The sequence below is a fragment of the Takifugu rubripes genome, chromosome 15 (assembly GCF_901000725.2).
Source record: "Takifugu rubripes chromosome 15, fTakRub1.2, whole genome shotgun sequence".
NCBI classification, from domain to species: domain Eukaryota; kingdom Metazoa; phylum Chordata; class Actinopteri; order Tetraodontiformes; family Tetraodontidae; genus Takifugu; species Takifugu rubripes.
The window spans coordinates 11,321,146-11,450,947 of NC_042299.1; the positions used below are offsets into that span (position 1 = coordinate 11,321,146).

At 44.0% G+C, this 129,802-nt stretch overlaps 6 protein-coding genes, 1 long non-coding RNA gene and 2 other non-coding genes across 19 annotated transcripts; 1 reads left to right on the forward strand and 8 right to left on the reverse strand.

Annotated features, from left to right (window-relative positions):
• Positions 1–2,085: 2,085 nt before the first annotated feature.
• On the reverse strand, positions 2,086–7,263 carry kcnk4b (potassium channel, subfamily K, member 4b). 2 transcript variants are annotated; one of them, XM_029849035.1, is made up of 8 exons: positions 6,985–7,263; positions 6,123–6,237; positions 5,685–5,952; positions 4,356–4,470; positions 4,126–4,286; positions 3,855–4,041; positions 3,129–3,268; positions 2,086–3,050 (listed from the first exon to the last, which is right to left on the reverse strand). In XM_029849035.1, exons 3-8 carry the CDS (start codon positions 5,871–5,873, stop codon positions 2,526–2,528), a joined length of 1,317 nt encoding a protein of 438 aa, XP_029704895.1. In that variant the 5' UTR covers positions 5,874–5,952; positions 6,123–6,237; positions 6,985–7,263; the 3' UTR covers positions 2,086–2,525. The 2 variants fall into 2 exon arrangements, with proteins under 2 accessions (XP_029704895.1, XP_029704896.1); XM_029849036.1 differs by having other exon boundaries at positions 7,154–7,236.
• Positions 7,264–9,633: 2,370 nt separating this feature from the next.
• On the reverse strand, positions 9,634–14,608 carry adssl (adenylosuccinate synthase, like). Its single transcript, XM_003971065.3, has 13 exons — positions 14,313–14,608; positions 13,720–13,822; positions 13,405–13,473; positions 13,225–13,275; positions 13,079–13,145; positions 12,882–12,989; positions 12,229–12,310; positions 12,002–12,128; positions 11,778–11,932; positions 11,514–11,638; positions 11,263–11,360; positions 10,554–10,703; positions 9,634–10,463 (listed from the first exon to the last, which is right to left on the reverse strand). Exons 1-13 carry the CDS (start codon positions 14,544–14,546, stop codon positions 10,411–10,413), a joined length of 1,422 nt encoding a protein of 473 aa, XP_003971114.2. The 5' UTR covers positions 14,547–14,608; the 3' UTR covers positions 9,634–10,410.
• A 2,081-nt stretch (positions 14,609–16,689) lies between these two features.
• On the reverse strand, positions 16,690–16,771 carry mir192 (microRNA mir-192). Its single transcript, NR_105301.1, has one exon. It is a non-coding gene; the product is annotated as a microRNA mir-192 (primary transcript).
• A 78-nt stretch (positions 16,772–16,849) lies between these two features.
• On the reverse strand, positions 16,850–16,921 carry mir194 (microRNA mir-194). Its single transcript, NR_105302.1, has one exon. It is a non-coding gene; the product is annotated as a microRNA mir-194 (primary transcript).
• A 4,428-nt stretch (positions 16,922–21,349) lies between these two features.
• Positions 21,350–30,563, reverse strand: kif4 (kinesin family member 4). Of its 2 annotated transcripts, none has more exons than XM_011611442.2 (30): positions 30,284–30,563; positions 29,005–29,136; positions 28,745–28,859; positions 28,430–28,620; positions 28,239–28,325; positions 27,752–27,918; positions 27,463–27,557; positions 27,215–27,334; positions 26,822–26,997; positions 26,618–26,679; positions 26,413–26,545; positions 26,278–26,336; positions 26,036–26,141; positions 25,852–25,959; positions 25,587–25,769; positions 25,347–25,450; positions 25,128–25,272; positions 24,837–24,947; positions 24,613–24,696; positions 24,405–24,518; positions 24,096–24,251; positions 23,872–23,969; positions 23,639–23,768; positions 23,378–23,548; positions 23,094–23,282; positions 22,900–23,001; positions 22,652–22,819; positions 22,284–22,409; positions 22,045–22,161; positions 21,350–21,971 (listed from the first exon to the last, which is right to left on the reverse strand). In XM_011611442.2, exons 2-30 carry the CDS (start codon positions 29,125–29,127, stop codon positions 21,771–21,773), a joined length of 3,741 nt encoding a protein of 1,246 aa, XP_011609744.1. In that variant the 5' UTR covers positions 29,128–29,136; positions 30,284–30,563; the 3' UTR covers positions 21,350–21,770. The 2 variants fall into 2 exon arrangements, with proteins under 2 accessions (XP_011609744.1, XP_011609745.1); XM_011611443.2 differs by having other exon boundaries at positions 30,390–30,527.
• A 2,843-nt stretch (positions 30,564–33,406) lies between these two features.
• Positions 33,407–42,609, forward strand: ammecr1 (AMMECR nuclear protein 1). Of its 2 annotated transcripts, XM_029848510.1 has the most exons (6): positions 33,413–34,952; positions 37,429–37,539; positions 37,874–37,988; positions 38,126–38,216; positions 38,308–38,404; positions 38,490–42,609. In XM_029848510.1, the coding sequence occupies exons 1-6, from the start codon at positions 34,477–34,479 to the stop codon at positions 38,602–38,604; spliced, it is 1,005 nt and encodes a 334-aa protein (XP_029704370.1). In that variant the 5' UTR covers positions 33,413–34,476; the 3' UTR covers positions 38,605–42,609. The 2 variants fall into 2 exon arrangements, with proteins under 2 accessions (XP_029704371.1, XP_029704370.1); XM_029848511.1 differs by lacking the exon at positions 37,429–37,539 and having other exon boundaries at positions 33,407–34,952.
• A 2,128-nt stretch (positions 42,610–44,737) lies between these two features.
• tmem164 (transmembrane protein 164) lies at positions 44,738–53,752 on the reverse strand. Of its 2 annotated transcripts, XM_011611454.2 has the most exons (7): positions 53,368–53,752; positions 52,945–53,299; positions 50,053–50,102; positions 48,618–48,684; positions 47,742–47,820; positions 46,730–46,830; positions 44,738–45,993 (listed from the first exon to the last, which is right to left on the reverse strand). In XM_011611454.2, the coding sequence occupies exons 1-7, from the start codon at positions 53,436–53,438 to the stop codon at positions 45,787–45,789; spliced, it is 930 nt and encodes a 309-aa protein (XP_011609756.1). In that variant the 5' UTR covers positions 53,439–53,752; the 3' UTR covers positions 44,738–45,786. The 2 variants fall into 2 exon arrangements, with proteins under 2 accessions (XP_011609756.1, XP_003971225.2); XM_003971176.3 differs by having other exon boundaries at positions 52,945–53,751.
• Positions 53,753–62,396: 8,644 nt separating this feature from the next.
• Positions 62,397–119,884, reverse strand: gabra3 (gamma-aminobutyric acid type A receptor subunit alpha3). 7 transcript variants are annotated; one of them, XM_029848702.1, is made up of 13 exons: positions 102,997–103,250; positions 102,185–102,930; positions 101,368–101,422; positions 100,637–100,743; positions 89,632–89,753; positions 87,403–87,470; positions 78,297–78,517; positions 75,565–75,647; positions 74,738–74,881; positions 73,674–73,826; positions 70,931–71,136; positions 66,754–66,792; positions 62,397–66,610 (listed from the first exon to the last, which is right to left on the reverse strand). In XM_029848702.1, the coding sequence occupies exons 2-13, from the start codon at positions 102,358–102,360 to the stop codon at positions 66,287–66,289; spliced, it is 1,698 nt and encodes a 565-aa protein (XP_029704562.1). In that variant the 5' UTR covers positions 102,361–102,930; positions 102,997–103,250; the 3' UTR covers positions 62,397–66,286. The 7 variants fall into 7 exon arrangements, with proteins under 7 accessions (XP_029704562.1, XP_029704561.1, XP_029704563.1 ...); XM_029848701.1 differs by having other exon boundaries at positions 101,368–101,425; XM_029848703.1 differs by lacking the exon at positions 66,754–66,792 and having other exon boundaries at positions 101,368–101,425; positions 102,997–103,245.
• Positions 119,885–128,090: 8,206 nt separating this feature from the next.
• LOC115252675 (uncharacterized) lies at positions 128,091–129,194 on the reverse strand. The gene is made up of 3 exons (XR_003891003.1): positions 128,810–129,194; positions 128,551–128,678; positions 128,091–128,419 (listed from the first exon to the last, which is right to left on the reverse strand). It is a non-coding gene; the product is annotated as an uncharacterized lncRNA (long non-coding RNA).
• Between the last annotated feature and the right edge of the window lie 608 nt (positions 129,195–129,802).

A 129,802-nucleotide genomic window follows, 5' to 3' on the forward strand; every position in this document is an offset into this window, starting at 1 on the left:
AAAAAAACACGGCTGAGTTATAAACACGGTTAAATAGTCTGCCTATGTTGAGCCTGTTACAATTTCTCCTATTATCTACCATATTTGAATTGGTTTTACTACTTTGCTAAGATTACATTAGATCGAAATAACTTTCCTGGAGTTTTAATTTAAGATCCAACAGATCCAGTTATGAGTCTAGCTGCACTGGACCCCCTCCAGGGACAAAATGAGACGGTACCTGCCCCAGTATGCGTTTCTGACGAGTCTCAATCAGATTAAATGAGAGCATTAGCCACATGAATGCATTTACCCTTGGATTTAAATTAAAGGGCATCGTCCCTCTGTAGAATGCTTGGTTTTATGATTCCATCTGACATCACTTCATCCATCAGCCGGCTTGTGATGTTCGTTGGAGGGTTTTTTTTTTTTCTGGAGACGAGATTTTTTTTTTTTTTTTTGATCACATCAGCTAAAATTGTTGCCACGCTAATACTGCAGAATCAGCATTGCAGGAATGGCATATCTGGGTATGAAATGAGACTGGATTTTTTTCCCCCCTCCAGGTCAGAAGTCTAGTGTGTAGACCATAATAGCGAAACCGAACACGTCCGCTTTGTCCCCGTATCTCCCCCTAGCGGGAGCGTCTGGAACTGCACCATTTGGGCTGATGACGTACGGTCCGTTTGTCCTCCAGTAAAAGGTCACCCACTGCCACAGCACATCATCTCTGCCTGCTGACTTCCTGATTTTAATCCCACAATGGTGCCTTTTAATTCTACAGGAAACCGGCGCATGATTAAAAGGGATACCAACAATTCCCTCCCCTCTGCTTATTGTTAAGCCAAATACAGCAGCTAGGAAAGACGGATGAAAATGTAAAAGTGAATCAATAAATTATTATTAAAATGCAAGGTCAGCACAACGCAAGACCTTGGATGTAGCGAAATGGTCGTTTAGGTCGAGTCTTGGGCTGTCACGGTGAAGGAAATATGTCAGTGTGCCATCTGTTGGTCATTTATCAAAATGGCGGCTGTTGTATCATTTTTGTTGGTGTTATGACAGCATTTGGTTAAATGAAATATAATAACACAAAACAAGTGCCACCGTTCGCTGCTGCACGTTTGTCCTCAGAGCCATTTTCAAATAGGTGCGGTGAGATCGGGTTTCCAGCACCGTATCTATTACACGGATCAACTGAGCAGTGAAACGCACACACTCAAAGTGCCACCTTGACCATTTCAAGGGCACTTCATTCTCCTTTTCTTTAATGAGTTACTGAAGTCCTGCAGAAACTCTCCATCTTGTCTCTACCAAGCCTGTCCGCAAAAGGCATTGCAGCATCAGCCGCACACACTCAAGTAGAATAAATAATCTTCATAAGGAAAACCAAAGATGAGTAAATGTGTTCATATTTAGAGATAGAGTTGTATTTTGCGCAACTCGTGGGATTACAGTGACCTTTGCCAACCAAAATCATCGCCTCTGGAAACGACTCTGGCCTCATCTGCATAAATGACAAGATGTGACACCCCATTGACCTTTGACCTCTCAGTCTAATTATGATATAGATATGCTTTGGTGACAGATTTGCCGAAAATACCTCAAGGCGTGAGTCGGCCTTGCTATTTGGACCAAATTGAATCCCCTCATAGCTTTGATTTTAGATTGTGAACGGACAACAAAGGGACAGACGTGAGGCTGCGGCTGTGCTGACCTTTTTCATAAGGAAATCAGTTTAGTTCTGGAGAGTGTTGGAGACACATTAACCACGACCACCAGCCAGACTGCTGTCATGGACTCACCCCTCACTAGTGTAAGCACAAAAATGTCTTCTTGCTCTTCCCTTAAAAACTGCATTGATCCATCTTTGTTCTGGGCCTTTGACCACCAACAGCCCTGTAATGGCGCCGATCCAATGGCTGACTTGGTCTGCACGAGTTTAATAAATTCCAGTTATTCTTTTTTTTTTCCACAACCAGTGACAGTACAGGTCACCCAAATGTTGACGGCCTGCTGGCCATAATGCAATAAATTCAATATTTATATTTTGCAATAAAGATCACAGCCATCATGTTGTGATAATACTCAAAAGCCATGCTGCCATTTTCCTTTTTAGAAATCTTTATTTCATGTTTGCAGTACAGTAGCTGGAGTTATGTTTGCATAAATGGTATAACAAAAAAGTAGAACTGCAGAACAGACACATCTCCCGTCAACTGAATGTATAAAAATAATGCAGCATTCTTGGTCTGTCTTACACTTTGTGGAGCGGTGGAAGGCCCGATGGTGGCGTTGGTGTATTTCTGCGTTTCATCATTTTGCCAGTAGGCGGCAGCATCTCCCTCAGAATTATTGTGCGCGCACAAACACACATACACGTGCACTAACATTTGATCGTGCTTGACTGAGGCAAACTCACTGGCATGCTAACAGCATAAATGCAAAACCACAGGTGGCCAAGGCTCCTGCAACATGTGTCTTCCAGCTGCACACGTGCGCACAAAAATGGCTCCCAGGTCAGGTTCCTGAAGCAGAGCAGTTTCTTAAGGAAGTGGTGGATGCGGAGCTGGTGTTGGGGTTCCGTTCATCTCCTTCTTATCGTGGTTGGAGCGACCGTTTTTGTGGTTTCGTCTGTGGCGTCTCCTCCTTGGCTGATGAGGCCGTGCGTTTGGTTGGGTCGTATTCTGCGGAGGATCTAAACGTAATTTACCGCTCTGAGCATCTGAAGACTCATCGATAAAAGCCAGGTTCTCCCCAAAGTAATCCAGCGGCTGAGACAGCCGGGGGTCTGGGGCCTCGGTGCTTTTCTCCTCAGGCACTTGGTCTGTCTGAGTGGTCTGGGAGTCTGTCTCTGATCCGGACTCTGATTCGCTAGAGATGGAGGAGTATGAGGAGTAGGACTCAGATTCAGTCTGACCCTGTTCTTCTTTCCCCTCCTTGTCACCATTTGGACCGTGGCTGCGAGGGCGGCGGTGGTGGCGCCTCCGGCGACGTCGTTTGAAAGGGTCCACAGACATATTCTGGATGTTCTGAGTCCAGTCAGTGGCGTGGGCTCGAAGGCCTTCCATCTGAAGGAGGGAAGAGAACCAGAGATGAGGGGAAAGGGGAGGGTAAATGTGTCAAATGATCCAAAAGAGAAGAAGCACCTCGGCTCTGGTTTTCTTCGACAGAACTCGAAGCCAGTTGCCAATCATGGTCAGAATCGATGCAAAGTAGGCAAGACCCAGCAAGATCCAGAACCAGACCAAAGGCTTATACCAGTGGTCGTTTCCATCCCTCCCAGAACCTTTTGGGAAGACACAAAGAGCGGCTTACTATTTTCTCCTGTGAAGTAAATAAACAAGGGGATCAATCATTCATGATATAAAAACTGTCTTAAAGTCTTAAATAATTCATGAGGTAAATGAAAGATACCCGTGCTAAAGCAACCTACTTCACTGCAGTCAGTCCTCAGATGGGAGAGAAGACTGTTGTGGGGTCGGAACCACCCAAATATGCCTAAAATGTCCCGATAGCAAAAGTCACATGCACCTTTTCTGTACGTATCGTTGTGTGGTCACGAGTGCAGCAGCGACCAGCTCAGCTTTGATGACTCAGCATTTCTGTGACATTAAAGTGAAGGTCTCCAGTTATTGGAGAAACGTCACCATGTAAACCTGTGATGTTCGCACTGATGGTGAAAGGAGATGGAGCTGGTGATTACCCACAACTACAGTATCGTTTATCCCATTGCTGACAAATCTGTTTCAGAGTGTGAGCGTGTGAGGGGCTGCTGCGTGTCCGGTCCAAGGTGTGTCTCCCTCTGGGACGGACTCCAGCGACTTGCTGGCGAGCAAAAAAGCAGCGGTGAACAGATGATGGATGATCGATACCTGCGACGTAGTCTCCAAACCCCACTGTGGTCAGGGTGATAACTACAAAATAGGCAGACTCCAGGAGCGTCCACTTCTCCACCTCTTGGAAAACCAGGATCGGCACTGCGACGAAAAGTAGGCAGCCCAGCAGGATGGACAGGAGGGCCGAGATCACCCGCACGATGGTTGGGCTCACTCGCCATTTCTGTCAGGAAAGCGAGGCACAAATAAATGTACATATGAGCTCTTTGAGAAGCTCTGAAAGCAAATGTTCTCCATGGACTCTGACCAGGAAGAGCGTTTCTATTTTGGCCACCAGTTTCCTCAGCCCGGTGCCCAGGTGGTCTCCCACTCCAGCCAGCAAGATTCCAAACATGGGGATTCCCACCAGCGCATAGAAGATGCAGAACAGCTGCCCCCCTTCTGTCTTAGGGGATGTGTTTCCAAAACCTGGACACACAGAATCACAATAATAATAATTATATAATAATAATAAAACCCGCGCGGGTTTGGACTCACCGATAGTTGTGATGATGGTTCCTGAGAAAAAAAAGGCGCTGGCCAGATCCCACTGGCTGACAAAGGTGTAGTTGCTGCTGGGATCCACGCCTGCTCCGATGGCCTCCACCACTTCCTGAGAAGAGCCCGTCGAGACCAGTTCAGTCGTAACCAACAATTCATGAGTGGTAACAATAAAAACGGGATCGAGAGTTGATCAGTTATTTTTAAAGGGACAGCCATCAGTGCCCCCTCCTGAGCTGGTTCTGGGTGGAGCGGGTAGACCGGTCGCGTTGGAGACGTTGCGGCGTCCCAGACGTGCGTCCTGGCGTGCGTCCTGGCGTGCGTCCTGTCCCTGTGTCAGCGGTGGGTGGAACACAACATCAGCGCAATTGCTGACGTCCAGCAGCTGGAGTGTATCGGGCCGCTGCCAGCGCAGCTAATCGAATTCCCTGATCCAGTTATCTGATTTGTGTCCCTCTCGACGTTTAGACATTTGTTAACGTTGTATGTTTGTATTGATCGCGATGGGGGGACGATGTATGCAGAAGTCACCTCAAATCAAAGCGTTCGCCGGAAGTTCCTTCTTCCCGTGAAACGTGACTAATTACATTCTTCTCAATAGCCATTGCAAATGAACAAGAATTTGTCTTCAACTTTCAAAAAATCATGAAACAATTCTTAATTTAACACAAACAGGAACGTGGTTAACTTTATGTGTCATATTTATGTTGTAACGCATTTTAAAATAACAAAAACATATGTGAAATAGAACAATAGAATAAATGCTCATTTTAATGCATTAATGTAAAATGTGCTTGTCTTTGACCAGTTCAATTACCAAAACTACAAAAACTCACTCATGCCCCCTCAAAGCCATTTTACAGTCCCCAAAAACGTCATGGGAATGTAATCCAAGTTGTGAGACTGAAGACTTTTATTCACCTGCTCGATGTTTGCTGCCTGGAAACCTTGCTATCAGTTACTGGTCTTTCAGGGAACCCTCCTACATTGGTTTATTAATGTTGATCATGAGATCTAATCGTATTTTTATAGCAGCAAATCCATAAATAAACCCATCCTGATCAGCTGAACCTGCTGGTTATCAGCCTGATAACTGGTAAAACAACATTGCTGTATTTGTGGAGCTTGCAGATGGAACAACAGCCAGTTTAACCTGGAGGAGTTGGTTTTAACCTATACTGGAGTCCACCACTGTGACTGAGCTCTTTTGTCTTAAAGAAAGTCTGACTCCTTGCATTTACATACATTAGACAGCTTAAACCACCAGTTTCCACATTGTTTTCATGTTTTTTTAGGCTGTCTTCAGAACAAAATAATTGTTTTTACCTCTATGAAGCCCTGAAGGTTGTCTGGGTCCACGCAGGTGAAATTCAGCAGGAATCCCTGGCGCATGTTCTGCAGATGCACGTGCTTGTTCTGTTCCTGGGGGGCCTCCAGGGTTCGGAACACCACGGCCCCCAGCACCAAGTACAGGAGCACCCCGGTGAGGATGCTGAGCAGGGTGGAGCAGCGCATTGCTGCACCTCCGCTCAGTCCAAATGCAGGCTCCTCTCTCCCCCTGACGGCCTCGCCGTTGGGTGAATCCCAGCTGCAACTGAAACATCAGCGACCACAAAAACACCACCACAGCTTGTGACTTCATCTGGGCGCGTGCACGGAGTAGATCTCTGCTGGCCACACGAGGCGTTCAGTGTACTCCTCTCTGCCAAGACTGCCGACAGTGAACGCAACACCCCATGTGAAAAGTGACTGTTAAAGCTGTACCTGTGGTGCTGCCGCTGCTTCCTCCAGGCCCTCTTGGCCTCAGGCCGCAGGATGGATTCCCTGGAGCTGTAACCTCCAGGGAGGCCGTCCCCTTCACAGTCTGAGGGTGGGGGCACTAGAGCAAAGACACAAGGATGGAACCAGTCACCAGTGAGGTGTAACTGCAACTGAGCTGCTGATGCTGTGGAAAAAAAATGGGTGGACTGGGAACACGTCGACACCCATGATAGCAGCCAAAATCCTGCCAGCAATAAGCTTAAACCAGTTTTAATTTTTCAGAGCTTGTTCTTATGTCGTGCTCTTACCTCCAAATATCACAAACAGTGATCTTTTAGCTCCCGATATGGAGCCAAGGCTCTGCTTCTGATGCCGTTTATTTCTTACGTTGCTAAAACAGTGGGTATGAATGTAAGAGGAAAACTCTTTAAATAATTGGACCAATTGTCCTCCTGACTCGGCATCACTTGACCGTGAGCCAGAACTTGAAGAAATTGCTTTTTTTTCCTCGCCAGATTTCAGCAGCTGCAGTTCAGACAACCAGCAGATGAAATTAAGAATAATATAATTCTTTTTAATCAAAAGTCAACACATCCCCTGATGAATTAACTAAGCAACAGAAGGAAAAGAGTGTTACATTTCTTCAGGCGACAGGGAGGGATGAATTTCCAGCATATAGAAATAGTTTGAACATCAGAAACCTGCACGTCTCTTGCAGCTGGAATGCATTTATACAACAATATCACATTTAATCTTCTATAATTTCACACTTTAAAGACCACAACAAGCTGCTCGTCCGTCATCTGATGGGGAAAAGCAAACAAAAGACACGAGAGTAACACGCCCAGCACGCTTGTTCACCTACCTCAGGCTGCCGGCCAGATTCCCATCATTACACACAAGCTTGTAAGTGCTGTTCAATAAGTGTCACCACTGCTGCCGCTGCACACATTTCATAATGTGCAGATCCAGCTTTATAACCACTCAGAGGCTGTTTGACGACGAATCCCACAGTTCAGCCCATTTGTCTTTACCTCAGGCTGCTGGTTTCGTAGAGATCCAGAGGATGAGTGTTTTTCATGAGTTCAGGCAGCTGCCGGCGGGAGGTGTGGCCGAGCACCGGCGTGTGTGAGGAGGGCGGATGGTGCCGAGCTCACAGAAGACAGAAAAACAACCAAAAGGGATTTATACAGGGAGTGGGTTGATGAGCACGTGTGAAGGAGGAGGTCTGGGTCCAGCAGGGAGTGGCTGCAGTCCTGCGCTTGTGTGCTGTCAATACGGCTGAAGGATCAATGTGAGATTTATAGTGGACTATATGACCTGATCCATAACATGTGTGTGTTTGGTGAATCCTCAGTGGCAGATGTTTAAAGCCGCACAGCTACTGGAACTATTGTCATGATGCTGATGCGGTGCAGGGGTTAGCACTGTTGCAGCACAGCAGCGAGGTTCTGGGTGCGAATGTGTGGAGTTTGTCTGTTCTGCCGGGGCACACAGCTTCCCCCACAGTCCAGAGGCAGTCATTCAGGGGAGAGTTGAGTTGGCGGCATTGGGAATGGATGCAAAGCCATAAATTAGTTACTCTCGTAATTAGAAACTCTCGTCCCCCCCCATCCATGTTTGTGGAATATATTTCTATATAGGATAGAAAAAGATTCCATATTTCCAATCCAAATGCACCAATTTCTCATAAAATATGTATTGAAATGCAGTTCAACATCAGATGTTACCACAAGCAGATCTCAGGATAATAAAGAGACACCAGCAGTCAGGAAAAAGAGCTCTGCACCGCCTGTTTTTACATTTTCTAACTGTGAAGAGTACGATGGCGTCTTTGTGGGGGGTTGGGTTGGTAGGGGAAATGCAGTGTGGGAAAAAGTTCCCGAAGCCCCATTAGCTAACTGATGTGGTTGGGCGATGCTGCTGAGTCCGACTGAAGGTTCCGATCTGCCGGCTGTATAAGCGACCGAAGCTTCCTCATCGCTGGTATTGAACAATGACGGATCAAACATTTGAAGGTAGTTTCTATCGACCCCTCTAGCCATGGGTAATGTTAGAAGATGATACTTGTGTCTGACTGTAAGAGCCCAACTATAGATCTAAACCTACTTTTTAATATCTGCAGTTACACAAAGCCACACAAGGTTTTACATAAGTAGTGAATCATATGTGTAGCTGATGTGCCTGCATTCCAGTAAAGACAATATAGAGAGTATATATCAACACGTAGAGGAAAATACGGAAGGTGAGATATGTTGTTCCCATAAATACCACTCACTCCATCTCTACTTCCAGTTCGACTGAATGTGATTTACGGTGTGTAATGCACCCACCGAATCAACTGTTAAACACATTTAGCGTCTTCGATTCCATCTGAGAGAGCCGCCGTCTCCCACTTCTCAGCTGAAACTGGGCTCACCTGCAGCAGCCCGGCTCCATCCCAGCAGAGAGGGAGTCAGGGAGTGCCTCATCCTCTCAAGGAGGACATAGGCTGCAGAACCTCTACCTCAGATTGACTCAAAATATCAACTTCTCTGTCAACCTTGACTACTGACTCTTCTGTTCGCACAGGCAAAGATGTCAGAAAGTGTGCTTACTTTTTTTAGGCCGCCGGCGTCCTTTCCTGCTATTTTGTGTGTAGTTGGATATAAAGAGCAGTTCATCAAAGTCCCAGTGGTGGAAAAAACAAAGATAGATGCTGGAACACAACCTGAGAGGTGGACAAGCAGTAATTGATTGACCTTCTGATAAATGTGCTCACAATTAAGTAAAGGGAGGTGGAGGAGAACAAAGGAGAGGGAGGTATCGGGGAGCAGACTGAAGGGTGAGGAGGCCGGACCACGCCGCTGTTATGAGCACTTTATTTTCAATTAAGCCCTTGCATCTACTTTCTGCCATTTTTGATGATACAGACTTCTTAGACTGGAAATTGATTGGTTTACTCACATCAGCAACTCTTTTTTTTTTAAAATAGAAGATGCACTTTTGATGTGAAAGCAGAGACAATAAGAGAAAAGCATCAGAGCAACATTATAAGAGAAATTGTTTGTTTTAATGAAGTAAGAAAATCTGCCAAGTGGAGGAGTTGTAATTTACAGCATTTAATCAGGGGATATATTCTTCACCAGGTGGGCTGGTACTAAATCTGAAAACGTCAAAGTCATAGATCAAGTTTTAGGAGCAGAGCAGCATCATTGGCCATAAAAAGAGTCTAATTCTGTAGAAGAGCAGAAAGCAGCGCTGCATGTGCACATTACAAAGTCTGGAATATCTGAGCAGCTGCAGCGGCGACATCGATCCGCAGGAATCTGCTTTACACTTTAATTTAATGGCTCCCATTCCTGAAGAGCTTTTACATCATGAGGAAAGACAAATAACTCAACCCAGAGTAAAAGGTGAGACACACTAAAAGCTGCATGAGAGAACATTTTGCTTTCTTCTAATTTCAGTATCACAAAGGTGATGCTGAAATACAGATTTGTCTTTTTCTATATAAAAAACAAAACAGGAACTCTAGGAATTGTAAAAGTCAACAGTTCCTTTTATTGGCATCAGCGAGATGATCAAGAAGCTTTGATACTATTGACACAACAGGACTTTTTTGTAAGTAATTACAATTATTAAGTGAGCTCACCAAACCGATGCTGCCTAATGTTGACTCAACCGTTTTATAGCTGTAGTAAAGCCGTTCACCACAGGTTTTCATACCTACGGTATTAACTGTTCAACAGATGTTACTGACATCGTCTGGTTTTAATCGTCTCTAGTGAAGCTCCATTTGTGGCGACACACACGCCTCCGGGCATACAGACGGCTTTAAAAAAACTGATGCGTGACAAAGGTCCTTTCAAAGGAATCGCTACAAAGACAAACTGCTGACTGAGGAACGACTTAAAGCGTGTCAGAGTCAATTACATTAGGTTTTAGAAACAAGGAACGAAATGGAATGGATAAATCGCTGACCAACCTCACCAGGCACGGCCTGATGACATCAGAGATAGACTCTTATCGTCCCTACAGCTTCTCTTTATACCTGAACTTTTTGAGTATTTCCTTAAAAAGTGCATGCCTGACAGCAGTAGGTTCCAACCTTTAATAATTTCTTCCTGTCCATCTGGTGTGTGTCAACAGTCGCCCACTACTGAAACATCTCTTCTGCGGCCGTGTCTGGTGGAGTCGAGCTCTCTGAGGAATGAAGGTAAATCTGAAGCAGAAACATCCTGTCCAAACAGCTTTGCTGGTGAAGTACATTCAATTCAATCAAACAAAGATCTGGAACGCCACAGGCGGATCAGAACAGCTTGATCATGCTCTCTCTGGACTTGCCGACTCCAACCCACTTCACTGAAATCAGAAAGGACAGGAGACGCGTGGCAGCTTTAGCAAGAGCACGGACGGCTGGGCTGGACTGCAGTCTGCTCGTTCAAAACCCACCTGGAACTTGCAGGAAGTCCTCGATGAAGCGGATGTAGCTCTGGGCCTGAGGCGGCAGCTCCTCGAAGCTCCGTACGGCCTCGGTGCTGCAGCACCAGCCGGGCAGCGTCTCGTACTCCACCGTAACTCGTGTCAGAACGTCCATGTTCGCTGTGACAAAAGCACGTTAGCGTGACCTCGCCTGCCATGAAATACTGTCTGCTGCAGAAGAGCCAGATATGAATCATCTGGATCAAGGACAAATACATTTAACCACAGGCGGGAAATCAATGTTGCCCTGCAGGTGGCAGTTGCATCATCCTCTGCTGCTCTTTTCTCATTGCCAGCAGTTGCAGGTCTGACCTCTGACCTGAGAGGTATGTGGCTGTTTGAATTCCTCCACAAACTGGCCGCAGATAGAACAATGTCCGAGCACTAATGCAGCAAAGGCGCCGAATCTCTTCTTCTCTGTGGATGCTGAGCAGCTCGCAGACTTTGTGATCATGAAAGGTGTTCTGTACGGCTACACAAACGGTGTATAAGCGCAGTTCGCAACAGACCATGCAGGCGAGGTCATCAGCGGGGTCATGAGACCCAGGAGAAAATGCCGTTATGACTTTTCAGATTGCTGAAAAGACTTTGATGGTGTGTCCAAAATCCCAAAACAAGCCCTGGTATTAAGTGTTTGCTTTTGGCCAGGGCCGTTATTTTAACAGAGGGACAACCATACCTGGGAAACTCGGCAGAGGCTTTCCATTGACCTTATAGGCCACGCCCACTTTGATCTCCGGCAGCGTGTCCAAAATGTCCAGCTTTGTCAGGGCGATCCTGGAAAGAAGGAGTTACTCTGTTCAACAGATCATCAACCATAGGGGGAGCTAATGTATTTTTTAAATTCTATATTCATATTGTTTCTTATGGAAAATATAGTTTCAGTTTAGAAATGTAGGATTAAAATAGGTTTTAGGAATAGTTGCTTACGCCGAGAAGCCGTTGACCATGTGAGCATATCTGACCAAAATCAGATCCAGCCATCCACAACGTCTCCTCCTGCCCGTTGTTACTCCAAACTCCCTCCCTCTGGACTGAAGCAGATCCCCAGTTTCCTAAAACACAACCACACAGCATTAAAACAGCTTTCTCACCAATTCTGTGGACTTTCTGGAGTCAAAAACAATTGCATGACAGTAAAGTATGAGAATTGCCCCTAATTAGCAATATCTTTAAAGAAACATCTGTACTCACGTTATTCAGCTCTGTAGGGAAAGCGCCAACACCCACCCGGGTGGTATACGCTTTAACAACGCCGTATACTCGGCCAACATGCGACGGAGGCACGCCGAGGCCCGTGCACACTCCGCCCACAGTGCAGTTGGAGGAGGTCACAAAAGGATAAGTGCCTGAAATGAGAAGGAAGCGGTTAAAGAAAGGTTAACATATCCCTGTTAATGACGCACAGCTGTGCTCACCAAAGTCAATATCCAGCAAGGCAGCATTGGCACCCTCCACCAGAATTTTCTTACTGGGACCATTAAGAGCTTTATGCATGAAGTACACCCCATCGGTCACCAGAGGGCGCAGTCTCTCAGCAAACCCCTGAAAATTAGTGTCGGTTATATTTTGAGATAATCTCTTTACAATCTTCATGAACAGAAGCCTTATAACGGATATGGACTTTAACTGCAGTTTCTCTTACTTTAAGTTGCTCCAGTTCATTTTCAATATTAATGTTGAGATTCTGATACATCCTCTGAAAATGTTCTGCCAACAAACGGAACCTGGAGGAAGAGCAGAGATTGTTCATTAGAGCGCACACATGCAGGTAAATACATACATTATATTAACATAAACACAAATCATGCTGAATAAAGACACTCCTCATATATCAAGGAGTACTGAAGTGCTGCCACCTGGTGGTAAGAGACTAAAACGTCTGCTGCTTCCAAAATACACATTTCATACTTGGAAAATATGTAAAGTTAAGAAATTAAACTAAGATGTGTATATGGGAATTTTAATATTTGATAAGCTTTGATTACTGAAGCTTCAAAGGAATCACCTGACAATATTTTTTGACTTTATCCACCAATTAAAATTTCAGAAAAATGTCATGATTTAAAGTTTTGAATGTTAAACTTATCTGAATAACCCCAACTCATAGAGCATAGAGCTTTTTTGGGGCATTATTTTTTTTAAAATATAATCAATACTTTACATTGCATAGTACTGAATGTTGAAGCATTAGTTTACATAAAATACTATTTTATTCCACTCAATTTTAAATGGTCATTAGAATAATGTACAAATTAAAAATATATACAACTAAATAAAATAAAGTAATTAACTTACTTGTCCTCAAAAACGGTGATATCGCCAACAAGATCACAAACACGCAAACCGTTCCTGGCAGCTTTTGAGGAGTAGGCAGGCCCAATACCCTTTTTAGTGGTTCCCAGACTATAAATAAATAAAAACAATAATAATACACATTAACATCCTCCACTATAAAGTGAAGAGTTAAAGGAGAGAGATGAAAGTGGATTTACTTTTTCCCTTCTTGTTGTTGTCGCTGTTGCTCCTGGATGCCATCCACAGCCTGATGGAAGTTAAAGACTACAGACGGACACAAGAGCCCGTCAGCAGGACCATTTATGCTGTAAACCTCAGATTAAATGGTTGAAAATGTACTTGCCGATGTGGGCACGATCAGAAATCTTCAATCTTTCCTCCCATCCCTGTAATCCTACAATCAATGTGCCAGATTATCCAACATTTATGTCTACATATATTCATGTGTAGAACTTTAGGACATGTGCGTACATATATACACATGCATATACAGGTATGCATGTCTTTATAGCAGAAACATTACCTTTGCCTTTCTGAAGGTTCTTTTCAGCTTCCTCAAACAGACCAGGCAGGTGGATCACCACTCCATTCCCTGGAAAGTACAATTATTTCCATCTGTATTTAGAACTCACATGCCACCTTACTAATGTAACAGGCATCAATAGTTCCTCTATTTGCCTTATATTATTAGTGTGTGGACGTTGTGAACCACGTGAGCCACTGTTTCATTGTTTAGTTCCCCTTTGCTTCCAGGACTTGGCAGGAAGACAATGCTGCTCTTGGCGGGAACAAAGCCTGGAATAAACTCTGAAATATTAAATCAGGTGGTGTCTTGTACCAATGAAGGAGGTGGCCTTCTTGTTGAGCACTCCACTGGGCAGCAGGTGGAAGTCGTACTCCACCGAGTCCACGACCACCGTGTGACCTGCGTTGTTGCCCCCCTGCACACAACACAAACCTTCAGCTCATTCCAAGGCAGTTTTTCGTGCAACACTGGTCAAATAACAAAGGCAGACCCTTAAATAAAACCTCAGCAAGCAGTTCAAGAGAGGGGCCTCACCGTCCCTCTCCTGTGGGACAGTTAAATGCTTAGAAACCTCATTTTAGGTACATGTCACTGAATGGCTGTGGTGGAGCCGGCAGCTGTGTAGCAACAGGAGGCTAAAGCCTTACATAATGTTGCCGCCTGTTGGTAACTAAAGGTCGTTGTCCCCGTCAGAGAACATTTATCTAGCAGCAAACAAACCCCAAGGGACAGATTGATTCTAGCGTCTGTTAGAGGCTCCACATCCGGGAAATCCTTCCAGGTTGTTGACGTCAAAGTCACGTCACGCATTCTACTTACGGAGGAGCTGTACGAGTTGCACGCACACGGAGGCCAAATTAAACATAAACGCAAATCTGTAAACTTTAAAAACGTAGATGCAGTACCTGACACCTGCACACGATATCTGCATCCATGGCGAGCAAGTCCACAACTTTTCCTTTTCCCTCGTCACCCCACTGCGCTCCGAGAACAACGGTCACTTTGTTCTGCGGCTCTTTCGGGACACGGAGAGAAGACACCTGCGAGCCACTCTCCCGTGGCCGCTTCACCACCGGCTCCCCGTTGAGGGAACCGGTCTCTCCTCCGTTAACGTTAGCCACAGTGCTGTCGGATGCCATGCTGCTGCTGCTGCTGCCCACAAACCGGAATTGTTTTAGCGCGTTCTCTGCGACACAGGAAGTGCTGTTCCGATATTTCACCACAAGATGTCCCCATAAGGAATCTCAAATGTACTGCAGTTCTTTATCTATTTTCGAGTTATATTCATTCGGCTAGTTATAAACAACCAATCGTGCGTTTATCTAACTCGCTTTTATCCTCTTTAGCGATAATACTTCTTTAAACGCCTTCTTTGGTGAAGAGAGGTCGCGTTTCGTACGGGATGATTCCCGTCTCTGCATTTCCGTCTTCGTTTAACTCAGCGTGACGAAAGGTTACCAATAAACTATCGATTATTTTGGTCCCCAAAAGGCTTAAGCTGCTCTAAATGGGATCTCTCATCCAACGCAAATACCTTCTGGTGTTATTCAAAATTCTGCGGCGGGGAAGCAAAAGATTTAGGTTTAACGATACTGTAGGTACAGTTAGTAATCTTTAGGTTGAGGTTAAATGATACAAGCGGTACAGTACAGAAGTAATGCAAGGTTATATAGTATAATAGGCTGCTTTGTGATCAAAACCCCTGGGACCAGTCAAGAAGTTCGACCGTCCTATCTCTTTGATCATATTGCTAGCGGTGCCGATTGGTTCAGGTGGTGTTCCAACTGCAGTTCTCTTTGCGCCAATAGGTGGTGCTGTTGGGCCTTAACCCGGAGGCCTTTCTCCCGTTACACTTCACGAACTTCAGGTTTAAGGTGCACCGTGGTCTCTGCAGTGTTTCACCTGATCACATACTTTTCTATTCAGTAGAATTCAAAATGTTTGCACACACACACACACACACACACACACACACACACACAATTAGTGATAGTAACCCATTCTTTGCACACCAGTAGTGAACAAACACACAACCCAGGCTCAGGAACAGTGGGCAGCACTTTGCTGCCTCCACAGAGTGATGGGAATGATGTGCTTTGCCTGGGGGCACACCAGCCCTTGACCCGTTCTGGGATTCATGACTGCCTGAACTCTTGAACCCATAAACATCCCAACCCAACACTGGGTTCTTTCCTGGGTTCTGTACTGCAGCGGTCTTGAGATACTGCCAGTTCTTTGGGCATTTGAGAATGTCACAGACTCTTTGAGATTCATTTTCCAGCAAACTTCCTGTTATTGGTTAACCCTATGTATTCCTGCTGGTGAAATCTTCTGCTAATTAGAAACTTTGACCTCCTGGAACAGATTGTCCAAGACCACACCTGTGACCACAACCTGGCCTTTGGGCACTGCTCAGCTCACCTGTGCCTTCTTCCTTTCTACTAATGTAGCAGATAACATATTTGGCCACGCCTAATGTCTTTACTATCTCTCTGATGGGTTTGTTTTCATCCTTTAGCCTAACGACTGCTTGCTTCACTGATAGTGACAATGACTTTGGACTTCATATTAAGAGGCGACTCACCAGATTACGAACACAAATATTGTGAATTCAAAATGAACTCTAGACCTTTTATCTGCCTGTCGTTGCTGACATTATGAAGGAATAACACATACCTGGTCATGAAAGAGTGTACCCACCTTCCTTAAAAAGATGATTTCTACACCATGTGGCTGTTTTGGATTTAAATAATATGAAACTAAAAATGAAATTGTGCACCTAAAGGTCTTGAGTTTGTTTTTTTCAAATCCACTGTGGTGGTGTGCAGAGCTAAAACACTGAGAGCTTAAATTAAGGAGAAAAGACACAAGCAGACCAACTCCGAGAGCTTCCAGTTTATTGCCGTAGTCCTGAGGTGCATCAGCCTCAACACACACCGATCCGTTTATCCTCAATAAACTAAAAAATAAAAAGTCCAAAAAAACTTTGAACAAATTGTTGAATCCTCAATAGTATGAAGTGCAAACATGGCAACAGACAAACGTTGGTTTACGGCAACGCACTTTATTACACCATCAAAAAAAAATCCATTAAGTTGACAATTACAAAGCATAGTTCAGTAAAATAATTAGGTGTCAAGCTGCATTTTTATTGGGTCTCAAGCAGATGGTCGATAGATATTTCTCCTGAGGCGTCTCATTGTTGCAGCGAGCACAAAGCAAGTCTTTATTTGCTGGGGGAGACGCCAGCAGATCCACAAGCTTCTGCAGGTCAAGGGGACAAACGTAGCAGTGGCCTACAGAACTGACAGGCAGAGGCTCCAGTTACTGGCTGTCAATTCATAGGTCATCACCTCACGTCCCAAGTGGAGCTGTTTCTGTGTGTGTGTGTGTGTGTGTGTGTGTGTGTGTGTGGAGGGATGGTCACGATGTGTCCGGTGGGTCTCTGCAGGTAACAGCACTTCCACTGGAACTCACATACAGCTTCCACATGGAGTTGCTGTTACATCCAGCGCACACCAGAAGACTCAGGACCAACACTACCTTCAGTTCTGATGAGGCGGCCTTCACGGAGGTTTCGGAGATTTGTGCAAGTCGGTATGAAAGAGGAATAACGCCAAAGCAGCTACGTCTGGCAGCTACGTCGCACCAAGACGGAGTCTTGTGACCCGACAATTTCCTCCTCCCTGTTTTATTGCCCGGAGTAAACGGCATCATTGCTCACACTCCAACAGCTTGGCCAAAGGGCCAAGGCCTGTGTAGATAACACAGATTTTATGGCAGCTGTCAACATGAGGCCACCTTTCAGTAGGGGAATATCTGGGTGTGCCTGACCTCTGTACCTGCAGGTCCAGCATTTCCTGCTCGCCAGCGCCTGTCACCATCCTCGCTAAACGTCTGGAATATCACGTATATGCCTGTTTTCAGTCTGTTTGTGCCTGATTTTACAGCGCAGTCTGTTGCTCGTGGTCAGCCGTCTTCCTACACCATATATGTTTTACTGGACTGCTTTTATTTCACTAAACACAACATCAGACAATCATTAATTCATCACAAGAGGTAGATTATTGCCCCAACCAAAGTTCCTAAAAAAATGGCAAAACTACATATTAAACTGTGGAAAACAGCATTTGTTTTTATCTATAACAGGCGTCTGAAACAAGCTTTTTTTTAAAAATAAAAATAAAATAAAAATTAAGAGATGAATAATCTGGTTGCAGCTTTTCAGTCACTCACCTCTCCGTGCTCGGACGCTTTCAACAGACGAGGCCACAAAGTTGGCGGAGCAGCACGGGGTCGCGGAGCAGCATGGGCGAGGTGGGGGGTGTCACGCAGAGGCGGAGAGCGAGGCCGGGACGTCCGGGGCGAGGAAGAGCCGGGTGACGCCGCAGAGACGAGGAGACTGACAGCTCGGGAAAACGGACGCGTTTTTGATGTGACGGACGGGCAATGGCAGCGAGGCAGGGCAGCCAGTTTAAGAGATCAGGAAGGTTGGAGGGTTAATTATTACACTTGCAGTCAATATTTAACAGGCCTGACGCCCTGCCCCTCAGCACTACATCCTGATTCCACAGAGGGTAGGGCCAAGAACATGGCTATTGTGTCCCCTGCACTAAATATGTATTCAAGGGATCGCCTCCTGCGGCCGCAGGAAATGTGATCAATAACGCTTTAGAAGGCCTTTTCCCACTTTATTTTAGCCTAAAATGACAAAAGACATAATTAAAAGTGTCCAAGATAAGGTCAAAAAGAGAGCCGCTCCCTGTAATTCTGCCTTTCAGTCATAAATGGATCATTACAAGAGCTGTGGCTCCATGTAGTGAGACGTGAATGCACGCTTATTATTAGGCGGAAACACACCTTTGAGCACCTTCACTGGGCTGTGGAGACTCAGGACTGCAGGCAGAAGAGCCTGAACTGTTCTCAGGGATTGAAGGAGCAGCCAGAACTCCTAACTGAAGGTTCCAGAGGAAAAAACTTAAAAGAAAATACAGCATAAGGCGGGAAAATAAGCGTACGATGCTGGACGGTAAATCTTAGTCATTCTTTAACCTTTGGGCAACTATAAAATGACTCATGTGCCCCAAAGTGCAGGTGATAATGTGCTGGATAATGACATCTAACGCTCTCTCTCTTTTAATCTACTTTTATACACCTGGATTTGTCTTATCTGATGTTTCCTCTCGCTCGTGAGGGAGAGAAAAAAAGGTGTTGCAGGTTTTTATTCAACCAAACATGAGATTTTTCTACTCTCATTTTTAGAATCACTGGTTTATTATTTGTTGCTGTAACCATATAGGAGAGATAACACACACATACGCACACACACACACACACACACACACACACACACACGCACACGCACGCACACACACACACTTGAAGATGGTTAATAAACGCATCAGAGGTGATAAGTATTTTGTCTTACTCTGTCTTCCTCCTCTCTTATTCATAAACTCTGACTATCTTATCTGAAGTCTGCCCGAGTGCAGAGTCCAGTGTCTTCATGCGGCAGGTATACGTGTGCAACATTAATCTAACAGGCAGATAAATGCAGTGTCCTTTGAGTCAGCGGCAGCTCGGGTCATAATTCCTTCTGCAGATAACCACATCTACCTGCTGAGCCTGACACGATCACATGCTGGGCACCAGTCTCAGCTGAGGGCATAAGAAGGAATAAATGAGCCTCATTTATAGAATTAGAGTTATTTTCATGTAGATTTTCTTCTAATTACAAAACTGTTTGTTGCATCACGCTTTCAGTAATGTTGCCGTCATAAATTGTTTTGCAGTGTAAAAACAAAGCAATAACATGTCGATGGTGTTTAACAGGTTAGTTTGTAACAGCTTGTAATACATTAGAATGACTGAGGGTTTGAATGTAAGCCGCAGGAATCTGCGGCATAAAACAAGATTATCAAGAGAAGAAAAAGTAAAAAATCAGCAGTGTTGTTGTGACCTTTGCTCCATCAGGAGCATTAAAAAAAAAACAGAGGCAGAGGAGTGAAAATTTGCTGCTGAGCTCTCACATTTATTTAACTCAGCTTCATGTAACTCTTTATTAAAAATGTATTTTATTAGAAAGAATCATCTGAAGAGGAAAGCACGCTTTTTCGATTTTGAGTATCCGAATGCTGTATGAGCCATGTTTGCTGGACATTTAGACTGTCAGCAACACACATTTTAAATTTTTCTTTATAGTTAGCCATTTTCTACCCATTTTTTAAATGATATATCCATAAAAATCAACACAGATCTTTCAGCTGTTAGACATTTGGCCAGTTTGGGTGGAAACACTCTGCATGTTGTTGCCCAGATGCCATTTTTGAGGCTGGTGAGTCCAGGGGGGCAATGCTGAGACGCTCGGAGCACATGTGACTGCCACGATACGGGCCTCTCCTCATTCCTCAGTGCTGCGGCTGTTTACTCCTCCTCTGGCTTTCCTATTTGTTCTCTTTAGGTGTGGCACCATCACCTTTTCACCCTCTACCCATCAAACTCCAGCAGGAGTCGAGCTTCACCAGCCACAGCTCAGGCCTGTCTCCCCTGAACACATGATGGATGAATTTGGAGCCATTTTAAAAAAAAAATCCTTCTTAAAAGCACTCGAGTCATAGTTTCAGCTCAAATAACCTTTTTTATGAAAACAGTTGAGGTTGAACATATATTTTCATGCTCAGCTTGGTGTCACACATCTATTTTTCCTGATTTGACTTTGTGATGGCACCTAGTGTCAGGTGTAGCTGCTGCTGAGTGTTTATTGTGCTGCACTAGTAGTTTAGCAACATCTAAAGCGGTCAGGCGCCACATTCAGACTTGTAATTGAAAAGTTGAAAGGTGAAAATGTGCCCAACATAGACAGTTTAGTACAATTTGCATTCACATTTTTCTTCTTTCTTTACATCAGATGTCCTCAGTATCTTGAGTATCACACGGTGTCTGTCAGCTGTAACCTGTGATCCCTCTGAAGGTGATCTGAAAATAAAACAGACATAACCTCCGTTACTCATCCATTTAATGACTCTTGTCTGACTGTGCTCAGAAGCATAATTGCCTGGACCCTGAGGTGACCTTTCCCGTCTCATTAGTGGCCTGACTTCAGGGGACGAATAATGGGGCTCCTTCCTGCTCTGATGAGCCCTGACTGCCCTCTACTGGCTAAAAGACGCACTGCACTACAGCAGGAGACCGCAAGTCGAGTTCAAGCTACAAATTCCTTGAAAATTCTGACCTACTTTGTTGAACTTCTTCAGTCATCTGCAGTAGATGTAGACTTCTTAGATGATTTTATTCTGCAGTGAAGTGATTCTTCATATCCCATTTCCTACAGGCCAGAGAGGGACCGATAACATCTTCCAACCTGGGTGTGTCTGCCTGACCTGCTCTCATATTTGATTTGTAATAAGTCACTTATGCATTGTTTAATCTCTTTGCTTTTCTTTTGGAACTTTATGACACAACTGAAGTTGTCAGAAAGACCCATAATATTAGCTTAATTAAAAATGGAAGTACATTTTATGTAACATACTTCCATTTTTAATGTGATCAGTTTTATTTAAATCTGCAGCTTTTTGGCTCCTAATTGTGCAGTTTTATATAAATAACCAGAAATTTGATGCCATGCAAAAGATTACAACCCGAGCAATAAAGGATGATGGCTAAAGACAATATCCTAGATGTTAACAGTCTACAGCTGAAGGCAGCCACAGAACTGGGACAGTTTTAATGAATGACTAGAACACATTAGTTATTACCGTCACCGGTATGAAAACAGTAGTAAAGTCCCCAACTAACAACTCTACTCCACAAACTCGACTTACAAACATCACCCTGAAGGTTTACGTGACAAATCACACCTGAAACCCTTCCGTCGCCTTAAAAATTAGCAATTCAAATCCTTTTGGCCATTTAACTGCAATAACAAGGAAAAAAGGCTGCATCGTTTAGTCAATTAGTTTATTTATCAGTGTTATAATAGTCAAATGCAGAATTTTCTGCCTTTGAAACAAGGAAACCTCTAGACCAAAAACTAAATAAATTATATTACAGGGGTGAGGCCACAGACATCGTTAAAAACAACATTCGAGAGACTTTTATTCAGATGAGAAACATGAAGGTTCCACCTAAAAACTGTTTTGATGCTGTGAACAAGACAAATGTCAGTGACAACTCGCAGATTAAGCTGATTTTTGGAAAAATCTGAACTACATTTCAGGAACCTTTTAGCCTTTCAGCCTTTTCGTGAAGGACCGTATCCATTTGAGTTGTTGCTTCTACAAAAGACTAAAGGTTTTAGAATCAACAGCTACTTTCAGGTTACAGAAGGGCTCAGTTACATTAAAAAGACTAAAACAGGTACTACATTAAGATTCCTCTCTGATGGGAGTGCAGCCAGAGAAAAAACTGTTCTGAAAACTTGTCAAGATCCTTTTCTTCTTCTTCAGGAAGCTCACTGTAGTTCTCTCCTCCTCCTCATCATCCTCCTCCTCCTCTGTAAAGCTGGGCTTCCTGACCAGCTTCAGGTCTACAGCATTGTGCCCCATGTCTTCAATTTCTTTTAACACCTACAGTCAGAAGGATTCGCGTCAGTAGTTGTACGAGAGTCCAGTGGTGAACGCAGTAGTGAGACTAATGTACCTTTTTAGTGGGTGTGCATGAGGGTGGCTTGAAGAAGGTGGTGTTGTCAGGGCTGACGGACGGTTGATCCTGAAGAGAAGTGGAGTCTCTGGAAAGGCTTTCCGCCTGACTTACATCCTGAAAAGAAGCAGCTGACTGGTCAGCAACGCAATGACCCAAAATTTAAAGTGCAGGTTTTAAGATCGTGGGTCAGAAAAAGTCGTTCCGGTTCCCACGTTCCGAAGACTTTGATTCGTTACCCCAGCGGGCGCTTGGTGGTCCATATTTCGACACTTCTCGTGGTCACACTGGCAGTTCTCGCCGCACGACATCTTTCCTTTGCGGCATCTGCACTGCTTGTTGCTGCAGCGACCTTTGCACACGCACTAGAGAGAGGAGAGGTTACCGTGGTGACAGATGATGCAGCTGGTGACAGAGGCGGATCCATCTAAGCTGACCCGAGGAAGCAGCACTGCGGCGGTCACATGGGCCACAACAGTGCAACCCGCTGGGCCTTAACATTTAACAACAGGTCTCAGGACGCGTGATAGTAGATCTACTTAAAGTGGATCAGAGCTGTCCTCATCTGTTGTCCCCGTGTATGACCGCACAGAGCGGATCTGCTCACCCCAGTTGATTTTGCCTTCTTTGACACTCGGCGACCTTTCTCGGGTTTTTCGGGACGCCACTCGTCCTCTTCCTCTTCGCTCTCCTCCTCGCTCGGGGACATGAGCTCCTCCATGTTGATGGTGGTATTCTGTGGCGCCTTGGCTGTGGTGAAGCGCTTTCCTTTAGGCTTCCATCAGTAGAAGACAACAAACATTGAGCACATAATTGCATAAAGAAAGTTCTGAGTTACGTTGCCAGTAAACTCACCTTTGGGGGAAGGTACTCAAATGAGTCATCCATGGCGTTTTCTGTGCTTAACGTGGGCGTGAGGACTTTCTTGGTACTTGCCATCTGAAGCCATGAAAACTTCTGTGTGAAAGACAACAAAATCGATTCCAAATGAATTCTAGGAACATCACGAGAGCTGGATCCATTAGTGCCGCACCACCTTATCCAGGTACCTGTTTGTACTGTTCATTCTGCTCCACCAGTTTCTGGCTCTGTTCTCTCAGTTGTTGAAGTTCTTCTTCCTGAAGTTTGAGACGCTGCAGAAGCTCATTTGCTCTCTCTGCGTCTTCATCTTTCTGGGTTTGTTTCTCTGAAGACTCACAAATGGATTTATTCTGCAGCTGGTTGAGGAGGTAAAGCACCTATACAGGACGCATAAATATTACAATCATGATTTTACAAGTAGGTGTCAATTGCAGTAAAAATTCCAAGAGAATACGGTAAATGTAATTGGCACCTTCTCTTGGTGCCCCTGCTCCAGCTCCACTAACTGCTGCTGGTGCTCCATGTCCATGGTTGACATCACATTTCTCTCATCCGCCAGCATCTTCCTCAGGTCTTGTGTGTTCCCTTTCTCCTGCTTGACTTCACTCTCCAGTTTGGCATTAGCCGTTTTAGCCGACACCAGCTGAACAGGTGAAAATGTGAGGTTTTTTAAAAACAGGTGATCTAATGTAACCACTATAAAATGGATATTTTTCCGAGCATATTTCCCTACCTCAGCCATCAGGAGCTTCAGAGCACACTTTGCCTCCACGATGCTTGTGATTCCATCAATGCGCTGTTTGAGACGGCCCTCGCTGTCAGCGGCGAGGACTTTCTGTTGAAGGTCAGCGATCTGTGCGTTCCTGTAAGAGACTGTTCCATCACCACCTCCGACTCACTGGGCTGTTGAAACGTTTGTCTCCTCTCCACTCTAACTTAAAGAGGCAAAGCTGCTCTGTCTCTCACCTGAGGCCGATCTCTGTCTCCAGGTTCTCCACCTGTTTGTTCAGAGGGGTTTCCAGCGCCCCCTGGTTCTCCAGTTCAGAGATGATCAGAGTCCGACGCTGTGCAGAGACACCAGCAACTAGATAATCAACCCTTTTAAAACATTTCATTTCTAACTGTGTCACTCAGTCTGTGGGGAGAGTTCTCTCACACAGGGCTGTGCTGAAGGGAATTTTCATTCTCACCCTGATTTTGGAAGCAGGACGATGGCCTGCCTCCATCTGCTGTTTGAGGTGGTTAATCTCCTGGGCCAACACCTTTCTGTCCTCCAGCAGGTCATTGAGGTGGCGCCGGGCCTCTTCTGTGCTCACCATCACCTCCACTTCATTCAGAACCCATGTCTGCATTTTATAGACAAAGACTTTAAACAACAACACACTTTCTCTGCTCTAATAAATTAGTAAGCATGTTACTTTTAAGCAGAGTTTTTTTTTTTTTATACTAGATGAGGTCTATAACTGCACATCCACACCAACAAACCAAACCTGTCACACCTTAATTCTTGCAGCGGCTCCTTCCATCCCTCTGTTCTGAAGATCTTTGCGTTTCTCCGCCACTTCACTTCTCTTCTGTAAAGCATCTTTCAGCCGTTTGTTTGCAGCTGCAGCCTGTAGGGAGAAATACACCATTAACTCCTACATCCAATAATATGCTTATTTCCTAGATCATATAACAAACATAGAGATGGCCCTGAGGACTTACCTCCTCTGTTTTACGGCGCAGAACGTTGGCCTGTTTCTCAAAGTCTCTCTCGAGTTTCAACAGCTCGTACTGTCGCTTGCGATCCTGTTGAATAAATAAGTGTTTATGGGTGTCACAGGCCAAAGGGGCTTAATTAGATGTCGAGGAAATACATTTGGAATGCACTACAAAGTGCATTTATGGTTATTCATCTTAAAAAACGAAGACCCAGAGTGTTCACGTACCTTCTCCTTCAGCTGCAGCACCTCTTTGTCCTTCTTGCTCTTCCAGTTTCTGAATTTCTCAGAGTCCTCCCTCATCTGCCTCATCAGCTGCGTACGTTGAGTCTTCATCGCCTGTGACAGGATGTTATTACCGTCACATTACTGCGCCACAAAAATTAAATACTGTCCATCGGCGTGAGGACGTGCAGAAGAAAACCCTCCAACGGATGTTAAAGGTTCACCAGCTCAAATACTGTGGTTCATCTTAACATGCTCATATTCATCAAGCCAAGTCAAAGAATCTGTCGTCACCTGTATTTCCTGCACGAGTTTGCTAACTTTCTGAACAGAGGACTCTTTGACTTTCAGCAGTTTGGACTGCTCGAGAAGTTTCTTCTTCATGTCACCAAGCTGGCCCTCAAGTTCCTGCAGTCTCTTCCTCCGCTGTTCGCTCAGCCTAAAAGCAGGTCAAACACAGCGAGAAGTTCAACACCAGGACTAAAGTCTATCAAAGCTACACTACAGGCATACTTGGCCTGGTTGGTGTCTTTCTTTGCAGACTGAAGGGCCAAAACCAGCTCGTCTTTCTCCTTCTGGAGTGAATCCACTGCTGTCTGTAGAGTCTGAACATTTTTCTGTGGAACCAAAAGATCTTTTATTAAAATGTGCATCATCTGTATAGTCACCCTCCTGGTAACCCTGGATTAGTAAATATGGCTCCAGACAACAAAACCAAAATAAAAACAGATCACATAAATGAAATTATGCTACCTGGTGCTCTGACTGCATTGGCTCCAGCTGGCTGTCATTCTGACACATTTTCTTCATAAATGCTTCTTTTAGCCCCAAAACTTTATTCAGCTCAATCAGCTCTTTGGAGAGCTGGGCCTGCCTCAGCGCATGGAGGGTGGTGAACGCTTCGGGGGAATCCTTACTGGCAGTCGTGGCAACACCCTGAATTAGAGGTAGGACAAACATTTGCTCCCATTAATCGAGTAGTTGTTTAACATCAGTAATAAAAATAACAACAACGTACCGATGAAGCCTCATTTGCTGCATTTCTACTGCCGTTCCCAGACGCCTCAGGTCCATCCTCTCCGGCAGATAAAGCGTCGATGGAGGCTGCAATGCCGGTACTTTCGCTCTTAAACCACACAAATGAGGAAACTCTGAGATAATTACACAACATTTAACATTTATCATCACAGGCATGTGCTGACCTTGAGCTCCAAGATGACTTCTTGCAGGTTCCTCATCACCTCAACATTCTCTTTCAGCTCCTGGTCCTCCAGCGTTGTCAACACTCGCTCAAGATCCACTGTACATCTGAAAAATGGAGTCGAGTGTCACTCTTATCACTGTGGCAGTGTTAGCATTTTAACTTTATTAGCATAGAATGTTTTAAAATCTGGTGCTGGAAATGTCAGCATTATTGTGAAACATGGCTTCTTTGTGCACGTACGCTGCATGTTGCTGCAGTTGCTCTAGTTTGCTCTGTAGTTTCTCATTTGCTTGTTCCGTCTATAAAACACAGCAAAAAATGAGATTAACCAGAGCTTCACCATAGCAGCATTGATGGAGTGAAGGTTTGGCTCACCATAATGATCTTTTCAAACATGACAGCAGTCTGACCAGCCGCCTCACTCAGCTCCCTGCTTAGCTTGTTGTTCTCATCCTGCAGAGCATGGTTCTTTTCCAACAGGTTTTTGACATTCCCTGAAGACTCTGGCCTGCAACAAATGGGATGGTTAACAGTTGTGGCCTTTGGGTAATGATGTTTATTGTAAGCTTTTATATCTTACCCTGAAAGCACTGGAGTGACTCCTCCCCGAGCATGAAGCAGCATCACCTGCAGTTCCTGAACCTAAACATTCAATAAACACCAGACGTGTATGGTATAAATGCAAGAACAAATAAACATGAATTTCCACATGCACATGTAACCGACTGCTTCATGGAAATGATTTTGGAGCTCCTGGTTTATAAGCCAAAGGTGATGTTCGTACCTGCTTTTTCAGGCGGTTCATTTCGGCTGCTCTTGGATCAATATTGACTACAGGTTTGTTTTTAATCTTGCGAGCTCTGTCTGCGTAGCGCAGCGTGTTGATGGTCTCCTCCATGTTTGAGTCTGCAGGACTGATGCAGGCGATCATCAAAGTGTGGCTGTTGCCCCCCAAAGAATCTGATAAATCAAGCAGGAAGCAGTCAACAAACCTCTATATGTAGACTTATTTTGCTGTCATCCATTATCTCTTGTGTTCTGATGTACTTAGAATGTTCTCTTCTGATAAAGGCTCCAAGTAAAAACTACATTTTGCTTGCTTTTGCAGCTCTTCAAATTGTCGATGCTTCTCTTAATGACCCCTAAAGAGCTTGAGAAGGTATGGATCATAGCTTACCTTGCAGCAAGCGGGTGAGTTTAGAGTCTCTGTAAGGAACAAAAACATTTTTCTTGCTTTCATCCCCCAAAGCACTAATCACATTGCCTAAAGACAAAAGGCCTCGATTGATACTGATGCCTGGAGAGAAAAACAAATAGCATTGTAATGCACCATTATAATACAGAAACAGTAACATAGCATTACAAAAGATTCATGAAATAAAGAACTTCAACGGAGGAAATGACGAGGTAAAGGGTTTGGTTTACCTTCCTTTAAGCGATCTCCTTCTGCTTTGGTCTTCTTTTGCCTCTCTGAACCAGCCAGATCAACAAGATGCAGTTTGGAAACAATGGAGTCTGACCTGCATTGAACAGAGGAAATATTGACCCGACAGAAATCATGAACATAATTCTGGGGACACATTGATTGATCTCAATGAACAAGTTTCACTAAAAGCAAGAATCTCCTGTGTAGAGCTGTATAGTAGTCTCTGCCCAAAACCTACTAGATTACACAGGAAATACAAAATAATGTATCTCCAAGTTAAAAACTGACTTGTCTGTTCCTCTGCGCTGCTCCAGAGTGACGGTGAAGATAGCATGTGAGCGTGAAGATGCAGCATTCATCGCTGTGGAGCCCACAGTGCGTGCAGAATTCCCAAGCTCGAGGCAACCCACCATTTCGCTGGCAGAGACCACCTGCCGCTCAGTTAATCCCACAATCTGGAAAACAGCAGTTTTTCGTGACCGTTTGTCTGCTTGTACCAGTGCAGACATGCAAAAAAACACCAAGCTTCCTTAAACTGGGAAGGCTTGTTGTTGATTTGAACAATAATAGTTAAAATAGACTCATCACAGTGTGCAGAAGGCTCTACAAAGGTTTACTGACTTGTGGAGTCTGATGTGGTTAGAAATTTGGATAAATTGTCAATTTGTCGCTGAATAAATGAAGATGGTGCAATTTATTTAAAATAGTAAAAACTGAAAATTTCATGTGGAAAATAAAGAAGACAAGGATATTGGCAAATATATAAATCACCAACCTTAATGCCCTCTTTAGGGTCTTCTCGGATGCTGATGGGTTTATCTTTAGATGCACAAAGTAAGTCCAGTATATCTTCATTATAGATCTACATTTAAAAGAAATATACTTTACAGTTTATATGAAATTTAACCCATACATTCCCCATTGAAAAAAAAGATACCTAGAATGTAAATCATTACACTCACTAACCTCCAAGTAGGACACAGAGAGACAAAATTCACAGTCTGTCCTCTTCTTTTGCTCCTCAAAGATCCTTCTGATAACACGTGGAATAACACCAACTGAATGATCGCTTTCCTGAGCTGATGTGTATGCTCCTCCCATGGAAAAGGTCTTCCCTGATCCCGTTTGGCCGTATGCAAGGACTGTAGCATTGTAGCCTGAAAATAAGACAATTTAAGAAGACAGTGAAGAGTTTAAGAAAACACTATTTAAAAACATGTATCAAAAAATAACATTTTGTTAGGTCATTTAATGTATTTTCATGTCGAATTTTACAGTTACCTTTAAAAAACCCATTCAATAACAAGGCCACGGCGGTACTGAAGACTTCTTCTTGTTCAGCAGTTGGATCAAACACATAGTCATAGGTGAAAGCTTTCTCTGTCCCAACAATCACCTGGAGACAAACATTTCATAGACATATATGACATATTCGTGGATAAGCTGGAGAAAAACATTATAGATACATGTATAGAGGGGACATGTTTAAAAAACACAACTCTTGGCAAGGAAAGGGCATTTTTTATATATTGTTTAAATACCTGCGGTTGTCCAGGTACAAAAGTGAGACAACACTGGCACCCTTCATTAATCTCTTTAGGCACCAATGGCCGACATCGCAGGGCAACACGCACCGGGATCACTTTAACATCTTCATTTGACATGTTTCAAGTCTGAGAGAAAACACGATCAGTTGTCATAGAAGTCAAGAAAGAACAAGAGGAATACAGCAAAACAGGAAGTTATCCAATATTTTGAATGTTAATTAGATCAAAAGGCACATCGGTACATTGCCCTAAGCAATGCAAATATGAAAAAAAAAAAAAAAGAAAAAAAAAGCTTATAATGCTGTATGGTGAATTTCCTAAAGAAACACTTGTACATACTTCAAACTTGTAATAGACAAAACTTCACATCTCAATATATATGAACAAATGCTGTGGTATTCAGTTTTAATGCCTTAGATTTAGTTTCACACAGGAACACAATGTCTCTCAGGATATCATGAATATTTTGCTGCTGTCACAAGACATTAAAATATTTCCCTTAGATAATTGTAGCTTTCTGTGATCAGGGAATATTGGGCTGCAAGGTCACTATGGGCTCACTTCTGTGGTCTGGAGAATTTTCCCCAAGTCTTTGAGATCTATTGCACGATAACTTTGTGCACGTCTGCCTAATTTATCAGGGGATTATTTTGCAACAAGCTCTGCGGGCCAGTAGGTCTTTGCACGTTGTGAAATGAAACGTTTAATGTGTGTTTACTTCCGCCAAGGAGGTTATTTGCAATGTAACTATAATATAACTAGGGAAAATAAACCCCTGAAATACAGGGGGAAGTTCAAATGGGAAATACTCGGACCGATTTAGGAGTGTGCCAGCAGGTTCTGCAGAACTTTAAAACAATTGTGTACTCAGAGGCATGAGGACATTAATTGGAAAAGTAATTATTATGGTTGGCAACAATGTAAATAATGGAACAATAGTTTATGGACCCACATAATGAATACAAACGTCACTATTTGGGCGAGTTTTCCCATTTATAAAGAGAGTCTTTGTGTGGGAAAAATAAGCATTAATGTCAGCACCATGTTGCAGAAATTCACTTTACGGCAGTTTTGAATAGCCCGGCCATAGAGTAGCTAACGTTAACATTAGGATGAGTTTTAACATTCATTTCGACAATATCGTAGAGCAAAACATGGTCCAATTTCCAGACCAACAACTATGAATACAATTATGAAAAAGCTGAGGTCGATTTATTCCAAACTAACCGCTACAGATGTGAGACGGGCGGTGTCATGACTGTATTGTCATTACCTCTTAGGTTCCCTCCAGTAACGCTAGCGACGTTTATGATTCATTCAGCAAAAGCTTGACAGTACCCGGCACGGTTACAGGACAACGAAAGAAAGTAGTAGAGTACCTGTTTGGATAATTTTATAAAACTATATTGTTTAGTCGCAGCATGCGTAAATACATTGGCATAAGACGACTCCTAGTCCTGCCCGCCACTTTTAAACACTAAGCTCCTCCCTCTGTTTCTTCTTCTTCTTCCTTTTGTCTGCATCCTTTTCTTCTTCTTTTACGGAAGCATTAACGCTATCTGGGTATTACTGGCCTCTACTGGAAGAAAATAAAAACACATAATATCACGTGTCATTCTAATCCGTATCGGTCTGTTGTCAATTTGTCATTTGGTTTTTCCTTATAAAAAATGGATACGTTGTTTCTATGAACTATATATATATATCATATATGTTATATTGAGGTTTAGAAACATCAACTATTTACCTCCACCAAGCTGCGGTTGATCTATCTTTCCATCTGTCTGCCTGCCTACAAGCAAAATAGCTCAAAATGTCATGAATGGATTTTAAGGAAATTTTAAAGACTCGTTGACAAGGAACAGGGGATTGAATTTTGGTGATGTTCCAGATTCCGGAGGGAATTTTACCTTTGATATTTCAAAGACAATAAAAGCCAAAGGGTTTTGATCATAGAGCAACCTATCGTGTTATATAACCTTGTATCACTACTGCCTATATATACTATACTAAGGGAACAAGTCACAATATGTGGGGGAATGACCTGCTTGGCATAGGTCTGCACACATAGGTCTGCTTTTTTTTCTAGGTTTATTACATGTGAACCACACCATCAAGCCAGTTAATTATTCATATTGGTCTCCAACTGAGCTGAGATGAGCACATCACCCGTAATACATTCTTTGATAGTGGTAGTGGTAAAAAAAAACCTTTTGTGCTTTGATCCAAAACAGATTTGTCATTACCAGAGGAGAGGCAGCAACTGATTTTAAATAATAAAATGTGCAATTGCAAACAGCAGTAGCAGGAAGATATAATACACTGGGAATGCTAAAGATCACCAGGAAACATTATTGGAAATATGAAAAACAGCAGAGAATCTCTGCAGCAGCCAACATAAAAACACTTAAGGAGCCCAAAGGTTTCATTCGAGTGTCATTCGAGCAAAATTTAAAATGTCTGAAAAATGTCAGGACTCTCATATGAGACTTGCTGATGAAATCCATCATTTGCGGCTCCAGCTTTCAAAGATGGCAGCCAGAGAAGCTGATGCCCTTCGAAGACTTAAGGAAGCTGAAGAAAGTCTTGTGATGCAAAGACAAAAACAGGAACCAGATGAATTTAATGTGGTGACGTTAGAAGAAGAGAACGCCAAGCTTATTGGTAAACTGGCACAGGCAGCAAGTGAGATGAACATGCAAGACCGACTGTGGCAGATGAAGTTCAACATCTTGGAGACCACGAACAAACTTATGCTGGAGGAGAGGGAACGAGCATGGGAGATGGAAAAGGCTGCGTTGAAGGCAGAGATTGGGAGACTACAGAAAGACCTCGATAAGAAAATATCTAAGAAAAGGAAGATTTTTTTTAAAAGAGCATTCATGTGAGCAGTCGGTTTATGGAGAAGACATCTTTATTGGCTCTGATTTTAGTTTTGCTGTTAATTCCCCCCCAAGTTTCCTGTCAGATTTAGTTGCTCCTTTGTTTGCACAGTTACCCAATTACCAAACTTTACAAGATTTAGGAACAATAAAACAATTAGGACTTGATATTTCCTCATTATTTGATTTACAGCTAATGTTGACTGTGAAGCCTAGCTCAGTCCTACGGGGGAGGGCAGAGAGAGAGAATATGCTGCGTTTACTTCTACTGGATTGAAAATGATGACATCACTCTTGCTCAGAACCCAGTGGCTGCAGGAGTGGAATTTTGAAGAGGATAACTGAAGCCTGCTACCCTCTATTAAGATACTATTTTTAGAGCTTTCCACAAACGGTACCAGTTATGATTGACTGTGGCCATTACCAATATTCGCCTGTAATTAGATCTCTGTACAACATTTACTGGAATGACTGGAGAACGGGGGGATGTGGCGCCATATCACTGTCGGGTTGTCAATTAGTCCATTTGTTTCTGTGAAAATTCAATACAAAACCCCCCAGATACCTGGTAATGCTGGGGCAATAACAGTCAGGAGACAATAATAATTAGCTGTGCATTTAAAACCAGTCGGCCACAGAGCACTTTATGTCTGCAGCTCGCTGCTCTCATGATGGATGCATATACGGGTGGATATGATGGCCGCATGATGAAGCCCAGGGAAATGGGGTGAAAGAAGTTAGAGGGGGGGAAAAAACACTTTGACACCTGCTGGGACTGGAATAATGCGGATATTTTCATCAATTTCATGCAGGCATAGCACAGTTAAAAAGCACAGGAAATAGCAGCATAAAGGCAGAACAAACAGCAGTTTCTTTTTTCTTGTGAATTTTATGGTTGCCTCGCACCCGTAAGCCAAAGAAAGACAGCTAAAAAATAAAAAAGGTATGTGTTCAAATGACTCTCATCAGTTATTTTCTAGATGTTTGGATTAGCATGCAGATATCAAGATTCGCTGCCTGCTGCCCACCCATCCACACCCTATTTAATCTTGGCAGCCAATTTTCATTTTCCAGTCCTCTTAGTCATGGTTATTCATGGTCAGTCCTGGTACATAATTCACTGACATTTTGGGCAATATTCTTGTCCTCTGATTTATTTCTGCCCATGAATATGGAGTTGTGGAATAATTCAGAATGAAATAAGAACTGTAATGCTTAAACTGTATAGTTTTTAATAACATATATATAATTCTAATGGCTAGGAAGACATATTTTGTCGTTGACGTGTAATTTTCTGTCATTTTTAAGAGGCAGCCAAATCGGTTTCTTAAAATTAATGACAAACTGATCGCATTTAGTGTACCTATATATAGATGGACACATCTAAATATGTCCAGGTTGGAGAGACGATCTCCAGCGCACACTGGAGTCCTGGGCGTGCACGCTTGCACAATCCCGTAGGTTTTATTCGGAATCGCATATCGGATACCCCAGAATTTACGCACAATGTGGAGCTTCTGTGCGCAACACATTTTCAGAATCCACTTCCGGAGTGCCGACGACACCGATGCCCACAGACTGATCACAAGGCTTTCAGCCGAACAGTACTGAATGAGACGAGAGACGAGTGCGGAGCCAGGGTTGCCAAATCCAGAGGATTTCTCACGGTTCAGGGACTAGAATGCTCTACCATTTGTATCCTTGCAAACGGATGACAGCTCTGAACAAACCTATACTGAAAACTTTGAGCTCTACATTTGACGCGGAGGTGTCTAAATAGTTTTTTTTTTTTTTTTTCAGGGGGGGGGGAAGAAAACCCAAGCAGCCCAATAACGGACATGATGCAGGTGCGGCTTATGGGCTAACGGTTTTGAAATGACATGCTCGGAGCTGACGCGATTCATTGTGCCATGCCAACCCCGCATTGTCAGATGCCATTTTACTCTGCGTTATCCCAGCGCCTGGAATTCCAACAAACTGGGCCTGTTGTATAATTAGAAGTTCGTGAGGCTGTAGCAGACAGGCTGGTGCAATGAGGACCTACGCCGCCCAAAACATTGTGCGCAATTTCTGCTAAAGCTTATGGGTCCTGCGTACTCCAGCTCCCGGCTTCTAGTTGGAGAGGTGTGCTGCGGGGCTACGGCGCACGGGCTGTGGGCTTCACATCTGGACCGCTTGACTGCTGTCATCTGCGGCCTGGTCGGACCGAGCTATCCCTGAACTTGTGTGTTTGACGGGAGCCCGACGGAGATCGCATTGGGTGTTGTGCTAGGGTAAAGGGGCGATCGTTTGTCTGGGACCTGACGTTGTCAGTGATTCACAGGAACACAAAAAGCTGGACTGACCGACAACTTGTGGATAAACGCTAACACGGCGATGGATTTTGCGTAGCGGAGTCACGCGATTTTAAAGGCAACGCTGGGGTGACATAGCAGTCTTTTCGCCGTATCGGTTATTTCGTCGACCGACAGATAATAAATAAATAAGAGTGAAAGTGGAGTGTTACTGTCCGTTGTACGTATCAACGCAGTGGGACTTCTACGTCTGGTCGGCGTTCCCCCCCACCCTTCCCGCGGTGACGGTAATGGGTCGGAAGCGGTGTGTCGGTGCAGATTGTTCCAAGATGGCGGCCGGGTGCTGCGGGGTGAAGAAGCAGAAACTGTCGGGATCTCCCGGGTCGGGGGGTCCCGGCGGTGTGGGGGCGGGAAGCGGGGTGGCAGGAACCGGACATTGTGGCTCGGAGTTGGGGATTGGCTCCTCTGCGTCGATTGCAGCGGGAGCGAACGTGAACAGAGCCAACGGCCTGGGGGGACCCGGGGGTAACGTTAGCGGCAGCGGTAGTAGTAGTGGAAGCAGCGGCACCAACGCTCTGTCCCCAGCCCCGGCCGGTTACAACTCATCCGGTCTTTCCCCGAATCTCAACTCGGGACCCGGTTCGGGAAGTGGAGGCAGAAAAATGGTCGTCTCAGCAGAGATGTGCTGTTTCTGTTTTGACGTACTTTATTGCCATCTGTACGGATATCAGCCTCCGAGAACACCCAGGTTTACAAATGATCCCTAGTGAGTATTTTTTTTTGTCTTTTGTTGTTCTGTTTCTTGCCACAGCTCATTGATTAACTCCGACAACAGGCTGTCTTGTGTCAGAATTGATTTGCATACCTTTGGTCGCTGCTGCACTGTCGAGGGTTCAAACTGTCACAAAGGAAACAAGACTTGGTAAAAGGTTAAATTAAATGTGAAATGCAAGTTAAAATTTGGGCCTTGTTGGTTAGAACGGAACCATTGGCCTGTGGCTACAATAATCTCACATTAACAACAAAGAAGGGTTCGTTGTGCTATGAGCCCTTTTGAAAATTTAGCGAATGTTATGCTCGGACGTTTTTTAAAATGTATTTTTCTTATTTTATTTTTTTTAAGAAAAGGTCAACCGGCTTCGCAAATAGAACAACATAGGCTATCCGGCACAGTTACTACTGTCAGTTAGCTGCTAAGCTAACGGGCGTTTGGAGCAAGATAACATCTCTTATTTTTCGCTCTTTTGACAATAGGTTTGGGAACGAGAACAGTCGAACTAAAGCATTATCAGACAACGTGTAACTAAAGCGTTTTTTTAATATCTTTGAAGTTGTCTTGGGCGAAGTCCTTAATTATGATCACTTATCGGACTTAGCATATTTAGCTATGAGCTAAATTAGCCTAGCATTTAAACACTAATGAGCTTGCGGTAATTCATTTAAAAGTGTTAAGTCTCCACCGCTCCTGTCAGGCAACAGCTCACACAGGTCGGTCGTGTAACTGTTGATATTGTTCCTGTACACTGTCAAAAGACATAACGATGACAGGCGTTTTAGCTCATAGTCAACAAAGAAAATGAGGGGTCTTGCTAAGGCTCAAGCGTTTTGAAATGCTTAAATAATTTATATTAAGGCCTGACTGATCCGACTTCACGTTTAAAGTGCGGCTAAATTTGTATTCTTCACTAAAATTTGACGCGATTGGACAATGTTGAAACATGTAAAGGTAAGAAACTCGGTATTTCAACATTTCACGCAGTCATTCATCACCAGCTGGGAACATTTAGCATCTGTGAGGGGCAAAGCCAGAGTCTGACATTTCAGATTGACTAATCAGTGCCCGTGAATGCATCACATAACAGGAAGTGCAAATTACTGCTATTATATTCCTTTTTTATAAACAGCTCATATTGTATGTTGTGCATTTTATATATCTGAATAAGACGCTACTATGTATTTTCCCTCCACCACACTTGTTTTGACCTCATTAAAGGTGGTGTCAAAATGAAAGGCTGCAGGAAATTGGCTTCCTCTTCACTGTGTTGCACCACCTGTAAAAATGAGGCAGGTTTAATTAGACTTTTCAAATTCAGAACAGTTAAATTTCTCCACAGCATCCAGTAACGCCACCTAAGCTCTCTTTCAACAGCATTACATCTTTAATTCAATATGTAGCCAAGTGCACACATGTAGGTATTGATGACCAGAAGCCTATTTGCTGCTTCCGCCAATGGGAAAAGTCCACACTTAAAGTGTCCTTGACATGTCCTTCACTTGGGGGCTTGTCAGACTGAGTTATTGAAATGTTCAAAACAAATGTGACATTTGACTTTGACAAAGTCCTCTGTTTATGCAATAAACAATGAAGGGACACAATTTCTCTATCAATTTGGTTATTAGATACAGGCCTTTCTGAGCTCTTATTTAATGCCAAAGGTAAATAATGATCTCAGTAGGGCATCTACATTTGTGAATTTCTTTAATGAGAAATTCTACAGCAGACGAGCTCCGTGTAACGGAAGTCGACACTTAAACCACCACCTCTTGATCTTCCCGAAGAAAGCGTTTGAAAGGTTCTGTTCTATCTGATCTGACCGATGCAAGATGAGACACTGCAGCAGACAGTTTGGCTTCATTTTGTGCAGTTGGTGGAACCAGTCACAAAGATTTGTTCATTATTTATGAAAAGAGTGCAGACGGCTTCTGATGCTCTTAAGTTACCACACTGTTTTTCATGATATAAGACATTTTTACGGGAATGTGGGCTATGAATGCTGAGAAGAATGACTCAGTATTACACTAATGTGATTGCCTTAGTCACTGCTAACACTGACTGTAGAGAGGAATAACAGAAGACTCTGCAGTTGTCATTGGTGTCTCTGTCTGAACTTTCCATGCTGAATTTCATTTGGTGCAGTCAAAAGTGGACTGGCAATTATCAGAGATAAAATAAAACAAAACTTCAGTTGAGTGGGAGGAAAAGTGTCAATTGACTTAACTCACGGCACCTAATTCTTGATGAAAATAAATATTTAAAGGGATTAAAAGGGTAAGAGTTTATATTCCCTGAAACAGCAGAAAATCAAAATTCAACTGTGCTGTCTTTTGTGATATTTGATAGGAAATACTCTGGCCTGTGAAAGCCATGTGATTGCGACACATCTTCAATATCAGTGGTACTATGCTGCACACAAGTTTCATTCAGCTGTTTTTATTCGGATTTCTTGTATCTGTTTTTCCAGTCCGCTGTTTGTCACATGGAAAATAGGCAGAGACAAGCGGTTGAGGGGTTGTATAGGTACATTTTCTGCCATGAATCTGCACTCAGGACTCAGGGAGTACACCCTTACTAGGTAAGTTTTCGTTGAAACAAGAATATTTCTATTTCTTATTCTTTGATTTTTATTTTTTCATTTAATTAGCTTTCTGGAAGCCTTTGTCTGCGAGTGTCTTTGATTGTAAATGCAGCTCCACGCACGAGACACTGCAATCATGCTGAAAACACGCCGATCTCTTAAGATCATCAGGCCATCTTTACTAAAAAAAGCTTTGTTAATCTTATGTCACGAAACAGAAGTTAAAAATAGGCCATTTGAGTGCATTTCATTCAAGCTCTACATGTAGTGATGGGTTTGGTCCTAATGAATCTCCACTTCTGTGGGATATTTTTTGTGCTTGTGTGTTCAGTGCCCTTAAAGACAGCCGCTTCCCCCCTATGACAAGGGATGAGCTGCCTCGCCTCTTCTGCTCAGTGTCTCTTCTCACCAACTTTGAGGATGTCGGTGACTACCTTGACTGGGAGGTTAGCAGCATCTCACTTTAATGATAGTATAGCGTCATTGCTTAAATATTCATCCATCAGTTTCTAACTCCGAGGTATTAGTGCATCTGATGTTGAGTGAGCTCGTGCTATACAGGTTATGCCTTCTCCTATTGTAGGTGGGTGTTCATGGTATTAGGATAGAATTTTTCAATGAAAAAGGATCAAAGCGCACAGCCACCTACCTACCGGAGGTTGCAAAGGAGCAAGGTGAGATCTTGTTTTCCCTGTTTGTTATTTTGGCCGTGTTCCGGACAAGCGAGGCATCGTTTCGGAGCTTACACTCTATCTGATTGTCAAGGTTGGGACCACATTCAAACCATAGATTCCTTACTTCGAAAGGGAGGTTACAAAGCTCCCATCACAAATGACTTCAGGAAGACCATTAAGTTAACCAGGTAAGCCCAAGAAAATGGCCCGTTTGCTACAGGGAGTGTGATATGAATCATCTGAGAAACCAATGAAGTCACCTCTCGCCTCCAGGTACCGTAGTGAGAAGATGACAATGGGTTATGCCGAGTACATCGCCCACCGCCAGCACCATCACTACCAGAATGGCATTGGGCACCCTCTACCACCCTACAACCATTATTCCTGACAGCGAGCCGCATGACCAATCATTGGACCTCTCCGCGGACCTTTTCCCAGGAGAGCCCGCCCCCTCCTGGTCTAGCTATTTCTACTACTGTACCATTTTATGATGATAGTTTCCGTTGCCATGCTGGCCGTCTCATCAAGACGTTGACATGGCAACGGGTGGCAATGAAGCATTATTTGGTAATGGCAAGAAATCCATGTTTCTTTTTCTTTGCCAGTGGTTAAGTTTTTTTTGCAGCATATGTATTATCTTTATCTATAACCCCCCTCCATTCATAGTTTTGAAGAATGAATACTAGATTTTAATAATCCTGCACATTTCCTGCAAACCTAATCAGGTTTAAGTCTGTGGATGGGAGGAAGTCTTTTATGGCGGATTAGTCTCCCTCGTATATTGTTTAGGCTTTGCTACGCTTTTACATTAACAAAAAAACTTGCTTCTCTCCTTTTTATCTCCTCACATATCTCATGTAGCAAAGCTTCTGCAGTTCTCAAAGGCTGTGCCACCTCTCCTGACACCTCTCCAAAAGGATTGACTCTCGAGCTTGTCCTGCAGTGCAGTAGGGTGAATGGTATATTTGGATCCCGCTATTCCAAATTTTACTGGCTAGGATTGTGGCGCTCTCGGACTGGCTTCTGCTGGTATCAGTTGTGTGAGCTCACAACTGTGTTGGCATTTCTTGTGTGTGGATATAGATTGAGGGCTCTAAAAAAAACCAAATGAAGTCATTTATACAGCAAATTGGATTGGAAAACAATCCCGAGGAATTTTTGGAAACCCAAATTTGTGTTTTTGTTTTTTGGCCAGAGCTTACAGCCAGTTTCCTAATTTAACACTTTCACTGCAATTCTGGAGGAAGCCATTTTGTCAGAGGATTCTGCTAAGCAGGGTTGTGCAGGTGATTTATTAATTGTCTTGCTAATCAACTAGACCGTGAGTAGGTCACGCTTTTTCCCATAATGGAGCGGGGAAATTTTCCTTTCAAGTTTATTGTTTGATGGTGTCTGGTGTTTCTGGCAGGGAGTCACTTGACAGGGACATTCTACCTAAAGCCATATTCCCTTTTTATTCCACACTTTGTACGAGTCATCTTGGGCTTGTTGCCATTCAGGGCCTCTGAACTGGTAACCCCCGATACGTCAGAGGGTCTTCGGTCTCTGAATGCAAACGTTATCAGCTGGGGTGAGACTGGGCTGGGTCACTGACCAGCAGGCAAACCCAGCGGTTTCTCTCATTTGTCCCGTCGTCTGTATATCGCCCCGGATATCATAAAAAAACCCCAACACATTGTCTTGCCTTTTCAGATTCTAGCTATCCCTTGTCACTTGTTGTCATCGTTTGTTTCACGAAAACGAAGCAAGCTAATCATCGTAACCGTGTCATTTAGAAGTGCATGTCATCGTGCTCTCTGGAGCGTCTAGATTTGGTCATTGAAGCTTCACGATTGCCGTTCTTCCGTCTTTCCTTGCTGTCCTGCAGCTTCCCGTTGGTCGTTGTGCGTCTGTTACACAGGAACTGTTAGATTTGGTGTTTTGGCAGCTGTCTGGCAGTAGATTAGAGCGATCATAGTTGAGTGAGCTACAGCAGAATCACTGCTCAGGGCAGAGCAGCGTGCAGTTAAGGTCTATGCTTAAAAAACAAATAAAAACCCCAAACAGGGCTTGTGAGGACTAAGAAGACACCCATCCAAGTGTTACTTGTGATTTACATCCACACACACTAGTCTAGTTGTATTTACTTTCCTGAATGTTTGATCTGTCGAGGATCATTGTGTCGATCTGCTGGCTCTGAATTACACAGTTAACTGTCATTTTTCTTGTTACTTGACCAACATCTTTCTTTGTAACAGCCTTTACTAACTGACAGGTTTTTTTCTTTATGCAAAATATCAAGGGCTTTTGGCACTCCATCCACAGTAACCCGAAATGACCCATATTTAAGTTGTGTTGCCTTAAATGAATGATTTAATAAAAGATGGATCAGTAGATGATGATCTGACCTTTCCTCTGCCCCGTGGTTTGACTCATTCCCAACTCCATCGGAACACCACAGCGAAGGGAAGGGTCTCGCCTGAATGCTAATGCTAACAGCTCTTTAGACAGCTGGCGGCTGTATGCCTGTTCGCTTACATCTTAACCAGCTGCTAGCCTTCATTAATACATTTCATTAACACGAGGCCCTTCAAACGCATGTTCACTTGAGCGCTGTGGTGCTGCTGCCCTAAATGTTACAGCCGCGGGAAGTCATTATCGCACCTCAAGTAAAATGTATGCTTTTACAGGAAAAAAACACTATATAATGTCAAAGAGGAAGCGTCAGACCTTCACTTCCTGGTCCATTTAATACAGCACAACCTGAATTTATCTGCTGCAAAACCAAATTGACCATGTTCTTTTATGTATGTCTTTTTATATACATGCAATGCATTCAGTTGCATGTATGTATGAGTATGAGACCTATGGTTTTATCCATGATATGCTTGATCTATGGCTTCGACACTCTTAACCATTATGAGATTTAAAAGACAAATATGGTGCTATCAGACCTCATATTGGGGTGGTCACAGCTCATGACTGGTCATGCGGACTCATTGATCATATCATACTTAAAAGATGCTACATGTTAAGATTTTCTCTTGGGTATATGTCTGTGCGGTCAGGTATGGCAGCACATTCTCCTCCAGAAAGAGCGGACTGTCACTGGGAAAAACAGTAGCCCCAGAGAATGCTTTCGTCAAGTCCGGTGTGGTATTTTTGGGATCAGTTCCCTATGGGAACAGCAGATTGATAGTCACGGAAGGCAAGCCCCAACAGCAAACTAGTCATACGGGGCCATGGAATGTACCGTTACTGGTCATAATTCCAATACGACAGTGACGTATAAAGAGAAAATCCTACATGTTATTATCCTTGATATATGCAGATCTGTTCGAACAGGTGTTTATTTCTTTGTTGTTTTGTTCCTACCAGTGCAAATCGACACCCATGCAGGTTTGAAAGGACAAGAAGTCACATGTAGCCTCCTTCCCCTCGATTACTGACCTCATGGCCTAGTCTGTCAAGGTGTGACGGGTCATTCAGTCGGCGGTGGCGGTGGTAGTGGTCGTTGCCTTTCCTGGGAAAGTGGATGCTGCTTTTTCTGAGCACATTCTCCACTTTTCCTTTAGCTGCTGAATCGTTTCACCTCAAAAAAAAGGCAAAGTCTTAGTTGTCAACTAGTGAAAAGGTCCTGTTGAAGGTTAGCACAGAGTAAATGTTTTACATAGAACACAGAATAGCCCTTCTTGTGTACTGACAAACTGTTAAAAGCATCGATACCTCATGGGATATCACAGAACGATATTTTGTAGTTCGTTGTAGCAGATAGCGTTTTGGTTCCATACCAGGGTTAGAGTTCAGCCTCAGCATTCCTTGCGTAGTCATTCTCATATTTCGTGGAATGCTCAAGCTCGTATTACCTTCGTATGTTTGACTGAACCAAAGATGCCAGCGGCCATGCCCAAATGCTGCTCTCGGGCCTGGCTTCCTGTCCTTCCAAAAGACAACCCTGCGATCGACAACATGTTGTTAATGTCTTTTTTTTTTTTTTTTTGTGCGATTTCTCAACTGTCTGGACTTAATAAGCAACGCAGTTTATCAATGAGGTTTCATTGAGCCCGTCTTTGAAGCCCCTCACAGCTTCACGGAGGGTGAAAACGGTTGCAAAATTGTTCCTCCTTTTTTATTTTATAATTGTTCTTGTTAGTAGAATTACTTGTATTATTGCTATAATTTACAAAAATGAAAATCCCATGGTGTGCCTCCTAGCTTTATGGGTTTATAAATGTTTGTTTTCCCTAAAGACCAGCAGTTATACTTTATATAAAAGATGAAACTTTCCTTATTTTTTATGCCGTTAAAGAAGAAAAAAAGCCTGTTTTCTTTACTCTGGACCCAGTAGCTGCACTGGTATACAATCGCACTGATAGATTAAAAAAAAAGAAGAAAATAAATGAATCAATAATGACAAATGAAATACAGACTTCAATAAAGTTGTGTTTAAAACTTTTATTAAAAAAATCATTAAAAAAATGGAAAAAAAGACTTTTTGTACATTTAAAAATTCTTTTCAGAGGAATATTTTGAATCTAGTTTCAAAATTATTTTAGGGGTTTTCTATGTTCAGAATTTTGGGACACGGACTTCTCTGATGTGTCACTGTACAAAACGACTTTTTTCTGTTGCAGTGGCCTGATGGGCTGGGAGGGTTGCCTGGTGTAACTCCTCATACCAACGTTTGTTTCTTTCATTTCAATTGTTGATCTTTTTTTTTTTTTTAATATTTCTCTGCTTTAGTAAACTTGAAAACTGTTGATGGAATACTATGAACTGGGAACTTCAAATTCACCCCCTGTAGCGCTAGACCCTTCCTCTTTTCCTGTTGAATTGCTGTTAGTGTGACACAACTTGAAATGGGCATTTATCACGATGGTAGGACTCGGGGAGAAAAAGAAAACAAAAAAAAACGCAAAAGAAGAGCGTGGGGAGGTAAAAGTATATATACATCTATATCTATATAGATATAGATATATCTATATAGATATAGATATATCTCTATATATAGATATATAGATGGGTTAACTGAGTATGTAAGTCATGGCTGTGAAGAAATGTAGTTTTAAACATTACTTTTTAAATCATTTATTCGACAAAAAATATAAAATCAACTGGAAAAAGAATGCCTGTCTGAGTTGTCATTTCATCCACATCCCAACACCTTCACCTTTCTATGTACCCACGTCGCCCATGGTGTCCGGCGATCACGTGACCCGAGTCCGCTAAAGCTTGACGATGCCTTCACTGCCTGGAGGACATGCAGGCCACATGTGCAAAATGAACAGTTTTTGGCCTTTGAGCCAACATTAAACAGTATTTTAGAAGCGCGCTTTCTATCTAGACGAAAGACCTTATGTATAACTTAACAGCCGAGGAGCAGCATGATAGTTTTATCACTGTGGCGGTGTAAAACACCCGTTTGCCTCAAGACATTAAACGTCGCACTAGTAAAAGCTTAATCTCTGCTGACAACTACGCTTTCATACATATTTCATTTTACATCACGTATTCAATTTTATTTTTTTTTACGTGTAATGACAGAACAGAATACAGTAAGTATGAGTAAAAATATGTTTCTGTATTAATTGAACTTGGGTCTGAGCGACTGAACAAATATTGCATCTTTTGAGGTAATTGTATGTGGCTGAACATAAAACAGGACTGGCTCTATATTTTCCCCTAAATTCACCTTCTGCTTGCTGCCTTTGCCTCGTTTGTTGTGTTAATGTGGCTCCACTTGCAGCCTGCCTGGCTGTGATAAGGATTCTCCTCATGCTCATCCTGCCTCTCGACCTCTTCGTCCACTGCTCGGCGCTCGCTCGGGAAAAATCTGTGGCAGGTGTATCTGGAAACACTCCCCTGCTGGTTATGTGATATTCAGGACTGAACGCTCAGGGGTCGTGGAGGCGGTCAGGCTTACGATCACACTCCATACAAAAGCACCCCCAAGCCTGAATAAATAATCCTGATCAGTAAACAGATATCACAATAGCAGTGAAAACCCATTTCCGTTCACATCCCTGACTTCATGTCCTTTTGTGTTTGTAAATGTGCCATCCTTATCAGCTCCATTGCCCTGCCAATCAGGGTCCATTTTCTTTCTCTCCGAATGCAGGGCGTCACTGCTGCTGTGACTTTGCTGGTTGCGTCTACATCACCAGGCAGACAGCAGCACCCAAACCTTATTACCTTTATATAAATTATATCGGAGTTCCGCCGAACAAAAGGTCAAGTGACAAAAAAAATCCAATTTGGAGAACTAATCTCCTCACATGTATTCTTGATCTCCTGAACAAGAAGAACAGTGATCATTTCTCATCAGTGTAGGTGAATGTTATACTCTAACCTGCAGAACACACATGTTGTTGTTAGATATTTCTAAAGTCATATGTCATAAACTCTTTTCAGGCCTTACTTGGTGCTAGTTTTACACCCAACCGCTGCACATAAAAGGTAAATATTTCTCAAATTATAAAACTGTATAAAAGAACCTTGAAAAGCCAAAAATACCCACAAAATCAAGCGCTCCACACTGGGTAGGTTGGTGAACTGAAAGCACTTTAATGTTTGACACAGAACTTACACGCAAACCCACTGTTATACAAAAGTTTCCCTTCTTTACATTGCAGTGCAGTATATGCTACAGTAATGTGCACGACCCTCATACTCGAAATGACAACTGACCAGAGTACAGTAATACTTTGTATTGTGCAGTTAACTACATATTTTTTTTTAAAAAAAATCCAGGCTGTGACTCTACGCCATAATAATTTTGGCGTGATATGAGTGATGCATGATATCAGTCTTGATACGCATTTCTTCAAGTTTGGCTGCATCTTGGCAAACAACATATTCATACAGACAACGTGCTCAAGTAAAGACAAAAACTCCCGCGCGCACTTTTTCTCAGCAGAGGCAACAACAACATTAGAGTCAACCCACAACTCCTCACTCTTAATCACAGCTCGTAACACTTCCTCACATCCCCTGATTATCACTGGATCTGGAATGGTCTGAACAGATGGGAGACAAAAATAAAACTACAGGCCACTTACAGTGTGAATACAATCCCAAGTGCAATCGCGTGGAAATAGAGGGACTCCGTGTACACGCATGTATTGTAGTAATGGCAACAGTAAGAAGAATCCAGACATGCCAGCAACAAACAAGCACCGACTTCAACACCAGCTCACATTCACAGTCTGCTTCAGAATGCAGAATGACATAAAAATGGCAGCTTGCTCCAAGAACACATTTAGCAGTACTACCACATTAAGTGTAACATCAGTAGTGACATCTACTTTCTCACAATGTTACAAAAGGCAGCAAGAGAAATCTCACAAAGTCACGTACATTTTTTCTTTAAAGATAGTATAAAAATATCTGCCCAGCTCAACAATGCTAACTACTGCCCTTAAAATGCCGCATATATGTATTTATACATTGTGCATGCTAATATGTGTGCAAGCTGACTACTATACACTTAAATGACATATTGATTTACTGGCCCTGAAAGGTTCATGTTTTCCCAATGTCTGAAATGCCATAAACGTAAGGAAAAATAGTCTGTGAGGATCTTTGTTGGTATTCAGTCGACTTTCTTGCTGCGCAGCCGCAACATGTCCAACAGGTTTCTGCACACAGAGCCTGCATGTTGTGACAGGAGAGTGAGGGCCTTCCCGTGAATGAAGGTGAACAGGGTCTGGTGGCCGGTCGCCCACACCCGGTACCAAGGCCCATAGAAGGGGTCGGACACAGCCGGGCACAGCATGTTGTTCAGGTTGACCTCAGTCACCTGCAAGTGGAACACAGACGGATTGAGTAACGGACAGAAACACACGATGAACTGTGACGGGTGACTGTTGAGGGTCATGAACCGAGCAGAGTCTCCCAGAACAGCTGATGGCCGACTTTCAGTTTTGCGTACAGGTCACTGTGCTGTCACCAATTCCAACAATACTCAGCATCTTTTATCTGTTAGAGCAGCAGAGAGTGTGCACCTCGCACAGCAAGCTTTGCACTGCTCACTGCTGCGAGCGAGAAAAGCTGTTGCAAAAAAAATTCCAGCTTTTCAGCTCAGTGTTCCACAAAGGAATCCTCCCAAGCTACCACGCAACACAAACATCGGCAGTCAAAGATGTCATTGTCAGCTGTTGTCATGGCAGCCGAGGGTGTCACCAGAAGAGCTGTTATCTGCCAATGACATCCTCAGGCCAGGTCTTGCTGAATAAAAGTATGCATATAAGAGGAGAATGCACTGAGATACTGTAGATGTCACTGTGAGAGATTATATCTTCATTTGGAACCATTTCTTATATGAAAAGGTGGTGAGCTTAGGTGACAGCAGGGATAATTTACACACGGGTGCATGTTATTTATGAGAGTGAGATTACGGTACTGACTCGTATCTTAGTAGCTACTTTCTGCCCTCAACTCAAGCTGGCATTATTCTGTCAGGAAATGAAATTGATGACGTCAGTGAGAAGATAGTTGAAGTACTGTGTCTTGGCCAGCAGAGGACGCTGTCTTACCAGGCCAAGGAGCTGCAGGAAGACGAAGTGATAGAGGAACATGATGCCATTTGACAGCAGCGCCCACCACATGTCCCCCATAGGTTCAGGCTTATAGACACCTGCAAAGCAAGACATGTATATGCATTAAAATGGGCACAGTTAAACCAAATATTTTAAAGTTCAGACAAATATAATTGGTGTCTCCATTAGGCAATACTGTGTCCCACTGTTATTTGGTTTATATTACTATAAATGCAGGTGTCTCATTATTTTAAAAAAAGCAGACCTCTGTCAAGAACGTCATTTCACATTGTAAGTTACACCCACAGGATGTAATTTATTTGTTCTAACCAAATAAGTTTGATTAACCTAATTGATAGTATTGAAATTAATACTGCTACCATTGAAAGTCAGGCTTACCATCATTACTCGTTAACTGATTAAATAAAGTGTGTAATACCTTTACATGCATTATTTCCTTTAATTATAGCTACCTGGATGGAAACAGGAAAAGCTAGTTTCAGACCACATCCTGCTAACTATCCAGTTGTAGATGCAGGGCGTTGCAAAGTTTGCTAAACAGAGATGACATTCGGGATTTAAAGTCTTGATTTATCGAGGCAAAATATGGGAGCTCACAGAGATCACTGAAGAGGCTTAACATCCTCCTCCTTTACGGTTTGTTTCATAACTTTATAATGTGTTACTATTTATCTCCGTCATCAGGGTTATAAAAAGCTGGGGTTTGTCTTTCTGTCTACCTGTTAACTTCCATAATAAAGCAACCTATTAACTTATGAAACCTTGTACTGCACCTGCCTATATAATGTACGCTCTATTACGCTCTATATGTCTTTTTAATGTGTTTGAGATGAGCCGTCTAGTCGGCTACTGAAGCTGTGAGAAAATCTGACACTTGTTTGTGGTGGAAATAACAGCTGATGTGGGCAGCAAGAGTAAAGATAGTAAAACAGGTATTGAAACCCAGCATGGCTATCATGTCTCAGCCACGAAAAGACAGAACACGTACCTCCTTTCCTGAAAAGGTAAAGAGGCACAAGGTACAACATGGAGTGCTGGATGTAGTAAATCTCTTTTTCCAATGGGAGCTGCGAAGAGAAAAATGCCATTATGAGATTAAATATGTGCTCCTGCTTCTCTTTAGCCAGATCAAGCAGTGTACAGTGACGATAAAGGTAACGTTACAAAATGGACGATCATGTCAGGATGGGATTCATCACTTCCTTTACCCAGCTGAATCCCTGTTTTTGGCTGTGAGCAGAGGTTTTTCATGATAAACCGTGGTCAAAACCAGTTCCTTGATTATGTACATTAAAGATGCACTCTGTGCTAGATGTCACTGGAACATAAATCGTTTTATCCACAACACACATTCAGTGAGCAGCTGAAATGCAAAGATAAGTCTGATAAAACAGGCAGACAGCTTGCAGCATCCAGGTGTTTTCAGAGATAGTGTTTTGAAGCCCATTTTATGAATCTTCATTAAAATGTCTTGAATGTGGCGTTAGTAGGACGAGAGGTTCCTCTGTGTTCCATGTGTGCTGGGGGGGATCTTTGTCACAGACACTTGAGCCAAGCCTCACTCAACATCCTCAGATTTCCTTCATCAACCACTTTGGTCGTGCATGTGATCTGCATGTTGGCATTCACGTGCTTACATTGATCCTACTGCAGAAGAGCCTTGATGAAAGATAAAACAGTAGGAAAGAGAAGCGAGGGAACACGTTCTCCTGTTGAGAGGTCGTAAAACTAAAAAACATGAACTGTGCTCTATAAATGTTATAAATGAGCCTAAACCTCAGGGACAAGTAAAAAGCCTTGAAGGAAAAGAGTTCCCAAAATAAGATGAGAAACTGATGGAGGCTTCCCAGTACTATTTACTTACCAGTCTGGTGTTGACGACTGGGAACAATAAAGCCAGTAATGCACCATTCAGCATGTGGACCTGCAGCCTGGAAACACAGAACCAAAAACATAAGCTAAACACTCCAGCTCAGCTGTAAAAGGACAGTTTCCACCATGACGCTGGTGAGCTGACACTGATACGAGCCAATACGGTCACTAAGGAACAGCTGGAACAGGTGGAGGTTGTGTGGTAAAGGTCCGCCCTGAAGCCGTTGGAGACGACTGGTCCTCGTCTGTTGTCAGGGCGGTTGGTTTTCAGAAAGGCGGCTCACTGACAGCTGAGGAGGCTCGCTCCAAAAGTAATCAATCCAGTCAGACGACATCACTCTCAGAGGCTGTGTTGGACTCTGGCCGGGAGGTTTCAGGGCGATTCTGTCATTAGCGCTGCTTCTGTTGCTATTCAGGGTGCACTTAATCTGGGAGGAGGGTGATGCTAATTCAGCCAATTTGTACACATGCAACGAGATTCTTTTGTCTAATGATTACTTGACAGCGAGCTTGACTGCTGTATATACGAGCCCGAGAGCTTACGTGTCAAAGTGCGGACCTACATCTATATCAGCCCGCTCACTTTATCAGAGTCCGTGTGACTGTTATGACAGCCAAGGTCAGTGGGAAAACAGCAGTGCGGTCGGGACGCCAGCACAAATGAGCCGAGCTGTCACTCCGGAGGCCTCCAGACCTTTCCGAGAGAAACCTGCTCCCTCACATTTGGCTTCATTTATTGATCGTCACTGACCTTTGACCTCTGAAGACACATGAGGTTTTTCTTGTGCGAGCTTCTTTACATTTTTATTTGTTACCACCAAACCGAACTCTTGCATGGAAAATGGCTATTTTATAAAACATTGTTCGGCATTTCCTTTAACCCTTTTAAAAGGCTGCATTTGAGTGTGACTCCTTAAACATGTCCCACAGACTGAACTAACTATCCTGGGGTAAGGAATTCCTTTCTCTGAAGGTGACAGGCCTGTTGTTGATATCTTGTTTATGGTCATTTCAGGTGAAACGGTGGAAAAGAAGCCGCCTCCACTCCTGGTTCGGCCAACAGAGCCACCCTGGAAGTATTTATTTCTGAACTTTCCAATCCGTCTGGAAAACACACAAACCTTCCCCCTGAATAATTAACAGGTCTCGTCAGAGTGGCTGTTAACGGGAGAACAATGAAAGCCACGACAAACACCCTGTGGAGGAGAAAACCGGCAGCTCGATCAGCATGCCGACTGCTTTTATACAAATGTAAAATCCCTGTTTAGTTTAGGCGTGAACATTCCTTTTCTTGCTTTTTGGGAGCACCTTTGAGACGATGCGGTTTAGGGATGGTGACTAAATAATGCAAGAAACAAAATGCCACCATGCTCGGAGCTAAAATACACGTCCCTTTTTATTAAATAAAACAGTAGGCACGGGCTCACCTAAAAACCACCATCGCTGTTTTACACGGCGGGCAGGCCAGCAGGAAGATCTGTAGAAGAAAAGGGACAGAGAGGGGGGAAAAGGTTAAACGGACAAAAGTTTTTAAGGAATAAAAAAGTGGATTCAGATCTGATGCTTTTGTGCAGGACCTTTTGTGGCCTGGAGGACCCGCTGGTGTAAAACAACCCACGAAAACTTGCTCTGCCCGCTCAGTAGAGGGTGGGAAGGACGTTACAACAATGCAATTTGGTCACAGCGTCTTGTGCAACTGCCTTCTGGCCAGACCGTATATATAGGATTCATCTTTCACCTTCTAACGACCTTCGCCGTTAAAGCAGCTCAGGCTTACTTTCACTACAATGTTCCCTGCTGTCTGCAAAATCCTGTGTTTGGATCCAGAGTTCAGCATTTTTAAAATCAATCTTTCCAACCAGCCAGAGGACGAGGATGAAAATATGACCTCTTGATGGCGGAAAATATACAGGCAATACTGAAATCATTCCTAAACTAGGAGTAGCCTAAAACTGAGGACCGCATAAATGTTATAAGTTGAAAATACCATATAAAATAAACCAAATAAAACCAGAAATAACTCATTGTAGTATTTATCTCCCTCGTTAAAGTCAGCAGTCATATTTGGGTAACAGCTCCTGCATCATTGAAGGCTGTCTGGTGTGGAATCATAGAAGTAATAAAATGAATTGGTGTTATAAATATGGACATCCTAATCACCTAAAGATTATTGGCAGATGAAGCCGATTAAACCCGGCTAAATATTAAATCAAAACTAAAATATCAAAGTTCCTCTAATGTAAAAAGTGACTCTCTGTAGGGATAAATGTGAAAGTGGAAGCTATTGTAAAGCACGTGGTTTGAGTACACCAATCCATTAAAGAGGATTATAATAGTAATTGTTATTATTATAAAAGGTGAACTTGTAGCATCAAAAGTCCATATCTTTATATTACTCCGGCCATTTCCAGGGAGGCTGAAATGCTTTCCTCAACAGAAAAACCATAAAACCGAGAGTTCGGCCACGCGGAACCGGTACAACGCAGTGGAACGAGGACATTTATGTCACTGTCCAATAAAATGAAACTGGATATTGTTTTAGGTCTCTAAGAGGTGAGAATTAGTTTCCTATAAACCACAGTTTCCAACCGTTAAATATGGATTTAACACACTTCAACCCTGGTTGATTGAGCCAGCAGTGATCACCATTCTCATGATCCCAACAGACATGTAAGGAACAGGTGAGAGGGGAAAGAATAAATTCTCATTTATTGTGACTTTATCTAATAATCTACAATTTATATGGTGATAAAAGTTAATTTGTATGGTGGAATATAAATGGTGTGCTTAAATTATAAACTACATTTAACTTTAAAGGTTAAAGCCTGCTGGATTCTTTTCTATTAAGAAAATGAAAGAAAACTGTCCGAGTTTATATCTTTATCTTCTTTGAATAACTGCTATAACAAACAGTGCACGACACGATATCGGTGTCCAGCAGGGTTACCTGATGTGGCCCAGCAGCATGTTGGATTTCCCAGCTCAGCCTGAGTGAACTGGAATAATTCTCCATGTTAATCAGGCCCCTGACCTCAGCAGCACCTGATGTTTAACAGCGGCCACCAGCTGCTTGTCACACCTGACGGTTAATGAGCTCCACTCATTTCCATGAGCCAATGGAAATCCAACGGCTATTTAAGTTGCGGCGGCCGCTGAACGCTTCCCTCTCCTCATCATCTCTGGCTGCATCTTGGTTTTGGATTCTCCACATTCCTCCCCACCAGTACCGCCACGCCCGACCAAACGCAGCAGCTGACATTTGCACTTTAACCTTTGCTTTAATTGTACGTTTCATCGTTTATAACAGACCTGTTGCATTTGTTTCTCCTCTCGTGGTCCCACAGCAGTGAAGCCAGAGCCACTCCCTAGTATAAATACCCTGTCAAATGATTCCTGAATATTTACAAAGCATTTAAGAACAACTACACACAAGTGGCTGTGACCAACACTGGACAATGATGCAGCCGGGTGTTAAAGACTTAAGCATATTTAGTTAAACTAAATCAAAAAGTCCAAACCAAAGGGACACACAACTCTCTCATCAACTTTCCCACATTATGGCCGTTATAAACCGCCTTCCTTGTAATTACAGCTTTTATATTGTGCCCTCCTAAATCCTGCTCTTGTTACAGAATAAACTTAATGAGCAACTTTCACAGGAACCAACACTGGAACTCAGGCCCCCTAACTTCAATTCATTACACTTTAATGTGGCCTTGCTAGATCTTGACTGGGATGTTAACCCTCTCCTGGGACCTGCAGTGGAAAACACAGACCATGAAACATAAACCTGTGGATTTCAGATTTCTGCCATCTACGTTCATTCAGAATTATTCTTTCTGTTTTTACCAACATCCTAGTTTAAAAGAATGTTGGTTGGCCTGGAGCAGATAACGCAAGTGTTTGTGTATGTGTACACATTCAGCCAACTTCCTTTTACATGACAGTTGTTGCATGCAAAGTAGTGTGCATGTGAATCAGACTATACTTCTGTTATCAAAAGAGGAATATCTCAAAGTTTTGTCCATTTTGTTTTGTTTTGTCCATGCTTTGATGTTTTACAGGTCTTTTTAATTCTTTACAATATTAACATCTATAAGTAACCCATACAGGCAAAAAGACAAATATATTAATGCTGAACAAACTTTAATATTTGCTACTTAACCCACACTTTGAAGTCCAGTGCCTTTTTAAGGGGAATGTTTTCCCACCAGGAAGTGCAAATGAGGTTGTGGAGTTGACAAAAGGTGAACATCAACGCAGAACCTGCTAAAGTTTGCACAGGTAGTCTGATCCAGCAGAAAGAGGCTCAGCCTTACCTGGACCATAGTTATGACATGGCAGGGGTTCAGCAGGTAAATCACAGTCTTGGTCGCAAATTTGAAGCCCACCTCCACTCCAAAAGTCATGCAAAGGGCAACCAGCAACAGGTTCTTGCTTAAACTATCCTCTTTTGCCTTCGAGTGTTCTTTTCCAACCAGGCTGTAGTCTTTGGATGTGCCGATCTTCTTCAGCGCCACCCCGACCTCCACCAGGGCCACCAGGACGATGATCAGGCTTTCGATGATGCGCTGTTGAGGGGCGAGGAAGGCGGCACATTCGGGGCCCCCGTTGCCTTCAAACTTCGGGTCCACGCCGCCGTAGATCCAGTCCAACAAGCTATAGATGTTATACCTGGACACATTCATCTTCTCGTGTTGGAAAAGATACGAACAAGAGGGAATAAAATACGTGACTCCGACCTCTTGGCGCAACATGAACTGCGAGATTTCTCTTCCGTAACTGGTGCCGTGGTTGAGGAGTGCACATGCATTCACCGTCTGGGCGTGTTGCTTGTCGCCAAATTACAAAACCACCTCATCTACAGCCGGATGGGGAACTCTTGGCTAGCAACAGTGGGTTGGAGTATTCAAGACTATCCGAAGATGTTGGGGGCCAAGGCATCTATCTATCTTACCCGCATCGACAGCCACTCCGCTGGCAAGAAAATCTTTTATGTTATGTTTCAATGTATATAGAAACCACCGTGGCTACTGCTCATGCTGTGCACCAAGCTGAGGAGGTGTGCTCAGCGTTGCTTTAGCATGTGTTAGCAACGGCGCGCACACCGCACAGTGAATGGCTGCGGCTAGCTTACCGACGTCGGTGGGCATTCTGTACCCCGGTCTTAGCCTGGCAGACCCGATCCTGCCCTCATGTCGACGTACTCATCCTATGCAACGAAAATGTAGTCATGTCTATCGCAAACACAGTCAGAAAAAGAGTCTTGTCTTTACGTCCAGCCGGCCTTTGTCACTAAGTCTAAAATAACGTATACAAGTGTGAGCAGTGGGCATAACATAATGACACTGATGCTGAGATATCGAACGGTTTTCGCAACATTTATTCTACACATACAAGTGTTAAATCCATTGATATGTAAATGTTGCATTTGAGAGTTTCAATGCAGACACTTATGTCCAATAGGTTTTGCCTGACAGTCTAGTGTATGGGAAAATTGCACCATTGAGACGCAGGTCACACTTGACGTAGGCGACTGTTGCGTTCATGAACATCGTGGAATTTGAACACATTAATGTTTTGTCTCAGAGCTACAGCTCTGAAGTAATTGTTAACTGCAATCCCCGTGGTAGCAAAATAAAAGCATCATACAAGTATTGTTGTTCGTTTCAAACCACGCAATAGTCCTGAATGTTAGTCTGTTATAGTTTTCCTTCTTTATAGGGAATTATTCATGGTGAAACAATTATTTAGTTGCCTAAAGCACCAATAGGATTTAATGGGGACATTATGAACCAGGGATGTCCAACACAGTCCACTGAGGTCCACAGGCTGGTTTAGACATCCCCCCCCCCCCCCCCCCCGACACTGCACTGAAACTTGGATATTGGACATTTGGATATTTTCCTTTGCCTTTAAGTGAATAATTTAAACATCGGATCGGATCTTTGGTATTTTGAAAAAAATTAAAGATAACTTTGAGGTGGAGTTCAGACGCAATATAGATGGCACAATTTGTCAGTACACTTTTATTTTGCAGAACACTAATAAACTTGACATGAGAGGCTAATATTTGATCACATAGGCACCAGAGGGAGATGGTGCGGGGGCAGGGACGTGGCACTGGCTGAGGTAAACACGACAGATGCAGAGAACACTTTCCTGAGTGGTTGCATTTTCAACCACATGCGAAATTGCTTCCATTTGCATTCAGACATGTGAAGCTGGCCACATGGGGCTTGGTTTAGAGCATTTAGAGTGGAAATGTCAAAATGATGCAACGGCGGCCAAAAAGTTATTAATAGTTAAGGCCTGTGACACAAACATCGCGTTGCTTTAAAATCAGTTTTACTTTATAATAAACCACCCAGTTCCCCAGGCAGTCATGTTCTTCCTTCTTGGTCTTCCTGTTTTCCAATGTGACTTCATTGATGGGAAATGTGTAAAAAAACAAAACAAATAAAAATTTGAAAAAAATTCGTTTTCAGTCACTGATTAAATACCAACCTGATAATCTTTATGGTAGTGATGAAGTTTAGAGTCAGCAGCTCCAGCAGCTCCTGGGGTGACCAAGAGAATCAAACAGACCCTTTATCCAATCATCTTTAAAGGGCGACACTGTTCTCACGGTCCCATAAGGCAAAATCGGCCAATGTAGGCCAGAACCGAGCCCCCGGGAGCTGTGAAGAGAGCCAGGGTTAAAGATCAACTACCCTCCCAGCACTTGATCCAGGGGGATAAAGAGCTGAGCTGGTCTCTTGGCTCCAGAGGCTGAATTTGTCTGCCTGAGAGGAACAACTTGGCCAAATCAACACCCTTTGGGTCTGGTGGATGAACAGCCAATTGACCACAGAGTGAAGACAAAGAACAGCTGAGCTGTGAGGAAAAACAGCCGTTTCAGTCTCACAGAAAACTGCTGTTTATGCATCTTAATGCATCAGAGTGAATGTTGGGTCAGGCTTAAAGCTGAAGAATAATGCCTCGAGGAGAAAATTAATGAGAACTCTTTACAGTTTAAAAACAACCCTTTTAAGAACTAGCCATCTTTTCCTCATCATAAACAAGTAGACCATCAATGATAACTAGTATTCTTTAGAACGTTGACCTGTCAGGCTGCCCACGCTGATCTCTGTCCACTGCTGTAGGAACCAGCAAGGGACATGTGAGCGTCAAAACTGGACCACTGAGCAAAAGAAGAAGGTGGCCTCCACTGATAAATCATGTGGATGGCAGGGTGAGTGTGCCGTTTACCTGGAGGACACAGGTCAAAAGGATGCTTCCTGTGATGAATGCTATGGGAAGCAGTGTAATGCTTTGGGCATCTGCTGGCTACCCGTAGGTCCTGCCATCCATGCGGAGACGACGCTGACACGTACCACTTGCACTTGCAGACCATCAACCTTTAACAGAAAAACATGCTCCCCTGCCACAGAGAAAACATGTTCAGGAATGGTTTATGAAGCACAAGTTTGGGGCCTTGACTTGGCCTCCACCTCCCTCATGTCAATCCAAAAGAGCGTCCGCGAGATGTGATCCATCTGATTTGATTGATGGAGGCCCCAACTGATAATAAACAGGACTTAGAGGACCTGCTGCTAACATCTAGGTGCCAGATACTGCAGCACACCTTCAGGGGTCTGCCGGGGTCCACAGTTCACTGGGTCAGGGCTGTTGGAGCAGTCAAAGCGGGACCAATGCTGTAATAGATGGGTGCTTTTCTGTTCTTTTACATACCATCAGATATTGGTTTTAGGGAGAAAACAATTTGTATTCACCTGTGACCGCTTCACTCTGCTCCTTTTGTGACATTTGACAGAGTTGTGTGAGTGCTGAGGTTTAATATTTCTGCCTCCACCCTTCTCCCCTGGACTCCGGAGCGGAATGTGCGACAGAAGGAATTCAAAAATGTGTATTTAGTCTGAAAACCTTGTGGTAGAAAATGATTAAACCTGATCTATTTCTGCGGCAGCGTCAGTTAGTCGCTCATACTTCATGTCAGGTATAGTAGCTCCAGGCCCAGAGTGTTCTGATTCCGAGCTGGTTTTGATACTCCAGCATTCCATTTGGAACAAAATTATGAGCCAAGTGTTCCCACAACTGAATCAACACTCTGTGCAAACATAAAATGGATTATGCCTGATGCAGGGACACATGTGGAGGGAGTTGCACAAAATCCCGTATCACACTTGTCACTTCTGCCAGTTTACAGCTGTTAATTGCTCATCCGCAAATGCAAAGGAATGAAAGCAATCACGGATAAGACCTTTGGTTTTGCATTTGAATCACACTGCAGCACCCCAGCCTGTCTTCGTTATCTTTGCCGCAAGGGGGCGGTATTTCCATTTCGCCTCCACGTGAGCGCTTTCTCTCTCTCTCTCTCTCTCCCTCTCTCTCTCTCTCTCCCTCTCTCTCTCTCTCTCTCTCTCTCCCTCTCTCTCTCTCTCTCTCTCTCTCTCTCTCTCTCTCTCTCACACACACAGACACACACACACATGGTCATTGTTCTGTCAAAGTGCAGAAATACCAAGCAGTGCAAATATTACTTTACTCGCCTCTTGCTCCTACAAAAAGACTTCAAAAAGTCAACCACATTTGCTGCTGACATTATCCACTGATCAATGCAAGTCCTCACAGTTCAGCGCAAAAGCTTTGGCTGATTGTGTTTCCTTTGATTTGGCTCTCACATATTTTATTATGTTTCTTAATATGCTTATGAAATATTGATTTTTAGTGCAGACCGCTGGACAGAAATGACAGGGTCTGTAAATCTACCCTACATGCTGTTCATGCAAAAACTATTGGAAAAGAATCAGTGGACAGAAATCTGTATTCATTTATTGTCTGGCCATTTATGCGCTGCAGATGTTTAATTGATTTTTTTTTTTCTGCAGAGAAGATTAACAATAAATACAAAGCAGCCAACCAAAGTGATTAAAAAGCAGTTGTGGACAGCTGGCCCTGAGGAGAGACGATGTAAATACACAGCAAATAAAGTATTTTGTGGCTCTCTGAGGTTTATGTTTGTCAGACTGGTGGGGGGGAAAAAGAAAATCAATGCACTCCTGAGGGAGCGACTGCGCCTTCATAAGCCTACTCCTGTCCTCACTGCAGAGCAGGAATCAGTCAAGGATATTAATCTAAACATCAGTCATGCATGGGGAACACCCCACGAGGAGAATAAGGCTGCTCATCCATGCATCTCCTGGGGCACGAAAGGCGGGTTTTTGAGGAAGGGAGTTGAATGGGTGATTATGCCAGGGTATCATCTATCGGGCGATGTAATGTGGGCTGACTGTCGGCATACCCGCAATCAAACAAGAGCGGAAATTGTTGGCCCCGTCAAAACGGAAACCTGCACACTCCAGCACAATCCGAGCGGTGTTACACCGCATTTCACTTAGATGTAAGGATGCCGCTGCCCGAACCAGAGGAAAAGAACCCCGCACTGCAGCTATTCTGGGGGAAAAGAGAAGCTATATTCCTTAGATAAATGTTAATGTGATTCATTTTATTTCTGTCTAATCCCGCAGCCATTCCACTTTAAGCCACACAAAGAGTAGGAAATATTAAAATTCAGGGCCAGTCCATTTTCTTATTACTTACATTCTGTCTTTCTTTTTTCTCATTACCTTCAGAAAGCAGCATTGCTCTTCTTCTTCTACTGCTGCGGCTCATGCTGGGTAATCCTCCCAAGGACACGTACATCTGGGAGACCCCATGCTGACTGCAGGGCAGCTGTGCTTCCCACTCCACAACTGAGGGAACACACGTCCTCCATGGAGTCGGCTGCTCAGCCGTGCATCTCAGCTGATAAATAGCCCCCCCAGTGATGTTTGCAGCAACCTGTCTCATTATTCACGTGTGGACAAACCATCATTTATCAGCTCATTTCTTCACAGGTGACAACCCATCAGAGGCATAATCGTTTCAGCCTTATATATTCTCTGTTTAAAGCACTAGAGGACACAGCACTTAGTGTTTTGGTCCTGAGTGCACCTGGAAGGCAGTTATTAATTTGATCATACTCTTCTTTTTAATGTGAGAAGTATTGAAAAACATAACACAATTCAAATATTCAAACATAATTTTGACCAGCGTAGAAATAAAAGCAGTGTAGTTGATGATGAAAGCCACAGTAGCCTGGAAAGTCTCCAGGCAGAATGTTCATTAAAGCGAGGATGCAGCTAAAAGAATTAAAGTCGACAACGGCTGTTCTTTTGTAATCACATGAGGCCTGACACTGACTTACATTTTTAATATGCTGACCCCTGTAACCAGTATAACACGCTAGTTATGAGGTTGGGATTAGTTGAGCTGGGATTAGTCGGCAACTGTAACGTATAAATCAGAAATATCTTTTTTATTTTCAGTACAATAACTGCAGGTAAGCAAATGCTGACGTCGCTGGGAGGCAAAAAATTTAAAATTGACAAAGTTTTCAGTCAGCGCAGACCTGGAGATCAAATCACAGAAACCCCTCATGTACAAATGTGACTCTAAAGGTGCGTTCAGGCACGAAATCACCTGGACGGCTGATGCACAGCCCGACAGGAAAGCTGTAGGTGGGCGCTGACAGCGAGGACGAACTGATTCAAAGGCTGGACAAGACAGCGCGCCCCACATGAATGTGATTAAAGATAATAACATGCCTTTGTCAGGGACACATCGCTGGCAGTAAAGGTCAGACTTTTAGAACCTGAAATGGAGTGGAGACATCTCCAGTCTGTCCACATTCACATGTGAGGTGTTCTTCTGCTCCCAACATCCACCACTGGTGACCTGGTCCCATCCTATGTCACAATAACGATTAATTACATGACTGAATTAGTCTGGATATATTTTACATTAAAAACCGGTTTCTTCAGATCAAATCAGCAAATATGAGTCCTGGAAACGTTCTTTGGGGCTTGTATTAATGACTTGGAACATATTGTGGAGCGCCGGTGATTAAGATGCTCGAATCAGTCCAATCATGCGATGAAGCTCTTTCTTTGCGACGGCTGGTGTCATTCAGCAAAATGAAAATCATCTCCAACGGTAACAAGGCCAAAATTACAAATCAAGTTCAATCACGATGTCGTTATCAGGCACAGTGTTGCTGGGTCGTGTCCAACCACTACAGGGAACAATTTGATCTCAGCGTGGAATGTGTTTTTAATCTGGTTGGTGTTTTAATGTTGGCAGAGGTGATGTCTGTCTGTCTGTCTGTCTGTCTGTCTGTCTGTCTGTCTGTCTGTCTGTCTGTCTGTCTGCCTGCCTGCCTGTCTGTCTGCCTGTCTGTCTGTCTGCCTGCCTGCCTGCCTGCCTGCCTGCCTGCCTGCCTGCCTGTCTGTCTGCCTGCCTGCCTGCCTGCCTGCCTGCCTGCCTGTCTGCCTGCCTGCCTGCCTGCCTGCCTGCCTGCCTGCCTGCCTGCCTGCCTGCCTGTCTGCCTGCCTGCCTGCCTGCCTGCCTGCCTGCCTGCCTGCCTGCCTGCTCCCAGACGACCTGATTCATCAGCACATATACATTTAGTGCAGCTTTTGCAGCAGGGCAGCAGCAAACATTCATGCTTCTCTCCTCATTTGAACTGTACTGTTAACTACAGTGGTTAACTAAGCCCTGTATCAATAATTCACTTTATTTTGCTTTGGGGCCTCTGTGTTTTGCTCACTAAGACCGATTTTAGAGTTGCTATTTTTCCTTTAGAATTAAAGAGATTGAGAGCTTAATTATCCCGACTAATAACTGGTGGAAGTGATTGTTGTTGTGGCTTCTTTTTATAACATTTTCTTCCCAAAACCTCTGTTTTTGCAGGAGGAAAACGGATGAATACCTGTTGCTGCTCATTAGATGGAGCACCATCTTTAATCTCTTTAATCTCTGCAGTATTTTGGAGCATGTTTGAGAGGCTCATTATTCTCATGGATCATTACGCGACTTTGTTCAGCAAAAGTTTTGTTTGTAATCTTATTCAATACACCGTCATCCATTTTTGGGCTTAAACGAACAGATAGTTGATCTTAAGTTATGGTTATTTCCTGGTCAAATAAGGGAAAAGTTTGTCTGCACCCTTAATTAAGAGGAAAATATAACAGAAAAACAGTTGAGAAATCAGTTTTCATTTTTTAATCCTTTTTTTTTATAGCTGCACATCAGAGAGAGGCTTTGTGTGAAGAAAAGCCCTTCTCTGCATGAGAATCACACCCAGCTCAGACAGAAACCATTGGTTAGTGCACAGATTTACAATATCCATGAATTTATGACTCAACTTGTTATCCTTTACAGTCTCGTGATCACAGATTGCTACATGTAAACATGGGAATGTTGATTAAAATAAGTGTTTGGTGATGATATTATTCTTGTCTCTTCTATAGTCTAATTTGATTCATATCCCTCACAATGTCACTTCTGACATTCAACCTGACTGAAAATGAAGCTGCACAGGTTTTATTGTTAGTGCTCAAATGTGTTTGAGATCCTGGAGACAAGGACGGAGCTCATAAAACCAAAGCACTGCACGGAGCCGGCGCCGGAACGAACAACATCCTGTAAAAAGCCTAATGGATTGTTTCATTTATCACAGCGAGCATAAGCAAGCAACAAAAGGAAAACATGCGGTGGTGCTTCACAGGGCTCATTTTCCCAGGAGTGCGGAGAAAAATGAGGCTTTTTACTTCCCGACATAATGGTGTTCCGGAGCATTTGAAGGCCCGACGGTCTGGACTGCACACTTTAAAATTCACACCCAAACCCAAACATCTTAATGCTCTGTTGAGACTTCAGCAGATTTAATGTTTGAGCTCTCTGTATCTTCTACGTTGCAATTTGCAAATCTGATGTGATATTTTGGATCCTGATCGCCCAAAAAGCCGAGGCTTGTTTAAAAAAAAAAGTTCTGCTTTGGAGTTCCTCTCTGTGAAAACTCAAAGAGAAAAGCTTTGAAGCTTATCAGCTTTTATATGACTTAATCTTTTATGATACAAGCGCAGCCTCGAAACATTGAGAAGCTGTTAACTGCAGCAGCTCTCCATTCAGCTGTTTACCAGGTTACAGATAATGTAGAAGAATAAATGCAAATGCACTCTCTGAGTACCATTAATTCACACTTTCAAACCTATGTGGGTTGAGTTGTAATGGAAAATAATTTAGCTAAAAATCACAAGCAAAAAACCTCAATTTTTAGAGAATAAGCACAAAGTCATTTATGGGACCAGTTATTACTGCATACTGAAGGTTATCAGCCTATTTTAATTAGAATGCACAGTTGTGGCATAAATCATTGGAAGACTTGGTATATTTAAGAGGTTTCACGTTTGTAGGATTGGCCTTTAATCATTCGTGCTCCTGATCCTTCAGCAGTAGAACCGTTCAGAACCACGGAGAAGCTGGATAATAAACTGGACAGATCTGTCGTAGATTCAAAGGAAAGCCTTTGGCTTGTGTTGCAGAAGGCCTGGGAGAACATTTGTGTAGAAATATGACACACCAGATATTCAAGTTCAAAGTGGATAAACACAGACAAACTCAGTTCATCTGATATTTGGTGCGCTCTGATCAAGCTACTGCATATTTCAGGAACACTAAAATCATGTTTTGGAGACCGAAGAGTCTGTATTTCCAGATCAGTCAGACGGTCTAATAAAGGTGGCTGCCAATGTTATAAGAGCTACGAGCAAAGACAAAACAAATATTTATCTGGAGAAATTTGAGGGGGGGCATATCCTTTATTGCAAACCATGCACCACCACAGGCCAATTGAGACATTTGGACTTAGGAAAAGATACACACATAATAACTCAGAGACAAAATACACATCTTTTTATTCTTCATTTCCATTCGCTACATCTCATACATTAAAGACATGAACAAGAGAGAGGAAACAGAGTCCAGTCACCGAGCGCGCACTGTGAGACACCGACTCCCTGGCAACAACGCATAGTCCACCATGGTCACCGCCGCTGTCTTTGAGGAAGAGGAGGTCTCTGAGCGCCCGACGCATACAGGGACATGCAGTGAAATAGCTGGAGAGAACACACTGTGTACTACTCTGCTCGCAGACGGCTGCTAGTTCACAGTTAGATTTGAAAAGTGCACACAAGGTAGTGATCTTAAAAAAAAGAAAGCCTGATGGAGATCTCCTCTACTGCACTGGATGGGCGACAGCAGTACGTCTTGGATGTAAACATAAATGAGGTGACATATACGATTCACAAAAACTATTGGAGTTGTTTTCACAATATCTACAGAGTCACAAGTTGGTAGCACGATTCCAAGTGTTTATGTTTGTTGCCATTACTTTCATAATCATTTGGTCAGGATAACTATTTGACTACAGCGATTAACTTGTCGAGAGACTTGTATCAATGTGGCAGGTGATGTCGTAGAAAACAAATACTGTTTAATGCCATAGTAAATAGCATAAATATACTCCTATAGTAATATACTCTTAATATACTCTTATATTATATAGGCTGACACATTTTTACTAATGTTAACTCTGGCCCTGAAAGCAAAAGATTTAGTGCACAAATCACACCACCCGTAAAAAATGCACATGGCAACAATGCAGAGTCATGTTGATTCAAACCCCTCGGGAACAGGTAACCTCGTCAAATAGTTAGTTTAACAATCGGGAGTCTTTTAATTAGTCAGACGTCACATGTTCCAGCAGAGGTGACGCTACAGCGACTCTGGGAAAGTTATTTTCCATCCACGTTTTTTTTTTTTTTTTTTTTTAAAGTAAGATGAAGACATTTGCAGAGCAAACATACTACTAGATGTTCAAATGGGGGTCTTAAACTCAGGTATAAATATAATGTTCCATTTTAAAGTATGGTTTGAATGCAACAGTACAGTCACAAACGAAGACTTTCAAATCCTGGTGAACCATTTTTCTCTTCATTTTCCATTTCAACTAAAGGGGGCTATCTTCCTTTATTTACAGATATAACTACGCATCATTTGATTGAACAACGTTTACGATTTTGCTATATTTATAATTACATACATGTATGGATACATGTCATGAATTACCCAGTGTAACGCTTTTTTTTCAATGCAGACGTCATTTAAGTTGATTTTCATAGCTGTTAATGGGTCTCATGCAGAGAGAACTGTCATGTGAATGTTGTCTTTGGTCACCTTGTGCACAAGCTATGAGTGAATGTGTGATTATTTACAACTGAGATGACTTTGAGACAGGTTTCTTTACCATCTCCCAACTGCCACGTGGCCAGCTTCTAACGCGCACAACCTCGACCACATTACTGAGAAGAATAATGGACACATCGCATCTCTGCATCATCGTCTTGAATTAGCAGCAGCCAGCAGGCTTCAAAAACTCTGAAGGGGAGGATTCAGCTTGATTGGGTGAAAATGGAAAGAGTTATATAAGAAAATGAGACGGCATGCCCCACGGTGACTCTGCATAATTTTCATATGGCGTTAGAAAAATACAACTTGCTGCCTGGAAGTGTAATAAACAATGACACATTCACCTGGCTTGCAAACTAATGCGCCTGTAAAAATGTGATGATCTCCGCACAAATGACGTCCACATAATCACTGTTTGGGTCGATAGTGTGAAAATGGTGAACCAGGAGATGAACATTCAAGCAGGAAGTAAACAGTAGTTTCAATCTCAGTACTTATTCATGAGATTACTAATAATTCTATCTAATCTATGAATTTCTGCAAAATAACTACAGGCACAACTCTAATGTTTGTTCGGGCCAACTTTTTCGTCTGTGTGCTGCAAAAGAAGGCTAAAAAATGAACCTGTGCTGGCCATACAACTATTTGCATCACATCAATATGCACAAACAACCGTTGAGAGTTAAAGTTTATGCAGATGGAGTCGAAGCTGTGAGCTGATAATTGATGAGTCACTGTTACATGAACACAAAGCCCTATTTCAGTGTGACAAAACACCATTATTGGAGGCTGCAGACATACACATGTACAGATTGTCATGCATTAACCTATGACTGATACATTATACATAGTTTAGTGTTATTAACACGGCTTTAAAGAGGCCACAACACAGCTGAGTCAGTCCCATACAGTCACCACGGAAGATATGTTTTTTCCACTGCATGCTGGGTTCTAAAGTACAGTGGTCATCAGTCTACGCTTAAGATAAAGCAGAATTCCCAGTGCATCATACAACATGTAGTATCAGCAGTTAACAAAAGTAAATATGTCACTAAACAAAAGCTGGAGACAGTCACCACAGCAACAGCAACTTTCCGATATTGATACATTGGGCCTTTGAAAAAAACAAAAAACAAAAAAAAACATCAGTTTTGAATTTAAACTTTAGTTTCCTTTCATGGCAGCGCCTCCAACTTTGTTCAGAAAAACGACTGTGACAGTCTAAACCACAACAACATATTTGACACAATCAAGTATAAAAAGGACGGGGGAGGGAGGATGCTTCAATCAAAGTGTTGCTTATGGCAAAGCAAAAACGCAGATGGAGCCCCAAAACAACGGCTGCAATCTATGCAGGGATGCTGCATCTGGTAAGTTTGATGTACAAAATAATCTCATCTTCTTTATGTCACCATGAAAAAAACAACAACAAACGCTAACACTGAATTGGACATCAGTCTGAGGTAATGGCGGCCATTTGCTTCGCCAAAAAATACAAATGCACATGACGCTTGCCCTTCTGCAACAGCTTCTCTTTATATTTTAGCGGGGAGGGGGGGGTCTTTTTTACCTGTCTACACTGATCATCGCGCCTAATGCTCAGGACTGTGGTCAGTGGGCGGAGCACAGCCACCCATTGCATGTGCGTGCTGCGAATGCAAGCACGTCATATTACTGTTAATTTTCTTCATCTCGTATGTTTTCACCAAGGCACATAGCTTCTTTGTCACTGAACATACTCAGCCAGTTAAAACAATGAGAGCCGCTGGACTGGAAAATGTACAGGAAACCCCGTGGGACGTGAAAGCAATTCCAGATAATACTGGGTCGTGTCTGCTGAGAGTCAGCACGAGCTGAAGGCCAGACACTGACAATTATTAATGACGCTCCTGTGGAACTATACAGGCTGCCCCCGACGAACCCCCTGCAGAAAACCTACTGTCGAGTGGCTCCTCTGCCGCTTTACTGCGTCGCCGTTGTGTCTGCGCGCGTGCACGTGGTTAACTCGATGGATATGTCAAAACCCTCTCGTCTGTAATGAGCTGCAGTGAAGACTTCAAAGGCATGCCGGCTCTGGCTTATTCGCAGCAAAGCTTAAACATGTCAAAACATAGCGAAAAACCCAAATTCCGACGACTTTTACGGAAACAGCAAGCAATCAAGACAGCGAAGGGACACTTTGCTTACTCACAACGGAGGAAGAGGGCCAGAGCTAAGAGAGGAGGGAAGGAAAGAAACGCGGCATTGAGGCAGGCTAATGTGATGGCGTGCTCCCTCCAAGCTACTACGGGTGAATCTACGTGTTTAAAGTTGCTTTCATCTACACAGACGTGCAAATATCAAAACCTCGAAAAAACAAACCAAAAACACAACCCCAAAAACCTGATGTGAAATATAAACGCGCCCCCTTCCGCTGGCAACCTCGCCCGCCCGCCCGCACGCAAACACACTCACACAAGGATGGAATGGACTCCTGCAAACACGTCTGCCCTTCCAGCCAAACAAGATCAAGCCAACATCGGGTGGGACTCAGTTTAGGTTGTTCGCGTTCATAATAATGGGCTTCCTGTTGATATATGTGGCCCAGTAGCCCAAGTTGAAGATGAAGAACAGAACTGGGAAAATGATGCGTGATATTTTGTCCACTATGCTGACTCGGTTGTAGGATTTCTTGGCCTCTGTGTAGGGGTCGTCCATTTTGTGCAGGTAGTGCTGTTTGGCCGGCGCGCCGGTGGTGGCGCTTTTGGAGATGGTGGTTAAGCCCTGGTCCTTCGCCACGTTGATGGCGTAGGTCGTCCCGACGATGTTGAAGGTGTTGTTCGTCTTTTTGGTCAGATTCTCAGATTCTCTCCTCTGAAAAGAGAAGAGGCCATAAAGCAGAGGTCGTTAGGGTCGGGGGCAACAAACTTAACAATACTTCCATTTGAACTCATGAAGAGGAAATAGAAGCAACACCACGAGACACGACACACACAAGAACAAAACAAAAGCCTAACCATATCTTTAATCCTGGCCATGTTAGCCTGAAACGGTTCCTGAAAAGAAAAGTAGAAAAGAAAAAAATGTTGACCAATTATATTAAAATTACCCAACTTACATACTCTATTAATCAGTGCCTTTGAACATTTTATGGCATCAATATTATTGATTTTAATCTACAATTATACAAGCCTGGAGTCCAGAATAAGACAAGATGATGATAATTGAGGAGAAAAAGGCCGGAGAAATTAAGGGACATTTCAATTTTGCGTGACGGCAGACCCAGGCTGGACTTACAGAGCCGGATTAGAGACAAAGCAAAAAACACAGCGGCTAAAAAACATGTCTGACAAACTGCATCAATGAGAGCAGCCAGGCCTCTTCAGGCAAATAAAACAAACGCGGCAAGAAGCTGCCTCCTTCCTACTCTGGTGACAAAGCTGAAGGCCGCCATTATTATTGAGTCGCACCGGGAGCCAGGGTTTTGCCAAATTGGCGCGCTCAGATGGCTAATCGAGCCTCACCAGAGATTCCGTCGGCCTTAAAAAGAGCAGCGAGCTGCATGTGGCCAACGTGCGAGGATAAGTAGGACGCCGAGATTGATCGCGGGGCTAATATTCAGGTTCCTGCAGGAGCAAGCAGCGTGTCGGTCCGTGCTGGAGGTCATTTTCTTCCCATTTATCCTCGCTGTGGCCGCTTTCATCGCGGCAGCTCGACGGTGATTTTTGCACTCGCTGCTTCCACTTTTCGCAGTGAGTCCAGCTCCAACATGTGCTCTACTTTTTCAGCTTCATTTAATTTTCTTTTCTTTTGACGCTATCTTTTCTAATTAGCATAACTAATGCACCCTCTTTACTCTCCTCCAAAATACTTCACGGTGAATCTCCTCCACCGTTTGTTCTCAGCTGCTATGTTTATTCTTTAGCCCAAATATTCAATCACTCGTAAATTACCAGAGAAAACCTTTACAAATACAAAGTTTCATGTGTGAGACAGACACTTGTGCCACCACAATGTAGATTGTGACCACCTCTCCATGTAAAATATAATCAGAGGGAGGAATAGATGTGATATTAGCAGTGAGTATCATGGCAGCAAGATGGATCTGGTGTTCAAACCCTGGTGTTAAAACCCCTGATGTGATCAGTGTTTGCTCTTCAAGGCAACTGGAGAAGGATGATTGCGCTCATCTGCAAAGACAGCAGCTAACAAACCTTCAGACAGCTGGTTGCATTAGGAAGAGAAACGGTGGGCTTCTGCCTGAAGGGCTCCATCTCAAGTCAATTAGAAATGGAGGGATGAAGAGGCACACTGTCACGCCTATGGATACCCAGATTCTTCTCCCAGGGTATTGATTCAAATCTAACACCATCTCAAGCTTCCTCTATCAAACCAGAGGCTTGCATCAGCAGAAAGAGACATCACATGACCTGGGCCACAGCCCCTGAAACGCTTCCGTCCTCGTCGTGAAGGATGCTCTTCGTGCATGTATGCGACAAGCAAACCAAGTGGAGTCATCTTCTACCGCTGCTTATTATCCTGTGCTTTAATTTTTCATGGCTTAATTATTGGTGAAGGCATGTGCAGCACTGGACAGGGTGCATGATTTTATAAACCTAACGCGACACAGCTCATTATTCTCCTCTGGGCGGCCACCAATTCTTGTGTACGTCTCAGAGTCAGTTAGCTAGCTGCAGGCCCAAACACACATCGCATATATTGACCATGTCTCTGTAATTTTTGCAAATGGTTGCATTGGAACTTCTTTAGGAGTGTGATTAAATACCCTGAGGCTGGTGTGGCTGCGTTCTGCTGTTTGGAGCTGGGTACTCATGTGTGCACAACTGAAATTTGAGACTGTCTGTCCTTATCGAAGGCGGGAGATGAGGCGTTGGCATATTTAATAGCCTCCAGTGTGTGGGAGTGTGAGCATGTGGATTGCATTTGGGGAGACCGTGTCTGTGTGTGTCTGTGAGCGCGCTAGTTTTGGACCACCTGTATTTAACATTAATCGTCCCCTTCAATTTCTTTTCCCTACTACCCATTCTGGCGGGTTTCCCAAAATTGTTCATTTATATAAGCTGAGGTGTGCTGCAGATCTATTAGCACTAGAGCTGATAATGACAGGTTGCGTCTCCAGTATCTTCAACGTCAGTAAACATCCAATGGAACTCCGGCCTCTGCTAAAGAAAACAGCATGAATGGTGCATCTCCGAGGGCCTCGAATGCACCAGATTTCTCCCCCCCCGCTACTTTTGTGTAGAAAGCATACCTTCTGTATCGCTTGGACATCAGTAGTTTGTTAAATAGTTGGCCATTTCTAGCTCATAGATGCTCTCCTTTTAGCTTCTCTCATGATTAAATAGAAAAATATATTTTGTAAAAATGCTTTCTGCCGGCTTATCGAGGCAGGGAGTGTGATGATGAGAGCGCATTGTCTCCCTCCGTGACCCCATTCTTTTTTATCTATCGTGACAACTGCATGCTCAGCAAAGCCCCCCGAGAGTACAGCCCAGGCTGTCGCCATTAAGACCAGGCATCAAAAGGGAAGGAAAGGAAAAACGTCAGGAAGGGGGGAGGAAATGAAAACCTCACTCTCTATTATAATGATCACTGGAAATAACTGTGTCGAGTTTGTCAAACAGTTCGCACACTTCTGGGCTGCGTCCATCAGGGAAGAGAGGGGTTTTATGCTTTTGTTGAGGAAAAGAACCGTCACATTTTCTGGAACTGCCATGCACACAGCCACGGAACAGCTTTTGTTAAACACATGCAGTGCCAAACATGTGGTTTGAGATCAAATGCCCTGTTTATCCCCCCAATAGGCTGTCTTGTAGAAAACAGAAACTCAAACTGGGCAACCAGGCCAGCACCGCTCAAATTACATCACTGAAATGATGGACACCACTAGGATGAGCTCCAACTGGCCGTGATGGAGACCAGGAATAAGCGGCCATTAACAGGAGATGGATGGATGTAGTGACCGTCCGCTCTCCTTTTTGTTTTATGATGGCAATAGCTCAGCGCACGAGTTCATTTTGATATCGATCGCCAATAATGAATCCCAAAGCTGTTTTATTCATTTAAGAAAATCAATTCATTTCAGTGAGGCATAGGTGTTCCAGAGTATCAGTGTTGGTGAGGATTTTAGTTTTATTTTATCTCTTAGATGTGCGCTTGAGTACAGCCGTTTCTCTCTCTTTTCCCCATTACTTTCACCTGTTTCTCACTGCTGAAATGCAGATGTGTGGCAGTGACTGCCAGTAATCAGGGCAATTTTGTAAACCCACACATTTGGTTCCACCTTCATGTTGTTTCCTGTCAAACGTGCTGTGCAGAGCCGGCCTGCTGGGGTGAAGGACTCTATTCAGCCACACTTCAGGTTACTGCATGTTTAGACCATTTCTCAGCAGTCACACAAACCACAATTGGCTACCTCTAAACAGAACTGATTCTCATGTTTCCTTTTGTGATCCATGCCAAAAATAGGAATATGCTTTCATCCCTTTCATTACTGGGAAGATGAGGCTCTTTGAAGGAGCGGCTACATGGATTCAAGAAAGAATGGAGCCTTTCATTTCCCCACTCTTCTCTGTTCTCTGATAGCCTCGTGGTTATCATTTTTTGATGGGTTTATTCCAGGGCTATTTAATAATACGTATCCTACCTCATCCTACCTAAGCTAATGTGCTAAGGAACATTTGAGTGAACTACACACAAATCAAACAATTTCAGCCTGATTTTGCCCATGTTGGGAGTCAGCCTCAGGTGAACCACAGCATGCCCAACCTGGCTGTACCAACAAGCCCTGATTTGTCAAAAGACCAGGACGACACCTGAACGTATGCTGGGCCAGTGTTTCTGGGGGTTTACCTCTGGTTCTGCTCTCTCTGCTCCACCCTACTGTCCCTGTTCCATTTGGCTGTTAATGAATAAATAAAACCTCTCTTTCGAGTCTTTAGAGACTCGTAGTTCTGTTAGTGTTCCCAAAGCTCGAAACTGTGGCTTAAAAGAAGGACTTCCTCCACTTCTTGGGAGTTTAAGAAGGCTCTCAAAACAAAAACCAAACCAACGACAGAAACTTTATTCCTGAAACTATCTCTGATTTGAAAACAAAAAGGTTGATAAAGATGCGTGTGTGTCATATCCATTATTTATTCCGTATGAGTATATATTTGATTAAAAATCACTCACCCTTATTTCCATGCCCTCTTTTTTCCCATCCCATGCCCAGCTGCGTTTGGTGAAGTAGTTGACCGTCGCAAACTCAATCAAGGCAGAGAAGACAAAGGCGTAGCACACCGCCATGAACCAGTCCATGGCGGTGGCGTAGGCCACCTTAGGGAGGGAGTTTCTAGCACTGATGCTCAGGGTGGTCATGGTAAGCACAGTGGTGACCCCTGAGGATGAAAGGAAAACATCAGAACACAGATCAGAGAAGTGATGTAGAGGAAAAGTCGCTTTCTGACTTTGCTGCTACTAAAATGTGGGACATTTGAAAATTGTCACTTCAAAATTGGCTCAGATGGGAAAATTTATCGACACATTCAATGTTTTCTGGGGCCAAATTTCTTTTTTTTGCAAGCAGATTGCAGCTGTCCAGCATTACATTCATTTAAAACCTAATTTTATCTCCAGGCACACGTGTGCACCTCCCTCAAGTCCGTAACATGTGGAAATATGCAGGAGAGTTGGCTTTAAAAGCCGAATGCTGCAAGTAGGAGGACTTAGCAACAACAAAGTCTAATAAACTGCTGACGACGTGAAAATAAACAGAGTTGCTGAATTATGCTTTACTGCAAAAGCAGGACATTTTAATTACTACCATCACGTTATCTCAATTAAACGCATAATGGGAATGAACATCTCAATATCTAAATATCAGCACAAAAATTCTTCTCTTTTGGAGAAACGTTTGCAGTTCTGAATGTTCGAGAAGACAAATATCGTGCCTCACAAAAATGAAAAGCTCAACTGTTTGTTTCGTTAAACTATAAGATTTGCGGGGGAGAATTCCTTGAAAACTTTCAATGCGGCTGGAATTAAATGTGGGTACGACAATGTTTTCCCCATCCAACCATGTAAAATCAATCAATTCATCTGTTGCCACCTATAAAGAAATAGAAACATTCAGGCTTCTAAAAATGAGTTTTGCACCACTGAAGGAGGGGGGATGGGGAGGGGGCACAACTCATCACACTGAGTCATGGATGAAGAATCGGAATTTGTTGTGACAAAAAAGATTGATTGGTTCGTGCCGAGGACGGAGATGGGTTGCAATCTCACAAGCTGTCTGACAACCATTTAGCCTCTGGCGGAGACGCCCAATGATTCGGGGGCCTCCAGATCACCCACATAATGAATCCCCGTCTTCTTCGATATGCTGCTCATTGATTACAGTGTGAAAATCTCGAGAATCGACGCAGCTAAATTCTGCATCTGCCTCCTGGACGCGACCCCAGTGCCACAGGAACACACCGGGTCCGTGATTCTGGCACAACATCAAAAAGTAAGAGCATTTAGTCTGTTGTGTATCCACAGGAGGATTTCCGTAGATTATGCATGACTTGAACATGTTCCAGCGCGAAGGGCCAACCGTACTGGGGTTTTGTTAATTAGGGAAAAGTAGGAGGGAATGTAGTTGATTAACCGTGCTACCCGCTAAAACTCTTTTGGATAATTAGAGGACATGGAGGAGGTTCACATACGAGTGAGGATATTTACAATTAAAAGACGGCACAAATCCTGATATGTGGTGCTGTAAAACCTAGTGATCATCATGAAATCTCAAGTGAAGGCAGAAAAAAAGGGAAGAAAAATAAGAGCAGTTAACCTGACAAGATTAAATAAAGAAACCCATCTGAATGACGCGTCGTTTCATGTGATCAAGGAAGGATCCTGCAGAAAGGAAAGCTTTTGGGAACGCCGAGTCTAAATCTTTCAGCGTTCCTGCGAGGAGAGATGTGACGCTGATTACACTTCCACTCCTGACGATAACACGGCTGGGAAACGTGAATCCCTCCCGTGAGGTGCTCCGTGTGGAAATGTTGACACATGTGTGTGTGTGTGTGTGTGTGTGTGTGTGTGTGAGCGTGCAGAGGCGAAGGAGCTGTGATTATTCTGGGAATGAATGAGGACAGCTACCTGAGCGGCTCTGAGGTTGTCAGTGCTGCGATGCTCCACATGTTCTTTTCCACCTAAGCCCCGCTGTATACATGCCCCATTTTCCACATCAAAATGCTAATTATTCAAACAAAACATGTTTGTTATATATGCACCAGAAGAAATGAGGGAAGGATAATTTACACCTTCTAAATATGGATGAAGTGACGAATTGACTATTATTATTCAAAGTACAAAGGGGGGATAAGACGATCAAATGTGTGCAGCTTTTTAGATGATATCATTAACATTGTGCTTGGACAATACAAACAGCTGAGCCTGAACTGAGGATTTAGTCTGTGTTTATGGAGTTTCACTCATCCTACCTTGACCTTTATATAAATGCAGTTGTGGGAAGTGGCCACTTGGGGAGCTTTTGAGTGGAGCCATTTGCATTTAGGGCTCTTTTGTCTGCTGTGTTTGCGAGTCGAAGATGGAGCCGCGACCCCGAAAACGTTGTTGAATTTGCCCAGGTGCAAGCGCGCTGCAAAGGACTCAATTGGTTTAACAACTGTAGAGGGTTTCCTCTCGCGCAAAAGAGCCTTTGAACTACTTTCAAAAAAGGACTGAGCAAAACATGAATAAGTCATTCAAACGCAACCAAATGCATGAGGTATAATTATGCTAAGTGCATCTTTTTATTCTTTCAACGCCCTATTTGTGTGGCTACATCATCCACCTATGTGAAAGAATTGTTTTGAAATTCCGAACGGTTTGATTTCATTATTCATTGAAACATCGCTGAGATGGAATGAAAACGCAAGACGGCACTCACCGAACACGGTGCGAGCAGGGACCGATTCTCGGTTCAGCCAGAAGGAGACTTGAGACAGAATGACAGTCATGATGCACGGGAGGTAGGTTTGAATCACGAAATAGCCAATTTTCCTTTTCAAATGGAAATATGTTGTCATCACAACATATTCGCCTGCAGCGGGAGGAGGGAGACAGAGAGAGACGCTTGGGGTCAGAGCAAGAGGAGCTGGAATATTCAAGGAAATAAACGCTCAATTTCAACCAGTAATTCATTAAAAACACTGCTGGAAGTTGTGGCTGGTCATCAAAACAAATGAGGCGTTGGCATTTTCTGGTCAGAACACACATCACATGCTTTGAAACACTCCAAAGTGATTGTGACAATAGACAATCTCAGCATTAAAAAAAACAACAAATAGTTACATTCTCTTCTCTGATGCTGCCTCTCAGTGATGCTGCCTGCAGTTTTATGACCCTCGACAGTGAAAATTTCCCCTCAGCACCAGCCCTTTTATGCCATGTCCATAATCTGTGCAGCAAAGATATGAGAAAAACATTCTGCCACTCCCCGAGGTGCTTTTTTGCTGGAAAGATTCAAACCGGAGCTGAAATGGCTCCAATTCTCGTCTTCCCCCAGCTCTAAAGTTTATAGAAAATATGATTTATTTACAGGCTCCAGCAAAACCAATGTGAGTGGGTCACGTTGCCTCCACGTTGGATTCTATTACCTGCATGGGCTCAGCTATTGTCTTTAAGTGGAAGTGAGATAAAGGCCACTTAAAAGCAAAAATATTCAGTGAATGCAGGTTTCATAGGGATGTAAATGCTATCAAGTCGATAACATTTACAGCATCATTACCGAGCTGATGTCGAGTGGATCTCTGTGATTCATGGCTCACCTCCTGCCTGTCAGTAACTCTCCCAAAAGACGCTCTGCACTGCTTCAGCAGTTCCAAACTTTTAAGATAAATGATCATTTCTAAGGACTCCCCTACCTGCACTGAATCTGCAGCCACACTGAGGCTTTTTAGCTGGTTTTAGGTTGATGTTTTTTAATGCTGCCTGTGCTGACGTGCACTGTACCTGTGCTGGAGCTGATGGTTTCTTTGCCAATAACGTGTCCCAGTAAATCATACTGGTTCAGCCTGGAGCCGTCCTCTGCGACAGACACAGACCTCTCGTCCCCCTGAGTCCACAGGTAAATCACCTCATTGTTGGTGTAAGCGTCTAGATGGAGAAGGAAAGGAAACAGGGGAAACGTGGATGACAGATCAACGCGTCAGTGTCGATGCTTTAGTTTATCTAGTTTAATAGATTCTTAGTTTAAAAGATTCTTTGCCTTTACTTGGTGTTGATTTAAGTTATCAAGCTCTACTTGAGATACAAGCTCCAAATACACGTGTCTTTGATGGCATCATATATTGTATATCCTCAAATATTTACTGATGATGATTGATTGATGATTTCAAATACTCCCCAGTACTTAAATCTAATGAGATTTAAATTTAAAGCTAATACACACACCCGCCTACACACAGATACAAATAAATATAAAGTCCTCCTGGTAGTAAACTGTTAATCCATCCATCCATCCATCCATCCATCCATCCATCCATCCATCCATCCATCATGTAAACACATTTTCAATTATTTATTATATCAATATTTTGCTCTAAGACACTAAAGTATACTCAATATGTGGTGTATTGCATAAAGAGAAAGTATTCTTTAGCAGTATGTTTGTGTGAATATATTTGCTTTGCTTATATTAATACATACAGTGATGTGGTAACGATACAATCTGGTCCAGATGCAAACAGAGCCAGAACCAGTGGAAGGAAATTATTGTTTGTGGTGATGCCAGAAGCAGCTGTGAGATTAGTTTGTCTGTGATGTCACATTCGACTTACAACTTCCAAACTTGAGAGGACAGGCGTGCGAGTCCATGGGGAAGTCCTCCAGGTGCATGGGGCACTCAGCGTGGATGGTCAACCTGAGGATGCAGAGAGACTTCAGTGCTCACGGCTCCTTTGCAGACACAAATCACAGGATCTGTTTGTGAATCCTTCCCATCTTTTAGCATTCGGGGCCATTTTAATGTCACCACGCGTTTGTTTCAGGCTAAAGTGGCTGTAGAGTCTACAGTGTAGATGCTCATAACCACCGTTGGCAATGAGCACTGAGCTGACTGGCAACAGAGAGGAGATCACCAGAATTGATTTCATGGGTTAAAGCTGCCGAGCTGTACGATCTGCTCCAGATGCAAAAAAAAATAAAAAAGCTTATTATCTTGCTCATACATGTTTAATCAAGCTAGAGTGACGGGCGTCAAACAATGCAGCAACCTATAAAACCATCCGACAGTGGACAATGAAATGGACCACAAACCGGGTTCTAGTCACTCATCTGCAACCACAGCAACTGAAACACAAAACACAACACAATACAAATGAATATAAATGATGTTAGCATCTTTTTAAAAGTACTGTATCCAGAGGTAATGGAGAGATAAATAACATATATCCTATAAACATTTACAATGAAAAAGAAACGCGATTTCTTAATGTTCCAGTTTTAATGTTTGCTCCAGCTGCAGCCACAACTTCCATAAACCGCCTCACTTCAGGCAAACATATTGCTTTTAATGAGCTCATTGTTTTATAATGTCTTATTAAATCTTATTAAACTCTCTTGGCTGTTCTCTGGTGCTGACTCATTGCTGAAAAGTGGCTCCATAACTACGCAAAACAAATGCAACGCCGCATAAATCAAGCACGCACGAAGCACAACTGGCAACTAATTGACCATATTCGTCTCACTTCTATGCTCAATTTACATCCTGACGTAAACAAGCAAAATGAAACGTTAGTAGCGAAAGTAATCAGATGCAAACAAAAGACGGAGTTTGACCTTTAGTGTAAACTCTCGTGCAAACCAAAAGCACAAACATGGCTGCTGTTTGAAGGCTACTATTCAAATTTTGCAGAAATGAGTATCCCCCACTGGCCTCGAGGGACAGCTTCAGGAACCACACACGGTTCCCGTCGGAGGTGCGCTCAGACGGAGTGATAAATGTGCCCCCTCGCAAGAATCACGACACGGCTGCAACACACAAGAGCGACTCCCTGAGTTCCAAAGTAATGATGCACTCCTGCAGTGGGGCCCTTTTCAGCGCTATAGATGTGCTGATTGAGGGGATTTAGGCAGACGGTTTGGAGACAAGTATAAATCAAACCAAGTGTCGCAAACTTTGCATGTAAAAAAAAAAGAGGCTCCACTTTAAAGTAGTATATTTGTCAGGAGTGTTTCAGGGAGAGATGTTATCAGTCTCCCTCTCCAGCATCTCCAACAGTACATCCAGATTTTCAATTGAACCCCTGAAATAAATAATCCAGTCCTTTGTTGCAATACGCAAGTAATATACATCTATAAATCTTTATTTAGCATTAATCTTCTTCACTGTTTACCACCAATATAACATGTAATTTTCAGACAATCTTAACTGACACAGGAAAATTGCGACACTGTGGTCATAACAAATGATCGAATGAATGGGAGAAATTCAGGTATAGTCATGTCTGCAAGTGTGTGTATGCAAGGGCATCTCAGGGTTGTGGAAATGATGCAGTGAGGCTGCGATGTTTGGCAGGGAGCAGCCGGCAATAACCGGATTTAAGGCACCTCTGCAGCAGTTAGCAGCTAACACGGAAAGGAAGAACCCAGAGTTACGGGATCGTACGCCATCTGACACAGACAATAATTGTCAAACACCAGCTATTGTCGTATCGGCCCAATGCTTTTGTTTGGAGCGTGCCAGTAATGGCTCATTCGGTACGTCACAGCTGTCCCCCCGGTGCGTTTGCGTTTCACTTTCTCCCTTGAAAATCAATACCGACCTTCTGGACAAGGTCGAAACCCAACAAAAGATGATGTATTTAAAGGAGCCCATGTGGACGGTGTCAACCTTTGATCAGGAAATGTGGAATGGCTGCAGATTGTGAACAGATACCCCCTGATGCCCCCATCATCATCAAACATGAGAGGAACTCTCCAGAGTCTGTGTTTGGCCTCTCCTTTTCTGGGCTGCTGGTGGTGTGTCAAAGTCAAGGATGGTTCTCTGGTTGGAGAGATCCTCCACATCCCAGACGAGCCGAAGCGATCAGGACTAATCAGCTTGTTGGGCTTGGACTGAATTCATGAGATTTCATGACATATATGGAAATACTATTTCTCAGCAGTACTTGATTAGCTCTATCCACTTTCTTCCTCTTGCTGTTCACTCGCCAACAGAAATGGAAGCCCACGCGTTGCTGGACCCTCTCCCAGTGATCACTGGGTAACAGATGGGGATGCACGCTGGACACACCGTGGTGTGGTTTAGAGTCTTCAATCTTGCTATTATGCATGAAATCTCCAGTTGCCATGAGTCATCTATGCTAATTGCTGCACCGCCGGGGTGCCCTCTTCAAATCTAGCCACTCGGAAAATTCTACATGGATAAGATGATGTGATCCTCGAGAGGATGGCCGGGCGCTCTTTATCGATGCAAAAATGCTGAGCGTTACCGTCTAGCTGTCTGCTCAATGGCATAGCTTTACAGATTAAAAGTAAGGACAAAGAAGTCATGTTAAAACCGCCTCACCTCATTGTATATAGAAGCGTGCCGTTGTCGACCAGGCGCAGCAGTTTGTTCGGAGTCGTCATGTTGTGGGCAACAGACTTCTTTCCGTTGTGGAAAAAGGTGTCAGGAGTCCAAATCTTACTGGCCAGGAGGTTGTTCAGGGGTAAAACCTGCATAGGTCCATCAAACTTTAGCCTCTCGTCTCTCCAACTCTGACGGAAGAAGACGTCGATGGTGTACTCCTGAGGGAAGCACATGCAAGGCAGAGTTCATGAACGCTGATGCCCTTTATTAACTCTTCACAGGCTTTTCCAAGCCTATATTTTGAAATGAGGGACAATCAATGGGGAAACGTATGTGCCCTGGCCAAAAGGATAAAATCTAAACATTTCCTTTCAATAATATATTGCATCTTTAAGATGATGCATGACCACCACACTGTCACACCCCAATTACGTTATTCATGCTTTTATTTATCCTTCAAAGAGCAACATCGGACCGGGGCGCAAATGAGAACCAGCTGAAGAAAAACCTTGTAAAACATTTGTTTCATGTTTTATTAATATAAAGCAAAGTTTCTCTGCTGTTGCCAACGCACTAAGTGTAAATAAAAGGGAATGAATCCAGGAAGTCGCCAGTCGAATGCAATTCATTTCACGCGATTCATCCAGCATGAACTGTGTCCTAGCAACAGAGTCACTGCATCAGCTGTATAAGAACGTCTGTGCAGGGCGACTGCAGCTGTTTTATCAGAGTGAGATGGAAGCAAGCGGTCGTGCAACACTGCAATTGTCAGCGATCAATAAAAGTCACCATATATGCCCATTTTTAATTCTCCTTGTGCTGCTGCCGACAGAGAAATGGGACTTGCGCTCTATACTCTATACGAGCTGCAACTGATTTCTAGGAAGCGCAGCTTTCTTTTCAAGTTGTAAAATGACAACCAGGTCGGAAGGGCTGCAACAGTCTGCAGCAGCTTCATCAATCACAGTGACAAAATGGAGCCAGAGCAAGATTAAAAGGACTAATGCTCCTTTAGCATAGGTACAACTGTTTTGCAGCCTATAATTATTTACCCTGAATCTGCTTTATGTGTCGACCAGATGATTCTGTGGAGGCCACAATGAAACAGTTGCCTGTTTAGACGGGGCTGCATGTGAAATTGGTGTGTGAGTGCGTTTCAGTTGGGCTTTTTTGAGCCGCTTTGTCTTCACACACAACATATGAGCCCTCGACGATTTCAACCGCTTCAAACCCCCAATGACCCATGACCCTCTAGAACTGCTTTTTTAATAACTTTTTCCCCGGTTATGATTAGGCCTATACACATGAGAAGAAAGTTAATATTCGCCATGACATCTGAAATAATACAAGGCAGGATATTGAATGGACTAGAGGGCACTGCCGACAGAGATTGACTGCCATGTCATTGATCCCCTGTAGCCTGTGTGCGGGACCATAATAAAATAAAGAAATAGTTTTTCTCTCACAGCAGTGCACTTAATAAAGCCCATAGAAAGTGCTGCAGCCTCCGTCTTCAAACCTTTAAGTCACCATTTAATTTTAGCCGCTGCTCAGTAACATTCCAGGTGTCTGCAAGCAGAATAACAACAGCAACACCATTTAAAATCAGGCTTCTAATACAAATTTTTTACACCTATTTAAAAGGAGATTTGCTTGTCCTGGGAATGGTCTTCATCAATACTTTCTGGCAAAAATGTGAGGGAAATCCGTTCTATGCTGGCACGCACAGAGCTGGGAGTGTTTAAATCTCCATCACCACAGTTAAACGCTGAATTACAGACTTGTCTTTTCTTTATGAGCACCAACCACGTTGCCAAATCTTTCCCCAATCAATACAAAACATTCCAGTGATGAATCGATGGTTTTGGCCCAGCTGGCGGAAGCTTTGCCGCGCCCTCTGAATGGAAGTCTTATGCACAAATAAAAAAGAAAATGAATCCAAAGATTGAAAGGAATGAGGAAAGATGCCGCCATCTCCCAGGCAAGGCCAAATTGCAAAGTGGTTCAGGTGCCAGCTGTGTTCCTCCAAGGACCCCCATGATTGATTTGTCCTTGACGACGCCGGGCTTCTACCTAAAACGTCTTTAAAAAAAAAGAAGGGAGTCGGAAAAAAGCTGGACTCAACTCAAAGCTAAATGACACTTTAAAACACACTCGCAACACCTGAATGACAAGATTACAAATTCATGAATACAGAATCACTCTTCATAAATATGGATGGTTTTTATATGGCTGTAAACTGATTTCCTCTAATATGCTGCGTTTATTATAGGGACAGACGGACGAGAAGGCGGCAGCTGGCAGCTAGTGTGAAGACAGGTCAATATTTTAAGTCTACTATAGAGCCAAACCACAACTGAAGTCCTCTCAGAACACCATAGATTAATGGTTTTGACTAACTAGATAATAACAAAACAAACCCACTTATCCATGTTATAAAGCATCTGCTCTGGCACAGAAAATAGTCCCTGTGCAGGTGTAGTTCTGCCATGAAACACCTAAAACATCAAAATGGCCTTAAATGAATATTGCAGCTGTAATAATGAAATTGGCCATAGAAATTAGGGAATAAAAGAAGGCTGCAAACAGTGTAATGTATGAAGTGGAGCTCATCATTTCTACTTTAACGACATAATAAAAGGTCAAATAGGAAGCGCGGCCTGTTATAGCCGGCTGTGTGAGGGATTTTCATCAGGGGAATATTATTTCTTTTCATTCTCTGTGTAAGGGTGTAAAGACAGGAAAAGCATTAATGTATGTTAATATCTGCATCTGAGGGTTATTGCATATTGATTTTTTGTTTAATAATGTCTGCCAGGTAGAGGCGTTCTAATAGAAAATACTTTTTATAATTGGAGTTGGAGACCAATATGCTTATATTTGTTTCTGGAGCATGTCTGCACATGATAAAACAAAAATGTATTAAAAGCTTCACTTGCATTTCTCAAATGAGAGAATAATAGAATCTAAAAGTGTCTCGTCTGTCATGCTGTCCTGGTTCAGGTGAAAGCGTTTAATGATGCAGACCTTATTCTCATTTGCATTCGTGCTGTTCATGAAAACTGTCCTAATTTGTCACCACACATCACAAAACTACAGAGTGGAGCTCAAGAATGGCTTCATTTGCAAGAAGGAGGGAAAAAATGATCAAAAGGAAATGAGGGAGCCGGCAGAGAAGGCCGCAGCTCCGGATGTACAGCAGACTGGACTAAATGAGTCTAGACGGCAAAAAAAGATGATAAAGGCAGGAAGATTGTGCCTAATACATGATTAAATATTAATGCAGCCTCCACTCTTAAATTAATGACTTCATTAAATTCTAAACATTTAGATATGAGATCATCTAACTTTTTTCATAATTTGCTCCCCCACCTGGACGTTTTGCTCTGCAGCCAACGTGAAGCCTTTTTCTTTTGCGTCCTGAGGTTTTTGGGCTTTACAAGTGTATTATTTCAACCAACTGCAAGTCAAAGATCAGGTGAGAGTCTTTCTCTCACATGTGTGCGGTTCACCCGCCTCTGCTGGGATTCAGACCTGCCTCATACTCGCAATGAGCTGTGAATCCCACTCCGACTCCAATTAGCTACAGCGTTCAGCAACTTCCGCAGCTCTGAGGCAAAATATTTTTTTGCACTTCACGGCGCTACGCGGCAGTCATCAGCATTTAGTGGTCTGAACATCTGTAACATCTGTAGAACATCAAGCAGTTCCTGAACAGACCTGTGACGGTTGCTATTTATATCACCTATCGCTGCTTTTATAAAAGAAATGTGGTCTGAACTGCCAGTATAAGCGTTAATTATGATGCCCAACACAAGCCTAGATGTCTTTCTTATCTGCTTCCAGCTTTAATAACAAACCACTGTATGTTTCTGGAAGCTTTCTGCAGGCTGTGTTATAGGAAGGAGCAGTCACCAATCAACCCAGGGTAGAAAACCAAGCATCATTGTATGCAAACAAGTAATATCTGACAGCTGAATCTGCAACCTGTTGAACAAAAGCCATCCTCAAGCCTTTAATTGTTACCTTTCTCGATGTTTCTTTTCATCAGTGGCGTGTCTGAAAGCGCCGTACCTGCTCCGCTTTCCATCTGCTTGATGAATCACGTTGAGAAGCCGAGGAACGTAATGACTTGCCTGGCGAAGGGAATGTAATTAAGAAGTATTTCACGGTAGTTTTGTTTCTGAGATGTGCCGAGACGCTGGGGCCAATGTGAACTTCTCACAAACACAAGTATAAATGGGTGTCCGAGTCTCTGAATGAGGTCAATGTGACTGATGCTCGTTCCTGCAGTTCACCCTCAAACTTCACACAATCATTTGTTCCCTTCACATCACCTTGTCCGTGCAGCTCCGTCTAACTTTCCTGTATTTAAAGCACACAACTGCAGGCTAACTAAAGCTTTTCCCATTGATGGAATCCTGCTCAGATCTGCCCCCCCGACACTGTCAAAACGACTCCACCCGTGACAGTCCCGATCGCCTCCAATTTTGTCAGAGCCGACCTGTCAAACACCAGCGGCGAGCGGTGACACGACCTACATGTGAATGAGCTGCGACTCCGGAGGGAAACAAAAAGAGCAGGAAAACACCCCCTTCCCACATACTTACCAAAGATCAGCATCAAGATCGTCGTGGGACTTGGAGTGACGCAGAGATCTGCCGTGGTCGGGCGTGACTCTGAACACTGTGCCCTGGTTTTGGCCCAATATTCCAGTTTCAGTCCGATTATGCAATGTCCCCCCCCCCCCCACCTCCCGTGGCCACAGTGGGACAGTAAAGGCAGATGTGGCATCTTGGGTTGCGAGTGAAGGCAGAAGAAGGAGCCCTCGGGGTGAACGAGAAGCAGACATTTCTAGGACACTTGATGTTATGGAGATGGGTAATTGGACCACTGGATGTACGCGATGCCTTGGGTAAAGAGTGTGCTCTGCCTGTTTGAACGGTTTCGCGCAGCGTTTATTTTTTGTTTTTCTACCCATGCTGTCAGTGTGGCTTTAGGGACCACAATGACAACCAGTCAGTCTAGCATTCGGGTGCAGATGGAAGTATTTTGACAATGCGAAAATCCTCCTAACTGCAGGGCTTGTGTGCAATTTGTGGCATCTTTCATTGCGAATTCACCTGAATGGGAAAATTGGTCCGATTGACTGTGTTTTATTCCGCCGTACCTCCCTAAGGGGTCTCCTTGACGACGGTCGCATTCTCAATGGCTGCATCCGGAGTGGGCGTGTCCAGCATTGTGCCGTATCTCGGAATTCTAAAGAAGTCAAATGCTGTTGACGTCAGATTTGAGCTGCCCTCACATCCAACTTTCACCTTGTTGTAGCCAAGGACCGCGCAGCCCAATGGCACTGCCTGACGCGCACAATAAAAAGTGTCAGCGCAGATGCAGCAGTTTCGGAGGTTGTCATGTCGTCTCGCTGGTATCAGGACTGTCAGTGTTGAGTGTTGTTGCTCATCAATAATCCATTCAATAAAGCAAGAAGAGGCATCCTCAAACAGATGCCGAAATCAAACGAGGTGACAGTTAATGTCGGGAGTGTGCGTCGAGCGGTGTTGGAAGTGACATCTTCTGAAAGAGTAATGGCGAGCCTGACGGGTGATGCGGTAGGATCAAGAGCAGTAAAGCGCTTTCGGATTGTGCGTACTTATCCCCGTCCCTCAGTTCTGTCCCTTTCAATTTAAAACGTCGACCTTTAACCTCTCTATCATTCGACAATCTAAAGGAAACTATTAGGCCAACTATCACATAAGCCATTTGCCTGCTGCTCATATAACAGCTGTTGACAACTATATTTGTACATCATCCCCAGCAGGGGCCCGTTTCTCATCAGTAGTGATGGTGTGATAGGGAGGTGCTTTGACTTCTGAAAAGATGCAAAGTAGTTTTGACTGAACACGAATGCCGGGATGAGGAGATCAAAGAAGAAGTCCAAAACTTAAAAGATTCTTAACAGCTTGGAGCTGATTGTCTCCGCCGGCTTTTAATGAGCAGAAAGCAGCTCTGAATTAATCTGGCGGATTGTCTCAGATACTGAACTTTCCTTTTGTGAACACATCAGTGAAATCTGTGTAAAAGCTCCTTCCCACCTCTCCAATACCTCCAGGATTAGTCATTGACTTTTCTTTAACTGACCCAGAAAACTGGCCCCTGTGTTCGGTTCCTGCGAACTGTTTACCGCGTTGCCTTGTCCTCCGAGGCACTTCAACAACACATCCTCTCCATTCTGAGCTCAGTAGCCTGGAAACTCATGGACCAGTAAACGCAAATGCGTGCCCCTGACCTATTGTAGATTCGCCTCCAGTTCCACAGTGTCTTCAAAGCCCAGATAAACTTTTCTGAAAATTGGGAAAATGACTCACTCCCAGCACCGTCACTCATTTATCCTTATACGCAAACGTTAGCCGCCCACTCGACACCGTCGCCCTTGCTAGTCTCTCTATCACTCACTTCCAGGGGCTGCTCCGCTCAGATTGCTGTGCTTCGGACCGCTCGTTATTAAAGTCCAGCGTCAAGACCTTATTTTCCCCAGTCTGCACCACCTCCTGACTACATCCCCACGCTCTATAAGCGTCTGTCTTTTCCTCTCATTCCGCCAGCTTGCTGATATCTGTGACCTTTGTCCTCTCCATGGAGATCATCTCACAACAGCCCTGCAACAAATTCAATGAGAAGGTAACGATTATAAGACACGGCAGAGTGGAGTTTAGAGGTCAGCCTTTCCTGTGAATATGAACATAAATTCCTGTCTGTCCGTCTGTCCATCCGCCCATCCATCCATTGTGACCACTACTAAAGGATGACTTTGACTGCTATAGTGGCCTGAAAACAGGCTTTGATTGCAATGGTATTAGCATGCCGTGTCCTCCCGTGCGTCATGTGTGCCGCTGTGACCGTTCTCTGCGCCGCCTGTCATTGATTCATGACTTTGCCGATGGGAACGTGCCAAAGAATGATCCAGGGAAGATTTGAGTCCTTTGAGAGACCCCAGAGGTAAGATCTGGTGAGAAAGATAAAGTACTCTATTGTTATGAAGAAGAAGAAAAAAAGAAAAGAAGGAGAAAAAAAGAAGAAGAAGAGTGCTCACTCTTGATAAAAAGTCAACAGACCAAGGTCTGTACCGGCAAGATGGCAAACGGGATCTTAAAGAGGAGGGCTGAGAAACTGATTATATAAGAATTGAGTTTAAGATTTCAAGGGGTCGTTGTTATAATATTTGAATTTTCAGGATACTAATTTGATCAGACTATTCTCTGATCATCTAACATGATCCAGTACTTCAGCGGTTTTCTGAAAAAGAGCGATGGTCTGGGTTGGTCCAACATTTTTCCTTGCAGGTTGAGTCTAGAATATCCCTTAAGTCAGAAATAATTAAAGGTTTTAACTTGACTAGTTACATTTTAAGAATAATGTTAGCGTGCAAAGTACCATGGACAAGCAGACCTTCCTGTGTGACACGTTCCTTTTTTGGCTTCAGGCTCCTATGATGTCACACTGTTCTGTTTCAACCCGTTAAGACGGAACATGAACTAAACTGCACCACTTAACGGCAATATGAGTTAGCACAGCTCATAAGAGAATGGGTCAGTGGACATGGAAAGCTGAAAACTGTCACATCCAGATGCTGAAAATAGACACTTTGACATGAGCGTGACACAACCCTCAGGAGCTGCAGCACAACAGTGATAAAAGTTTAGCTACTTGCTTAATTTGCACGAATAGGCCTCTCAAATCACCACCAGCTAGACTCTTGATTTTTATAATTGTTGGACTTTTGATTTAAACCATTTTGCTTCTTAAAACAACCCAACGCTTCATTGTATAGGCAGTGAAAAGGTACCATTAAATACATTGCAATGGTCAAGTTAAGGCAGCATAGCTAAACTTCAATTGACAGTATTTGTCCAAATCAAATGGGAAAAGCAACTTTCAGTGAGACTAATGCATTTAGCAATTTGTATGGAGAGCTGCAGCTAAAAGAGCTGCCTTTTTAGACTGGAGCAGAAGAGGAGACAGAACGTCGGCGTGAATACCTGGGAAAGCTTGAGCATATCGATCGAAGTAGCACAGCAAGTTCAATATGGTTTGTTATGATCTGACAAGCTGTTACTAAATATCTGGCTGAGGAGGCTGATACAGTCGGTACGTATTGATGTGTCACACATGGGTTTGACGCTCTTTCTGTAACTGCTGATGTAGCTAATCATCTTAAAGGCTAGAAGACCTTTTTCTAATGAGCATAATGAAAACATTCCCACCAACTTATTTAAAGTTCTGCTTATGGATTGAACACACTTTTTTTAAGCCGTTTTGTGGACCTGATTCGCCCCTGCTGGACTCAAGGTTAGTTTAATCCAATTATTCGTCTGTGTGACGTCATTAAAAGTATTTTACTGCACTAACTTGAGTCTCAGGTAGCTTTCGGGCAAACAAAGAGCATTAGTGGACTGAGAAGCATCACCAACTTATGTAAACTACTCAAGTAGTTTAGATGGAATCATGTTAGTTGATGAGAGATTCTGTGAGACGCCATTGATGTGTTGGTGTCTGTTGTGTGATGTAAAAACATTAAAATGTTCATATCGGTTCAAACTGTCCCCCTGTTTGTGGTCCCTCGGGGTTGAAACAATTGGAAAAGTGTGCTGACAGCCTTTAAATGGCCTAAACTGGAGCGATTCTGGGAGGAAACTTATCGACCCTGCTCACGAAAGAAGAAATCCAAGTTTTCTGACACTGACTAATCGCAGTCCAGCATACAGGCTGTCATGCTAGCTCAGCGCTGAGACGCTGGAAGAACCCAGGGCTCAGGGCAGTCAATTAGAGCCGCATGATCGAATAAGTCAGAGGCTGCATAACGTCCCTAGACAACGCACATAACATCACCAACATCTGCTGTTTGAAGAGGGGAATTTCCTCCCCAAGACTGGAACCACTTAGCCCAAAATGTTTTTGTCAGTGGTCTCCAAACGCCAATCGCTCTTACACGTGAACCCTCGGAAAATCTCCACTCAACAGGAAAGATTTTTGTGGCCGTGGCCGAATTTCAGTGACTCACTGTTGCGATTAAAATGCGACCGGAGGTGGGGGAGAACACACTCACCATGTCTGTGTCTGACACGGGCCCAAAACTCGTCACGTAGATGTTCGTCCTCACTTCTGTCACGCTCTCTGAGGGGAGACACAACAAGAAACAGGAAACAATTGAGCAAAGCCATCTTTGCCCCGGTAAGCCGATTGTTTGTGTCCATGAAAGGGAAAAAGTCCGTCTGCTGACATTTAACTAAGCTCGCGGAAATATGCCACTGTAATCAATGCTGCTCGGTTAAGACTTTTATCCTCTTGTTGACAGATTAATACCGATACCAACCGTGTTTTGTTTATGACTCTGAGATGAGCATTACACGCTTACATTAAGAATGTGGGCTTCAGCACCGTAACACTGGCTACATCACAAGTTCCTGGCTCAGAATCCTTCTTTTATTCCTCAAACGATGGTGTAAAGAACGCCGAGAGCAACTTCGCAGATGTTTTTTAAAGCCAACGGTTCATTAACGCGACCGCTGCTTTGGCTCCAGCCGGTTTGTCCACGACAGCATAAAATCTGCTTTGGGCGCGACCCAAGTCTTTATCTGTGGAGAGGAGACGTCTCATCTGACCCAAAATGATTTTAGTTGGTCTGCCCCTGAACATTTAACAGTAGCCGAAGGACTCTTGGCTCAGGAGTGAAACACAGCAGGTCGGCTTTAATGACTCTGCTGCCATCGCAAAATCTGCACCTATAGACGTCTTTGATATGATTAAAGTATCCCTCCAATTATCCTTGATTGTAATGTTGCATCCGAAGCTCAACTCTACGAAGGATATTCCAGTTTTGTGGTTACAGACTGACTTTTTACTACACAAACCTCACAAATGATCTGATTGCGACATTAAATAGGGCACGACCTCAAAGTCTAGACAGCTCCAAATCTGCCCTCTGTGGCGTGGGATGAATCAGCTCCTCTGGGCCAAATGTGCGAAACAGGGTTTTGGACCGCTGGTGAGACAAATAGCCGCTCCCAGTGGCTCAACAACCGGTGAGTGATGAGCCCCTTTTCCGAAAGTGAAACAGATCCTCTGCTCTAACTGTGTCCTGGATCTAAGTGGCCACCCACGGGTGACGCCGCCCATCCATTGGCAAAGGGCCCCCACGAGAGAGGAGATCCACTCCCACATTAATCATCGCTGCGACACAAATAGCTCCCACAAATATGTGATTATCACAACACCGAGTCAGCACTTTGCATGGGGGGGTATGAGTGTTTACAACAATGCACTGGAGCGTAGGGCAGAGCTCATAGAGGGCAGTGGAAGGGGGCAAAATGCTCCTGGTTGATGCCCCTTTCTCTGACTGGACTGGACTGGACTGGACTGGAGGATGGATGGATGGATGGATGGATGGATGGATGGATGGATGGATGGATGGATGGATGGATGGATGGATGGATGGATGGATGGATGGATGGATGGATGGATGGATGGATAGATAGATAGATAGATAGATAGATAGATAGATAGATAGATAGATAGATAGATAGATAGATAGATAGATAGATAGATAGATGGAGGGATGGGTAGTGCTGCACTTCAGTGCACCACAGCCAGCTGTGCAGTTAGTCGTTCAAATACAAATTGAAGCCATTGGGCCCATAAGCTCTGATGTGCCTCCTCATCTCCTTCAAGCTCTGCATTGAGGCAGAGGGCCACATTAACGTCTCTCTGGTTGGGGCCGTGGACTCCAAGTCATTTGGCTTGGTGGCTCCACAGCCTGCTGAACAGCCTCGTGGCTCCAGGAGCACTCAGCGGAGCAGAAATGACCATTCCAGCTGGCTGGCCGGGAAACAGCAGGGCACGCTTAGGCGTGCGGGGACGCTGTTATGTAGTGTGTTGTCCTTGGGGGGATGAGGAGGGGGCATTTGGATAAAATGGCATCAATTATAGAGATTTCCACTGACAAGCTTCTTTGCTGTGTGGATGCAGCTGAACAAAGATGTCCACCCATGGGAGAGCAGAGTTCTGACCTGAGATCAGGATAACCCTCCTGTGCTGTGGCACCAGTATGAGACACACAGTCTTCTAATGTCCTCAAGCACTGGGCACGTTTAGACCGAGCTCAGGGTTACAAAAGTTACAACCAGATACCAAATTAGCAAGCACCAACACAGTGAATGGACAAAAAAACAGCTGATCAATGCTGAAATATTCATTTGGGCTGTTTTTTCTCTCTTTCAACCCTTTAAATTCATAAGAAGGAACACAACGCTTGGGGGCCTGCTTGACTGGTGCTCACCTCCCAGGCCAGGACGTAGCCTGTTGTCGTATCCATCCAGCAGCCTGTCGAGGATTCGGGTGAATATGGTGATGTTGTCCTTGCTGTCATCGGGTATCGGCTCTCTGTGTCCAACCACTGCCCTGCAGGAGGATGGAGACAGCAAAAAAGGTCAATAGAGCACCGCCGGAAAACCTGCTTACAATACAATAATTGCATTTTAAAGAAACTGTGAATTTCCCACCAAGCGAGAACTTAGATTTTGTTAAATAAATCTGAAATGACCATTGGCCACGTGTCACCCACTGCTTATTAATTTACCCCTGATGAAAAGGCCTCTCTACTTTATGTGGAACAGTGATGAGTTAATGAGAACTGGCTTTAATTAAACTTAAATCCCCTAAAGAGCTGATCTATAATATCCCAGTAATCACCCTTCAACAAGCGGCCCATGTCCTGCTGCACTATCGCAGAAGCAGCATTGTGCGGCTCACTTTAATGCTGGAATAATAACCAGAGTATTCAAAAGGAGCCGTGTTCTCTCAGCATCGATCACATCTGTCTTTGTGAGGCTTAGTCTGTCTCGGCTCCCCGCGAGAGTCTGTCAGTGCCACAGCCACATCCATTTCAATGCTAACTGGGCTAAAACGGCTACTTGGAACTTTCCTCCGCGGACAAAAACACTTCAGAACTTGGAATAGTGGAACAAAACGAGTCCAGTATAGTCGTGTGGCTTTTATGGACGTGTGCGCTTGTGAGAAACAACTACATATAAAATCAAGCCTCACACCCGCAAAGAGCACAGCATGTGTATAGCTGTTCCTAGCAACGACTGCCATTTTTAGCCCCAATTATAGTCTGGATTAGGAAATGTCAACTAACAGTGGCTGCATTTTGCTGAAATCCTAAGAAATCCTAAGAAGCCAGATGATGTCAGATATTACAGGCAGGTTAGCTCCATACTGAACACCACTGAGACTCAGTCTTTCAACTCCAAAGTCCTGATTTGCAGCTCACTGAGTTCGCTTGTCAAATCGGGACGGCACCTGACTGTATAATCAAGCTCCGCCAAATGTATGCTAAATTATGACAGCTTCTTGGTGTACTCATAAATATTTGAGAGTGAGGGAAAAAAATGCATTTCCTGCTTTTCATTTACACACCTTATCAAGAAACGCCAGGCAGACTCATTTGAGCTCAGATGCACCAAAATCCCCCAAAAACACACATGAAAAAAGCTTTAGGAGGGCCTTTGACAAGTTGAACGGCAATAGGCGATATCTTACTGAACGGGAGTCACATATCAAACAAAAGGCCTGTTTGGCCTTTCTGACAGAAGCTGCGGAAATGAATGAGGAACCTTTGGAGGTGGAGAAATCACTCCACGCTAAAAACATCCACTTCAGAAAAAAACAAAAAATAAAGTGCTTTTGTTGCAGAGTGTTAGCATCTGCGTGCTTCACTAAAACACAGTAAAGCCTCCCTCCCTCACACACACACACGCGCACACACACACACACACGCACGCACACACACACACACACACACACACACACACACACACACACACACACACACATTTGGAGCCAGCTGCTTAAATTCCCTGATGAGGATAAAGAAAATTTGACACAATTTGTTGTTAAAACACGAGTTCTGCAATAATGGGGGCTGCACCACTCTCCTTCTTCATATCCCCTTTATTTTTCATGCTGAAAGAAACAGAATAAAACAATTCATCTGTACTAGAAATGGATTGTTATTCATTAAAAGTTGCCTAAGGAAGAAATATGACAAACTCACTACAGATATACTGCGATGCACTATATAGTCCCGCTTCAATGTGATGCTAGGTCAGGTTTTCATAATGTTTATATAGATTTTTTTAATAATTTAACCATCATGCTGACAAGTTCTATATTATATACAAGAATATATTATATTTGCTGATACAGCCAAGATATATTGGTGAGAATAGAGCATGAATTTATGCACTAGAACAGTGTTCTTGTCTCCAGGTTCCGCTGAGGCAGATAGGATTTGCACACTTTCATCACATTAAAAAAGACGTGCCAGTTTTGGGCCACGTTAGTTCATACTGTCTGTAACCTTTTTCCACGTTTTGCCTGTAAAAATGTTGGGGAAAACACAAAAACGACCCGTCAGCCACACATCACAAACCTGGCGCCGTAACCAAATAATGTTGGCAATATAAAACAAATATCGCTTAATATTTCTCTTCTGTGTCTATTTCGCTGACAGTAACAGACTGTTACCAAGAGCACCCGGAGACAGCTTCTATTCTTTTAAGAGGACGTTTGACAAACCTGACAACCCATCAATGCCACATCCCACAACACCTCAAACAATGGAGCAGTGAAACGTGACACTATTAACCTCAAGCAGGTATCAACACTGTTTTTTCCTTGGCCCAATTATATTTGACACCTTCATCCATCGCGAATTGCTAAATGAATCCACAGTTTTTGCGCATTTAATAACTTCACCGGGAAAAAAATTGCTTTGAGCGTACTCTCCGATGCAACGTTTTCATGTTGTCAGCACAGGACGGGGGATTTTAAGACATTCAGGTCAACATTATTACCCTGTGAAATCCAAGGTTACTAATTTCCCCAGCTTCTGTTTAAGTCATCCCCTTAAGTATGGCTAAATCCCAGGGATCTACACCGCTCCTCGGCTGAAACGAAGACACAGAACGTATTTGGGAGACTGTAAAATATTAAACTCCTGCACGAACAGGCGCTGTTTAGAGGGTACGTTGTCAGCCGTGTATGCTTTTACTCCGCCGGTTTTATGAATGTTGCAGAACACAGAGTTGCAAGTTCCTGCTGGACTGTTCGGGTCCTCTGTGGTGGCTCATTCAGGGACTTTTTTAGGCTACTGGAAACAAATAAGTAAATAAATATATAAGCATGTGTAGGCTGGGCGGATGTGCTGAGGACTGGATCTCCTTAGAGGTTAGTGACCCAGTGGACCGCTCTGACGGGTGAGGAACCAGAAGCTCGGGGTGGGGGGGGGGGGGGTCTTGGTATCTCGGGGTGATCCCAGCCAGGAGGTGTGAGGAGGCATGGAATGAGGAGGAGAAGAGCGGTGAGATCGTGAAGTGATTTCCTGAGCCGGGCAGTTTTCCAAAATATTCCGGTAAATCACGAAAGGATTAAAGTTCTTTCCAACTTGCCTCATTTTTTTTTATCGCTTTCATAAAAAAGGATTGACTGTAACTGTAAAGAATATTGAGAGCAGCAGAAAGGACAAATTCACAGTTGTAAATACTGGAGCGCCACACACCTCCGCTCCGGCCATGTGGTTGGTTCAGTGACTGACTTGGTCAGTGATCCTTTATCCTTTAAGCAGTGTGCAACGTTTTGATTAAATCCTAGTGTGAGCGCAGCGGGGCACGTTTCATTATGAGCTGAAGAAATACGGAGCGTGTAAGGCCAACGGGAAAGTCAACCTATTAAACGTGCGGTCCGTGGACTGCAAGTGGATCGGATCCCAGCACGTGATTTCATTTTTACATCATCTGAACCTGACCATAAGTCTCATTTTACCTTTTTGATGACTCTCGGCTGCCATTTATACCGTTTTTAGGCGCTTTATGCTTGCGATTCTCACTTTTCTGTGCATTCACATATCTATACTCTGCAGGGGGGGGAAATGTGCGTGTTTGATGTAAGTGCACCACATCCAGCTGTGCTGCAGCCTGCGATTTCAGTGGGCCGGACACCTGGTCATTGCACGTTTCACGCTTCTCTGCCACGGCAGCGCAGACTCAGTGGGGGTCGTTTCCTCTCTGGATGTGTGGGAGCGGTACGACCTATAAAAATACCTGTTGCAACTCTCTTTCTGCATTTGAGTGAGAAGGTTCCTACAACTGTAGGACAACAAATCTTAAAAAAGATACTGGCACTTTTTGCCAAGTTTCATGTTCCACTGACTTCCTGTCCCCTTTAAAAGGATTCAAACACCCCTATTTTCAGGAAACCCGGAGTTTATTTTCTGTGAACCGTCCTCTCTTTCATCACGCAGTCTCTCTGATTTACTCCCATCCCAGTCCTAACAAACATTTGGCTGCAGATCCCACTCATGAATCTTGAATTCACTCTGTCTGCTGCGATGTGTGATAAGAATCCCAATATTTTAATGCTACGGTGCCCACACCGCCGAGTGGAGGGGGTCCGGGAGTGCGCTGGGAGCTGTGCAGAGGAAACATGAAGGACGCCGATGCCTCTTTGCTGTTGTGTTATTGGGGCGCTGCTTCATTTATAATACAGACGTACGTTCACTCCTGTCATCTGACTTCCAGAATGAGGAGGTGTGTGCTGGGGGAGGGGAAGTCTAATTATCACATTCTTTATAATTGAACACTGAATTCCAAGGTTGGCTCCATGCACGAGTTAACCTTTCCAGCATTACTAATCTTCGCCACCAGATCCTCCCACTTCCATTCTGCCCCAGTCAATCAACAATATGCTGATGATGTTACGCAGCAACCCATCATGCGGCACGTAGCCTCTCACCGACAGCTCACTCAAAGCCTCGACAATGTGACTGATTTCCCTTGTTTGTTTCTTTCTTCTGTCCTCATCTCGTCTGTTTCTGTCTGATAATGCGCATGCAAAGAAGCAAAGGGATGGCGGCGGCAGTGGAGGGTGTGGGGGTGCGACAGCTGCTGGCTTTACCCGATTCAGTGTTTCACTCCCAAACCTACAACGCGTCATCCTCCACCTTTGGAGAGATCTGCACTAACAACCTATTTTGTACAGTTGGAGCTTAATACCATGTGAACACATGTCATTTTGATCATTGTAAGATGGTGTTTTGTTGGTTTCGTGTCAGTACCTCATGAGGTGGAGGCGGCAAACCTTCAGAATCCTTCCCATCAGTTTCAGACGCTCACGCTAGAAAGGCTTCTTAAATCTATTAAGTGGACACTGGGTTCTCTCTGGATTGAAGTTTAGAGGTCCACAGATGACGGATTCTGGGGTATTTGCCTCAAACTCCTTAAATGGTTCTTTAACCATGTTTGCGTTGTAGCAGGAGCATTATCCTGCTGGAAGAGGCTACAGAGAATATAGTTCCATATAAGATCCACATGGATGATAGGACTCAAGGATTTGGCAGGGGACGAGGCACTGGTCCGTGGCCATGCAGCTCTATATACGACTCTTTATTCAGACACCTTTCTGTCAGAACCAGCATCAAACGCCCTCAAAGCCAAACTCTTACCCATTTTTTTCTGTTTCTGACACTTAAACTTTGAAGACAAAGTTAATGTCTGATATATTTATATAATATATCCCAGGGGCCGGTTTAGCTGGCAGTTTCTGCAGTTTCCAATAGTTCCAGTTAAGGTAGAAGTGGAGGCCAAGTTAAAGTCGCCTGCACGGATCCCAGTGATCCTCATTAGGAAGCTAAAGTTAGAGAAACTCAACAAGTGCGGTGTTCTCAGATAGTGGAAATCAATGACCAAATGTAAATTTACAGCGAGTACCAGGAGCAAATTGGCCAACAAAGCACTTCTATCTGACTGGCTATGGGGGCAATGGGAGATTTAAAAAAAGCCAGCCATGACTGTTGTGTCTGCTGGCTCAATAATTTCTTGTAGCTCGTCCCAGATCTGCCTTAATGGTCAGCCGGTTTCTGTGACTCAGGTGCTGAAGGCCAGCCTTGACTCCTTTACAATCCACCCACACAAGTTCTTAGCTGTAAAACTACCTTGTGAGATCAAGGATTTTTATCAGTTTTGCAAAGACCTCGGTGCCCGTGATCTCTGGCTGGCTTCAATTTATTGCCTTGGCAACCGAGGTCAGGGAGTTAGCATTTCCGCAGCCGTGTTTCCAGACGTTCTGCGTTAACGGTAAATTAGTAACGTGACGAATGGCGGCAGTTATATTTAACATTTCACAGATACGTTTGTAATTAACGTGTTCCACGCAGGTGGGAAAATGAGAAACAGTTCATGTAGCGCAGGAAGCACCTCGGTGAAAAGCGCTGGATAGAATAATGCATCACTTGCTACAGCAGGAAGTGATCCAGCACAGATAGGATCTGGAATGGGAGGTATCAATGTTTGTGACATCAACCCAGTTTCTGAGGCATTTTTAGAACAAAAACAGCCGTACCTCCGTCACTCGCAGCACTCGTCTGCTGTATCTACTGGGATAAGGAAGGCACAATCACCTGCATCAGCAGCACTGAAGACGTCATTTGTTACTGTAAGGAAGCTCAATAACACGCCGCTCCTCGCTCAGTTTTTTTTCCACGACAAGGCTGGAGACAGATTCACGCTAGATTAAAAACAACCCGAGACCTGACGGGGTTGTGGATGGCATTTACCTTGGAAAATTGAAAATCTTATCGCAAATTCTAAAGAAGAAAGCGCACACTTAGCTGGATATGGAATTCATAAATGTATCTGGACCATATTGGCTTTAGCTTTGCAGATATTTACATCAATCATGGACTGCACGCACACACACACACACACACACACACACACACTCACACACACACTCACACAGACACATACACACGTGCACACTGGTCTTTTTATGCTCATGTGGGTGGCTATGCTACATCCTTGACACCAGGGTCCTCTGATTGTTTTCCATTTCTGTAACACGTGTTGCTCATCTCTCAGCGCTCCATTCAACATTTTTCCCACCCAGTCTCTAGCAGAAAATGTCAATATTTCCAACCCATTTCAGGAGCTAAAAGCTTCACGCTCTATTAATCTAGAGCCCATTTCTCCCATATACCTGCTTTTGTTAAGTGCCCCTCTCTAATTTATAAATGTGCCATTTCATAAATTGGGCAAATGATGCTTTATTTGATGTGATTAACTTTGTGCTCACAACTCCAAAGAACACAAATTTGATTCCTCACTGCAAACCTGTAAAGAAATGTGCTGGAATTTAAAGGATGATGTTAAAACTAAGACCTCAAAATTGTGTATCCACACAACTGTTGAGACAATGTGTGCAAACTAAAAATGGAAGAAAGTCACAAGAGGGGGACAACACCTGGTCCAACCTCTGCAGCCCAAAACAACTGGATTTTTGTCTGTTTTCCTTCGTGCACTCACTGGCATCCTCAAATTTTTGGTATCAAAAGATAGTTCCACATCTTCAGAACTGCTGATGTCACCTCATGCAATTATCCTCCCCACAATCTTCCTCACAAATTTATTTTGCTGGATCCTGCGAAAGCTCCTCTTCTGCTTAAATGTTTGTGGACACAGGATTTACAGTAGTTAACAAAGCTTATCATTAATGCCTATTTCCTGTTTAACAGGATACCATAAAGTGCTAATCTGTGAGCAAATCAACATCGATAATCTATTACACAGCCACATGATTACAAGGATGTGCTGGCCAATAACGGTTTGCTTAATATATATATATAGCTTAAATATTTTCAATTCACAGCTTACGTGGTTTTCGGAATTGGGTGATTTACTGTAGAGGCTGGTTTTACACAGGCTGGGGGAACCTACCCACCCTGCAGGGGATATGAAATGATCTGTATCCAAGATCCTTTTTCAAGACTATATAAGAACACTCTGTGTTCTTGCCTTTTGTACGTTGTGGCATATCCACAACTCCTTGCTTGTAGTTTTAGAGATCAGACAACCACTGTAGCCAGGAGCAGAACATAATGGGTATTGGGGGAACAGCTCACCTGCATTTGTTTGCAACATTTGAAAAGAAACATGTGGCGTATGTGGCATCAGCCTCAGTAAACAGACTTCTCAACCACCCACCTACACACAGCCTTGAAAAAAGCCTTTGTTCCACACACTCAGAGTAATTCTGGGAGAAATTACGCATAGAAAGATTTGAATCTGTATTGAAGTGACTGTTTAGCCACAGCCAGACTTCAAATGGAATCGTGGGTGAAAGACTGAATGTACCGAATGGTGTGTTCTGAGGGGAATCAGACAGAAGCAGGGCTTCGACTGTGGTAATGAAAGAAATACATCTAAATACGAGTGAACATGTTTGTCTTCTTCCTTGACAGGCTGTTGTTTGTTCACTGTCCAGGCACCTTGTGGGGAAATCCATTTAAGACTCAGTTTGATTCATGCCTGCTGGGGTTTCCCACTGATTGGTCACTTTAAAGATCGCCAGGCAAACTCACTATATCGATAAAAAACTTGCCTGGATCTTGGAAGCAATTAGAGAACAGATCAATGACATTTTTTGAAGATTTCTTTTGGCCACAATGACACAACAATACCATCCGTACAGGCATCAAATAAACTTTCTGTAGGATCATCAAGCATTTTTAGGTCTGACCAGTTAAAAACAGTCATATTGTGGATGGTTTTCTGTGTTTCTATAATGTCCTGTAAAATATCGGCTGTTTGTGGCACCGTGTTGCTAATTCGGGTGACTCGATACAACGTAAATTGGCTGTTGATCTGTAATGTACAGGAAGCAGCGTGATCTTCAGGGCTGATTGATACACTGATGCTATAAACACTATACAACCATGCAATATTCAACAGCTGTAGGCCTTTTCTAAACCTATCTGTAAAATAAAGACCGAGTCAGCCAAACTGAGCATTTAATCTTAGGAGCAACGGCAGCGCTCTCTGGTACCACTTCGACCTTTTTGTACTTAAACTAATTGTGCGTACATGCAATTCTGCAGGGCTGAGATTGATATGACAGGAAGTTGGCCTGACCCGCTGCTTTACACCCACAAAGACGACTTGAGTTCTGACTGACCTTCACTATAAAAACAGCTCCATAGCTACTTCTAAAAATAGCAGTGCCTATCTTACATTCAGTGAGAAAATGGCAGTGTAGTATTATATTTGTAGCTGGTAAACTCAATCATTAGACATCATAATTATTGATCATTTCTGATCCTGGGAAACTTACCCCAAACTCACCTCGGGCTTGTTGTATGAGTTGTTTTGTATGGTCATTCAATCAGTAAAGTGGCTCGGCTGTGAATGCATTGCCCTTGTCTGGACCTGTGACACAGTAACCTTGACAACACCACCAAAATGCAATGGTGTCTGTTGACCAGGTCGCATCTCAAAGCGATCCCACGCAGAATGAATAATTTATGGGCGTTTGCGATTAAGGAAAAGGGGGTCGAGGCCAGTCAAATTCAGACCCAATCTGAAGCCAAAGTGTATGGCTGGAACTCTCATTCTTAACGCTATTGATTATGTGCCATGTTAGCTAGCAGGTTGGTAATAGATGATACACAAAGCAGACATCAAGAGCGTCTAAGTGCCCTCCCTTATTAGATGTTGGCTGAGGACAAGGATGGTGGAAGTTTGGAGGTGAAGGCGAGCGGATGGATTTTGTCACCAGTGTGAAAACACACTTGTTTGGATGTAATACATGGATTCTAGGGAATAATAACATAATCAGCTGCGTTTTCAGTGGGGAGAAAAAGAGGAAATTTGGTGAGGTGCGGAATGACAGACCCTTATACAGAGGATTTGTCTGTCACACCTTAATCCGTTAGGAAACTCTCCCACAGCCTCAGCTATGGCAAAGCCGATTTGGGAGGTGCTGATAGCATCGGCAGGCTTCAGGGAGGTGGCGGATCTCACAGGCAGGAGCGCAGTGCTGATACGACACCTTCTGCAACGTATTCCTGTTTTGAAGATTATTTCTAAACTTCTGCAACTTGAACTTTACTGGCCAATTAGCGCTCAAAGTGGGATTATCGACATTGTTACAGAGACATTTGATTCTGTCAATAATTTTTAGTCAGATTTAACAAACTGATGGTGCCAGTTATTTATTTTCCAAAGAAGACATCTGACTGAGGATTCAACACTGGTGCAGAGTGGTTTTATATTCAAATGCTTAAAAATATTGATACTAGCTGATGTTTTTCCTGGTCTCATGTAGAGAGAGATGCTACAGGATCACCTTAACAAGCTTTTGGTTTAATTGGGAAGAAAATGGAGTCAAAGTTCGGGACAAACGGCTGCTCCTGGCGGATGGAATTTCGCCCCCACACCTCCACATCATGGTCACTACTGACTCCAAACGCCGTCGCACGCACAAACTGGCAGCACTCATATCCCTGTTTGTTTCTGACCAGTGAGAATAGAACTGTGTCATCAATCTTAATCAAATGGTTTCTAAAGGACGCTTGCTGATTGACCACAATACTGCGAAGACTGCTGGGAAAGAAAATCTTTGATTTTATAGCTCTCTGAGTTTTGTCAGTGACAAATTGCCAGGAATCCTTTTTATGCTGGAGAAAATTTAAAACTATCGACATGTTCTTGCATCCCCTGAGGACATACAGCCGAATCTATCCACAGCTTTGACTTAGAACGTAATAAGGGCTCATTTTGTGCCAACATTACATTTCCCCATGAGCACAAACAATCTCAGACCAGCGCACACGATGATTCGATTACGGTACGAGGATGCCAACAGCAAGCTTTGCCCTGAGTGGTTGGCGGTGATTTGCATACAATACATTTAGGTCCTTGAATTACAGCCGAAGCTGGCTCCTTTTCTGAGATCTTGCCAGGCTCGACCATCACTCTGGCCACATTGTTTAATTTAATAAACGCAATTACAACCTCTGTGTGCTCGGAAAAACCAGGCAGAGCCAAGTGGCACAAAGAGGAAGTGAACTGGGCTAATCCCTGTCACACTGGTCTGATTTCCTTCCTCAGTCGGCTTTCTCCCAGGTTGGGTGAGCTTTTCCCGATGTGCAAAGTCTTTAATGTGATTTACACTGCACCCCCCCTTCCCCCACGGCTAATGTTTGGCTTGACTGTTGGAGGCTGATTGGAAGGACCAAACCCAGATGATAGAATTTTGGATATTTCATGTTTATAATATGACATTTAATCTGATTAGAGTAATCTGATATCAGTCTGTGATGGTGTTGTCTGGTGAATCTGATTGATAAAAGAATTTCTTATAACAAATCACCAGGATCAAAGCAGCAGTGTGAAGAAAGAAAAGGAAAAGGTGAGGGGGAGGTAAATAACATCCAGTCTGCACTGTACCTGGCTTCAGGGAGGAGGATGAGGAGCAGGAGGAAGGTCAGCAAAGCCAAATCCAGTGATCTGCGCTTCCAGTGTGTATCAGCCATGTCAGCTGGACCTGAAGACTCCTGAGAAATTTGAGGGAAATGAGACAATGACTTGAGAATATAAATAAATAAGAAAAATATATCATTAAAATAAATAACATGACTCTGCTCAGTTTAATTAAACAGGCCTCAAGTTATTGACAAAGGCTGTTTTATTCAGGCCTCAGTGAATCCATTTGTGATTTATTCTCTTGCTCTTGAGTGATTAATGAGTCTGTTTGCTCTTGAATTCATAGCACAGACATTTTATAGCTAACAGCATGTCGAGCAACAACATGGTGCAAGGCTTTTAATGGTTTCACATCAATCAAAAAGTGTTTCGGAATTTTACAAGAGACAGGGAATAAAAACAATATTGGATTGAGTAATTTGTTTCATAAAACGGGCAGAGAGAAGAAACAGGTTCAAGTTTTATTTCTTTGTTCCAACGCAGCCCTAATAGTGATAGTTCATGATATCAAACATATGTTCAATCTATTCTTTCCAGAGTTTTTTCCTGTTTCAGTGTTACTGAGCCCATATAAACCTTCAAAACTTTTCACCTTGAGCGGAGTCATGTTACGTGTTCACACCCAGCTGTTTGTCTCCCCTCCCGCTCAGCAGTGAGCAGGAGAGGCAGTAATTAGTGTAGGTAATGATATTCACCAGCACGCTGTCTGCTGCACCTGTCTGGAGGAAACCTTCTCCTGCACGTCTCTGCCTGCTGATCCATAACATACTCGGTTTACATGGCAACGGTTGGATAATGAGCATCAAATTAGGCATGATATCAGATCTACTTAGTATCACGTTCCATTAGCTGTCTCTATCCTTCAAGATTCACCTGGATTCGCTTCTAATTTTGCACAATATATCAGAAAATATAACCGAGATATTCGGACTGGATCACAGCTTTTCCACACACAAATGTGAGCTATAGTTGCCCCCCCCCCCTAAACACAACACTCAGCAGGGCACAATGATCTCTGCTAAAAATTATTATTTGTAATTACTGAATGTGGCTGCAGGCTGGCCATTACAAAAATCAATTCAGTGACCCCTTGTGCTGCTGGATCCGGTTTAAAGCAGTGATGAAGTGATGAAGATGAGAGGTGCTGGAGCCGAAGCACAGCTGGGATGATCTGAAAAAGCTGCCATTGTGCTTTGATGTCAGACTACAATACAGAGAGGAGAGCACATATAGAAAAGAGGTATGTGCTCTGTATATGTGTGTGTGTGTGGTAAGCTGAAGGTTTATGTTAAAATTGGGGCTTGCATTTACAAATCCAACACAAACACAGAGTGCTATTCTACAGGAGATGAAACCACTTCTAGGCACAAACTTTTGTATTGATTTTAGCACAAATGCAGCATGAAAGTTGCTGCCGACGATGCTGTTGATGCTGTTAATTGATGCTATCAAGAACCAAGAACCCCTTCTGCTCCTGAAATCGAAATCAGCCATAAGAGATGTGGACTTTACCTGTTGCGGGCTCTCGTTAAAACCTCTGCACTAAACAGTAAAACGGTACGTTTCTGGTCAGATAAATGCTCACGAAACGTCGGGTTTACAGAAGACACGTTTCCTCTAGAAAACAATGTTAACCAATGCCGCTGCGGGGGAGTCGTCACGGCACACTCACTGTACACAGCAGGCATTACGTGTAATTAATAAAACGATGTCCCGCTGTCATTAATTAAGCTCCCATAATTAATTTTCTATACTGCCCTAATTTCATTATAGGACCGGACTCTACGCAGTAACACGACCAGTGACAGAAAGTCCAAATATCAACAAGCTCAAACTAATCTAACATTTGGGTCATTTTGAACACACTCATCTAAACCTGACTCACAGGAAACGCAGCCAATTAAAACAGATGAGTCGAAACACCACCCCCCTCCCCCACCAAAATGCTCCTTTTTATCAAATGTTAAGCTCAAGGGCAGCAGGAGCTCTCAGACTGTGTCAAATTAAACCAGCCTCGTGTAGCTCGACGAACGCTGACAAAACCGCGGGCAGCTCCTTATTTCTGCCGACCTTCCCCAGTAGATGCTCTGCATATTAACTTAAGGTTGAAAATAATTCAGGAGCCTCATCCATAAAACATGTTATGCCCCCATAAAAAGGCCAGGACAACCACTGAAATCGGATCGATCCTCTCCTCGCTGTCTGGAATTGCAGTGCTGATGTCCCGGCGCATTTATCCCGATGTTACCTCGTCCCCGCTGCAAACAGACCACCGTTAGATCTGTGCCATCTTTGAGGATATACACGTGCTGAATGAAACAAACCTTTTCAAAAACCATTGATTGCTCTAGTCCTCAAGGCTCGCCCATAACTGGCAGTCACCAAAGGAACGATCTCATTAAAGAGGTGCCGAATAAATTTGTGCACAAATGCGCACACACAAAAAAAAGCAAAGAATGGATTATCAATATTTAAACAAACGTTCCCAGTCCGTGCTGCGACGAAACGTGGTGCAGAACCGTGACCAGACGGAGTTGAACAACAAACGCTTCCTATGTGAATAAAGCTCTGAAAGCCTGGCTGCTGGCCCACCCTCGTCTGGGGCCCCACATCCGATTTACCAATACCTGTCATGCAAATGAGCGGCTCAGCGTTCCCCGCGGCTCGGATTGTGCTTGAAACAGTATGAAGGCAGCGGCAAAAAGGCATCGGCGCCTTTGTTGGCAAATTAAAAATAGCTTGCCCGAGGTGCCACTAAAAGCACCCTCCATCTCGTAGCCCCCCCGCCCCAGCATTTACCTGCAATTTTGCTGTGAAAAATAAACATGGAGAGAAAAAATGTCCACAGCTTTTTATAGGGAAGGTCAGCAGAAGTGGGCGAGCTGTGAGAAGTCAGTTTTCATTCCTTTTAACTGTTTGAATGTCATTCATTAATTAAAGGCTATCAAATGTGATATTTCATTCCAAAAATCATTTTGGCACTTCTATCCCAACTCCGTGGACATGGTTCGTCAATAAACCCCACAGACTTCAGTAATTGTTGAATATAGGACACAGCTCGGTAACCATCTAATCTCTGTTTCGTTGAGCTCAAAATAGCCCCAAACCTGTCACATTTGATGGTCGTGCGCTGAACGTTCACTACTCTGTCAGTGTAAGTGAATGCAAATGTGCAAAACTGTTGTTTATAGGGTCGATTTGGCAGCCAGTTATCCCCGTAAACATTTGCAAAAAAAAAAAGAATCTATCTGATATCAAGTGAGGATCGATCTTCATTACGTTAGCACAGAAAGCTAACATAAATAGTCCAGGAACTGAGCAGGTGAAACATGGAACCCAGAGCACAGGAGGCTCCAATGACTGATGACAGCTTTTGTTTTGGGGCTGAGGGCCTTAATATGGTCATTAGAGCTGATGATCACTAATTGATCAATGTATTAAACTGGCAGACAGCAGTATTTCCACTGGGACCCACTGTGTCAAAGCACACCCACACACACTCACGCACACACACAGACACACACAGACACACACAGATTTCCACTGGCATTTGCACATTGTGCTTTGCCAATGTTTGTATTACTGAATGTGAGCGTAAGTAACTACTCAGAGGTGTTGAAAGCAACTATAAAACTAAAAAGGCCCAACTGTCAAACTAAAACCCAGTTTAGACCAAGTTAAATATGTTCACTCTCCTTTGAATCCAAGGTCGGGAGTCTTGATGGATGTTTCCATTATCGCCAAACTTGGCCGCACTGAAAATAATAATGGTTTTCACTTGCCAAGATCTACTGAAGGGGCCTGCTCCCTTTGGACGGTGCATCTTCAGAGGTGGAGAGAAGTGTGACATCTTGTATTTGCATAGAATTAATTAAAAAGGGGGGGGGGGGGGGGGTATTTTTACGGAAAAAGATGAGGACTTCATGCTTCATGCATGAATTTAGAGTGACTATAATGACCCGCAAAAGGAGACCAGTGAAAGTAAAACTTAAACATCAGCTGAGCTGCAAACTATTTTCTGAGGGGGGAGGGGGCACAACCTGCGAGCTGAAGACCTCTCTGGGGAGAAAGCAGCACACGTGAAGCGGACGTGATAGTGGACAAGGCAAGGCTTTCAGGAACTCAGAAGAACAGGCAGCCATTGAAACAGCAGCGAAGTGCACATTCTTGTACGTACCCGGAGATACAGAAATGTTTGAATCCACCGACACCCCCCCCCCCCCCCCCGCTTGCTGCTGACACGACCCGATGTAAAAACTGTTATCCGTGACAACCTGCTTCCTCTTTTCTGTGTCTGAAGGTCTGGATTGTTTGTCGCGTCCTCCAGTGCCGTGCGTGCCCACACGCAGCCACCCGTCAGTATTACTAGCAGCGATCGGGGCTTCTCACCTGTAAAGCGGCTAAGGGGTCAGATCTGTAACGCTCACGTCGGTCGCCATGTTTGTGTGGCTGAATGTTTCTGCCGAGTCTGCAATATTGGATTTCCATTTATCAAATCTGCAAATTACACAATGTGGAATTAACAAGCCTTTGGTATGATGAAGCCTCGATGGTGTTGTCACAGCAACCCTGAACACTGGGGTGGGGGGTAGATCAATGTTTGTGTGTGTGTTGGGGGGGGGGGGGGGGGGGGGGGGGGCACATTACATGTGCTTTAGACAATAGGACCACGTGAACAATTAGCCATGCACTACAAAGAATGATGCCTTGTCTGTTTCTGTTGTGTTTTCGAAGGTTTGTGAAACTGTTGGATGGATTTGCATCGATTTTCACCCCCCCTCCTCCTCCCTCTTTACCCAGCAGGGGGCCCCTCCCATTTTGGCCTGCCACAGCCTGCCTCTGTTGCTTGTTGAGGGGTTAGGCTCCAGGTTTATGGAGAGAGCCAAGATACAATTTTGGTTGTAACAGACACGGTATAAATAAAGTTGAATTGAACAGTGCAGCATTCATTACCATTGCAAAGGCGACAGTCAGACAGTAACATCCATTTCCCTGCTGGGATGAAGAGATTAGCGGGATAGAATATTCCTCCCAATTAGTGTGACCGTTACAATCAGAGAGAGCAAACTCCTGCAGATACACAGACGTGGCACAAGAACTAAAATGAAAGAAAGGAATTAAAAAAACAAAAGAAAACAGGAAGGCAGCTGTTAGGGCGAGGGACAGGGTGTCTGCCTTGTAGGTGGAATCTGTCAGAGTTTATCAAGCATTCCTGGGGAGGAGCAATACTCTTTGTAGCACTCACCACCTGTGCTCGTGTTTTACCTCAGGTCAGTTTCTCTGCGCAGTGCAGAACTCAACCTTCTTCTACAGTCCGACTTCTGCTGAGCAGTAAAGGAAACCACTAAAGGAGTTCGGCCGCCGTCGAGAACATAATGAACCCATGGAGTGATTGTAGGGAAATCTGGAACGGGTGTTTTGCTTCGTTTTCAGGGCTGCTGCAGCATCATCGCGGAAAAGAACACAAACAAAAAAACAAACAAAACCGAAGCAGATAAAAGCAGCAGAGGTCTGCAGCCAACCTGCACTGAAAGAAAAGCAACATTCAGCTGGAGCGGGAGGTTCCGCCTTGCTTTTAGTGGCCTCGGAGAATCACATTAGGCAGCATTTCGCCTGTCAGTCCATCATGATTCAGATGATTCAGTTTAAAAATGAAAATATGGACCTCCCTTTGAATTGACTTAAACCAGCAATAACCCATAAATCTAAGATGATGACGGTGACGGCGGCAATAAAATGGAACATCCTGCCTGCTGACGTTTCTCTACGCATCCTCAGTGCAAATGAAATCTAAGGCTGTGAAATTCGATGTCAAACAGAACATTTGCGAAAGGCTTAAGCAGACAAAGCCACCAAACTGTGTTACAATGAGCTGAAGGGGGATTAAGATGCATGTGAAATGATAAAGACTTATTATGTTTCTATCAAATTATGCATTCTGCATTCTGCAGAAACACAGAAGTCAAGTGGAGCATTTGCTGTATGGCTGAAACTTAAGCAGGGGCCAGAACGTGAGGATCAAGCACAGCTAACCCATCACCTTTATGCTAGAGCTGCATCCTCCAGGCTCAGCTTAGATGTCGGCAGGATATCAGTATAAAAACATGGTGCAGAAAAGCCTGGAACCTTCCTGCATGGATTCATTTGGCTAGCTGCGTTGTATGTAATCTAGAAAAGCAGTAAGTTTTTGATGCTGACATCTCCACAGCTGGCAGATCAGCTCTTGGGAGGTCCATAAGTCTTCAGGAATTGGGCCAGTTTTGTTATTTTGATAACGTCTGCAGAGAAACGGCTCCATCCCCACCTTCCCACCTATGTGAATTTTGCATGTCATGATTGGAGCCCATCTTTAAATGAGTAATCTCTTCATATATGGTGCTTCTTCAGTCCCCTTCACACCTCTTCTTAGTTGTCTGCATGGATACATCTGGATAGCCAATCAGTTCACAGGGACGTTGACACAGCTCTGTAGTGCACAGGGGATTATATAATGGGTCAGAACAGTATAGCCCACTGCTGTGAGGTGTCTTTGGGAATATAAATGAGTGTGACATACTGTAGAAAGACACGGTTCCAGCAGAGATACCACTTTCTGTGGAAAAGACAAACACGGAGAGCTACCGAGTGGAATGTCTTAGCTAATGAGAGAGAACAATGGGTCCCATGCAGGACTCCAGGTACCCCCTCAGAATATGTCAAACACACAATTTCATCGCACGTCAACAATTCCAAGATGTGCGATGCGATGCTGAATCGCTGCTCCATCAGGTTTGTCTCCGGATGGAACATTAGCATCCAGACAGGACTTGATATATTATAATTACGTTCATGTCCATTTTTCCTTCTCAGGCGTCTCATGAAACATCTGCCCATTACAGCGAATCGTAATGAACCCATCATGCTGCCAACATTTGCAGTGAAATCAACCCTCAGTTCATGTTTGAAATCAGCATTTTAGACCAGCCAACCATTAGTTTAATGGGTAGTTCCATATTCTGTTATATACATCAGGAGTTTATCCTAATTGCTGTAGACCAGAATGGCAGGAACATCCTGCTTGGTCTGGAAGGTCATTAGACCAGAACTGTCTCGTGCCCAACAGTGTATAATTTAACTGTTGCAGACTGCTGCTGCTTAATAGCGTTCTGGACATGTAGAGAATGTGAAAAATGAAACAACATTGACACTTCATTGCAACAGTCCATTAACAGGCCTGATATTGAGGGGAAGATAAATAACAAGATGAGCCCAGACAAGGGCACATCTCTCCGGCTTTGTCTCGTCTTCTGAGTGGCTTCGCCAGTGCGAGAACAAGAAATGGGCTGATTCTCATCCTCTGATGGGACATCAGGGTCCCTGCCATCAATCAGATGCTCCACATATCACCTGCCATCACGGCCGTAGTAAAGATAGAACATGTCAGGTGTTCCCCAGACCTTGGTTCAGTGTCCACACTCATACATCACTTTTACCTGAGTGTGATAGATGGGTATTAATGTCCGTCGGAGTACTGACCACTTAGCTCTCGTCTGCTATTTGCCTTATTGCCAAAGAAATGTGCTGACATGCTTGACTGTCTTATCTGCGAGCAGCAAAAGGTCTGCATTTATCCAGGAGAACATCTTCGATCTGATGGGTCTTAATTTGACTTTGATGACCTGCTAACATTTCCTAAATTCTCTTCATTAAGTTGACATTTTGTCGGTTCTTCACGCTCAACGCCTCAGAGTTCTATCACCTGCATCCTCGCCACGGCCTTATTGGAAGCAGCTTTAATGCAGTTTCAGGCCGCGCAGAATATTTGTACAGTACTTAAAACACTATAGAAACAACAACCCCACTGTTGTTCACTTGATGACTGTAAACTCCCCCTCAATGAACTTCTGCTTGCTACAATACTCAGTGCTCTTCATTAGTCATCATCCAAAGTGACCTTAATTCTGTTAATGCTGCTCACCATCTCATCAAATGTGCATAGTGCCAACACTATCAGCAACAAAGCTGACTTTAAGGAATAGTTCAACCCAAAATAAAAGTTAACTTCTGATCCCTGTGTCGATGGAAGTGAGTGAAGAAGAAGCAGAATAAATTCTGTGTTTCCAGAAACGAGAGCTGCAGCCTTGTCCAATATTTCTGGATAAAACTGCTTCTAAAATTCACAAGACTTAGAAATATACACATAGTAGTCATTTAAATCAATATGGTCTTTTCCCCCACTAGCCTGGGCCTCATTTACACTCTCATTAGCTCATGATCTTCGCAGCATTTGAAGTGATCACTGCATAGTCTGGGTATTTATTTTAAAGTGATGAATAGATAATGAATAAAATGTGCATCTTTGGAGTGAGCTACCTACTGTGTAATCCCTTTCCTTCTACTAGGCCACTTATATGTGTGTTTGTGAGTGTGTGTGTGTTCCTATTATATTTTAAGTACCAAAGCACCCATTCAACTAGCAAAGTGAGGACATTTTTCCTGGTCCTGGCAATTTTAAATGACATGGTTTTAAGGTTGAGGTTAGATTTGGGTTTAGGTCAGGGTTAGGGTTGCCATTAACTGGGATGATTAAGGTTAACATATGGAGCTGAGTGATACATGATGTGTTTCTGGGTTTTAGAGTTGGGCATCCAATGAAGCACGACTTTTGTGAAGCAGGAAGCTGATCCAAGCACGCCCAACAGTCTTCTGACTCATGGCTAGTTTGCAACAGGAACACGCACAAAAGAGAAGCCTTTCAGATGAGAGGTGAAAACTCTTCTGACAAGATAATTGGACTGCAGTTGGCCTCTCCTTAAGTTCACAACAGGAGTGGTTTATATTCATTCTACCTGGAGGGGACCAAATCTGAGTTTGGAATCGATGTCTTTGAGTGTTTATTTGTGGGGGAAATGGCTGCTGAGAAGGAGCTCTAATGCAGAAGAGGAAACCAACAAGGGAAAGCACTCCCTGATCAACCAAGCACTGATTTGTATGCAATTATTAGATCTTGAACTACAGCTAGAGTCAAACACAAACATGTGATTAAGAGGTGATGGGCAGTCTAAAACCAGGCGAAACACATAGATACTCTCGCTCATTTACACAATGAGAAGGCTTCTGCCGGGATCAGAAGCTATTGATCAAGCCACGGCTGGGATTGGAGCTGCAGCCATTAATAATGTGAAAGACAGCCATGCAGCCTCCGTGTAATTGGAATGCAAGGTTTCTCTCTCAGGTAATAGCCATACAAAGAGCAGTTGAGTTCAGCACATGCAATAGAGCGGCCCCGCCGAATAATTTAAACCATAAATCACACATCTGTGCTTGCTGTTCACCTTGAGGCTTGTCTTTGACACTTAGCTAGAAATAGCACCGAGTCCATACTCTAGCTCTTTAAGACGTTTCGAGAAGACTTCAAGGAGAAAATAAAGCAACATTAGCAATTATGTTGTGATGAATGGGGCCAGTTCTCTGAGCTGTTGCCAATCCTACAAAAAAAACCCCAAAAACCTTTATTTGAATTTATGCAAACATTTGTCACCTTAAATGTTTAGCAGTTTTGCGAGAATCCGAAAACAGAAATGGAAAAAAGATTGGAATCCAAACATTACCCTGATGCATTAGAGCTATTACCCATGGAGATTTCACACGCATTTGCATAAATATGCAATCTATTTTAAACTTTGTATAAAATTCAACGTGCTGAAATGCAGAGGCTCAGCATAATCCGGCAGACACTCGATTCAGTACCATACATATTATTATAAATGCTCTTATATTGAACCAATGCCGTTGTCTGACTGCATTTTAAACAGGCAGATTATATCTAGACCCATGGTCACCAGTCAGATATGTAGGCGTGATGTGTAGCTGCAGGCAAGGCCACTTCCTTGTACGGCTCAGAAGGATATTGCTGATGGTGTCTGTCTCTGAAATACATTAGTCTTGCAAGAAATATTTTGATCTTATCGGGCTGAGCAACTACTGTGCATCAAAAAAAAAAGGCCTGGCGCTGCTGTTGCGGATTTCACAGATTTCAGATCCATTTTCATTCCCATTTCCAGGAGACATATTTATATTTGATAAGGCAACATAAATAAATTAATTGATAGCTTCCCCAGGACCTTTACCACTGTACCACACCTCCTTCCATTGGTAGATAAGAATCAGTGTTTCTTCAGGAGGGGATAGGGGGTGTGGGGGGTGTGGGGGGGTGGCTGTGATCAGCTGCGGGCACTGCTGTGAGTCTCTGGGGTAAACGTTTGGAGGGCCTTCTTGTGTGGCCGGTAAGATCCCACTTAGTGTGAAGGATGGCAGCTGTGAAGGTGCCTCTGGCGAGTGGGAGTCCAGCCCCGGCCTCATGCAGCACGCAGCACCAGCTGCTCAGGCCGCGGAGCACCCGAGTGAGCGTGACAGACTGGCTGAGGTGAGTCTAGCAACAGCGACAGCCCGGCAAGTCCGGCGGCGGCTGCCGAAATTGGAGGCAAACCTGAAATCTCGCCGCATCGGGCTCGTGGATCTCCGCCGGGGAGGATTTTGAAGGCTGCGGAGGCGCTGCAGTGCTGAAAGAACGTGGCGAAGGCGACTCCGACCCACCTGCTGGTGCAGCCAGAAATCACCCCAGTGGAGATTAGCGCAGCTACGAGTGTGACTGTGTGCCGCTGGCACGGACAAGCCTGATTGGGGCATTACGCATGTGGCTCTGTCTCCAGCAGCAGTGGAGTGTGTTCTTGATAAGCTCCAGTACTCCTGTAATCTGGACACACACTGGTAAGTGTGTTCCAGCTCGCAGATGCAGACAACAACACACTCATGGTGGTACAAGCAGAGGTAAACGTGACCTAAGTAGAAGACGGGTGTGCTTGGGTTTTCCGGGGTCTGTCGACATGGAAACATCAACACGGACCTGGATGATCTACTTAACTACGCCAACTGTTGTATTTGCAGTGAAGACTTGCCATCGACATGCCTGTTACGACTAAATGAGCTTTTGTTGTTCAAAATGATGCTGGCACGGAATCAAGCACTCCCGGGAGCCAATGGGATCCAGAGGAAGTACAAACCTATTCTGGTCGTGACTGCAGTGCTTGGATCCAAAAGGCATTGGTGTTTAAAGAGAATACTAACTCAGATCTTAACTTGAGGATGGTGTCCAGTGTTGTTGCTGGCGTCGTCCTCGCCACGTCAGCGTTATCTCCAACCTGACGGTATGGATTTTGTGGGATGAACAGGTTGACTGAGCCTTCAGATTGATCCCGGCAGCAAAAGTTAGCTTTAAACTATAACTTTCTAATAAATCTAAATAATGTGTAAAAGGGAGGGAATGTCCTAAAATCAAGGATCCGAGAAACCACAAGGCTGCTTTATTTACTCCCGTTACAGTCGGTGCAGTGTAAAGCAATAATCAATTAAGAAAATAACTCAGCAGTAACGATGAGGTCGTGAGAATGAACTTTCCCACATCAAATATTCTGTTGCATCTGCAGAATAGTTCATTAGTTGGATCCAATGAAATTATCTGAATTGATTTGAATACTTTATACAGCGTGCAGACTGGATGTCTAATCAAAACCAATATTCACAATGTACACTTATTTAAAAAACAAACACAAAATGCAAATATGAGAAATTATGAAATGTAACATGACGCTTTTAGTTAAAAACCTCCTAAACCAGGTGCCTAAAGAGCCCTGTGTAGCTAGGAAAACACACATTTATGATATTTCTTGTAACCAAAGTCTGTCCAATTTGGCAAAATGGAAAGGAAACAAGGCAAACTGGTTCTTTTCTATCAAGTGATGCAAACAAATATGGTTAATCAACACAGAAAATGACAACAGGAGTGGCTGAGGTCATTTCAAATGGGCAAATATTGCAGAATAAGAGAAATTCTGCAATTGTGTCTAAAATACGGCAGCTGGCGCAGCTGCCGTATTTGCTGTGCCAAAAGTTGAATGGTGTTTCCATCAGCCTTCTCTTCTCTCGTGCAATCAGAACTTACATTCATACACAGCTGAAACTAAACTGCAGCAGTAAAAATAATGTTACGGCGCCGCAATTAAACTATCGGCCATGTTCAAAACCACAGCCTAAAGTCTTAACCTGTGCAGGAACGATCGACCCTCAGAGTAAATGTTTTCTCTCATCTATCTAAAAGCTAAGTTAGCAACATTACTGCTGATTCTCCCTCAGTAGACATCAGAGCCTCGCCTCTGACAAACGGAGGCTGATGGTGCCAACAAAGTGTTGACAGGCTTCTCACTTCCCACCGCACAGCTCAGAGTGAATTTAATGTTTTCTTGTCAGTTCAAAGATGTGATTATATGACAGCTGTGTGAATATTTTAAAGGAGTGCCGCTCTGCTGGGATCTATACCTCAAAAGCAACGTTTCAATTGGACTACAATGCCGTGCCATGACATTCAGTCATAAAACAACAATGGCTTCCTCATAGTTTGGATCCTGTTCTTTCTCTCCTCATCCATAATTGAAAAACTCGCAGACGTACTTCTTGGAAACCCACTCAGCTGAGCACTGAGCGCGCTTCCTTTCAGCGTAGCGTCTGCACCTTGGTAACAGTCCTCCGCAGACAGGCGGCAAGCATCTGAGTTCACTTTTGCGGCCACGGTACGGCCCTCTGCGAACGTCCATGAGGACCGAGAAAAGAATAACAGGAGGTCCTTAAAGGTGAGACGGTGCAGACAGTTAGCCTAGCACACTGCATCACCCTGGATCAATAAAGATCTCTGCTCTGCAGGATTCCCTGTCAGGTGACACAGAAGAGACATTATTATATTCGCAGATTCCCATTCTTATTTTTCCTTTGGGTCCAGACATGTTGCAAACGTAAATGGAGCGTTTGGTGAAGGCTGCACCGTGGGGAGCGTGGTGTCAACACAAACAGCGACGCTGAGCAAATTGATTAATTAGTCAGTCAAAAGTAATGAATTGACAAGAGGGTCGCGCTCCCCGGGGTCACCGTACACAGAGACGGAGCCTCGGCAACAGCCTGCAAGTCATCCTGTCCCCCCATAAAACGTGCTCTCTGTCTTGGCACGAAGTCAGACTCCTTCATGCAGAGACGTTCGCTAGACTGTTTGAGATGTTCCTCGATACCTTACTGGGGTAGTGGTCTGTATTCACGCGGCGTTGCTTTCTTTTTTCCGTCAGTCAGGTCCAGGTCATCATATTTCCTGTTTTTGCATGCTGCCATCAGAGCAACAAGCTGACAGAACATGCGCAGATGAGGTGTTTTCCCATCTGTAACGTTTCTGATGAGTGTTGCGCTCTTGTGGTTCATCTTCATTCATTCCATTGAGATGTATAGAAAAGGATTCCTGCCGACTCGCGCTCATGTGAATGCGTCATGTTCAGACCTTTAGAACCGCTCTGACGCGTTCGGTTCCAAGGCGAGCTGAAAAACAGCACCTCCCCCTTGCTTTGGCGATCTTTTTTCTTTTCTAGTCTTCTCGATATGTGCTAATCTTTGAAGGACCTGACCCCAGAGCGTTGTTGCGTTTGAGATCCTGGTGACCCGGTTCGCTCCTCAGACAGGAGCCTCCTGACAATCTCATCTTCAGGGTTAAAGACTAAAGGTGACAATGCTGTTGCTGTCAGGACGCAGCGCCTGAGAACAAGCTGCTTCCAGCACAGTGACATCTGAGGTCGGCCCTCTATAATCTCTGACGTTGATCCTTCTAGCAACCCGCGCTGCCTCATCAGCGGAATATTTCGCAGTTACCCTCAGTTTGCCAACGCAGGAAATAAGATGCCCATTGTTCCTGAGTGGACGTGTTTGTGCTATAATTTAGATGGAAATATCCCTCCGTGCATATAAGGGATGTATTTCGATAGCCGTCATGACGCCTCCGCCGCTTTTCAACGTGCCAGCAGAAGACTGATGTAAACTAAGCTGGGTGGAAGCAACGCGTCTGTACCAGCTGTAACAAAGAGTAGGCTGAGGCAGCACGCCGTTAGCCAAGCCCTCCGCAAATTAAAACGCCCACGATGGTGTCATTATGACACCCTGCAATTTTAAAAAGAAAAAAAAAAAGCAATGAACGGAATGATACCACAGACTGAGAAGTGGCGCTAAAGCTGCAACGGGCACATTTTAATAATTTAATTATTGATTTCTCTCAGTTCTCGGAAAAAAGAAAACATCGGTTTGAATGCAGTGATGATGATCAGACTCGATCAATTTTAATTAATTTTACTAGATGAAATGGTGAAGATCTGGGAAACACCTGCTAAAACAGCAAAAATGAGGAAACTGGGTCTCTTTCTTGTTTCGGCCAGCTGCAGAACAGCTACGTGCAGCCTGCTGTGGTTCTGGAACAAAGGTGATCCACACTGAACTGCTGTCTACGAGGTGTTTAACACCATCTCAGGTGAATGTCAGCCATGGAGAGACAAAGCCAGACACAGTTCCATATTTACAGGAGCTCATGCAACTAGGGAAGCAGATAATTGTTTATTCCAGTGTGCCTGCAGCCTCAGGAGCACAAAAGGGAACAGCCGGCCGCTCACAAACCTGAGAGTTTGCTGCAGATTCAGAAAATTCAGAAAATTCTGAAATGATTTGGGTCAGAAACAAAAGGTGGCCAGTAGTTTTCTTCTGTTTTATAGGGCATCTTCCTGAGTTCCCTGCCAACATTAATCCCAAATTTGATATTTAGGCCTTTCGTTGCCTGCAGATCAGATAGAATTGGACAAACTGTTTGCGACAGTTTCTGGCCTTAATTAAATCAAAAAACATTTCCGAGCGTATGTTCTTCAGCGTGGTTTCATTTTGCTTCTGGAAGATTCTGACATTTCAGGGTTTGACTCAATGTCAAAAAAGGTCGCAGTCATCCCTGAGAGACACACGTTTGAGGGCAGCTGCTTATTCTCTTCATTTATTTATTCTAAACTGGCTTTTTGAACAGAACGGGACTAATTGGATCTTCATCCTTTTCTGCACAACAGATATTAATGCCAAATGTCCCAAACTGCCACTAAAAAAGGAAAATCTCTATTTAAATATCAGCGTCTCTCTGACTGTTTTCTAGCTCAACAGCTGAACTGATAAACTGTGACAAACAGCTTCACTGTCTTGGGTCGTGCACGTGGATTCATGCACGTCTGGGTTCGACCACTGCACAGGTTGGTGGTCTGGAGGTTTCAGCCTTCAGGTTAATGCTGATCTCTTCCTGCAGAACAAGCCAGCGTCGGCGTTAGTAGGTAGTTGGAGGTAAAACTACTCGTGCATGCGTCTTCATCGGCCCGCTCCACTGCCTACAGGATCGTAGCTTAACGAGACAGGAAAGCTCAGGTGAGCAACCCGATTGGAAGCCGGGAGAAATTCCCGGGGATGCAAAAGCACGCCACATCCTTGATAAATATTTAACTCCCGCAGGTTGTTGTTTGCGGCTGTTACATGCGGTCGGTGGGGGTTAGCATCCAGACATCTTCACCCTGCTTTGTTCCTGTTTCTCCAGCCTTCTGAAGCCGAGCGGTAAAATTGCCTTGAAAGCCCTTTGGTCATGATTGACATGAGTTTGTCTGAGGCTTCAATCTACTCCAAGGGCCCTCCTGATTATGTCCTGCCAGCTGTTATAATCATCATCAGACGTTAGCGTCATGGTCCAGTCCCACCTACTCATGGTGGATCTCGACTATTCTCCCCAGAGGAAACCAAACCACCACAATGCTGCTTGTAATTAAGCTTTTACTGATGCTTTTAAAAGCTCTTGCTCTCAATTTCCGGCATATCATCCCTGCTAACTAAATGCTGTTATTGAGTATTTAAATGGATCCAAACCAGACAGATGTTTTCCCTCGTGAGGATAAAAATAAGAGCGTAAAATGTAGTACTCAAAGAATATATACAATGCAAACTTTGAAGTATTTTTTCATGGTGTAAAGCTGCGTGATGTCTTCAGTCTAAATGACCTTTCTGCAGACATTTGCGTAAACATTGCCAAGTTTTTAATTAAGTTGTGCGTCTCTTTTCTTCTTCTTCCACTTTAGCTCTCAGTGGATGCTTCAGAGTTGCTCGATACAACACTCATCTGTCTGTGATGCAGAGCTTGTTGCTTGTTCATGCTTTCAGCTGCTCAGTAAAGCCATACATCAGTCAGTACTATTGCCTTTTTGCACATATTGCGGGTTTCACCACTGTTTAAACATCAGCTTGTGATCATGTTGGCTGCTGAAAAAAGCCCTCACAGCTCCTGCTCTATTATACATCTGTCCTCTATCCTCATCTAATATCTGCAGAGCCTCGGCTCCCAGAACATCATGCAGAAAATGACTCAAACTTTGAAATCTGTCTTTGATTCTCTCAGCGCTTCCTTTGTCAATAAATGTGAAACAGCACGTTTGCATGGTCACAAAGGAAAAAGAGGGATGACTTGATTGACTGATGACTTGATCTTAATTGACTTGCGCTGTGCTGCAAAACGTAGCCGACTACAATCATTGATGAGGACATTTTACAATAGCTTCTGCCAGCTGGGTGAAATTACAGTGGGGCGTCAAATTCTCGGAGATTAGCTGGATTTATGTTAGCTGTTTTCAACTGGATTGCAAAGTCCTTGCAAGGCTGATTAGTATCTTCTAAACTGCTGTAGCTTTTCTGGTGTATATGTGTATGTGTGTGTGTGTGTGGGGGGGGGGGGGGGGGGGGGCGTCTGTGCTGACTGCAGATGTAAACAGTAACACTTTTACTTTGCCTACAAAATCATTATCAAAGCGCATTGTCCCCATTAGCATTCATTTATATGCAAACATTTGCTTCCTATAAAGAAAGGAAACCCCTTTCTTTCACCGCTGTGTCAGACATTATCCTTATTTATCATAAACTCACAAAATACTGCGCGTTTTACTGCATCATGCCTCGCTGTGCCTCCAGGAACGATATGGAAATGCTAATCTCTGCAACAATCTGCCGCCGTCTCTGCTACATGTTTTGTGTGACTGCTTCAGTGTGCAGATGCCAAAGAATGGCAATTACCCAACAGCCTCTCTGATCGGGCCTCGCCGAGATGAAGCTGAATAAAGTCACAGAAGCACGACGTGTCCATCTGCAACTCTTGGGGAGATAACACCTTCCTCTCTCAACCAAATCTGCCCGCCACTTCCCCAATAATAAATCTGCTGGTTGCTGTAAACAGGAGAAGAAAAGTCACTTGCTTTTGGTCGCACTCATGAGTCTTTTGCAGGAAGGGGGGGGTTGGGGGTGAGGTATCAGCGCGGGACTGCGGATCAATTTGTGTTTTACACCGAGAGAAGGGCTACACGTGTGAACACAATGAAAAATACTGCAGGCAAAAGGACAAAGAGAAAAACAGGGAGAAAACCAATCCCTCCTGATGTGAAGTCAGTGGACGTTTGTTCACCTTCACACGTGTTTGTACTGTCGAGCTTCATCATCGCTGTCTTCGCAAATCCAGGTCTTTCTCACCCCACCGTGCAAACAGCTACATCAGAAGTAATCAGTGATTCAACTATAAAACCAAAAAAAACAGCTCAGAGGTGATTTAAGACCCTGTTTCTTCTCTGGCTACAAACAGGCATCAGTGGAACAGCAGCTCCCACAGTTTGTCTCATTGTGGAGTCAGTGTTGACCCAATTTACTGTGATTTACTTTTGGGAGGGAGTTGGGAGGATTTCTGGAATGTGTGAATTATTGAAGGTGTTGGAACTGATTTATGTATACATTAAAAAAAGAAAGAAACATCATTGCGGTGTGTCTGTACGCATGCTTATTCATCTCAGCCATGCTGGGCAGAGCGCAGAGGAAGGGCAGGGGAGAGATCTCCTGGAAACGATGCAGGCTTACATCTTGCCTCAGCGACACAGAATAAAATGATAACGAAGATCACTCGAAACCAACATCTGGAATCTTCTCTTTCCATCTCGTCAGTATCAGATTTACTCTCCATCATTTGCACCACAGCCTGATTTTCATGCCAGTGTTGGTGTTTGGCGAGGAGAGGGTGCATGTGCGCAGACCCCTTCCCTCTTATGTTGTTTTTTTTCTATTTTCAAGGTTAACTTACAGCCTCAGCTCAACAGTGTTGTCACTGGTTGCAGACGCTGGGCTCTGACAGCACTGTCAGACCGGGGTTACGCTGCGGTTTATCACCAACACGTTGCGCGCTGTAATTGCCCATTAACGGTGGAAAGTATCCAACCTGGTGTCGGAGACGCGGTGTCGCATTGTGCGGTCGTGCCAGAGCCCCCCGACAGCCAGTCAGTCAGCAGCAACCCCGCACAAGTAAAAGGCATGCGATGTGAGAAAAAGCATGAGTTGCTTTAACAACACTTCCCTCGTGGGGAAAGCGGATCGCGGCAGGCATGACGCGCAGGAACACGCAGCGCACCGCATCCTCCTGCACATCAAGCGCCGTCACCTCTAGAGCAGGCGAGGGGGAAACCTGTTAAACCATCAATTACTCTGCGGTGGCTCCACAAACAGCAGTTGTTGCATGTGAATGAGAAACTGCCCGTGGACGCGTTCGCGACCGTCCGAGGCTGTTATCCTGACGGCGACATGTGCGGACCCTCTCAGATCATGAGCCACGCCAGAGGTAATGATTAATCCCAATGAAAAAGAGAATGAGCTCACCAACAGCAGCGGTGGCGGCAGTACCTTCTCTTCCTTGTCTCCTTTTCCTGGAGTTGATGAGGTTCCGACGTATGCTTCGGATGACTTCTCCCTCTGCGTTGATTGTCCGCCGGGTTTGGATCTTTCCCCCCCACCGCCCCCCCCTCTGTCTCTCTCAGCGGTGAAATAATCAGCGTCCTCTCTTCAAACTAACCTTCCCGCCCCCTCCTTCTACCCATCTCAGATGAGAGCTGACCAAGAGGGACAATCCCCGAACCCGAGGGCTGCCTCACAGGTGCAGCAGTGCCCACATGGACCGACTGGAGACGTTTCTTTTTGGATTAATTTTGCGGGAAGGCTGACTATGGACCGAGCTGCCTTAGTGATGCTCTTTCTCTTTTCCCCTTCTTCAACACAACTACCACCAACACCACACCTCCTTACTGCACAACAACCTCTCAGGCGAGAGAGAGGAAAAAAAGCAGATCGCGGGGCCACTTATTCTGCGCGCTTTGAGCACTGACGCAGGTGTCCGGGGTCCAACCGCGGCTGGCGGAGACGCAGAGGCTGTGAGCCGCCGCTGACAGTGATCTAGGAGCCTCATCTGAGTCACTGCAGCACCGGGAAATGGGAGCGCATCAGTCCCACTCAGTGACCTTGGGGTGGTCTCACCAGTGAGCACGGCTGGGGGGGCAAAGGGGAGGAAACAAATGAGACGTCTCACCCTCATCGCGAAGAGCGCGCACAAGGTGCCCTTGCGCAAGGCAGCTCTGGTGTCAGACAATCCGTCAGGTTGCGCACCTGCTGTGCGTTCTGGACGAGTCAAATGACACACCATTCACACCATGGCCTGTTTGTTTCTGCCAGTTGCTGCTTTCTTTTCTTAGAAACCTTTAAGAACACGTGAGACACTTTGTTCCCGGGAAAAAATGCCCCCCATTATTTATTCAAATGAAAAGAAACCAGTCTCCAACATCAGCCCAAGGTCGACACTGTCATCTGTCACCACTGTGTTGAGTCCATTCCTAAGAAAACCCTCATATAAGTTCCACTCCTCTGCTGAACCATACATGAAACCCAGGAGGTCGTGGCAGATATTAAGATACAGTAATTACAGAACTAACGAACACTTTGCATCCACGAGTAACAGATGAGCGCCATGTTCAGATAACCCCCCCACAGGCGCCTGGACCTCGTTAGAGCAGCAGTCACTTCTGTTGATTGAATTTGGCAGGATAAACAGATTAAAGGAAAGGTTCTCTGCTTTTCCAGTATTTACAGTCCACACACAACAGCATGCAGCTGTCTGCGCACAAATCCCTCCGCCTTTCACCTTGACTTCACAGGTGTAGCAGAGCAGCATTCGGCCAGGAAACCTGTTGAAAGTGCTCCTCAGGCTGTCTGGGTATTTCTGCTGCATCGGCACTGTAAGAGTCTTTTTAAAGGTTTGCTAAAGGGGCCGAGGAGCTTTTATCTATTTATCATGTTCATTTACTGCCATGCAACCTCTAATCTTTGCCGTGTGCGCTTTACAAAAGTAAATCTGTTATTTTAATTCAGTTTGATCTTATGCAATATATGCTCAGATCTAGTTATCATTTGAGATGATTTTTATTCTTTAGACGTGATTAAGTTTTGAGTCCAGCACAATTTGCTCCCATTCTAAATGCATCACTTGCCTTCTAGTTCATCTTCCCTTAATCATTCCTTTGCCGCTAATAATGATAAACTCTGACTTTCAGATATGTGTGGCTCTCTGCTGCTTTATTAAGCAGCCCCAGCTTGTTGACAAAGATGCTTTTGCTTGTGGAAAACCGTCCAAACGCAAAAAACTACAGAGAAATATTCCCGTTCTGCAGAATTTTGCAGGACTTTTTTTTTGGAAAAGCTTTTAGCTAAATTATTCTCCTGCATAAACCAGATTGTTTTTGCACCTCTGACGTTTTGAGTTGGGTCTCCTGAAGCCTGCAGGTTCAGTCATCCCTGTTCTTCTCACTCGATCCCATCTGGGGGTCCAAATGAGCGGAACACCGCCGGCCACGGTCACATTATTATCACAGGACAATGACCTCATTCTTTCTTCTTCACTCCTCACCTAATGATTGTGATCTTCTCGGCATTTGTCATTCCAGGAAATGAGCCCGCTGTTTTCCCAGCATTCATTATAGCACATCGAAAACTCATCTGAGGGTCGGCGTCCCGGCTGAGCCACAGGTGTGAGCGTTGTCAGGCTGACAAATAAACAAATAAACACAGGATGATATGTAGACTCTTGGGTTTTTTTCCTCAAATGAAGATAAAGTAGCATGTCAGAGGCGGCGAAGATGGCTACGTTGAGCCCGCACATGAGAATAATCATTTTTTAAGCAGCCTCAGTGACGCTGCTTTGGTCATTGAATCAAAAATCAAATATGCAACCACCTATTAAACTCAGTGTAAATGAGATGTTAGAAGAAAAGAAGAATCAGAACATTGATGATTGCTATTATTCCTGTATTCCTGTATTATGGATGGATGGATGGATGGATGGATGGATGGAGGGTGGATGGATGGATGGATGGATGGATGGATGGATGATGGATGGATGGATGGGTGGATGGAGGGTGGATGGATGGATGGATGGATGGATGGATGGAGGGTGGATGGATGGAAGGGTGGATGGATGGGTGGATGGATGGATGGATGGACGGACGGACGGATGGATGGATGGAAGCAGGTCGGGTATGTGCCTTTACCAAAGCCTACCTGCAGGGGGCAGTGTATCTCTCTCTGACTCCAGTCCTCAAACTCGTCCATCTTTAGGTCCAGTTTATCAGTATAAAGTAGTGGTTTAGAAATGTGCTCTAAACAAGTGAGCTCAGGTCAAATCTTGACGTTACCGCCCAATATTCTGGCACGCTGAACCTTAGTGAGTGAGATAAGATATTTAGTCATTTTATAGGAGCGCAAATGAGTCGAACAGAATATTCCAGAAACCTCAGACACACGAAAAAAAGCAAACTCCAGAGACAAAAGTTTCATTTGAGCCTATTGTTCCGAGAGAAAGTGCAAAAAGTGAGTACTGCGAATCATCAGCTGCTGTGTAATTAATCACAAAATGCTTTGGGATTCAGCTCATAAAAGCTGTCATGGTCCAAAAGCGAAGCTTGATGCTAATTGCTTTGAAAAATGTTGCTGCTTGTTAACGAGACTTCCATCCATCCATCAATCTGTCCACGGTCTGGAACGCTCCTCTTGTCTCCTACAGCTTTCCTTCCTGCGGTAAAGACAGCAGCGACCCGAGGTTGTAAAAGTCATGCGTAAATCAGCATTACAGTCAGTGTCCTCTGTGTCCTCATCCTCAAACTCTAATATCACTTCAGCAGTTTCTCATGTTTAAATGTATCACTTTCTGCACGGACGTCTTCTTCCGTTTCCAGCAGCATTCCCATTTCAGGCCGTTTCCCTCAGAATCGTCCCTGCTGGGACACCTAACCCTCTTCCACATGAGGAGCAGAGCTACTCGCGCTTCTCTTCTCTCCACACTTGGGTGTTTAATCAGTCCTTGATGAGACGGCTGAAACAAAGGCCACAAACGTATTTAAGATGAGCGCCGTCCGCAGGCGCCCCCAGACGTGGGCGAGCAGCCCCCAGAGATGGCTCATCCCTGTGTGTTGCAGGCGGCCCAACGCAGAGATTTACATTTGTTCTCAAAAACAGATCTCTGGAGGTTGCACTTGTGTTGTTCGACGGCTCTGTCTGGAGCTCCCAGTTGTGCCTGCGTGCTGCTAATTTCACAACGGACCATTTCTTTCATGGCGAAAACACTGCCACCTCCTCCGTGTACGCAACAGAAGCGCCGTAGCGTTATCCTAGAAAGATTCAATTAATGATTCATGAATAAAGTGGTAATTCAGGCCACGGTGTTGATAATGCTTTAAACTAGTTGTTACGTGAGGCAAACTTACTTTAGCAACTTCCATCTGGACGCTGTGGACGACCTGAAAATCTCACCAGCAGAACACAAGCTTCACTTGACACGACTGCACGAGCCCAAAGGGTCGATACGGTATCAGATCACTCGGGGGTTGATCACACCTGACTGAAGACAACAACGCTGTCAGCTGCACCATCGAGGCGTTTAGTAACGGACGCCGCATTCTGATGGAAGAGCATCGTGGTAACAGTGTTCCCAGCACATGTTGGGAACAATGCATTCAAACTGACCCTTTAGTGTCCCAGATAGTAAAGAATATTTGGATAATAAAAGGGAAATAGAAAGATAGAGTCAGTAAAACACATTTTATTGAGCCGTTCACACATCAGCGTTAAGTAAAATCAGCAGAAATATCGTGTTTTTGCCATTTTTCTCTCAGTAAAGTAGATCCAGGGGTGCACGTTCGCCCTGCAGATGAAGATGAGGGTTAGTTTTAGGATTTAAAAAAAAAAAGTTTTGTAAAAAGTTGACATCCCCCTTTCCTCAGATGTGCAGCAGTGATCTGAGCTGTGCAGCATCAGTCAGAGAGACCCCGCTGCCAGTCAGCTTCCAGGCTTCAAAGAGTTTGGACTTCAGACGTGGGATGTATGGAGCAGGAACTATTCTTTGGAGATTTTCGGGAAGACAGGAGACCCTGAGGAATAACATCTGAGTCTGCAACCATCTTTTAAATGACTAGTTCTTGAAAACATAAATAAATCCACCTTGTAGCCACCCTGAAATGAAACCCAAGCAGGTATGTCACAGCCTCAACCAGCTGTTTACCAGCACATCCAATTGAATTTCCACAGGAAATCGTAAAAACCTGCTAACATGTGCCATTCGGTCAAACATCTCACCGTGAAGGCGACCGGGAGTCACATGAAATTCAATTTGGGGGCTGAGTTTGTGGGTCTGTGGCTTCCTGTGTGGGGAGATGATGCAAGTTCAAAAAATAAAGGAGCTTATATGGAAAGAGGATGGATGCAGCAGCGCTTATCCTAAGACGATGCAAAGTTTCCCCCGATACGGGCGGCTCTGGCTCTCCACCAAGTGCTGCAGCGCGTGAAAGTGGAAATTCAAAGCAAGGCAACAGAAATTATTAATGCATTTGCAGAGACAACTATGCATCATTATGGCATTTTATGCCATGAGAGGGGGGAAAAGAATTCTATATAAGTGGGGCCATCGCGGGTGCACGAGGGATGAAAGTTGGATAAAAAAGGAACGTACCACTGACATGCCAACACAACAACCCCCATCCTGCAGGATGTGACCTGAATGTATATCATCTGCTTCTGTGTTTGTGGGGGTATATGTGGTAAATAAAAAGGAATATGGAAGTTTGAAAAAAAAAACCACAACTACAGAGGAAATTCCCAGAGCCGGCAGCCAGTTGGCTGCACACAGAGCTAAGCTGGGGAAAATATGGCTTTCATCAGCATCCAAACACATCCCCAGGACCAGATAAAGAGGAGCTCCACTTGGACCTAAAGTCAGAGGATTCATCTACGGTAAAAGTGGCAGCCAGTCATCACAGTCAGTGAGGCTGCTTTGTTGTTATGACATAATAAAATGCATTTGCAGGTCACGTGTGGCAGGAAACCGATGATATCCTGCTGAGCACGATGCTAATCTTATCATAAATCCCAACCGGAGTGTTGCCTTTGCTGAAATTAAAAGCCATGATTGATTATATCCAATTTCCTGGTCAGTCAATAAACCGCATCTGCAGGCAGGAATTGATCAACACGAGGGGCAATTAGGGTCACGACCTCCGCGGTCACCGGAGGCTGGGCAGCGAGACGCTCCGAGGTAATTATCTTGTCAGGCCTGGAATCCCCTCTGTGATCAATGATCCAGCGTAGCCTCACGTCTCCAGCCTTTGAGCCTCCAGCCCGGACGTGTTCAGGGTGCAAGCGTTCGTGTTAACGTAAGCCGCAGTTCAAAGCAGATCCGGCTGCGTAACGCTGACATGGCGCGGCCTGTTTGTCGAGTGTGCGGCCAAGAGGGCGTCACGGCGTCCAGTCAAGCATCTGAAGTCAACAAGTGTATCCGTGTGGTCTGCGGTCACCCTGTGGTTTGTGCCGGATCAGGAGGGCAGAGGTCTGCTAGTGAGCAGCGGCAGCTGTCGCTTTCAATGTTCTGGGCAGTCGGATGTTCTTCACTTCGGAGCTTTTGGTTTCATTCAGAGGACGGATCAGATTCTTGAGCTATCCTGTATCCTTAATAACTGTTGACCGGGATTTTGTGGCGATTAAGGTGCGATTCATTCTTTATGGTACTGACAGATGCTGATGTAAAACTGATGTAAAAGCGAGGACACTGACAGCCGCAGACTCCAGACAGCACAAATGCAGATGGATAAGTTCATAATACAAGTTCAGTATAAGCTCATCTGGGGTTGAATACCTTGCTCAAGGGGACCTGGCACGCCCCTGTGCTACAAGAACACCTTCCGTGGTTTTTCTGCACTGGGGTTTGAACCGAGAACCCTCCGTTCACTCGTTTGGTGCACAAGCTGAAAGGCGTAAAGTTTAATGTGGTCATGTGATTTTTTTTTAATGCTCTCATTGTTGTGGCGACGTCGCTTCGCTACATTGAGAATTCCAGTTTCCAGAGTCCAGAGTCAGTCACAATAACACCATCTGATTTAAGAGAAACACACTGGAACCATTATTCTTCTGTATATGATCCCACAAGAGACAATTACCAGCAAACACTGACAGATTCCTCCTTTCTTTCATGCACACCAACATTTAAAGACTTTCTGAACATGATAAATAAATCTTTTGATAATGAGGCGACTGGGCCATCGCTTTGCAGCACAATACTTTGAATAAGCCGTTTTAAATTGAAGGAAATAACCTTGCTGTTTGCTCTTGGGCGCAGAATAGAGTAATGTGGGAAGCTAGTTTGCCATAAATTTAATCTGCTAGCGCTGGGACTGCGGTGCTGTGATGTCAAGGTGAGGAATGCAGACTGGAACCTCCACGGCGTCCGCTACTAATGATCAGATTTTCTGGGCAAATGTATGTGGAGGAGGGGGATGAGTAACGCTCCCCTGGAGGTATCACAATGGGGACGGCCTCCCATAGCACGCCGTCACACAGTTAAGACTGGTCCTATTAACCTCACACTGGAGATTGTATTATTCCAAGAACAGAAAAAAGGAACGTGGAAGAATGGATAAAGAAGCTTAATGAGGTGGTGGCTCCATCTTTGCTAGTACTGTATAGTGGATTAATGTGAATAAAATTCCTGTTTTGACTGTGGTGTTTCGGGAAATTCACTATGTCAGTCATGTTCCATGGCCCCTGACACCACTGGCAGCCTGTCAGAATAAGATTCTTTAGGTTTTGCTTTAGCATCAAAACTAGCGCTGATTCTTTTGTAAACTGCATTCTATGATTATGTTTTAGTGCAGTTAAGCTCTGTAGAACCCATGCTAATATTGAAGCTGATCAGCAGTAGAGCGTGGAGAGTGGCTAAGATCGTAACAGACTGTATCTGTTACCTGTTAGCGGTAGCACTAAATGGCTCCTCCAGTATTAAACGTGACAACCAGCTGTTTTTAGGGAACTGATTAGTGATGGCGACTACAGGGCGCTGAAAAAGTCAGACTTCATCAGTCATCCGCAGCATCATTAAAAACATAAAACAGCAAGAGATTGGTTGGAGATGTCTCTGGAGATTCCGAATCATATCGTGTGGAGTGGACTTGGATACTGTAGCAGCAACAGAGGCAGTGCCAAACACTCTGCAGTGGTCCTGAGCTGATGCACAAGGTTAGCTTACTGCAACCACTGCTGTCCTGAGCAAACACCTGCTAAATGGCCCTCCTACCAGAGAGATTTCCATTTTCCTTTAGCAAACAGTGACACCTCATGCCCTCTTGCTCCCACTAGACCCTTCCATCTTTTAAAACAGTTTGCTCAGCCTCTAATTCCCCTTTCTTCTGGACAAGAAGCAAAATAAATAGGCGAAACGTACGACCACATTATTTGTGCGATTTTTGTGCCAAATAAATAGGCTACGATAATTTTCCCATCTGATGAGGTGCGCATCACATCTTACTGGTGTAATGTGCCAAATCAACCCCCGGTAGTGTGTGGGATACGTCACACTCCTTAGCATAATGGGATTACAGCTGCGCGAGCCTCTGAAAACAGCTAACCTTTTTACTGTAGCTATGGCAACAATGGCATTGTACACTGCTAATTTATCCTTGCAATTAAAGACTAAGGACCTCCACAGCAACGTTGCACACCTTTAAATACCCCCTTTCCTGCCCCGGGCGTGCAAAATAACAACCGTGCCCAGGCTTTTGCCAAAACACTCTTAGCGTGCTTAAAAACGCCGCTTTCTCTGTAATCTGAACCGTAACAGTGATGGTATGAGTACAGCACAGGTTACTATGGTAATATAAGAAGGCTTAGGGAGAGAATCTTGGAACTAGCTTTCATTCCGTCTTGTACTGTCTTCCTCAAAGTCCTGCCCTGTTGTCCAGTTCTGTGTTTTATATGTTCCACTTGAGCTGCTTAGTGCCTGTCATCCAAAAAGAGCAGATTTGAAAAAGGACACCGTAAACCATGAAAGAAATAAGAGATGGCTGCTTATAACAGATCCAGCCCATTTTCGCAGCATATTTTAAACCTAATCCCTCTCCAGCGGAGTGAGAAACTGACATGTTGCAGTGCATTTCATTTTTCAGCACGCTGTAAGTGCACTTTGCCTTGTCAGTGAATCTTCTGCAGCAGTACAGATGGTAGCGCGGGGTGTAAATTGTCAGAGCTTGTCAGGGATTTTTTTAACAAACAGCCGCGTGGTTATTGTAGAAAGTTATGAATTTTAATGCCGGATTGTTGGCTGCAAGTTATTATTATGCCGGTTGGCTTATAGCTCACAGAGAAGCTGCCTGACTGTGACTTAGTAACACTGACAAAGGATGCTTTTAAACCTGGTAAAATGTGAGAGGATAGTTGGTCCAAAAGCCAATTGGATCTTATCTTATCTGCCCTCCTGACCGCTGGTCCTGGCTGGACTCAGCAACGGTGCTTTCATGGTGCTTGCTTTGGCGGGCAGACGCACCAGGACTCTGATTCCAGTTTTTGTTTTATTCAGCAAGTGTAGAAGACGGTTCAGGCTTTCTGTCCACGCTTCCATGCTGGCTTCCTTCTCCCTTTTTTCACTGTACTCTGGCCCAAAGCTGATTCCACCTCCTGCAATTAGCACAACATGAAGCCACCGCTCTTTAAAGCAACCGAGATAACGACCATTTCTTCTCCAGCTCTAAGCTAACTCAGACTCTGTACAGGCGAGTAACGATAAAGGATTATATAAATAAAACCACCTGAAAAGCACAAGCAACTCTCCCCCTGCACTATCGGGCCGGCACGGCTCCATAAACAGACATTCTAACAGACTCTAACCGTTCGGAGGCACGATTGTCTTTAGCTGTCACTCAGGCTCCTCACACACCTGCAAAGACCAGATAAGAGTTTGTTTTGCTGGAACCATCACATCCTGCTGTATAATCTCCTCAGATAAGTTGGAAGTTAAGCAAACACTGTTTGAAAAGAGAGAACAGGCATCGCAGTAGCTGAACTCACCGAGTTAAAATATTTATCTCCAGCCTCCCATTTTCCAATAAGTACTGCGGAGATGCTGCCCGCTGACAGGCTCATCTGGCCTCCCACCACAGTCGGATGTTTTCTCAGGAACACTGAGCACAGCTTGATAAGTCGACAGCACAGTGCTGCAAATCTGATTTTGACACCCTGACTTCATTTGCAACATTACTGCAAACAGCGTGGCTCTCCTAAAATAATAAATTCATTAATGATTCCCCCTCCGTTCACGTCTCATGACTGGAACGGATCCAGCAACATGTTGGGAGTCGGCGTGAGAAGGTGGAACATCCCGCCAGCTTGACAACGAGTCAGCAAGAACTTCTTTTGGTTTGCAACAGACGAGGGCAGGGGAAAGGAATTTGTATGTCATGTAAAACAAGAAGCACACACACACACACACACACACACACACACACACACACACACACACACACACACACACCAAATACTTAATTACATCCTGCTGACAGATACTTAAACATCAGCTGGAGCTCTGCCTTCCTTTAATTCCTCCCATCAACATGCTGATATAAGATAAAAGATAAAAGCAGATAAAAGGAGACAGGTGACGTTTGTTTTCAGTTCATCGTGCGGCTCCCTCACCAGGAAGCTGAGGGTCATCCTGTCTCTTCATGCGGGCGTTTCCATGACGTTGGAGCTTTGATTTTGAAGCTCGCCCGAGCTCCGTCACAGTGGGGCGTTTCACTGAGCCAGATGTGCAGGAACATGTTTATCTGGTCGCTTAGCAACGGTCTAGCCTGGCTGCTTTTCACAAAGGAAGGTGTAATTGACAGAGAGCAGGTCAGTAAAGCAGGAGCTGCTCCAGCATCAGTTCTGTCACTCTTCCGCTAAAGAAACAGTGAACGTGTGATTGATGACTTGCATTGATCAAATATGGCCTTTATCACATTTATGGACTCTTATTAAATGTCCAGAAGTGTCCAGTGTGTGACTCCTGTCCATGTTTTGGTT

What these genes read in the sequence shown, in the direction of transcription:
- kcnk4b (XM_029849035.1), bottom strand. Translation starts at nt 5,873, where the DNA reads ATGCGCTGCTCCACCCTGCTCAGCATCCTCACCGGGGTGCTCCTGTAC. An exon ending in AACCATCATCACAACTATCG is followed by an intron (nt 4,287 to 4,355) that starts GTGAGTCCAAAC and finishes CTGTGTGTCCAG; the next exon opens with GTTTTGGAAACACATCCCCT. An exon ending in AAATAGAAACGCTCTTCCTG is followed by an intron (nt 4,042 to 4,125) that starts GTCAGAGTCCAT and finishes CTTTCCTGACAG; the next exon opens with AAATGGCGAGTGAGCCCAAC.
- adssl (XM_003971065.3), bottom strand. Translation starts at nt 14,546, where the DNA reads ATGGCATCCGACAGCACTGTGGCTAACGTTAACGGAGGAGAGACCGGT. An exon ending in ATATCGTGTGCAGGTGTCAG is followed by an intron (nt 13,823 to 14,312) that starts GTACTGCATCTA and finishes TGTTGTGTGCAG; the next exon opens with GGGGGCAACAACGCAGGTCA. An exon ending in GAACCTTCAGAAAGGCAAAG is followed by an intron (nt 13,276 to 13,404) that starts GTAATGTTTCTG and finishes CATTGATTGTAG; the next exon opens with GATTACAGGGATGGGAGGAA.
- kif4 (XM_011611442.2), bottom strand. Translation starts at nt 29,127, where the DNA reads ATGTCAAATGAAGATGTTAAAGTGATCCCGGTGCGTGTTGCCCTGCGA. An exon ending in CAATGCAGTCAGAGCACCAG is followed by an intron (nt 25,451 to 25,586) that starts GTAGCATAATTT and finishes TTGGTTCCACAG; the next exon opens with AAAAATGTTCAGACTCTACA. An exon ending in AGCAGGGGCACCAAGAGAAG is followed by an intron (nt 23,283 to 23,377) that starts GTGCCAATTACA and finishes CGTCCTGTATAG; the next exon opens with GTGCTTTACCTCCTCAACCA.
- ammecr1 (XM_029848510.1), top strand. Translation starts at nt 34,477, where the DNA reads ATGGGTCGGAAGCGGTGTGTCGGTGCAGATTGTTCCAAGATGGCGGCC. An exon ending in AGGTTTACAAATGATCCCTA is followed by an intron (nt 34,953 to 37,428) that starts GTGAGTATTTTT and finishes CTGTTTTTCCAG; the next exon opens with TCCGCTGTTTGTCACATGGA. An exon ending in AGGGAGTACACCCTTACTAG is followed by an intron (nt 37,540 to 37,873) that starts GTAAGTTTTCGT and finishes TTGTGTGTTCAG; the next exon opens with TGCCCTTAAAGACAGCCGCT.
- tmem164 (XM_003971176.3), bottom strand. Translation starts at nt 53,382, where the DNA reads ATGTTGCGCCAAGAGGTCGGAGTCACGTATTTTATTCCCTCTTGTTCG. An exon ending in ATGTCATAACTATGGTCCAG is followed by an intron (nt 50,103 to 52,944) that starts GTAAGGCTGAGC and finishes TTTCTTCTACAG; the next exon opens with ATCTTCCTGCTGGCCTGCCC. An exon ending in TCCTGCAGCTCCTTGGCCTG is followed by an intron (nt 45,994 to 46,729) that starts GTAAGACAGCGT and finishes TTCCACTTGCAG; the next exon opens with GTGACTGAGGTCAACCTGAA.
- gabra3 (XM_029848701.1), bottom strand. Translation starts at nt 102,360, where the DNA reads ATGCCTGCTGTGTACAGTGAGTGTGCCGTGACGACTCCCCCGCAGCGG. An exon ending in CCGTGTCAGACACAGACATG is followed by an intron (nt 78,518 to 87,402) that starts GTGAGTGTGTTC and finishes TGCTTCCCTCAG; the next exon opens with GAGTACACCATCGACGTCTT. An exon ending in ACGCTTCTATATACAATGAG is followed by an intron (nt 75,648 to 78,296) that starts GTGAGGCGGTTT and finishes CTGCATCCTCAG; the next exon opens with GTTGACCATCCACGCTGAGT.